This window comes from Cibotium barometz, chromosome 65 (assembly GCF_041138505.1).
Source record: "Cibotium barometz isolate CiBa-2024 chromosome 65, ASM4113850v1, whole genome shotgun sequence".
NCBI lineage: Eukaryota > Viridiplantae > Streptophyta > Polypodiopsida > Cyatheales > Cibotiaceae > Cibotium > Cibotium barometz.
The window spans coordinates 19931983-20076161 of record NC_141110.1 but is presented as its reverse complement, the minus strand read 5'-3'; the positions used below and the strand labels follow the sequence as shown (position 1 = coordinate 20076161).

The 144179-nt window shown below is 42.1% G+C and overlaps 3 protein-coding genes and 1 long non-coding RNA gene across 4 annotated transcripts; 3 read left to right on the top strand and 1 right to left on the bottom strand.

The window, feature by feature from the left end:
• Positions 1-50118: 50118 nt before the first annotated feature.
• Positions 50119-52049, bottom strand: LOC147603026 (uncharacterized). Its single transcript, XM_086797245.1, has 4 exons — positions 51719-52049; positions 50977-51245; positions 50813-50871; positions 50119-50625 (listed from the first exon to the last, which is right to left on the bottom strand). The coding sequence occupies exons 1-4, from the start codon at positions 51904-51906 to the stop codon at positions 50431-50433; spliced, it is 711 nt and encodes a 236-aa protein (XP_086653371.1). The 5' UTR covers positions 51907-52049; the 3' UTR covers positions 50119-50430.
• A 30178-nt stretch (positions 52050-82227) lies between these two features.
• Positions 82228-137451, top strand: LOC147603023 (eukaryotic translation initiation factor 6-2). The gene is made up of 7 exons (XM_086797108.1): positions 82228-82387; positions 82669-82765; positions 82914-82999; positions 83074-83118; positions 83201-83331; positions 136602-136712; positions 136994-137451. The coding sequence occupies exons 1-7, from the start codon at positions 82378-82380 to the stop codon at positions 137249-137251; spliced, it is 738 nt and encodes a 245-aa protein (XP_086653234.1). The 5' UTR covers positions 82228-82377; the 3' UTR covers positions 137252-137451.
• Positions 116324-117518, top strand: LOC147603025 (uncharacterized). Its single transcript, XM_086797393.1, has one exon. It carries the CDS (start codon positions 116324-116326, stop codon positions 117260-117262), a length of 939 nt encoding a protein of 312 aa, XP_086653519.1. The 3' UTR covers positions 117263-117518.
• LOC147603024 (uncharacterized) lies at positions 118415-119172 on the top strand. The gene is made up of 2 exons (XR_015265691.1): positions 118415-118547; positions 118655-119172. It is a non-coding gene; the product is annotated as an uncharacterized LOC147603024 (long non-coding RNA).
• Positions 137452-144179: the final 6728 nt, after the last annotated feature.

The following is a 144179-nucleotide window of genomic DNA, read 5'->3' as shown; positions in this document are numbered from 1 at the left end:
GAAAAAACTTTGATGAAAAGCACCCAACAAAAGTGTAGTGAATGCATATAACTTTGATGAAAAAACTTTGATGAAAAGCACCCAACAAAAACATCAGTACCCTTGATTTGGTGATCACACACCAAATGGGTCAACATGGCCCATTCCCCTACGAACCTTTTTTTTTTGGGAAGGAGGGAAGGATCTTGCAAATGCATGTATCAAGGATCATCGTATATCGAGTGTAGTGAATGCACATAACTTTGATGAAAAGCACCCACAACAAAAACATCAGTACCCTTGATTTGGTGATCACACACGAAATGGGTCAACATGGCCCATTTCCCCTACGAACCTTTTTTTTGGGAAGGACGGAAGGATCTCGCAAATGCATGTATCAAGGATCACAAGAAGTAAAAGTATAGAAGGATAGTAATTTTGAAACCTATGAAAATAACACATCAATATTTATGACAAGCAGTTCTCTCATTGATACTCTTCTTGCATTGGTGCCTTTACATCTATTCATCCACACCTTGCATCAAAAAAATGATGATATCATCAAGCTATCAAACCCTCCTCATAATTCAGTTTGATTAATCAGTGGTAATGATTGATAGCATTGTTTACTAATCATGCATGCTTGACTCTAACACATAATCATTGATATTTCTCATGTTGATGTCAGCAAGCTATCACATCCTCTTCATAATTGAATGATCAAGTATCATGGTTGATGGTTAATATGGTCAGCAATAATTGGTAATGATAGATAGAATTGTTTACCGATCATGCATACTTGGCTCCACACAATCGTTAATATTTCTCCTTGTTACATGCTCGTTACATGCCACACTCAAGAAACCTATGGTGGTGGAGAGATGATGCTTGACTCTACACTCAAGAAACCTATGGTGGTGGAGAGATGATGCACGTTTGCTTCCAAATTTATTACAAAGATTGGCCACCATCTCGGAGCACATTTGGTTACAATGTGCATGCCAGTCAATGTGTTGTGGCCTTAGAAAGTCCCCCCTCGAAATTGCGCCTTTGGCCCACACAGTTATTACAAAGATTGGCCACCATCTTGGAGCACATTTGGTTACAATGTGCATGCTAATTAATGTATCATGGCCTTAGAGACCCCCTTGAAATTGCACCTTTGGCCCACACATTATGACCAAATGTGCTTCAATGGTGAGAAATTGGGCCTTTGGCCCACACATTGCAACCAAATGTACTTCGATGGTGAGAAAACTTCATAAAATGAGGATGGGTTTGACATATATACACTTGCAAAGTTTGGTCACTATCAAAATACATTTGGTTGCAATGTGCATGCTAAACACCTGGCTTTCAATGTGTCATGGTCTTAGAGAGCCGCCTCAAAATTAGACCTTTGGCTCACACATTGCAACCAAGTGAGCTCTGATGGTGACCAAACTTTGCAGCAAGAGTGAGGGTAGGTCCACATATACACACTTGAAACGTTTGGTTACCCATCGGAGTACATTTGGTTGTAACGTGCGTTCTAGATACCTGATTTTCAATGTGTCGTGGTCTTAGGGAGCCCCTTCAAAATCGGGCCTTTGGCCCACGTTATGATTCAATGGTGACAAGAATTTGCAAGAGTGAGGGTGGGGTGCACATATATACACTTACAAAGTTTGGTCAAAATTAGAGCACATTTGTTTATGATGTGCATGCCGAACACTTGGTTTTCAATGTGCCATGGCCTTAGAGAGCCCCCTCATAGCCATTTTTAGTGAAAAATGGCTGTTTTTAGTGAAAAATGGTTGTTTTTTGGTATAAAAAAGCTTGAAAGGCGAACCAAAGTGAGGACCCTTATTGTACAACCACCCTACATAGGGTTCTCACATGTAATGACCCCACACAATCATGCTAATCTCACTTGCTTATGGCTATTAGCATTCCTTGTTTGTCTTTTCATTGTTTAGCCTTTTTTCCTAGTATTGCTAGAGTAGTAAGAGGATGCCCTCCAACATCCACAATCATGTAGTGAGATGCCATCTTGAGGCACCATCTTGATGCTATAACTTGCCATTTTATAAGCTATAAAAAAAGTAGCAAAATGGAGGGGTTGATTCTTGGAATTCCTTGAATTCATTGCTCATGGGTGATCACCCTAACAAGTTCCCATATTTAGCCTCATTCTCCTCATCTCATCGAGGGGAGTCAATAAGTTAAGACACCACCTTTTCCCACCTCCAAAGCTACCTTTAGGCTACATGCCATCAAACAAGGGCAAGACAGTGGTGGAAGAGAATGTTGGAACTCGTGGCCATAAAAAGCTTAATACATAAGAATAATTAATGATGGTAGTTGATTCTAATCTCATGCTGATCATCATGTGTTTTCATACATTTATCTATAGGTTTTTGTTTTCTTGTTATACGAGTGTTGATTTAAATGGGTACATTAAGTGTTTAAAAAGGACATTTTCTAGGAAAGTTCAATGGTTCTTGTCATCTCAAATAACGAGCTTTGAGATAGCATTATTAGTAGGTAATTCTTTTATACTTATGATCATATAAAATATCTTAATCTTCAAAGTTAGTAGTTTGATTGTGAAAGCGATGGAATTCGGACCAAAATGGGCCAAATATAACGGATTCATTGCTACCTCCCTAAAAAAAGTAGAATTATCGAACCAACTTTGCTTCCACCATGCCACATTATCAAACTTGAATGTTGATTTTATAAAATTTTCCCTTTTTGAGTATTTCAATCTTGACTGGTGAGCCACCTACTAATCCTAGCATTAACAAGCTAATCCCAATTGATGAAACTCCTACTACTCCCAATGTTAATGAGATAATCCTTTAGAGGAGCTATTTGAAAAGATGCAGGGGAGAAGAGAGCTTGAGCTCTTGCAAGCACACACACACTCACAAAACCCTAAAAGAGAACACGCAAGGTGAGAGGCTGAAAATCTTCTTCTTCTTCACACAACACTCAACACACCATGTACAATAATAAGAGTACACCCTATATGAAAAGGTACTCCACCAAATACATACTATGGTTCTCTGTAGTGTGAACCCAACTAAATGAGCTAGCGCTATAACTATGCCAGTCTCTAGAATGGCTGTCACATAGCCTGTCATCCCACTGGCCGCCGCTAGCCGCATATCACCCATGATCTCACCAACCATGCCAGTGGTGTAAGTGTGGGGCCTATCCCCCAGGCCGGTCATCAGTGTCCACCGCCTCACTAGATGAGCTCGATATCTCAACACTATTGAGATCAAAGAAGTCGCCAAGAAGAGAACACCTTGTATGCTCCTCTTTTGAATGATAAGTTTTGTGAGAATTGGATGCATACATTGGCCATGTTAGATGTCATGGGAAAGACTAGGAGGAAATTTGTGGAACTTGATGATAAAGATGAGATGCCAATCACAACAATATGGATGTTGGGACCCTCATTGATGAACCAGTTTGAGAAGAGCTCTTTAGACGAGCAAGGATTTGAACTTGATGAAGAGAAAGAAGCCTCAATTCTAGCCACCGCAAAGTTGAAATTTTGGAATTGTCTGAAGAGGAAATGTTATCAAGCAAATCGCTATGAGAGAGGACCCACAGATGCACAATGGTTGAGGTATGTCGAAGCTAGTGAAGCTCACAAGGAATTTTCCAAGAATTGATAAAATGAGTTACTAACCCCACAAGAGCCAGAGGTTCACCAAGATCCCCCCAAGCTCATAAGGTCAATAAGAAGGAAGCAAAACAAAGCTTTGGCTGATGCAAAACAAGAAGAAAAAAGATATTTGGAAAGAAGGGAAGAGGATGATAAGTAGCCTGATTTATGGAAGGTTCCTAGCTATTTCAAATCCTTTGATGTTTATAAGAGGAAGGTAGTTTACCTACATGTACAATGTTTGAGGGGACCTACAGAGGTGAATATTATAGAGATTAACTAAGGACTCCAAACCTACCTTTATTGCCAACACAAGGAACTCACTCTGTAAGAAGAAGAGGCATTGATAACTCTATTAAAAGAGTTTAAGGACTGATTTGATTGGAGTTATAAGGACATGAAGGAAGTGCCGCCAAAAGTGGTGCATCACACCATCCCTATCATGGAAGGTTTGAGGCCGATCAATCAGTGTCCATACAAAATGAATTTGAAATATCACCAATTGTAAAGGAGGAAATTGATAAACTCATTGGCTCTACGAATTTCATCTATGAAATAGAGCACACAGATTGGGTATCACCAATTATGATCGTACCCAAGAAAAATGAAAAGCTTTACGTGTGTATCGACTCAAAGAAGGTGAATATGCGGTGACCCATAGGGATCATTACCCATTGCCATACACATAGCATGTTCTGAAAAGGGTAGCAAGCACAAAAGCCTACAATTTTTTGGATGAATTCTTGGGATACAACCATGTATCCATTGCAATAGAGGACCAACATAAAATTGCTTTCACCGCCACCTGGGGAACTTTTGCATATAAGGTCATGCCATTTGGATTGACCCCAACACTCCCGCAACCTTCTAGAGATTAATGAGCACAACCTTCAAGGATTATCTACAAAAATGGCTAGAGGTATTTATCGATGATTTTTGTGTACATTCACAATGGTTGGACCATTTAGCTTTCTTGAAAAGACGTTTGAGAGGTGTCGATTGTATCGCATATCCTTGAACCCTTTAAAATGCCATTTTTTGGTAAAGCATGGAGTAATACTAGGACACATTGTGTTCAAAAACGGGATCTCCACATTGATGATAGTAAGATTTAACTCATCCTAGAGCTACCACCTCCTAACCAACTATAAGGGAGTACAATGGTTAATAGGACACATTGGCTATTATCGGAGGTTTATCGTGTTATATACTGATATCACCACAACGTGTATTTGATTAGCCATTACACCCAGCTTGAGACTACCAAATTGGGACCTTGTGTTTCATGTACATATCGATACATCAAACTTTGTAATCGGGTGTGTCTTAGCATAGCCAAGGGAGCATAAATTGGATTACCCAATCTGTACAAGTCCATAGCTCAATGACACCGAGATGAATTATACCACAACTGAAAGGGAGGGACTAGCCATGGTGTATGCAATGAAAAAGTATATGCACTAATTGTTGGCTAATAAGTTCTTCTTTGTGGATCATTAATCTTTGTTGTATCTGGTCAATATAAGCCTTGCATAGCGGGCCAAATGATTCGCTAGTTGTTACTATTGATGGAGTTCAACTTTATAGTCACAATGAGAAAAGTATCACAACATGTACTGGTAGACCACATGTTGCAATGGTGGTGGTGGCAAAGCTACCATTGTGTTGATGATGATGAATTACCGGATGCTACTCTATTCAAGTTAGATCTGGTACCAAAATGGAGTGAAGAGATATCCGAGTATCTTGCCTACAAATTTCCACAAGACAAGCCATTAAACAAGGATAGAGGATACGATGACTTATTAAGTTAGCTGCACCTTATCAGTTAATGCCCTAGGCAATTGTAAAAGTTAGGAAAAGATCGCGTGTTATAATGGTGTGTCAGGGAGGATGAATTTCTAACCATCCTGGAAGAATCTTGTAGCAAAATCATTGGAGGGTGAAGTAACGGGCAAGGAAAATCTTACAAGTCAGGTTATGATGGCCAACAATGTTTGGTGATGCCATGGAATTTGTCAAACACTATGATGAATGTTAACGCTTCCACATTCCCCATGGATGTTGCCATATATATATAGGCAGTGATGTGTGTGAACACACTTAGGACCGTCGGGGCACTTTTTCCCTCTTTAGGAGGTTTTTTCCCTCGGCTTATATATACACCCATCATTCTAGGGCTAACTTATCTTTTGTACATTGACACAATCTAATACATTGTGTGTTGTGTGCATTCTTGCTTCTTCTTCTCCAAGCTTTGTGTGCTTTCCTGCAACCCTAATTCCAACAATTGGTATCAGAGCAGACATCGGCTCCCAGGGTTACACCGCTAGCACCCTCCGACTCACGTTCTCCGATAGAGGTGAGCTTTTACGAGCGCTTGCAGGTCCCTATACTCTGCAGATAAGCCCATAGGGCTTAGCGTTCTTAGAAATTGCATCTTACGTCATTTCGGGCTCCGTTTTTGCATTACAAGTTCTGTACAGGTATTTTCGTCACTCTGCGCAGAAATTTTGACAGTGTAATTTTTTGTAAAACAGGCATACGTATTCTATTATGGACCGTGCTACATAGCACAAGTTGTTTTCTGTTCAGTCTTTGCTTCATTACAGGTAGCTTTTGCATCAGTTTCAGTCAGTGGCTATGGCTGATAACAGCAATGATGTATTTCGCATGTTGTCTACTGATGACAAATTGGATGGAGACAGCAACTACCCACTTTGGGCATACATGATGCAGCATGTTTTGGTTGCAAAAGGAGTGTGGAACATTGTGCAGGGTATGGATATACGTCTAGGTTCTGTGGATGTAAGATCTGTTGAGGATGTTGCAGGTTCTAGTAGCTATACTGTTGCTTGTGTTTTACCCACTGCTGAACAAGCTTGTTGAGATGGTAAAGATGCGCAGGCTCATGCCTTGATTGCACTTTCTGTCAAACGTAACATCACTCCACATATTTGTTCAGCTAAAAGCTCATGCCTTGATTACACTTTTTGTCAAACGTAACATCACTCCACATATTCGTTCAGCTAAAACAGCAAAACAGGCTTGGGATATTCTACCTGGTTTGTATGCAGGTCGTAACAAGGCAAAAATCTCTTACTTGCGTAAAGAGCTAGAATCGAAGATTATGCACGAAGATGATGACATGAATGTTTTTCTTGCTGAGATTAAAGATCTCAAGGAACATTTGATTTCTGCAGGTGAGATTATTCCTGATCATTCTCTTGTGCAGACTGTTCTTGATGCTTTACCTGAGTCATATCAGACTTTTACTTCCACGTGGAGACTTGTTTTACTGAGGACAGACCTGATGTTGTCAAGTATGATACTTTAGTCAATAAGCTCTTGCAAGAAGCGCAGTCCAGGCAAAACAAGGCTAGGCACCGTGCAATTGATCAGGTATTTGTTGCAGCAGAGAAGAAGTGGTAAGGCAGTCCCTTCCACAGTTTCTTCTCCTATTAGCAGGTCTGCAACTTCTTCTCCATTCACAGGTAGCAACAATAGGTCTGAGAAGGCTCTTGATAAAGGTAATAAAAAGATCAGGTGTAACTATTGTAAGGTAACTGATCATGTCATTAAGAATTGCCCTAAGCTAAAGGCTAAAGAGGCAAAGAAGAAAGAGTCAAATGCAGCCACAATAGTGGATGCTTCTACAAATGTTGTGCAGGATACAGAATGGGGATTTAGCGTGTATTGCTAGAATGACCCATCTGTACATGATGCATGTTTGATAGTTTTTGTTGACTTTAATGTATGGTATTTTGACAGTAGTGCTACAAAGCACATTACCTCGCATCGTGATATGTTCACTTGTCTTGAGGCTGTCCCTAATGGGAATACTGTCACATGTGCCAATAATACTTCTTACCCAGTGAAGGGCATTGGTAAAATTATGCTTACTGCTGCAAATGGTAGCACTTTCACACTTTCAGATGCTTTGTATGTGCCAGGGATAAAGAATAATATATTGTCTATCTCTGTGCTTGCTAGACTTGGACTTGTAGTCAAATTTGTGGATGACAGATGTACTATTCATGATTTAACTTCTGGTGATACGATTATTATATCTGGCACCTTGTTTCATGGGCTGTATAGGCTCAATTCTTATGACAAGTGTGTGGAAGATTCAGCAAATGCAGTTTCTGATGAAAAGGCAGTTTCAGATGCAAAATTATGGCATGCTCGTTTTGGTCATCTGCACTGCTAGTTTGCTACGTTTGTAGAAATTTGATATGGTTGCTTCATTGCCCCCTCTTGAGGTACCATTAAAACATGTTTGTGAAGGCTGTATTTTGGGCAAAATGCAGCGTTCTGCGTTTCCAAAGGATGGTTCTGTGCGGGCCACTCGCAAATTACAACTTGTACATAGTGATGTATGTGGGCCTATGCAAACTCCGTCATTTGGTAAACACTTGTACTTCATGACTTTCATTAATGATTACTCAAGGCATGCATGGGTATATCCACTGAAGGCAAAGTCCGAAGTATTTTTGTGCTTCAAACAGTTTTTGGTTATGGTTGAAAATGTATCCAATTGTACTGTGGGCACCCTCCGTTCTGATCGAGGGGGGGAGTACATGTCTAAAGAGTTTGATGCATTTCTGGCTAGTCATGGGATAAAACACCAATGTACAGTGCCGTATACCCCTCAGCAAAATGGTGTTGCTAAGAGGAAAAACATGCCACTTATGGAGATGGCACGATGTATGGTCAAGAGCCAAGCTTTGCCACATGCGTTTTGGCTTGATGCTGTCATGTGTGCTGCATATGTACTCAACAAGTGTCCCACTAAGACCTTACAGTCTGTTACTCTATACGAAGCTTGGCATGGCAGGAAGCCTTCTATTGGTCACTTGCATGTCTTTGGTTGCTTGGCCTATGCTTTAGTGCCTGTGCAACAATGTAGAAAATTGTATGATAAGGCTGTCAAATGCATTTTTGTTGGTTACAGTGCTGAGAGCAAGGGTTACAGATTGTATCATCCACAGTCAAGGCATATCTTGATTAGTCGAGATGTTGTTTTTGTGGAAGATGTTGTGCAGCCTTTGTTATCATGTACCAAAGAGACAGGTGTGAGCTCACAGGATGTATTTGATACATTGTTGCCTCTGTTTACAGGTGGGAATTCAAATGTAAGTCCTAATGAGGTAAATATTCAGCCTATGCAGATTTCAAACGACATCATAGATCAGCCTATTTCTGATGCAGATTTACAGGATGTAATTTATGAGGATAGGGCTGAAAATGAGCAGGCTAGAGGTATGCCTAAATGGCTGGTGCAAACCTTGCGTGATAGTAAAATTGATGCACCTATGTCTAGTCGTACTCGTTCAGGTTTTTAGCATGCCTCTTATGCATCAGATTGTTATGCTTTGGCTATGTCTAGTATGTTTGAAGAGGAAGAACCTCTTTCATTTGATGAGGCACAAAAATCAAAAAATTGGTTGGCTGCAATGCAAAGTGAATATGATGCTATAATGAAGAATGGTACATGGTCTTTGTGTGATTTACCTATTGGTAAAAAGGTCATTGGATGTAAGTGGGTTTTTAAGTTGAAACGAAAGCCAGATGGCAGTGTTGATCGCTATAAGGCTAGACTTGTTGCCAAGGGTTATGCTCAAGAAAAGGGCATTGATTTTGATGAGACCTTTGTTCCCACTTGTCGTATGACTACCATTCGTAGCAATTGTGCATTGGCAGCTCATAATGGTTGGAATGTACATCAGTTGGACATAAAGACTGCATTCTTGAATGGAGATTTGCATGAGGAGGTGTATGTATCGCAGCCTCGTGGTTTTATTCAAAGAGGGCATGAAAACAAAGTGTGCAGGTTGAAAAAGGCTTTATATGGTTTAAAGCAAGCTGCATGAGCTTGGTATGAAAAGATACATGCATATTTGACTGCACATGGTTTTCAGAATAGTCCAACAGAAAGCACTTTGTATGTTAAATATGTGGATGATGTACATCTGATCATTGCTCTCTATGTCGATGACATGCTGCTCACAGGACCAAATGAGAGTCATATTGCTAATTTTAAGGCTGATTTGAATGCCTCTTTTGAGATGTCAGATTTGGGGCATTTGCATCATTATTTGGGGATACAATTTAAGCAGTGTGATGGAGGTATTGCTTTGTCTCAGACAAAGTATATTGAGACATTGTTGCAGAGATTTGGCCTTGAAGACTGCAAGCCTATTGCTACTCCAATGGAGATAGGTTTGAAGTTGAGTCTTCATGATGCTGGAGATCACTTTGATGTCACACTCTATCAGACAGCTGTTGGTTGCCTCATTTATGTATGCATTATGAGGTCGGACATTCAGTTTGCAGTCGGGTTTATGCATAGCCCAGGGTCTCAGCATTGGAAGGCAGTTAAATGCATGTTTCGCTACTTGAGTGGCACCATACATCTTGGGCTATTTTATCCCAAGGGGGGATCGTTGCCCCGCTAGATTTACATGCTTTTTCAGACTCAGATTGGGCTGGTTTCTATGACACAAGAGTGTCCACAAGTGGTTTTTGTTTCATGTTCGGTAGCTCATGCATATCTTGGTTAAGCAAGAAGCAACCTACTGTGGCCACTTCTAGTTGTAAAGCTGAGTACATGGCAGCTTTCATAGCTACGGTTGAGTGTGTGTGGCTCAGACGGCTTATGGCTGACTTGGGTGTTGGATAGGAGTCTGCCACCTCTATCTACACACTGACAGTCAGAGCGCATTGGCAGTTGCGAGAAACCCAGTTTTTCATGCTCGCACAAAGCACATTGAGGTGCATTATCACTATGTCAGTGAGAGACTCTCAGCAGGAGAGATCAGCTTGGCCTATGTGCCAACACAAGATAACCTCGTCGATCTTTTCACAAAGGCGCTTCCTCGTGAGAAGTTCGAAGCTTTTCGCAAAGCTTTGGGCTTGCTCCCCTTTGTGGACTGATCTACTTAGGGCATGGCACTTCCCTATACATGAGTGCCAGCTCTCGTTCACACCATCACTCCCAGGGGAGATTTGTTGCCATATATATAGGCAGTGATGTGTGAACACACTTAGGACCGTTGGGGCACTTTTTTCCTCTTTAGGAGGTTTTTTCCCTCGGCTTATATATACGCCCATCATTCTAGGGCTAACTTATCTTTTGTACATTGACACAATTCCAACAATGGATAAGACAGAATGCCATTGGTTTTGGTCATTATGCAACAACCCTTTAAGAAATGGAGAATATATTTCGTTGAACCCATAAGCCTAGCCGTGTGACAAACGTAAGCCCGGTACATAATTGTGACTACATACTATTTCACCAAATGGGCAGAGACAAAAGCTACTTGAAAGGCAGATCTCATAGAACTGCTAAATTTTTATATGAGCACATCATATCTAGATTTGGGTGTCCCCTAGAGCTGGTCAGTGATAAGGGCTCCCATTTTATCAAGGAGGTAATTGAGTACCTCTCTTGACAGGACTTATGGTGATTCATCATAAGTCTTCACCCTACTATCCTCAAGCTAATGGGAAGTGTTAATGGTATAACATACTACCTCATAAGAACAAGGGAGAAGAAGAAGGGAGTGCATGCAAGGGTCAAATCCGATGATTAGCACTTGGCCAGCCCTATTAAGGTTAACTCCCCAATGTGAGGCCACTAGGGGCTCACTCCACACTCTCTAAAGAGAGATCCAAACAAGCTAGGTAGGAGTAAGAGGGAAGGAGCTATGGAGAGCTCAACCTCTACCTCATGCCAATCATATGTAAACAAGACAAGGTGGAGAGCAATGAGAAGGGAGTGAAGGAGAGAAGGGAGAGAGCAACACCATTGCTATTCACATATACCAACAATAACAAGAAAGCGAGCCACCATAAGCTCAAGAGAGAGAGAGAGAGAGAGACAAAGGGAGAGAAGGCAAGACTCAATTGAGACAAATGGGATTTTCCCTTTTCATATTTCATAAAATGTCTTATATACATGAGCTCATATTTACAATGTCCGACCGCCCAATTACAAATGGGGACCCAAAGCTCAAGAGAGAGGGAGAGACAGAGGGAGAGAAGGCAAGACTCAATTGAGACAAATGGGATTTTCCCTTTTCATATTTCATAAAATGTCTTATATACATGAGCTCATATTTACAATGTCCGGCCGCCCAAATGGGGACCCAAAACTAGTCTTCCTAGTGTAACTAGCTCTATGTACATCAATTCCTTATGATCTGCATTACACAAGCCATAAGCTCAATCATCCCATGTCTCTTTTACAATTATCGCTTAGCGTAGTTACAAAAAGATGAGTTACAAAGGAGGTATAGTAGCCGCACAAAAGGTCATGTTAACCACAGTGGTTAACAAGCAGGTAGAAAGTATGAATAAAGTCCTTTGTGGAATCTTGACTAAGACTATGGAAGCTGGTCTACGTGATTGGGAACATAAGATAACAGCTGCAATGTGGGCCTATAGGACCTCCTATAAGAGATCCATGGGATAAACTCCTTTTTTTCTTACCTACGGAATTGAGGCAGTGATGTCTATGGAATATTTGGTGCCTAGCTTGAGGATCGCTATTAAAGAACGCTAAGGGAGAATTCTCTAGTGGAAAGATTGGTTGAATTAGAAAAGCTTGATAAGACTAGAGTAATCTCTCTACATGACATGATCATAGAAAAGCTTAGACGCAAACGGAGGTTCGACCATAATCTAAAATCTAAAAAGCTAAAAGAAGGTGGCCTAGTACTTATGTACAAGGTTGGTCCTTCCAAGCAGATAAAACTGAAATACCGAGGGTTAGGGCCATTCAAAGTTACGGAACTCACCCCCAGGGTATAGCCTCCTACATCGAGACAATTGATGGCATTGAGATGCAAGAGTACATAAATGATAGCAAACTTAAGAAATACTTTGGCTCCTTAACCCAAGACATGTTAGAATAGGCATGAAAAAAGAAACATGAAAAACTGAGACACGAAAGGCTCAAAAAAGAAGCACAAGACGAGGTTAAGGCCAGGGCAGCCCAAGATAAGGCCAAACAAAGTGGACTGGAACTCCACATAAACATGGCTACACTTACCCTAATCGAGGAAGAGGGTCTTGAGATAGAGCTTGCACGACTTGTAGGACTCTCTGTGGGAGGGACCACTACTCATCTCCTCGCAAATGACCATTAGGAAAAATTTGGACTCAAAAAGGGCCCTCTAAGCAATGTCATGTCAGCTTTTTCTTTAAAAAATGGACTGATGGTTGAATTTTTGCAAATCAAATTAAAATTTATTGGAGATTGTAAATTGGGAATCTACTCTTCGAGATCTTTCCAATGATATATAGCACGATGGGAATTTTGCATATTCAAGAAGTTCCCAAATTGGTGATGATGTGGCATATAATCGTGACCGATTTGGGAACCTCTTGAATATGAAAAATTTCCCATCATGCTATATATCATTGGAAAGATCTCAAAGTCTAGTAGATTCCCAATCTACAATCTCCAACACGTTTTGATTTGATTTGCAAAAAATTAACCCCATCAGCTCATTTTTTTAAAGAAAAAACTCATTTTCATTACTTAGAGAGCCCTTTTTTAGTCCAAATTTTGCCTAATGTGACTCAGGGGGAAGTCACAACTTGCTCTCATATGAGACCTGGGAGAAGATCAATAAGCCAGGATTTGAGCCCACATCAACCAAAGTTAAGAGTGTGCATGCAGGAACCATAAGACCTTTGGTGGGATGTTTGAAAGTTAATGTTTCCACCCAGAAATAATCCTTGGCCATGTAAGGTTTTTGTCATGCTTGCAGGTGCTTTAGAAGAGGAAATATTGCTCGAACAAAGCTGGATCTCTACTGTGAATTGTGAAGTCAATTTGGAGGAAAGGACCGCTCACTTATCATCAGAGAATCGTACATACACACTGACATCATGGAGCACTGGCAACCCATGATCTCAAAATTGAGCAATCAAAGTCATCCACAATGCTTTTATGTCTCCTGGCACCTGAGACACTACGATTAGTCCAGAAGAAGGAGGCAACAACTCTGACAGATAGGGGCTTGAATCCCACTCCCTAGCAAGACCCTAAGAGCCAGCAACCTCATGTCCGCGCTATTGGGTTTCCAAAAGGCTGTTGAGAGCACAAGGGTACTATGAAGTGAGCACAAAAATATGGATAACTAAGACATGAAACCATGTGGTAAAGCATTCTATCCACAAATCTCAGCAACAATCACCAGACACCCCGACCACTCCAGGCATAAAAAGTGGTAACAAAAATGGAATGCCGAAATGGTTCCTACCTAAGAACACCACTCTACCACATCAGGTGACAAAACAGGTATGGGTGCCCAAGATTAGATCACAATTCAGCCTTAAGCTTACTAAATCAATCACTAAGACCAAGCCTTGATGAGAATGGAGATGGAAGTCCTTAAATACTAAACATGCGATTGGAAAAGCCACAAGAACTTGACAAAAAGCCATAAAAAACTTTCCAACTCAATGTCACAAAAATGCCAATCAAACTATAGTAAAACGGGTGAATTATCCAATTCCTTGCCTCAAGGGAAAAGCTGATCTAGTCAACAAACTTGAGCACATATCCATCGACACATTCCCACAAGAACCTACTACTATAGATTCAATGGATTGGCTAATTCAATGGATGAAGCAAGAGCTACTATGTTCTACCAAGGAGCTGCAAACAGTTACACCAACATGATTCCTCTACATTAAGAGCTTCATCCAAATATTATTGGGCTTGCCTTGTGGAGCATCTAATCAAGGACTATCCCATGATTTAACACAACAAGCTCCATAGGAATAGCAAGCTTAATACCCTCTCTACCTAACTCACACTTACAAGCGTGATTCTACAAAATCACGTCAAGTGAATTCTTCCTATCATCATCTTGGAGGACCAAAATAAGTTATCGACTACATAAGGACCTAACTCAAACCCCCTACTGACCAACACCCTATTGTCTTATCACCATGATCCTAGGAGAATTATGACCACGTCTTCATAACCCCGATTCTCATGTTTACATAACCACGCCTCAAAAAAAAATGTTTACATAACCACGCCTTAAAAAATGTCATGAAAATCATCTTTCCTGAACCACGGTAGTGTTATATGCCTAGATATAATCCCTCTTGGCATTCTGACTTGGCATGATTCTCTAGAAATCATAGTTGTGTATGATGTGATTACGTCGACTGTTGTCGTGATCATGACACAAATCCCAAGATTAGTTAAATTTTTCCACTTGTGATCACCATTAATCCCCAACCTCCCCTTGGCTTTAAATAGTCAAAATTTTCCATTTTTGGCACACTTTTTCAATCTTTTCGATTTCGATTGTCTTCCTTGGAGCTCTCCACATCACTTTTGTGCTGCTCGCCTGCTCGCCTCTTGTTTTCCCTCTTTCAGTCCACCAACACCCAAAATACTCAGGTAGGACTCATGGTCCTCTATTCTTTTGGTTTTTGTTTTCTTGCTTGATGATGTTTACAATAAATATTTGTTTCATAAAAAAGATATACACACACTGGTGGGTTTTTCTATTTTCATGTTTTCATGTTGCCTCCTGCTGTTTGTGTTGCTAGTCCTATCCCACCCTCACCTTAATGTTTATTCTCATTTTTTACTCCCCTCCACCAATCCCATCATGTCCTGGTCGATACCATGATTTTGCAAAATCACAAAATCCAGGAAATGTGACTATAAAATCACGGAATTCCAGCTATGTGAGAATTAACAATTAACCATTCCCCTCACACATTCAAGTTGCCAATGCCAACTTTTCTAATGGTCGATTCCCATCCCTAGAAACCATGATTTTACAGTATATAGAGTCATGGCATATGTTTGACACATCATTAATCATGGTGACATATCAACAATCACGCCCAATGAGTCACATTGTGAGTTCCATGTCATCAATCATGGTGGTGACACATCAGTAGCAGTCACGGCATCCAAAAAGTTGGTGTTTATGCCATGTCATTAATCATGCCCAATGTTGCCACGTCAAAGATCACGGTATTAATGGCACATCACCAATCACACCAGGGAACCTTGGCATGATCACCACATCATGTTTGCATAATCACGTCACTTCTCCCTACACAATCATGGAGGGTGGTGCTTCCAGCAAGCACTCCAATCCTCACAATCACACCACTCCCATGTTTTGCATCTCTCTCCCACAAAAAGAATGGAGATTCCCACGTCGTGATTCTACAATGTGCAAAATCATGGCCGTGATTGGATAACCAAAGAATTGTTTTTTTAACTCAAATTAGTCACCATACTAACATATCATTCTAATCACTAACATCTAATAAGGGATCATGATACTCCTACCAGTCAATCAACTGATTTCAATTCTTTTTTGTCAGCATCATGGCGGGCGAGGAGCCAACCATGATCCTGAGGCTCTATGACTTCCTCAAGGGGAGACGACAGGACCCTGAAGAGAAAGGCTAAGGGGAAGACTTTAAAAAATGGGTGGCCTACTACCTGCTGACAATGGACAGATGCCACGGTTCCATCATCACTAGCACAGAGACAGTGAACAACAAGAAATTTTGCTTTCAATATACAACTCCCCAAGCTGCATGCAGTTGGTACATGATTCTAAAGTGAAGGCCAAGTTGGAGAAAATAAGACTGGGAAACCTGGAAAAAGCAATCTAGTGCCGGATCAACACAACCCACTTATGTGCTGAATTCCTAGCATCATATCAACGGGACACAAAGCACGAAATAGTGACAGGCGCAAAGATGCCGATGTAGATCGAGAGATTAATCCATGAAGCACTCGACCTATGAGTCGGGCCAAAACATTCCTCGTTCTCCAAAAAATCGGATTCCTCCGACATTTGCCCACCCTCTCATATCAATGGCAATGGAGCAGAGTTCACAACACTCAAGGATCGTAGACATTTTCCCACCCTCTCATATCAACAACAATGGAGTAGAGTTAACAATGCTACTCAAGGATTACCAGGTGGAAAAACCATGCATGATGAGTGATAAAGCAGGTGAAACCAACCGATTACTACAATCTCATGGATATGCATAAGGTGTATCGTCTGCATCGTGGGTAATAGGATGATTGGGCAAGTATCCTACACAGAGATTTCACACGTTTCCTCACCAAACATGGCAATAAGTTAGTAAAATCCCTACCTCCTCACACAAATACTTTAGATTCCTTTGTTGCTCGATGCCCCGCCCCAGGAAGAACCCGAGGTGGTACTACCCACATCCCCGGCGTTGTTCTAACAAGAATTAGAAGAAGGCTCTACTGTCTTAGCAGCTCTATAAGGCATTTGGTGGTGTAAATAGGTGTCGCCTCTCCAGAGAAACCCCCAAGAAAAGGGTGAAGAGCACACCTCACCGACCCCACTCTACCTCCCTGACAACATCAACTCATGATGTGAAAGCCTAGGAGAGCACCCCCAGCCCACCACCATCTGTCCAAGTCCCCCAAGAACCTGCAATCCTTGAAGTACATGAGGATGCAAGGCCAAACATGCTACCCCAGAAGCCCGGAGTCGCAGATGAGGCCCAAAGCCAACCACCCAGCTTCTCTCTATCTCACCACCAAATCCCATTTATTCCACCTTGGGAGTCAATAGACCCGTTCAAACTAGAGGACCTCATTGCCCGCGTCTAAACCCGTGTCTCCCTCTAAACTACAAAGTTGAATGCACAACTGATGGCGGAGATGGATCATTTTGCCCCAAAGATGTAGAAGAGAAATAAAGGGGATTACTCGCTCCGCCTTAATACGTCCAGGAGTTACTACATCAACTGGAATGCCAAAGATAGAAGAAAAGGTTTGCACGACCCAATTGCAAATTCAAGTCGATGGCCTAGAGGAGAAACATTGCGCTAAAGTGTCTGAGCTATAGGCTAAACCGCATACTTAGGTGCTTGGTCTCCATGCTCAACTCTCTAATGCCATTGATGCCAAGCCTTGGAGCATCATTTGGAAGAGAAGGATAGAGAATTGAAGGCCACAAAAGTAGGATTGAAAGTCCACATGGAGGTATTGCAAGGCTAGCTGAGTGAGCAAAAGATATTTATGAAATCAGCTATGTAAACTATGATATCCAAGTCAAGGACCTCAAGGCCACACTGCAAGAACTCTAAGACAAAAAGGTAACCATGTTTAGCTAGCCCCCAATAGGTTATCTCATACACCTTAATGAGAAAATAATGGATGACCATGCCATGACCACCGCGTTACAAGTAGAGATGGGAGCTCCCATGCTACAAACCGAGAGATAAGGCCTCCTCTCCCAAAATCTCCAACTCCAAGAAGCTCGCCAAACCACAGGGATCTCCAGATTGCCGAAGCCTTGCAAGCTCAAGAGGCATGTCTTACAACCCTTTACCAATAGCACGGCCGAACGAGACCTACCGTATCTGAAGAAGATGATGCATATAGTAAACGCATGGATTGGGAACCCCACGGGCTAACCTTCCAATGGTTCCTCAAGCCCCTCACCAAGCTTGGGACATACACCAATACCTCGTCTTACATAATAGTCAACATTATCATCCCTATGGAATTCTTTGCCTTTTTGATATATTTTTTGCCCATCTATGAACTTCATTAACAACCTTCTTTGCCCAGATGCACATAGAATATCCGGCAGTCCATGAGGAAGAGGATCTACATGCTTCACATGATTTATTTATCACCAAGAAGCCATCGCCGCCTTCCACAATGATGCGGATGGTGGAGATAAGAGGGATGATGTAGAGGAAAACACCTACCCGATTTTTAGAGGGATGATGTATAGGACTAAACACCTACCTAGTGTTTAGTCCTATAACTTTTTATTTATCTACTAATCATTAAAATAGAAATACAGAAACCCCAATCCTCCACTAACCGAGAGATATTTTCCTGACACATCTTTTGATTTCCCCACTAGCCCTCTTACCCCCAAGGAACCACTAGATGGCTAGCCATGGATGGCTAGCCAAAAGGATAGCCAAAGGCTTAGGCCGATCCTTTGCCAAATGAGCACAATGCAATGGGTCCTACCATGGATCCAATCTTGAATATGATATTAAGATCATCATGGCTGGGAATCCTCTTTTGAAGCCTCACTTAATGCGACAAGCCCTTCTATAGATAACCCCATTCGACTCAACCACTCCTCTACAAGAGGAAGCCTACCCCATGGGAGGTCGATCCTTTTCCACACAAGCACAATGTGATGGGTCCTACTATGGATCCAATCTTGGATCTCCTAGGCCTCCGAATATGATGACCCCATCATGGCTGGGAATCCCCTTTTGAAGCCTCACTTGATGGAACAAGCCCTTTCACAGATAACCCCATTCAACTCAACCACTACTCTACAAGATGAAGCCTATGCCCTTCTATAGATAACTCCATTCAACTCAACCACTCCTCTACAAGATGAAGCCTATGCCATGGGGTTGCAATCTTCTAATATACCATATGATGTGGGTGATAGGCCAGAAGATAGAGAACTAGGGCACATGGGTTTGCAATCTTTTGATGTACCATATGCTTTAGTGGGTGATAGGCCAGAAGATAGAGAACTGGGGCACATGGAGTAACAAGAGAGCTTATGGTCTAATGTCGTACTGCCAATAAAGAGCTGCAACTATACCCTTGGTATATATGGGTAGTCACGGTCCTTGAAATTATAAGGTAAATTTTCCAAATTCTCTATTCAATTGATGCTTCTCATGGAGAAATTCTTAATTCACAAATCAAACTCTAGGCTTGTAAAGCTAGAGGTTAAGAAAATGGTTTTTTATACTTATATGCTTGTAAATTATGGTAATATTATGAGATAAATCCATAAATTGGATTTAGGGTTAAAAGATAGTTATACTATCATAATTACATTACTATGTCTTATTCTTTTCAAAAATATTAAAAATTTATCAGTAATAGCACCAGAGCTATGGTAAAAATTTTAAGAAATTAATACATAATTCATTCTCATGCATAACGTGAAAAGAGGACTTCCTACCATATTCAAGAATTGAATATCCTAGGCTAAAAGAATTATTTTCATCACATTCAATGGAAAACTAATTTTTAAGATTTATGTATAATTAAATAATTAAGAAAAGAGAAAATTATGATAATTTTATTTAAATGATAAAAGAGGAATTCCTATGACATTTGGAATTCAATCATTTAAATAAGAAAAATGAAATTCTTAGCATATTGGAATTAATGGATATTTTATTTAAATTCAAAGATGAATTTTAGATAAAGTTATTTTATGCATGAGAAATAATTAAATGATAAATGAGAAATTCCTATGACATTTGGAATTCAATCATTTAAATTGGAAAAGTGAAATTCCTAGAATTATTTAAATTCAAAGATGAATTTTAGATAAATTTATTTTATGTATGAGAAATATTTAAATGATAAAAGAGGAATTTCCATGACATTTGGAATTCAATCATTTAAATAGTAAAAGTGAAATTCTTGGCATATTGAATTAATGGATATTTTATTAAAGAAAAGAGGAATTTTAGATAAATTTATTTTATGATAAAAGAGGAATTCCCATGACATTGGAATGAAAATAATTAAATGCAAAAAGAGGAATTCCCATGATATTTGAGGTCCAAGAAATTAAATGGAAAAAAGAGAAGTTTCTAGTATAATTCAATTTATGATTATTTATCAAAAGTGAAAATATGGGTAGATTTGATTTTTGTAAATCCCATGAATTCTTTTATTCAAAATAGGAATATGGAATATAATTCATTTGAGAAATTGAGAAAGAATATGGAAATAGTCGTTGAGAAAAAGAACCTTTATCTAGGCCAAGAAATTGCCAGAAATTTAGAAAAAGTTCCATTATCTGTATCGAAGTAGAAAAAGCTACTAAATGGGAATAGGATGTGAATGGGATGCGATAGATGTAAATGGGATGCGATAGGAGGTGATAAGATGTAAATGGGATGCGATAAGATGTGTGGTGATGAAAATGAATGAGGATGAGATGTGAAGTAAATGGATGTGGATGTGATGTGTATGAATGAGATATGATGTGGATGTGATGTAATGTGGATAGAATGTATGTGATGGAATGGGGATACAATGAATGTGAATGGATGTGATATGATGTGAGTCGAATAAGTATGAATGGGTGAGATGTAATGTGAAATGGATGTAAATTGGGATAGACATGAATGGATGATATGTGATGTGAATGGATGAGATGTGATGTGAATGAATGATATGGGATGTGAATGGATGAGATGTGATGTGATGTGAATCGGGATGTGAATGAATCGCCCGTGATTTTTGGGCGAGGGAAGTTTTTTCGAGTTCAGTTTTGGAAGAACCGAGGGATTAGTCTCTTGTCCGGATATCCGTGGGCGAGACCCCGAGTGAGAGGCTATGCCCTGCGCCAAGAAGTGCTACTTTCGTTGCTAGTACCCCCGAATTTGTTGCACAGAGAGGGCAGGGATCTTTCAGCTGGTATCAAAGCGAATTGGCTAAAGTGGATCAACCGAGAAGCCAGAAATGTCAAAAATTTATGAAGTAACAGTAAAGGTTTGGACTTGTGTGATGAAATTCATACAAATTGATATTCAGAATGAAGATTCATAAATACGTAATTGGGTCTTCAAATGGAAGTACCGCAATTGTATGGAATCCTTGACTTGCTTGAGACCTAGACATGATGGCATTTACCTTATAATTCCAAGGACCGTGACTACCCATATATATCGAGGGTATAACTGCAGCTCTTTACTGGCAGTATATACGAGTAAATCTAAGACCTTGAAATTATAAGCAAAAATGCTATCCTGATGATGAATTCGAATGTGGTTGATATGATTTTAAAATTCTGGTTGAGATTTGATGAGTTGATTTGGATTCTGATTGAAAAATGATGATTCTTGAATTTTGGTTGAAAAGCGCGATAAGTTGAACAAAGCCACAATGAGGATGAATGGGACGAATCCCAGTGATGATGATAATAACTGGAATGATGATTTACGACTTTAGCAAATCCCTATGAGATTAGTGGATTGTGCTAACAGATTGCTAATGTTAACATTTGACCCAGTGGATCAAGTTAAGGGATGACAAATTGAGAACCTACATGACTGAAATTCCCATGGAGGAATGTTCACATAAAATTCCCGGTCTGATGGACCATTATTGTATTAAGGATATGAATGATATTGCCATGAGAATATATTGTAAGTTCTCTTTAAGAATATATTGTAAGTACTCTTTAAGAATATTATACCACTGAAAACGGAATCGTTTTCTAGAATAGCTTGTGGAACACTTGAGAAATTCAACACATAAATTCAACCATGAAAACACATGCTTTGCAGGTTTCAACAAAATCGAATAAATTGAACAAAAGCATAGCAAACATAATACTTAGCTCCAAGACAAACATGCTGGGTGCAATCTTCCCTCCCCTTGTGCGTGGCCTTCCCCACACAAGAGTATTTTTATTAGCTTTCAACCAAAAATAGGCCATAGCCCCCAAAAATATACAAAGTGTGCTTTTAGAGAGCACGACACTCTTCCACAACAAAAATAGAGTGTCCCAAAAATTGGGGCTAGGGTAAAGCCTTTAGGCTTTAATAAATTCAACATTATAAATGTATTTTTTCCAAAATAAATATGATGCGCATAAGAAACATTCTCCTCGACATTATTCATCAATCCTCGTAATCTTCATCACCTGAAAATATAAGCTCAATTAATAATTAAATTAATCCCATAAATATTAAACAGGCACAAACCATCACCAACTCATGACTACCAGGCATAAGTATCCCAGGAATCACCCTGCCATACAAACCTAACTGAAATAATCATAGACGGTCCCAAGCATACATCATATACCGCACGTATTAATATTTATAGTGGTGTCACCCACGATATTAACCTAGCTGGCATGACGCAAGAGTAACCTAGGCGTCCCCAAATTACTCAAGAGGGAAATAATATTCTTAAAGAGGACTTAAAATATATTCTCATGACAGATATGATCTGAATGAATTGTTATATGATAATGAGTTCTATATAAGGGATCTTTATCCCAGGATTCTCTTGGGTTGACCAGACTATAAGGAACCCCAAAATCAGTTGGATCTTAAGAGAAAGAGTTGTCCTCCAGCTGTGCGAGATGAGGACATCTTGCGTTTTTTAAGTGGGGTAGGATGTAAGATTTCTCCCTCCAGTTTTTGAGGTGTACAGGTGTAAGAACCTCCCCTTCTGATCTTATAATTATTCCCCTCTCGGAAATAGAAGAAAGATCATGTTTTACCCTGTTTTGGCCTAGAGAGAGAAAATATCTAGAGAGAGATAGTCTAAAATTCAGATATTTTTGGATATAAAAATCCTCCTAGTGTCTAAAATGGTTTTCCCTGAAACAGAATTTCAAAAAGAACTTTCCAATGTGCAATTGAAATTAATTGAAAATGTGTATAAAAGGACCTTAGCCTAAGGGTCTAGATTTTCAAAAAAATTTGGATTATGGTCCAATTAAGGTTCCTATGGGCCAATAGGATTGACTGAGTACAAGGTTTATTAGTTAAAAACTATGAGATATTACTAAACAAATGAGATATTTTGGTATAATGATACATTTTTGACACCTTGGTAAGGAAAAGGGGGGACTTCAAGGAGGCATCTATTTCACTCATGTGGTGGAGTTTTTACTCAAAAAAAATTGTGATATTTTTATCTCTCCTCTCTCGTGGATCAAACCAAATTAAAAGGGAGCCAAACTAGGTCAAAATCTTGTCCAAATTCAACCAAACTGAACCTAGAAAATTCTAGAACCTTGATAAAAGAGGAATTTCCATGACATTTGGAATTCAATCATTTAAATAGTAAAAGTGAAATTCTTGGCATATTGAATTAATGGATATTTTATTAAAGAAAAGAAGAATTTTAGATAGATTTATTTTATAATAAAAGAGGAATTCCTCCATGACATTGGAAGAATGCAAATAATTAAATGCAAAAAGAGGAATTCCCATGATATTTGAGGTCCAAGAAATTAAATGGAAAAAAGAGAAGTTTCTAGTATAATTCAATTTATGATTATTTATCAAAAGTGGAAATATGGGTAGAATTGATTTTTGTAAATCCCATGAATTCTTTTATTCAAAATAGGAATATGAAATATAATTCATTTGAGAAATTGAGAAAGAATATGGAAATAGTCATTGAGAAAAAGAACCTTTATGAAGGCCAAGAAATTGGTAGAAATTTAGAAAAAGTCCCATTATCGGAATCAAAGTAGAAAAAGCTACTAAATGGGAATAGGATATGATCGAGATATGATTGGGATATGATTGGGATGTGATAAGATGTAAATGGAATACGATAGGATGTAAATGGGATGCGTTAGGATGTGAATAGATATGATAAGATGTAAATGGGATGTGATAAGATGTAAATGGAATACGATAGGATGTAAATGGGATGCGTTAGGATGTGAATAGATATGATAAGATGTAAACGGGATGTGATAAGATGTGAATGGGATGTGAATGGGATGTGATAAGATGTGAATGGGATGTGATAGGATGTGGTGTGATGAAAATGAATGAGGATGAGATGTGAAGTAAATGGATGTGGATGTGAATGATGAGATGAGAGGATATGTGAAAGAATGAGATGGGAAGTAAATGGATGTGGATGTGTATGTGAAAGAATATGATGTAAATGGGTGTGGATGCATATGTGAAAGAATGTGATGTAAATGGGTGTGGATGTGTATGTGAAAGAATGTAATGTAAAGGGATGTGGATGTGGATGAGATGTGATGTGCTGAAAAGGGATGTGGATGATGTCACATCTCTTTTCAGCACATCACATCTCATCCACATCCACATCCCTTTACATTACATTCTTTCACATACACATCCACACCCATTTACATCACATTCTTTCACATATGCATCCACACCCATTTACATCATATTCTTTCACATACACATCCACATCCACATCCATTTACTTCCCATCTCATTCTTTCACATATCCTCTCATCTCATCATTCACATCCACATCCATTTACAGATGTGAATGAGATGTGATGCGATGTAAGGGGATGTGGATGTGTGAATGTGATGTGGATGTGGTGTAATGTAAAGAAATGTGGATCTGAATGTGATGTGATGTAAAGAGATGTGATGTGATGTGAATATATGTGGATGTGAAGTGATAGATGTGAATGTATGGATAGATGTGGATAGCATGTGAATGATTAGATAGATGTGGATGAATGAGATGGAATGTGTATGAATGAGATATGACGTGGATGTGATGTAATGTGGATAGAATGTATGTAATGGAATGGGGATACACTGAATGTGAATGGATGTGATGTGATGTGAGTCGAATAAGTATGAATGGGTGAGATGTGATGTGAAATGGATGTGATGTGATATGATGTAAATTGGGATAGACGTGAATGGATAATATGTGATGTGAATGGATGAGATGTGATGTGAATGAATGATATGGGATGTGAATGGATGAGATGTGATGTGATGTGAATCGGGATGTGAATGAATGAGATGTGATGTGAAATGGATGTGATGTAAATTGGGATAGATGTGAATGGATGATATGTGATGTGAATGGATGAGATGTGATGTGATGTGAATCGGGATGTGAATGAATGGATGTGATGTGAAATGGATGTGATGTAAATTGGGATAGATGTGAAATGGATGTGATGTAAATTGGGATAGATGTGAATGGATGTGATGTGAAGAATCGGGATAGATGTGAATGAATGAGATGTGATGTGATGGGATGTGAATCGGGATAGATGTGAATGAATGAGATGTGAAATGAAATGGATGTGATGTGATGTGGATTGGGGTAGATATGAATGGATGAGATATGAATGAATGAGATGTGATGTGATGGGATGTGAATCGGGATAGATGTGAATGAATGAGATGTGAATCGGGATAGATGTGAATGAATGAGATGTGAAATGAAATGGATGTGATGTGATGTGGATTGGGGTAGATATGAATGGATGAGATATGAATGAATGTGATGTGATGAGATGTGGATATGAGTAGATGCGAGTGGATGAGATGTGATGAGTATAAATGTGGCAAGATGTGATGAGATGGAAGAGGATGTGATTGGATGAAGGACGATGGGAATACATATGATTGGACTTGGATTAAGTAATGTGGATTGATGTGGAAAGACGGATTATAATCAGTGATACTATGGTTTCATTAAAGGATTGTTTTAAAGACAGCTGAATCTCTGGAAAAAGGCAATTTCATATTGGATGTGTAAGCGGTGTGACTATCTTGAAGTTTGCATGAAGCGCCAGCTAGGGGGCCTAGGAACTCTTTTCCATGGTACCCGGTATAAAACCTAACCAAATTCCTAAATGGATCCCATCACTACAGTGGTGGGCGGTTGGCTAACCCATGGGATTGGATGGGGTTAGGCTAGACGACTAATGGATCCTCAATTCTGTTATGTTACGATAGATGAAGTAAATCCCGGATAGTCTTTGTTCTATGGAAAAGAATCAACGGCTGTGCCTCTTGATGAGGAAAAAAAGCGTAGGTCTCTATGATCCAAGTGCAAGTCTTTTCCTAGATCTGACCACATGACTTACAAGTTTGGTGGGATCAGTTTGGTTAGTTAAGGCTCTTGAGACTATGTTAGAATAAAAATATTATAGAGGAATCGCCCGTGCTTTCTGGGCGAGAGAAGTTTTTTCGGGTTCGGTTTTGGAAGAACCGAGTGATTAGTCTCTTGTCCAGATATTCGTGGGCGCGTGACCCCGAGTGAGAGGCTCTGCCCCTGCGCATGAAGTGCTACCTATACTGCTAGTACCCCCCAAATGCACGGAGGGGGTAGGGATCTTTCTGCTGGTATCAGAGCAGCGAACTGGCTAAAGTGGATCAACCGAGAAGCCAGAAATGTCAAAAATTTATGAAGTAGTAGTAAAAGGTTGGACTTGTGTGATGAAATTCATACAAATTGATATTCAGAATGAAGATTTATAAATACGTAATTGGGTCTTCAGATGGAAGTACCGTAATTGTATGGAATCCCTGACTTGCTTGAGGCCTAGACATGATGGCATTTACCTTATAATTCCAAGGACCGTGACTACTCGTATATACCGAGGGAATAACTGCAGCTCTTTACTGGCAGTATATACGAGTAAATCTAAGACCTTGAAATTATAAGCAAAAATGCTATCCTGATGATGAATTCGAATGTGGTTGATATGATTTTAAAATTCTAGTTAAGAATTGATGAGTTAATTTGGATTCTGATTGAAAAATGATGATTCTTGAATTTTGGTTGAAAAGCAATAAGTTGAACAAAGCCACAATGAGGATGAATGGGACGAGTCCTAATGATGATGATAATAACTAGAATGATGATTATGACTTTAGCAAATCCCTATGAGATTAGTGGATTGTGCTAACAGATTACTACTATTAATACTTGACCCAGTGGATCAAGTTAAGGGATGAACAATTGAGAACCTACATGACAAATTCCCGTGGAGGAATGTTCAGATAAAATTCTCGGTCTGAGAGACCATTATTGTGTTAAGGATATGAATGATATCATCTGAATGAATTGTTATCTGATAATGAGTTCTATATAAGGGATCTTTATCCCAGGATTCTGTTGGGTTGACCAGACTATAAGGAACCCCAGAATCAGTTGGATCTTAAGAGAAAGAGTTGTCCTCCAGCTGCGAGATGAGGACATCTCGCGTTTTTTAAGTGGGGTAGGATGTAAGATTCCTCCCTCTAGCTTTTGAGGTGTACAGGTGTAAGAACCTCCCCTTCTGATCTTGTAATTATTCCCCTCTCGGAAATAGAAGAAAGATCCTGTTTTACCCTGTTTTGGCCCAGAGAGAGAAAATGTCTAGAGAGAGGTAGTCTAAAATTGAGATATTTTTGGATATAAAAATCCTCCTAGTGTCTAAAATGGTTTCCCCTGAAATAGAATTTCAAAAAGAACTTTCCAATGTGCAATTGGAATTAATTGAAAATGTGTATAAAGGACATTAGCGTAAGGGTCTAGATTTTCAGAAATGTTTGGATTATGGTCCAAATAAGGTTCCTATGGGCCAATAGGATTAATCCAAGTGTGGGGAGGAGATAAATCCAATGAATAAAAGAAAATACCCAAAAATGAGTGAATGCCCACATAAGATGAAGAGTTGACTGAGTACAAGTTTTATTAGTTAAAAAGGATGAGATATTACTAAAAAAATGAGATATTTTGTATAATGATACATTTTTGACACCTTGGTAAGGAAAAAGGGAGACTTCAAGGAGGTGCCTATTTCACTCATGTGGTGGAGTTTTTTACTCAAAAAAATAGTGATATTTTTATCTCTCCTTTCTCCTGGATCAAACCAAATCAAAAGGGAGCCAAACTAGGTCCAAATCTTGTCCAAATTCAGCCAAACTGAACCTGGAAAATTCTAGAACCTAGTTGGAATTGGTTAGAGGCCTCCCTCACCTATAAATAGATCCTTAGTGTTTTGTAAAAAAATATGTGAACTATACCATGCCAGTATTATACTAAAATAATGATATTTTTTATTATCCCTTAAAAATCCTCTACTTTTGGAGAGAGTGGAGCCTCTCTCTCTCTCTCTCTCTCTCTCTCTCTCTCTCTCTCTCTCTTTAACCATCCTTGGAGCTTTCCTTTCAACACACAAACCAATTGATTGGTTAGGGGGTTCTTCTATGATAGAGAAGCAAGCAAAAACAAGAGGTAAAGTGAAATTTTATGGTTTTTCTCTACTATTCTTAATGTTTTCACTTCTTAACCCCTCTCAAGCTTGAGAAGTTTCTTAATTAAGTGTTTATAATGCAAATCAAGCTTTTCTTAAGTGTTGTAATGAATAATTAAGAAAATTTTACATTTATGCTTAAATTAGAATGCTTTTATGTTTCTCTCTCTCTCTCTCTCTCTCTCTCTCTCTCTCTCTCTCTCTCTCTCTCTCCCCCCCCCCAAAGAATGGTCATTCCTATGACCAATTCTCTATCTCTCTCTCTCTCTCTCTCTCTCTCTTTCTCTCTCTCTCTCTCTCCCAAAGAATGCTTTTATGTTTATCTCTCTCTCTCTCTCTCTCTCTCTCTCTCTCTCTCTCTCTCTCTCTCTCTCTCTCTCCTCCCCCAAAGAATGGTCATTCCTATGACCAATTCTCTATTCAATTGATGCTTCTCATGGAGAAATTCTTAATTCACAAATCAAGCTCTAGGCTTGTGAAGCTAGAGGTTAAGAAAATAGTTTTTTATACTTATATGCTTGTAAAGTATGGTAATATTATGAGATAAATCCATAAATTAGATTTAAATTAATACATAATTCATTCTTATGCATAACGTGAAAAGAGGTCTTCTTTCCATATTTTAGGATTGAATATCCTAGGCAAGAAGAATGGATTTTATCACATTCAATGGAAAACTAATTTTTAAAGTTTATGTATAATTAAATAATTAAGAAAAGAGAAAAGTATGGTAATTTTATTTAAATGATAAAAGAGGAATTCCTATGACATTTGAAATTCAATCATTTAAATAAGAAAAGTGGAATTCTTAGCATATTGGAAATAATAGATATTTTATTTAAATTAAAAGATGAATTTTAGATAAATTTATTTTATGCACGAGAAATATTTAAATGATAAAAGAGAAATTCCTATGACATATGGAATTCAATCATTTAAATGGGAGAAGTGAAATTCCTAGCATATTGAAATTAAGATATGATATTGGATTCCTAGCATAGGAATCCTTTTAGCATATTGGAATTAAGATATGACATTTGGAATTCAATCATTTAAATAGGAAAAGTGAAATTCTTAGTATATTAGAATTAATGGATATTTTATTTAAATTCAAAGATGAATTTTAGATTAATTTATTTTTTGCATGAGAAATATTTAAATGATAAAAGGAGAATTTTTATGACATTTGGAATTCAATCATTTAAATGAGAAAAGTGAAATTCCTAGCATATTGGAATTAATGGATATTTTATTTAAATTCAAAGATAAATTTTAGATAAATTTATTTTATGTATGAGAAATATTTAAATGATAAAAGAGGAATTCCCATGACATTTTGAATTCAATCATTTAAATAGTAAAAGTGAAATTCTTGGCATATTGAATTAATGGATATTTTATTTAAGAAAAGAAGAATTTTAGATAGATTTATTTTATGATAAAAGAGGAATTCCCATGACATTGGAATGCAAATAATTAAATGCAAAAAGAGGAATTCCCATGATATTTGATGTCCAAGAATTTAAATGAAAAAAAGAGAAGTTTCAAGTATAATTCAATTTATGATTATTTATAAAAAGTGAAAATATGGGTAGAATTAATTTTTGTAAATCCCATGAATTCTTTTATTCAAAATAGGAATATTGAATATAATTCATTTGAGAAATTGAGAAAGAATATGGAAATAGTCGTCGAGAAAAAGAACCTTTATCTAGGCTAAGAAATTGGCAGAAATTTAGAAAAAGTCCCATTATCGGTATCGAAGTAGAAAAAGCTACTAAATGGGAATAGGATGTGATAAGATGTAAATGGGATGCGATAGGATGTGATAAGATGTAAATGGGATGCGATAAGATGTGAATGGGATGTGATAGGATGTAGTGTGATGAAAATGAATGAGGATCAGATGTGAAATACATGGATGTGGATATGAATGATGAGATGAGAGGATATGTGAAAGGATGAGATGGGAAGTAAATGGATGTGGATATGTATGTTAAAGAATATGATGTAAATGGATGTGGATGCATATGTGAAAGAATGTGATGTAAATGGATGTGGATGTGAAAGTAATGTGGATATGGATGAGATGTGATGTGCTGAAAAGAGATGTGGATGTGAATGTGAATGAGATGTGATGTGATGTAAGGAGATGTGGATGTGAATGTGATGTAGATGTGGATGAGATGTGGTGTAATGTAAAGAGATGTGGATCTGAATGTGATATGATGTAAAGAGATGTGATGTGATGTGAATATATGTGGATATGAAGTGATAGATTGCAATGTATGGATAGATGTGGATAGTGGTGCATGTGAATGATTGGATGGATGTGGATGAATGAGATGGGATGTGTATGAATGAGATATGATGTGGATGTGATGTAATGTGGATAGAATGTATGTGATGGAATGTGGATAGAATGTATGTGATGGAATAGGGATACAATGAATGTGAATGAATGTGATGGAATGGGGATACAATGAATGTGAATGAATGTGATGAATGTGAATGGATGTGATGTGATGTGAGTCGGATAAGTATGAATGGGTGAGATGTGATGTGAAATGGATGTGATGTGATATGATGTAAATTGGGATAGACGTGAATGGATGATATGTGATGTGAATGGATGAGATGTGATGTGATGTGAATCGGGATAGATGTGAATGAATGATATGGGATGTGAATGGATGAGATATGATGTGATGTGAATCGAGATGTGAATGAATGAGATGTGATGTGAAATGGATGTGATGTAAATTGGGATAGATGTGAATGGATGATATGTGTTGGAAATTAGAATTCAACTGGATATTTTGGAGGATTATGATCAGTGATACTATGGTTTCATTAAAGGATTGTTTTAAATACAGCTGAATCTGTGGAAAAAGGCAATTTCATATTGCGTGTGTAAGTGGTGTGACTATCTTGAAGTTTGCATGAAGCACCGGCTAGGGGGCTTGGGAACTCTTTTCCCTGCTACCCGGGATAAAACCTAACCAAATTCCTAAATGGATCCCAACACTACAGTGGTTGGGTGGTTGGCTAACCCATGGGATTGGATGGGGTTAGGCTGAACTGATGGATCCCTAAAATAAGACTCAATTCTATTATGTTATGATAGATGAAATAAATCCTGGATAGTCTTTGTTCTATGGAAAAGAATCAATGACTGTGCCTCTCGATGAGGAAAAAAGTGTTGGTCTCTATGATCCAAGTGCAAGTCTTTTCCCAGATCTGACCATGTGACTTACGGGTTTGGTTGGATCAATTTGGTTAGTTAAGGCTTTAACTACGTTAGAATAAAAATATTTCAGAGGAATCGCCCGTGCTTTCTGGGCGAGGGAAGTTTTTCCGGGTTCGGTTTTGGAAGAACCGAGGGATTAGTCTCTTGTCCGGATATCCGTGGGGGGGTGAGACCTCGAGTGAGAGGCTTTGCTCTGTGTAAGAAGTGCTCCTTCCACTGTTAGCACCCCTGAATTCGTTGCACGGAGGGGGCAGGGATCTTTCAGGCTTACTAGGGTAATTTGCAATCGTATGCTCAATCCCATAGCCTAGGCACCACCTCTATAGAGGAGCAACACCTCTAATAGGAACACCACTACTATATGGGGCATTCCTTTTTCAAGTGTGGCCCACCATGCACTAACAAGGGATAATGGTGCTAAAATTTGTAGTATTCATCTCTTCCCTTATAGCCCATAGGAATCCCATGCGTAAGCATTAGTTGTGCATGCCTAAAGACAAGTGTCACACAATAGTCAATGGCACTACCAAGTGGTATTCTAGAATTTGAACATAATGCACAGGCTCTGGGGGTAGGTGTAGGATAACCAAATGAATCTCATGGTAATGTAGCATAGGGTTCTAAAGGTTCTAAGGGTACTTTAATGATGATCGGTGTGGTTGCTAGATGCCTCATGGGTGTAATTGCCACAGGCACATGGAGGGAATGAGTGGTTCTTGTTAGGGTCCCACTTTATGCTCCAAGAGGGGCATGAAATGCTAATGGTAGTTGGGATGCACGTAAGTTCTTCAATGATTGGTATGGTTCCTAGATGCCTCATGGGTGTAACTATAGGCACACGAGGGGAATGAGTGGTTCTTATTGGGGTCCTAGTTTAGGGGTAGGTAATGCTAATGGTAGTTGGGATGCAACCCTATTCTAGGATTGTATTGACACACCTTTGTGGCTTTATTACAGGCTACACCGTCCCTCCCCTAATGCTAAGGACAATTCTCACCTTAACTTGTTGTGGGGTACTTGCTGGTATCCAAGCTCATATCTCGATAGACTCCAAGCTTTGCTAGTGCCGCTAGACACAAAAGAGCGGCTCTTTCTTGTCGAGTGAAAGAGAGTCTCTTTTGTGTCTAGTGGATCTTCTGTACACTCTTCTGTACACTGCATGTCTAGGGGACATGTAGTGTACGATGCAACATATAGTAAAATGATTGCCAAAAGTTGGTGTCGATCATGTCTTCAAATGTTGTATGCACTATTGGATGTCCCTTTGTTTAAATTGAAGGCATACCTTCCCTATTATATAGCCATGGATATAGTCACTATTGGATGGCCCTTTGTTTAAATTGAAGCACATTACTTGGTCCCCTAAGGCGTGGCGCAGCTATGGATATAGTCATCGTACATGTTGTGAGAAGGATGATGAGCTTAAAAAATATGACTGTGATGACAATTGTAGGATCAGGAACGGCTTGCCATACATGGACAGTGGCATACAGTGGCACTAATTAAGTGCACAAAAGTGTTGTGCTCGAAGTATGGGAAATTTTAAATGAAATGTGAGTCATGAGAACACCTTTCATGGAACTCCCTAGCTGTGAATCTTCTCCTGATGGGCATATACAAGGAGTCTACATGCAGATTTCTTGGAGATGCCATGTAGATATCCGCATATTCTTTTATGGAAAGGAAAGGTAGTATCCAAGCTGGCTAGATATAAAAGTTGGCAAGTGCAACTTGGCGGTATCCAAGTTGGCTAGATATCAACGTTGGCAAGTGCAACTCATCCATCAACATCCACTTTAATCTCCTCTTGTAGCCTCCCCATATATAAAAGTTGGCAAGTGCAACTTGGCGGTATCCAAGTTGACTAGATATCAAAGTTGGCAAGTGCAACTTGTCCATCAACATCCACTTTAATCTCCTCTTGTAGCCTCCCCATGTGTCAATGGAATGCTCGCCCCTCCATTGCTTGTATACGTGGGTGATCATGTATGTGACAAGCTGTATCTCAAACAAATCCGCTAGCCATGTGTTGGCTAGTCTTGAGCCTTGTGCAACATTAGACCATAAGGTCTCTTGCTACTTCATGTGCCCCAGTTCTCTTTCTTCTAGCTTGTCACCCACTAAAGGGTATGGTACATTAGAAGGTTACAAACCCATGGCATAGGCTTCAGCCCTGTAGAGAAGTGGTTGGGTCAAACGGGGCTATCTGTAGAATGACTAGACCTTGAAATTATAAGCAAAAATGCTATCCTGATGATGAATTCGAATGTGGTTGATATGATTTTAAAATTCTGGTTGAGAATTGATGAGTTGATTTGGATTCTGATTGAAAAATAATGATTCCTGTCACATAGGAATTCCTCTTTTATTATTCAAAAAAAATTACCATAATTTTCTCTTTTCTTAATTATTTAATTATACATAAACCTTAAAAATTAGTTTTCCATTGAATGTGATGAAAATCATTCTTTTAGCCTAGGATATTCAATTCTTAAATATGGTAGGAAGTCCTCTTTTCACGTTATGCATAAGAATGAATTATGTATTAATTTCTTAAATTTTTTACCATAGCTTCGCTGCTATTACTGACAAATTTTAATATTTTTGAAAAGAATAACACATAGTAATTTAATTATGATAGTATAACTATCTTTTAACCTTAAATCCAATTTATGGATTTATCTCATAATATTACCATAATTTACAAGCATATAAGTATACAAACCATTTTCTTAACCTCTAGCTTCAAAAGCCTAGAGTTTGATTTGTGAATTAAGAATTTCTCCATGAGAAGCATCAATTGAATAGAGAATTGGTCATAGGAATGACCATTCTTTGGGGGAGAGAGACAGATAAACATAAAAGCATTCTAATTTAAACAAATGTAAACTTTTCTTAATGATTCATTACAACACTTAAGAAAAGCTTGATTTGCATTATAAACACTTAATTAAGAAACTTCTCAAGCTTGAGAGGGCTTAAGAAATGAAAACATTAAGAATAGTAGAGAAAAACCATAAAATTACACTTTACCTCTTGTTTTTGCTTACTTCTCTATCATAGAAGAAGCCCCCAACCAATCAATTGGTTTGTGTGTTGAAAGGAAAGCTCCAAGGATGGTTGAAGAGAGAGAGAGAGAGAGAGAGGCTCCACTCTCTCCAAAAGTAGAGGATTTTTAAGGGATAATAAAAAATATCATTATTTTAGTATAGTATTGGCATGGTATAGTTCACAGAATTTTTTACAAAAGACTAAGGATCTATTTATAGGTGAGGGAGGCCTCTAACCAATTCCAACTAGGTTCTAGAATTTTTCAGGTTCAGTTTGGCTGAATTTGGACAAGATTTGGACCTAGTTTGGCTCCCTTTTAATTTGGTTTGATCTAAGAGAGAGGAGAGATAAAAATATCACAATTTATTTTGAGTAAAAAACTCCACCACATGAGTGAAATAGATGCCTCCTTGAAGTCCCCCCTTTTCCTTACCAAGGTGTCAAAAATGTATCATTATACCAAAATATCTCATTTTTTTAGTAATATCTCATAGTTTTTAACTAATAAACCTTGTACTCAGACAATCCTATTGGCCCATAGGAACCTTAATTGGACCATAATCCAAAAATTTCTAAAAATCTAGACCCTTAGGCTAAGGTCCTTTATACACATTTTCAATTGATTCCAATTGCACATTGGAAAGTTCGTTTTGAAATTCTGTTTCAAGGGAAACCATTTTAGACACTAGGAGGATTTTTATATCCAAAAATATCTCAATTTTGGACTACCTCTCTCTAGACATTTTCTCTCTCCAGGCTAAAACAGGGTAAAACAGGATCTTTCTTCTATTTCAGAGAAGGGAATAATTACAAGATCAGAAGGGGAGGTTCTTACACCTGTACACCTCAAAAGCTGGAGGGAGGTATCTTACAAAGCCTACGACATCAAGAGGGGATAACATCCATATTGTTGAGCGCTTTATGCACAATTGGCACACCTTTATCCTTGAAGATGGGAGAGGTCCTAGCTTTGACAAGAGCCCAATCATAAGCCGCAAACGACCATAGTCCTAAGGGATGTAGAATCACACCACACCCACACTAACCACTCACTCACACCTAACACACACACACAGAGATGGACAAAACACCACAAGAGCGTGACACTGTATACTAAAATGCGAAAAAGAATGATACAAGAGAGATTGTCCTCCAAGAGAGAATGTGCTACACTAGAGTCATGAACGGTGGTCGAAGAGCACCAACAGTGATGGCGGTCAGAGCATTCAGAGGGTACCAGTGGTGACAGCAGTCGGAGATGTTGGAGGGCACCGACGGTGACAGCGGTCAGAGTGGTCGGAGGTGATATAGTGGGAGAACTTGCTCTTGGTGGAGTGTGGAGGACCTAGCTTCCTATCCAGGTTTCCCACTACTACTTAATTTATCGTCCTGGTGAATGCTATAGAAAAAATAGGTGGTTCTTTGGCAAGCTAGACTCTGGGCAAAACATCCGACAAGCGGGCTCCCAAGCATACCTCATATAATTATCTTTCCATGCAAACCTTCTGGAGAGATACACAACTAATAAAAATGATTCAATTGGGCTCCTAGGCAACTTTATCTAGCAAGCTAGCTATGGAAACAATGATTAAACTAAGACCCCTGGGCACTTCATCCAGCAAGCCATCTCTATTATCTGTATTGCCTGCAGTTGCCTACATCCAGTAAGCCATCTCTACATGTATTACAACTTCGCCCGGGCAAAGCATTCGGCATGAAGGTTATGCTTACACCAATAGAAGCCCAAACTAATTAAACAATAATCACTGGCCACTTTGTCCAAGCAAAACTTCCGGCACGAAGTCCAGACATACAAAGATACAAAATGAAACGTGGCCATGGCCAATACATGCCAGTAGGCAAACAACAAAAATAAAAATATTGAAGACCAAATCAACCATCCTGAGTGGTGTGTGGGACGAGGCCTGGAAAACTGGTGTATGGTTTAGGCCTACTACTTCCACCATCTACATGCTTCTTGGCCCTGTTTGCAGCAGTTACCGTGCTAAAATCCTTGTCCTCATCCTTGCCACTCTCCACTTATTGCTTTTCCTCTTCGTTCCCTCTCTCCCCTTGTTGTTCTACCTCTTTGGGCTGGTCGCATGTTAGCTGTTCAATGTTGCGGGGCGAAAGAAAGGGCTGAGCACATGTTAGCTTTGCACGGTACACCCCATGCTAGAAGCTCTTTTTTACACATCAGTTGACCCACCTCGAGCCGCAAAATGCAAAGGCATGCTCTCAAATCTGAGGCTGCTTCAAGATTATCTAAAGGTAGTGATGGAGGTGCCCACTATTTGCAGTAGTGTAGTGTATGCAAGTCCTCCCACAGGATGCATCAAACATGAGGACATTAGCTCCCCATTCCACTAACAGCTCAATGCAAGCTACTCTTCCATGCTTGCAAAGAAAACATCAACGGTGTCTGTTTGTGTGATGATGCCATGCAGCCACCATAGCCCCATTCTCCAAAAGCAGCGCGACAGCACATCAGGTTGGCCATGGGAAACTCCATGGTGGAGAGGAGAGAGAGGGAAGGAGAGAGGGAAGGGGGGAGGTGGGGCAAGGTTAGGTTATCACAAGCTTCTACCCAAAATAATCCAAGGGATAGAATAAAAGAGCAAGGAAGCTTAGAAAGATAACAAAATCCTCTTTGAAGGAACTAGAGTACATGAAGGCAAAAGGGGGTGTGTTGCCCCGATTGGGATGCTATCAAGCCTTTGCCAAAGAAACTTAGCCAATATCCAAATCCATAGAAGAGATTAAGAAACTAAAAGCTACTAAGACGCTTGTGCAGGAGACCCACCACCAACAAGAGCTAGAAGGAACCATTGTACCTATGGACCTACCCAATAATCCACTTACTAATGTAGCCTTGTGTCATGTAGGCTGGAATACCGGGAAGGTCGGGAGCTTGACTAGTCGAGGTGTCCGGACCCAAAATGGACGGACAGGATATCTAGGGTACAGGGGTATGATGGATATATACATAGAGGAAAATGGCTGGTCATAGAGTATGGCCATAGAGCCACCATGGTGATTGTAGAGACACCATGGGCATTGGGACGAGTGTTGGGTCGTCGCCCTAGTGTAGACACCCGCATAGTGGTGTATATCTAGGTGTAACCCTAGAGTTGTATCATCATCATTATGGCTAGGTGGTTATGCAGATCTCCTCCCCCCTTTTGTTTTTGCTATGGCTAGCGTCTTTCTCGGTAATGTTACACCTTGCAATAAGAAGAGACTCTTAATGATGTAAAGAAAATTGATGTCTAGTCCCAAACTCGGCTTAATCTCCATCCTTGGGTCACCGATTCGACCACCACAAAGCTTCCACATGTTACATCCTAGATATTCATGATCTGAATTTCGTGAGAGCCAGATTTTTTTTTTTAAAGTTTTGAGGTTGTTGAGGTGACCACGTGTTTTGGACTAACATCATGGGTAAACACATTGCACTCAAAATTTGAAAAAACAATAACATGTAATACAAGCATTGACTCCAAGGATCCAGTGTATATAACACTTGATACAAGTTCTCGAAACAAAATTTTCTCTCAATCGCATGAGAAAGAACAATCAAAACACGCTAGTGATCCAAGAAATATTAGATGAAGAAACAAGATCTAGCACCTCATCTCTGTTGAGAAATGTGATGCCAAAGAGCACAAGGAAAAGGTGAGAATGAGTAGCCAAGAAAGTGCAAAGCAGCATGCAGCCACATGAGCAAAGGGATTTATCCCACATTGATGTACAAGCCCAAGGGGGTGGACCTCCTCATATAAAAGGGGGTTATTTCAAGCAACGATATCATATCACTTGCACACATCTCAAGCCTCTTTAGGAGTACAAGTCTTAATCTTATAACCTAATTATTCTTGAGTCTATTGCACTGTCTCATCATCATGAGTAAACTTAGATTACACCCACCTTATATTAATTCACTCTAATCATATTAGATTCATGTAGGATTAGAATCTAATTAGGTAGTTAATTGTTATTTACAAAGCTTGATCCATGAATCTTAACATGGTATCAGAGCCTAAGTCTAGCTCTCCAAATGCATTAGTTTAATTGCCCTTAACTGCTTTCCTAATTGATCACTATCCAAGCAATCATTGTCATTAACACTTAATCATGGTTTAATCACCTCATCCATAAGCTTCTTTATTCCTGCATTACCACCCACAAGTGGAGAGCTCATTTCTCTCTACTCAATGAACCATTGCTCAAGTCCTCTTAGGAGAACCTTAAGCACTTCAATACCTCCCTCCACGTCGAAGGATCTAGGCGGTTTTGTCCCCTGTGGCTCAGCGTTGCAACTATTCCAGATCTGCACCTCTCAGGAAGTTTTCAGCTAGCGTGTGACCTGCAGGCCAAAACTGTCTTACAAGAGGAAGCGTATATAGTTGCCATTAAAAGGGCATGGACTGGTATTGACTCGGCCAAGAGAACAAAGCTCAAGATTAGGCTTGGGCAGTTTGTAAGCTGCCATTTTGGGTCCATACAGCGAGGTTCACGTCGTGCTATTACTGTCCGAAGGCACAGCTGCTAGCTCCTGAGCGGTTGACGGCCAGCGTAGCAGCCGACAACCACAAAAAAATTATATATATATATATATATATATATATAACTTTTTAAAAAATTACATCTCTAAACCTTATCCTCTATTAGAGGTGGTTCACACCTATAAATGTGGGAACCAAAAATGCCATATATGCCATCTCGGGTCTTGTCCCCAACATGTGCGATTTGGGCATCATCACATGTGTCAAAATCTTCATATTGTAAAACTTATAGCATGCTTGCATCAAATACATCTTCATCAAAGTGTGTATTGATACATAAATCTTTAACCTGATCATTATCAAAGAAGTCATCATTATCGACATGTTCAACCTCGGCATCAACAAACTCATAACAAAAATTATCATGGTGTAAATGGCCAAATGAGCATGCCAATGCATGTGCATGAGAAAAAGAAGGATGCAGCTGTTGTAAAAACGCTGCAACCAAATGAGTATGCAAGCGTAGGTGTGCACAAGAAAAGACCAATGAACCGACAACAAGAAGACGACGTGGACTAGACATTGACATGAAGCATGAAGAAAACAACTATGTGGAAGCTCCAAAAAATATCATATAAAAACATTGTATATCCTACTCTCTGGCATCGATGATGTAGCCAAGGTAGAAGAAACAACCAAAATTTATAACCCTACTCTTAGAAGAGACCTCTAGACCTCAAAGATAGCTCAAATGTCTATCAAAGGGGAAGGGGGGGGGAGGGATGACCTCTAGGCATCAAAGATAGGTCGTCACTATCAGGAGGGGTGAACATATGATGTAAAACCTCACATCCGACCACCTTGAGTAACCCAAAAGTTTGGCGCCAAGGGGGGATGTTGAGAAATGTGGTGCCAAAGAGCACAAGGAAGAGGTAGGGAGTGAGAATGAGTAGCCAAGAAAGTGCAAAGCATAGCATGCAGCCACATGAGCAGGAATTTATCCCACATTGATGTACAAGCCCAAGGATGTACCTCCTCATATAAAAGGAAACCATTTCAAGCAATGATATCATGTCCCTTGCACACATCTCAAGCCTCTTTATGAGTACAAGTCTTAATCTTGTAACCCAATTGTGCTTGAGTCTATTACACTTTCTCATCATCATAAGTAAACTTATATTACACCCATCTTAGATTAATTCACTCTAATCACATTAGATTAGTATAGGATTAGAATCTAATTAGATAATTAATTGTCATTATTAGGAGAGCTTGATCTTATACTCATATAATCACATTAGATTAGTGTATGATTAGAATCTAATTAGGTAGTTGATTGTCATTAGAAAAGCTTGGTCTTACACTAATCTAATCACATTATATTAATGTGATTAGACTCTAATTAGGTGGTTGATTGTTATATCTAATCACATTATATTAATGTGATTAGACTCTAATTAGGTAGTTGATTGTTATATTAATCACATTATATTAATGTAGGATTAGACTCTAATTAGGTAGTTGATTGTTATTAGGAGAGCTTGATCCATGAATCTCAACATCTCTAGTAAAGCGCTAAGACCCGACCCACCATACTAAGATGAGAACAAGAGCCCTAGCAATCAACACACTCAAGAGACTATCCTCAAATTGGTTGAAGTGTTGACTAGTCACTTGTTGACATTGAACCACATCTTGTTAGACCCAAAAGGATTCTCTAAAACCCCAACAAGAAGAGTACCAGTTTCCTTTTCAAGAGGAAGAGACATTGTGTACCAAAACCAATCCATTGAGCCATGATGAGGATAAATCTGAAGAAGAATCTTTAAATGATATGGCAAGTCAGTATTCAACTGAGAATAAGATTGAGAGATCTAGAGAGTCTATGATGACATCTAATTTTAGATTTGCACTAGGAGATACAATGTCATCTTATGATAATGTAACCTCCATCATTGCACCCCTCCAATCTAATCGTGACTTGTATCTCGGTGTAAAATCTTACATCAAAGGGTATTCCAATGCCGCATGTGAACCTTCAAGGTCTTCACATGCTTCTAAACAAGTCTCAGCATCAGTTGAATGGAAAACCAAAACTAATGGGGTGAGTTTGAGACATCCATGATTACATTTGAGGACTCTATAAAAGTTTGGCTAGATTTTCCTATGGAAAAGAATTTTGAACGAAAAAGAGCAGTGATTACTCCTAAATCCAATCACAACATCGTATCCAACCCCATAATTAGCTTACGTCCACACATCACTACCATATAAATGGCTATAAATCTCTCTTTTAGTGATAATGTGAATATAGAAGGGATCATGTGGTTAATCAATCCCTAAATGTCAATAAGCCCAAGGCTTTCTTTTACTTGTTCTCTGTGATGAGGCTTTGGTAGGCTACTTTATTTAAGTAAGGGTTTAAAGTCTACACAATAGTAGTTCACCCTTCATAAGTATTAGTGGTATTAGAAGTTGAAATGACTTTCTGAGTGACCAAGTCAAGGGTCACAAGCTTTAGAATCGTTAATGGATGTTAAGGAAACGCTACCCTAACGTGTCGTGGGAAGTTGCCTATCCGCCCGAGCTCAAGCAAGGCTCAAGAGCTCCACCGTAGCCGCTCGTCACCACCGTCCTCTCGCACTCATTGTCACACCGAGAGACAATTGCTCCAATCCTACGAGTGATGCAAGCTCTCTCTCGAAGATCGTGCGGGATCTCTACGGAAGAGTATCACATTGGTTAGCCTAATCACTCAAGAAAGAGAGAGAGAGAGAGGAAGCAAGAGGGAAGCAAGAGCGAACAAGTAATTAGCACTAATCATTAACAAACCCTAACCCTAAACACACCACACATGCTAGATTAGAGTTACCAGAGAGAGGGAAAGAAAGAACACTCCACTTCTATTGCACAAATGGGAGAGTGAGTTACAAACAAGAGAAATTGGCTTTTATAGTTCCAAGCCTTTTCCCACTACGCTGCTCGAGAGTAAGTGACTCGAGGCGTCCAAAACATAGTTATAAGACTTTTCTCTATGGTTTGGCAACTGACCAAGATCCTCTTATCTATTCATCAAAGCTCAATACTTGGGAGCGTCTTTAGGGTGTTTTCCTCATCAAATGACGGGATTTACAATATAGCACACTGGTGCCCATTACATAAGTGTGCGGACATAGTTGTTGATGAATGTGTTCAGCAATATGTGGTTAACATACTCCCCTTCCTAAAGTCGATCATGTCCTCGTGATCGGTGAGAGGTTGTCGAGGCACGTGGAGAAGTGTCACATTTGGTTGGTTCTCCTGTCGCTCCAAAAATGAGAGGGGGTGGGAGAGTTAGTAAGATGGAAAGAAGTTAGTGGAGTACTGGCAATTAAGTATCCAGCTAGTGTGATGAGCTCTTATCAGTTTTCTTTTTTGGATGTGTCCTCTTGCGGCGGGACATCCTCATTAGAGGAGTCAGAGTACTTGAATGAGGAGACTAGCGTGGAATACTTGATGACCAATATCTAAGAGGTAGGTGGTATTATTAAGGAGGGGTTAGTAAAACAATGGTGTTAGTAAGAAAGTGGCGAGGGGGGAATTCCAGAGGGACAAGGAGGCAACACGCATGGAGACTACTTGCGCTCCGAGATGTTGTATGTTAATGGTGGCGATGCACATCTCTAGCATCTTTGTCAAGACACCGTGATGGGTATCTTGGCTCTCGTGGAGGTATCGGTTTGCGGTGTTCTCTCTTTTTTCCATTTGTGGGTTTTCTTCTGTCATTGGAACTTTGGGATCCTGTGCAGTGATAGGAGTGGTAGTCAATGGCGAGGATCCAGACATGTTGATCCAAAGAAGCAGTTAAGTGTAGGATTTATTAGACATGAAGCACAATTATTCGGGCGAAGCAGGGGTGATGAAGAAGATCCAGGGCGATGGGTAGTACGACTAACAAGGCTTGCATCCAACATGGTCCCCCCCATCCAGAAATGTACCTAGATGGCTATCGATGATGATGAGGCTTCATACGGTGTGTGCGCATAGGATAGAGCCCAATAAGATTTGCAGGTGTTGTGCATGGGCAAGGGAAAAAGGTGTTCCCGTGGTCCTAATCACCTAGAGACTCTTTTTTTACATTGTTTTGACATGTGTTTATTGGTCAGCACCCCTAAAGAGGGTTGTGTATTGAGTGGTCCATGTGGCGAGTGTTGTGAGCTTACCTTTGAGTTTATCTTTGAGTGGTTGGATAAGCTCATCCATTTGTAGCACTGCCCCTTAGTTTGGTGACAAAGTCGAGGGGTGGGGTGGAGCTTCGTGGATGAGGCTCCATGGGTTGAAAGGGTTGGGCAAATTGAGCTTTGGAGTGCCCATGGGTTGGGTGTGGGCAAGTCCATAGGATTTTGTCAAGGAGGAGCGGACTTGCATGCCCATTGGTCGCCAAATCATCTTTGTCGATTGGACAGATACGAGCTTGGGTGGTGTGGTTTGGGCAAACTGCTGAGGGTGTTGCCGTGGGAGCCAAATGATGGAGTTGCCATCATGGAAGCCTTGGACTTCTAAGAAACATTTGGGCACCCAACACTACTGAGTGATAAGGTCCGTGGGTCGTCTCGAGGATTTCGGTTTTTTTGTCAATGAGGCTTTGAGCTATGAGGTGGTTGTCGACGCAGAGGAGAGGCATTGGATTGTGGCTTTGGGAGCCACAGATATGTGTTGCCTTGAGATTGAAGCACGCTGGTAGGCACCCAACGTTGTTGGCTTCGCTGTGCTTGCGGTTGCCTAACTGGCGGCTATGGGGTTTTTTGTCACGGCTTCTTGGGGAGTTGCGGTAGGGAATGAGCACGGGCAGCATGGTTGGGTAGCCAGGGGCGAGTGTTGTCTTCGTAGTAGCCTTGTGCTCGTAAAAGGCAGCCGGGGACAAGCCAACGTTGAAACTTTGGCTTAGGGTTGGTTTTTGTTGGCTTAGTTGGCTCTTTGTGCTTGGGTTTCAAAGATGGCCATTTGGGGATCCATAGTTCTGTGTTGCCATCGTAGAAGCCTTGAGCGGCAAGAAGAGTCTTGGGTACCCACCATTGATTGTCATGAAGATATGAGGTTGGAGTGCTTGTTGTGTGGGTGGTCGAGGTTGTAGAGTTGAGGGGCAATGTTGTTGACGACGAGGTTTGATTGTCATTGGTGAATGGTGTCGACATTGGCCGATTGACCAGCTTTGGTGAGACATGGGATGTGGGCATAGGGGAGACTACCGGTGATGACGATGAGGCGTGAGGGGGAAGATCAATTGGGGGCGAGGGTGTGTGTGTGTGATTCCTCTTAGGGGCACAAGAGGACTGCGGCCTTATGGCCATTGATTGTTGCCATGGTGGCTGTCTTTTCACCCCAATTGATTTGGCAATGAAAAAAGAGTGGCATAAATCCACTCTTTTCCAATGATAATCTAGCCTTGGAGTGCTCTTGCATCATCAATAACATGAAATCTGCATTCCAACTGGTTATTTCCAATAGAAATTTTAGGAATGAAAGACCCAACACTCATTAAACACATTTCATGTGATATTTGAATGTAAGTGTCTTCTTTTGTTAAGTGTGGGTTTTCCAAGAGCTTTCCATGCCTCCAAGAATATGTGATTGGTCCGGACCATAGGATATATGTGGGCTTGCCACCATTGTAGACCATTCATAGTCGGGAGTCCAATCCATATATTCTTGGTGGGTTGAGGTCCGGTGGTAGTTCAAGGACAGTGGAAGGCTTACCAGTTATTGTGGGGTGTGGGAATACCCTTTGTGGAAGCCATTGGTGGGGGTAGAGAATCAGATTCGAGGCACTCCCCATCCCAGAGGATCATTGTTATACCTTGCCCTAGGGGATCTTTAGGGTAGCTGTGTTGTCAGTGGAGTTGATTGTACTTGTAGCATTCTACACCCAGCTTCCTTCAAGGATGACTGCTTCTTTTATATTACATGTGGGAACCACATAGAACTTACAAGCCAATGGGTTAGATTTAGTTTGGACAGTTTGTGTAAAAAGGACCCAAGGCTTTGTATGTATTGTCCACAAGGCAATTGAACTTTGGCATGGGCAGTTTTAAGAGATGGTTTGCCTAGAGAGACCCATGTTTCCCATGGCAAAATATTGTGGCTAGCTGTGGGTGACAACAAGGCATGTTTTCTTTGTATATTTCTACCAAAGGGAAAATCTATCCAGACCTGTAGGGTGGTTGTTTCAAGTTGGGGAGCCACACTTACACTGAGGGTGTTAAGCGAGGCAATGGCTTTGTAGGGTTCATGAATGGTCTAGCCGTTGGGGAGCACAAATTGTGTGCCGAGTTTGCGATGGGGGATTGTATCAATTATAGCAAGAAGTTTCAGCCAGTCATGGTTAACTTCGTCACTATTAACAGAAGCAACCGTACATGGCACCCTCGCGTCATCAAGGGCTTGATGACAAGCATCGCAAACCAAGAGATCATTGCTCCTGGTGGTGGTCTCACCACAGAGTCTTTGGAAAAGGGAGCTTTGGCCATGGGATGTGAGTGCCATGTATATAAATTGACCTTAAACGTTTGAAACCCTTTGCGGAGGTAGACATGATGCATGTTTCCCAGTCATGGATCAATCAGGTTTGTCACATGAAGGGTCGACCCAAGATGGCATCATAGGCAGCATTACGAAAGTCCATGACTACAAATGTGAGGTGAAATCTCATGTCATAGACTTTGACCTTGAGGTCATGTGCTATGCCTAGGGGTTTTACAAATTTCCCATCTGCAAGCTTGATCACCGATGTGGTATGATCAAGGCATGGTTTTCCAACATGTTTGTGTGAGGATGCTTACGCCAGCACCTCCATCCAGGATGCCTTTGACCACATGTATAGGAAATGGGCAAAGCTGCATTAGTGCCATCACCTTCAAAGTATTGTCCCAGGGCATTTACACAAATTGTGGGTGCACCTTTGGGTTGTGGGTTGTGGTGATGGAGTAAGTCTGGGTGATGGGGCTCAGATTCATCCGAGGAATTTGAGGGAGCTTCCTCCTCCATAGAAGCCTGGGTCTCCAACTCCATGGAATTTTAGGTAGAAATTTAAAAATTTTCGCCCACATAGGTTTTGTATGTGATGTTTGTGGGTGCAAGTGGTGTGACACTCCCCTTCCTAGAGCTTGTGCTAAGCTCGGAATGTCAAGTTATGGCGTAAGGGGGAGGTGGTGCAAGGGTGGGGTGGAAATAAATCTGTGGTGGATAGAGAAGGGGGTACGTGAGTATACGTGGGGCGGCTATCCACACCGGGGTACAAGTATGGAGGGGCCCCACTAGATGAGGGCTCTTCAAAAATCGTTTCGCCCGCACGGCCAAATATGTGTGGTGTGGCGACCAAATGTGAATGTGCAATTGAGGGGCCGAGGTGTCGCCGAATGGAATAGAGGCATTGGGGGCATGCAACCGTGACCAAAAGGTGTCCATGGTGTGTCAGGAAGAAAAGCTTCAACGGTGTGCACAACACGGGCTCAAAATAGGAGTTTTAGCTCACTTTTCCTTTGCGCATGAACGCACCCTTAAGGTAAAAAGTGGTCTTTTAAGGCATTTTATGCATGTAAAAATGACCTAGCGAGTTGGGGAGGTAGACCAAAAGCACCTTTAAAGATTTGGAAATTTTAAAAATTTTGAAGAAAAAAATCAAGAATGGTACATCCGTACACTTAGATTGGTATATGTTACAACCGAGGCTTAGGTACAAAACGACCGTGGCACTTTGGAATGAAACAACCACGGCACTTGGAATGGGGCCATGGCACTTTGGAATGCAATGGCCACACGGCACTTGGAATGGGGCGGCCACGGCACTTGGAAATGGAACGGCTGTGGGAACTTTAGAATGGAACGATCGTGGCAACTTTAGAATGGAACGACCACGGCACTTTGGAATGGTACGGCCATGGCACTTTGGAATGGAACGGTCGTGGCAACTTTTAAAATTTAAATTTGAGATTCGAATTTCGAATTGAAGGGAAGTGAGTGGGAGTGGGAGACAACTAAGATCCCCTCATTAATGCAAGTTGGTGAAAAGAGCTAAAGTTAGAGACTACCTCTAATTTAGTGGATTTATTCTAATTTAGAGGCACTCTAACTTAACTAAAGATTAATTTCTTTAATCCCATTGTTAATCACTCCTTAACCCTCAAGTGATTAGCATTAATCACTCCCAAATCCTAACCCTAAGCACACCACACATGCTAGATCAGAGTTGTAAGAGAGAGGGAGAGAGAGTACACTCCACTTCTATTACACAAATGGGAGAGTGAGTTACAAACAAGAGAAATTGGCTTTTATAGTTCCAAGCCTCTTTCCACTAGGCCGCCCGAGAGTAAGTGACACGGGGTGCCCAAAATATAGTTACAAGGCTTTTCTCTATGGTTTAGCCGACTAACCAAGATCTTCTTGTCTGTCCATCGAAGCTCAATACCTGGGAGCATCTTTAGGGCGTTTCCCTCATCAAATGATGGGATTTACAATATAGCATGGGCACCCATTACATAAGTGTGCGGACATGGTTGCCATAGGAATGTGTTAAACCAGTATGTGGTTTAACAATGAATGTTCACATTGGTACTTCATGCCTCTAGTAGTATTAGCAAAAGCATGGCTTTGAGGCCTTTGACACCACTCGTGACTTAGAATGGCGGATTCATTTGTAAATGACATTATTACGGTGTCTAAAAGGTTCTCTGTTATTCACGATGTGAAAACTAGAGGAGGGTTTTTACAGAGTGTGAAGGTTCTCTATTATTCACAGCGTGAAAAACCAAAGGTTTTTCATGATGATGCAAATGAGTTGGTTCAACCAATTTTAACATGTTTTATATTGAACAATGGAGGCTTGAGGTTGTTTTGATGAGCATTCTTTTGGACGGCATGAAAAACCAGGGTTGGGTTTTCATCGTGTGAAAAACTAAGACTTTCATGGTGACTAAGTATAAGCTTTTTTATATTTTTGAGCTCAATAATAAAGAGTGGAACACTATAAGACGCATTGGGATACTTATCTACACAATATTTATTGGCGTAAAAAACCAATGTTGGGTTTTTCACATCATGAAAAACTAAGTTTTTCACGATGAACATCTTTTTGCTTTTAGTTGTTTGAAGCATGGAAATGGGTTAGTTAGCATTAGAAAAGATGAGAGATCATTGTTAGAAACCTAAACTTTTGTATTTTTACCGGCATAAAAACGAGTGTCATTTTCACGACGTGAAAATAAATTTTTGCACGATGGAAATGTAGTGTTTTTTTGTTTTTGCATGATTTGTTGGTTATTATGAGATAAGAAAATACAGTTTTTGGGTACCATACCTCAAATGTAAGTTGGCGTGAAAACCCAGTGTTAGTTTTTCATAGTGATTGGGTAAATGTTAATTGACGTTTGCAATTAGCCGTTTATGCAATCAATTTGGAATTAACAACTTTCCTTGACATGGTGATGTTGCATGAAAAACCAGACTAGTTTTTAAGGTTTGAAAAATCACTCTAGTATCCACATTGACAATTTTTTGTGTTTTAGTGTTGTGGGTGAACTTCTTTATAGGAAAGGGAGACAAAGAGAAACCATGCATATGGAAGGAAGAAAACATGGTTTTCTCAATAGATTTTATGCAATGCATGTCAGCTTGTTGGTTTAGGTTAGGCAAAGAATAATAATAGGCAATGCAAAGAGTTATAAAAAATAATATTGACAATAGGGACCAAGTTCGTGGAAAAGGTAAATCAATTAATTAGTTGGTGGGGTGATCGAGTATTAAGGTCAAAAACCTTATAAAAAATGAGAATTAATAAAATGAAACCACTTCGCATGTTTCATCTCTTCAATGCCCGCGTCTACTCAAGACAAAAAGGAGCTCGCTCTGTCCCCGCCAACTTGGCCTTGCTGCTGCTGCTTTTTGACTTGTGCGAGCTCGCACCGTCTCAATCTTTCAGGCTCTTTGCCGAGCAGGATGCATTCTTGTCCATAGTGCATGTCGGGTTTGCTTCTACTCCTCTCTCCCTCTCTATCTCGAGGATGCACCATGCTGGCTAGTGCCCATTTCTCTCCCTCTCTATCTCGAGTATGTACCATGCTGGCTAGTGCCCATCTCTCTCTCCAAGCTCCCCCAGCGTCTGTGATGGATAGGGTGCACTGGTCATACCTTGTTACCATCCATGTGCGTACTAGACCTTATGCTGGAGAGAGACGGAAGGGGTGCATGCAAGGTGTTGAGAGAGGAGGTAGCGGGCTGTGGGTTGACTGTGGAGGGTGAAGGGCAGTAGAGGCCGGCCAAGGGGGCACGACCAGGGTGAGATGAGGATGCATGGCACGAGGATAAGCGTAACCATTAGAAGCAATAGATCGCAAACATTCAAAGCGACCAAAAACACAAGCATGCCTATCCAACTAGGAGGGTTGAGCCTCTGGATGGTAATGATGTAGATGAAATCGAGCTCATATGATATGGACGATGATGATGGCGATGGTGGTGGAAAAACTTGAGTGACTTGTGAAAATTGTTTCTTCTTGGATTCTTCCCTTCTCTATGATGATCAAAGGAATGCGCGCACACAAAATTGATGAGGTCAACAAATCATGAAAATGTAAGGCAGCTTTTCACAGCGTAAAAAAACTATGGATATGACCTTTTTTTGTATTTTTGGGAAGAAGACACACATGAATTGGCTTGTCAGGCTTGGATTAATTAGTGAAAGAGATGCTTTTTTTTTTCCCAAGGTGCTTGTAAGGTTTTTAGCATTAGTTAAGGCAACCTTAGTACAACTTTCTATCAAACGTCTCCATACAAATTTTCTACTTCATTTCTAAAAGTTCCTTGTGGAAACTAAATCATTAACTCCTCATATCAAAGAAGAAGTCGAAACTGTGTATTTCCACATCCATGAGTGCCTCAACAGCATCATTAGAAGAAACCTCATATTCATTGCAAGTAAAACTCGCAGAAATTCCCAGAAAATAGCTGTAAACAAATGAAACCTAGCTACACATGACCTGTCATATATCTAAGAGAACATCCCACCTTCACAGTTATCCCCCTTGTGCTTTGCTTCGATCTCCTTTAACCATTTTACAAAGAATGCTTGATTTATCAACTACCCGCAGCTCGAAGCAAAAGGTGATCTTATCCAGAAAAATGTCAAAAATTAATCAGAATAATTCAAGCTAGCTCTGCCTTTGAGAGAGGTGCATGAGCAAATGTATCCTCATCTTCATCGATGAAACCCCGCATTTGCACTTGTCGAAGTTTGTGGAATTCTGTGGCTGCGGTGGAGCGTTTTTTCAACTTTGCTCCAAGAACAACAATCCCTGCCACCACTACCACCACTATGGCCACCGAGAATGGAAGATACCACTGCAAAGACAAAAAAACATGGGGTTTTAATGCCACCCTGAGTTCACACAAATTGAGTTGTTAGGAGAAGCATTCAAGTAAATGGTATACTAATCAGGAAAAGGGCACATGCTTAGTATATGTTTATAACCCACATTAGCAAACCAAAACCTTCATTTATCTTGAGCTAGATATGGGTAATAATTACCTTTCCCTTGTCCTCACCCCCCGATTTAACAGGCTCGATGTTTGTGTTGTTTGTGGAACCTTAAATTATTAACAACACAAGGGACAAACTGTCACTATAGGAACATACATGGGGCAGTGTGTGTCTCAAATGCATTGCAATTTCCTGATTAGAAAGGACCTTACTCTTCATGGTCGGTGTAGAACAGTCGTCGCTGCCCTTCCAATCAGCCGGGCAATCACATGGAACATCAGCCTGTATGCATTCTGCATTGTGAAAGCAATACAAATCACCACATGGTACTCCCTCGAGCTCACAATGATCGCCTGCATAACCATCTTTGCACATGCATGTGTAGTTTTCCCCTTGTATGATCTCATTGCAAAGCCCATTTTCGCACCAAAAGCTGGTGCTTCCATCACACATGATCCGAGGAGTGTCACAAAACTCGCCTCTGGAGAAGGAAAACCCGCACTGCAGAATTGTCAGAGGGAGCAAAACTTGGAAAACAGGCACAGAGAGATTTGTGCATGTATGTATACTTAGAAAACATGCATGCATAGGGTTATGAATGCATGCTTTGCAATCATGTATGTATTTATGCATGTATGTGCACATAAATCTTCATATAAAAAATACAACCGAGCCTAAAAAATCATTAATCTCTCTAGTTAACACGGACACACACATCCCCCCGCACGCATGCACCCACCCACCTTCCTTATCAGCAGAATTTGAAATTAGCATGATGGCATTTCTTTCTTTGCAACTGTTAGAAGGCCATCTTTGTGAATCTATGATAGATAAACATGTATTCAACGTCCAAACCACCAAAGGAATCCTTTTCGTCGTACAATTTTCCAGATCCAAGCATTGTTAATGTGCTGATTAGCTCAATAATAATGTGGTAGCATAGATCTGATTTACCCGAGAAAAGGCCGGTCTCCTAGGAGCATGGTGGAGTTGCTGGGGAGGTCACAGATGCAGACGCCATCGCTGTCGCAGTTCTGTGTGGTGCACTTGGAGTCGCATTCCTGGGCAAGGGAAACAGCCACAGAGGCCACCAGAAGAAGAAGAAGAAGCAGCAAGGAAACCGGCAAGAAAGCACCCGCCATGGCCGAGCTTCACAGGGAGAAAAAGAAAGGGGAGGAGGTCAACTATCAAAGGCTTTCCGCCATAGCTCTAGGGTTGAAGGGGGGGAGATGAAGACGAAGGAGAAGCTGCATTGGCAATGCACAAGCTGGAGAGTAGAGATGCTTTGTTCTTTGCAGGGGAACACTCTCGACGGGGAGATGTGGTGGGACCCCCACCAAACCTGCTCTCGACGTGCTACCGGAAACCGTGGGATTTTTTCTCTCCTTTTTTTTCTTTTCTTTTTTCCTTTTGAGAGAGAGGGAGGGGTATTAACGTGCAACAAGAGAGAGATTTTTTCTCTCTCCTTTTTTTCCTTTTCTTTTTTCCTTTTGAGAGAGAAAGAGAGAGAGGTATTAACCTCGATAGAATGCAACACAAGAGAGAGAGATATATGGTATTATATATTATACTCACCCTTCAAAAACCAAAACCAAAATTACTCCAAAGAGTAAGCACTTAGGTCGTACATACAAACAGCAAGGAAGCTTGTTACGGTTTGTCTATCTGTTCTTCTATGGTTAATTGAAGACGCCTAATTACCACTATGTTCGTAGCATGGCACTTGGGTGATTCCAAATATTTCATGTGTAGGACATATGAAATTAAAGATGGCTGGAACTAAGTGTTGGATTTAATGCGTATGTGTTATTCTGTAATTTTAGCATGTGTTGCTAATGTGTAATGTGTTTGAATAGATAACCTGTAAGTTGGTGAGATTGACGGACTTTGTACGCGTAAGCCGGTATGCCTGGGACATGATGGCAGTGATTTGGGGTGAGCAATTATCAAGAAGGTTCTCATTTTTTGTATTTTGGTCGTAGTATTTACTACAAGATTTTGTGTTATTGTTGGCCGCCCACTTTTGTTATACTTGGGTGTGGACTTATTAATTTTGTTACACATAAATTAGTCCTTGGGATTCTTTATGTAGTTTAGGTAGGAAGAATTTATCTAAGCTTTTGGTAAAAGCAACTTCTATTTTTGTAAAGGACAAGTCCATGCATAAGCGTGCAACTATTTTTGGCATGTGAGCTATTTTTATGAATAAAGACATAAATACCCAAGAAATGAGAGGATGCCGACACTTCTTGGGAGAAGAGATTGCACAGTGTGTTCAAGATGATGTCTAATGTTTCAAAAAAAGCTTGAAAAAAGTCTTAAAAATAGAGAAAAATTGAAATTTGAGAAAAGAAAATTCTTAGAAAATATCAAGAAATTTTTTCTTGGTGCCTTTTGGCTTTTCATCTTCCGGAAAACTTTTGGCTTTCCGCTTTCCCGAAACCTTTTGGCTTTCCGAATTCCGGAAAAACTTTTGACCTTCCGTATTCCGGAAACTTTTGACCTTTCACATTCCAATGGCATACCACGTACACACCCAATATAAAATTGCCATTTATATAACAGATTCAAGTGGCTTTAAAACAATCCTTCAATAGAAATCATAATATTTCTGATCATTCATCACTTTCCAAAATTCTGAGTCCATTGTATTACAAAATGTGTCCTCTAGACTCTCCGTTGAAGACCAGCTGGCCAACCAACAAGATCGCATTCTGGTGTGTAAAACAGTCCTTTGAATAAAAAAACAGAGGTTCCAATGCAAGTAAAATTTTCAGTTTGAGATTGGTTCACAAAACCCTTTTCTCCATAATTCTCGGTTTCATAATGAGGAAACTTGATCTCTCATGAGGGTAATCTACCCATCATTTTGTCTGTCTATCCAACTAGATTCTTGGTGAATTCGGTCAAAGGAAAAACTAGTTTAGTTCCGGTAGTCTATTCTTTGTATTTAAGAATTGGAATTGGTCATGAAGTTTTTGCTTGATTCAGATCGAGAGATGGACAAGTAGGTTTACTGTCCGTCCCTCTCGTAGTCTAATCAATTTCATTCGATTTAGTTCTAACGGGGATTCCCTTCAGATAAACATCTAGTTTTGGGTAAATATCAATTTAGTGATTTTACCAATTAAAATATCCAAGATATTCCTGCTGCCACATAATTTCTCAACCTTAATTCATTATGTAGAATTATGGTGGAAATTCATCTTTTTGACCCTAAAAATTAATTCAAATCCATCTTTTCTTAAATATCATAAAAATTATTCTTTTAACTAAATACCAATTACCTATTTTTTTGAATAAATTAAAATCCCTCTTTTTCTCATTTAATGAGTGCAATCCAATTGTCATAGGAACTCCTCTTTTACCATAAATTAAATCTATCTAAAATTCTCATAAAAATTACATAAAATATCCATTAATTCCATTAAACTAGAAATTCCATATTTCTCATTCAAATGATTGAATTCCAAATAAGGTGGGAATTCCTCTTTCATCATTTAGAGAATAAAACATAATAACTCAGACAAAATTAAACCATAACAAAACAACATAATAACTTAGACAAAATTAAACCATAACAAAACAACATAATAGATAACAAGATGGACATACCTCCATTGCTCTCTTATTCTTTGATTCTTTTGCAAAGATTGATGAATAGAAAGATGATTGAAGGGGAAGATGAATATGTGGTTCCAACTAAATGGCACTAAATAATCAACCTACCCTTCAATTTCTTTGCTCTATAGAAGAGAAGAAACCCCATGATTAAGAATATCTAAACTCATTAATGTGGTTTAGGAGGGAAAGAAAGCTCTTGAGCATAGCTACTAAAGAAAACAAACACAGATTTGAATTTTTTCTGTACAAAGGAGGAAAAGTGAAAAACCTAAAGCAATATCTCATCAAAGTAAACTAAAATCACCCTAAACTGAAAACCTTACTTTTCTTATTCTAAAAAGTCTAGAGAAGTCTCTAAATGAAGAAAAAATTCATAAATCCATGTATACTTAATGAAAAATGATGAAAATTAACAATCACACTCTTAGAGCATAGAAGTAGGCGTGGGTAAAAAGAAATTCAAAAATGTGATGTCTACATCAAGTTATTCCATTTTTTAACTTTTTCCATTTTGTAAATGAATCTATTTAGAAGGATTTAGAAGCTGAAAAGTCAAGTGGGCATTTAAGAGTGTCACATCTTAGATGCTTCACGTTTTTAGATCAAATAGAATATTATTATTTCAGATTTGAGAATTTTGAGGACAGGTGGTCCTACAATAAAATAATAGGTGAATTTCTTTTAAAAACAATATAAAGAGATCTCCTTAATTCTACAAGAGCTAGTATTATAACATTATTTTAGAATCTTTTTCTAGAGAGAGAGAAGTGAGAGAAATCCCTTAAGGGGCAAAATGGAGAGTCCATATTTCTCCTAATGGTAAGCATGGTCTTTAGAAAAATATCTAGACATAATGCCTCTACTTTAATAATGGCTATTCTCCATGGGGATGTCAGCTTAGAAAGACCTAGTGATCTTTTTATTTCCCCATTTTGCATCCTAGGATTCTCAACTTCAGGGCCTTGGTTCGAGTACTCCTCAATTCTCAAGATTTTTCTGAAGAGGGGAAACTTATAGAATTAGGTCTACTTGAGGACTTAACTTTTGAAGCCCCAACTTCTAATGACTACTTAGAACAAAGCCTCTTATGGATGCAACTCTATGGAGCTTATGAGGCTAGAGATTGCTATCTATATTTAAGGGCTAGGCAAAGCAACCTCTATCCTTAGGGGGTTCACTATATGTAAACTCTCTATATCAGGTGCATTCAAGGCCTAATTTAAAAACCCTTTATTTGTAAATTTTTTATTGAATAAAACACACCCTTTTTCTATTCAATCTATAAATACCCCCTTTAAATGGTACCCTTCTGTATGTTTAAAAAAATGTGTTAAAAAAGGATTTTAAAAACCCCTTCTGTTAAACCCACGTGCTACGCTTACATATTTATGAGTGACCCCCCCCCCCCCTTCGAGCCTCTATTACCCCTTAGGCATTTGGAAATTGTTCAAACTTATCTTATTGCATTTGGAAGGCTTGATACAAAGAGGGCAGTCTTTAGAATTTAATCTATCCCATATCAATCACCCATCAATTTATGACACTGAAGCCAATCAATGGGAAATGGAATTTTCACAACATTTTGATGGAAAGTCATACAACCCAGATGAGAAAGAAGGGCATAACAGGGGTTTGGACAAGTTTACCTATCCATGTCGTGGCATTCTTTACTAGTACCAAGCCACAAGTGTCACCAACTCAAGGGCCAAAAGAAACTCATAAAGAGGGTGAAGTTAGCAGAGGAGAAGCTGATATTTCCCTGCAATTTGCACATGATGTGAAGGATTCGAGATCTATGCAAAAAATCCAAGGAATGGGCTAAGAAAGACCAGTCTCGGCAATCATGGAGCTCAAACTTACTCTAAAAAGATTAATGGATTTTGTGGAAGGCCAAACATTAGAGACTCTAGAACACGTGGCTAGATGTGTCAAAGAAATTATTTCATAGGCTCTGTCCCAATTGTCCAAGGTGGAAGGGGAGGTTAACAAAATTATTTCCAAGCACCTTTAATATTTACGAGCTATTCAAGACTCAATGGATGGTGAACATGAGCTATGGGAAAAGTAGAAAATGATTGCTACATAAGAAATAATGAGCTTGAGACAAACTTTGGAAGCCATGAGGAGTGAAAGACCATGCTCGGTTTGGGATATTGGCCTTTCTGATCATTATTTTTTCGCGAAAGCACTAGTGGCACCATGAAATCTATTTACTACAATCAAAATGGTGATCTATTGCCTAGGTAACTTTGCAGTATGCCTTCAAGTAGCTAAAGAGGGTTGATATAAATTTGATACTATCTTTTCTACCCCATTATGCAATTCCCCCTCTCACCTTTGCAATTTTCAGCCAAGAATATGGGATAAGGTATCCAAGGTATCTTTTATTATGGCCAATGCATCCATTTGTTCTTAAGTTTTGAGCATCGGTGAGATTCATTACTCTCACACAAATATGGGATGATGAGGAAGGGCCAATAGAGATGCAAGCCCCTATGGTGTTGTACAGTTTAAGAAGTTCCTCACAGTGGATAAAGGACAATGTCTAGTGGCTGGAAGCTTATGGCATGCAAGGAAGTCATGCAAGTCTATGACAATTTGAAGGATGCAGATAGTTTTCTCTATCACCCTTTGGGAATAGTGAAGTTATTTTATGAAATTATCAATTCCTAAAAGGAATGCTAACAAGAGAATCCCAAGGATTAGATTGGAAAGTGGACTTAATTAACTACCCCAAGGTAGAAGCTACGGAGGTTCCTCATCTGATAATATATTTGGAGTGCTACGGCTAGAATCTCATGCAGATAACCAAAGACTCATGGAACTTACTTACCCTTTCATTGAGGTAACAAATAGCATGGAGTTTATGCCTACAGTGAAAGAAGGACTGCAGATAATACCTTATGAGCGTCCACCACCTATAAGCAGGCACCAACAGATAATGTTTGGCAATAGGAAAACACGGCTTGGTGGAGGGAAGCATCTCAAATTCCTATGGAAGAATAGGCTAATCTAGAGATGGATTTTCCCGATCCGCAGATGACACAACAGTAGCAACAAACAGAGGAACACCTATGTATAATATTTTTCACTCCTGATACTATCGCAAAAAATTTTGCAAAAGAAGATATGTTCACTCAGATGCCAGAGGACACTTACTTTTTGGAATTAATCAAAGAAGGGAACCCTTGGTTGCAGCCCACAACTTTTCTTTGAGGCACTTATGCAAGTAAGCACATTTGATCCTCAATGCCCATATGACCATACTTTAGAAGTCAAAACACCCACTATAGAAATGAATGGAAAGGAGGCCCTATTTAGCCTATCCTCCAAGGGGTGATATGGTGGAACATATTAAGCAGTACAGATGGAAAGTAAATTTATGGGAGCCATTAGCACAGTATACGCAGTTCACGAATCCTCACTTAGTTGATCTACTTGATGTACATATTATTTCTTTCTTTACAGAATACTCCTTTGAAAGACAGAAAAAGGAACATCCGTTTCGAGGAAAGAGGAGGATAAACACTACCTCCAAGATACAGTGAAAGGCGACGAGGATGGGAGGGAGCACAACCACAATGGAGACAAAGCTACTTGCACGTGGATCACTATATGCCTTTGCCTACTACTATTCACCAAGGAGCCTACGTGTCAACCCATGCTATATGCCCTATCCTAGAAGGTGGACTAATACAGTCTTCAAGATAAAACATGGTAGGAATCCCCACTCTATCTATAATTATCCTAAGTTCCACTCGTCAACTTTCACAGATGTGCAGGAAATGATAAGTCACCTAAAGACAGTATACTATACATGGAGGTAGATTCTAGATCCTACTTTTGTGGCCACGGTTAAATTCATACAACTCATTATTACACTTCTAGATGTTTCTCATGCATGCACCAGATGGGGTAGAGAGTACTTACTGTATGATCTCAATGAAGGACCTAATAAGGATCTGGTGGCTTTCTACTTCCATCGTCTCAGGTTTCTACTCGGGTACATGCTTTGTGATTTTGAGACAATGGCAGATATAGAATTATGGCCTCCCTACAAAGCTTTCAAAAGAACCCAATACTCCCTGGAATTAAGGCATTTGCATTGGCAGCATGCTACCAAAAAGTTTTTGTAATATCGCCTACCTAAAAGTGGTAGGCATAAGAGTTCAAGTCTAGTCGCCTATAGGTTTTCTACCCACTGGCATAGTCTTGCAAGTGTGTCAAGTCGCTAGTTGGTTTTCTAATCACCAGCATAGTCCTTCCACATTGCATATGCATTTGCTTCCAAAATCCTCTCGCATGCTAGAGGTGTTGCCAATCTAGGCGTTGGCATAAGAGTCTAATGTCACCTAAGATTTTCTAGTTAAGGGCATAGTCTTGCAACACGACCTCATGCATAGCATTTCCTTGTACGTATTTGCATATTGCATACCCAAATATAATAAAATAACATAAAAATTATAAAAACTCAAAATCTTGAAACTCACTACACTCATGCACTCGGTACACTTTGGATGGGGGGATCTTGGCGGGATATTACTGGCTCAAGATACGACCCATCGCCTGGATTACCCCTCAATCGCTCTTCTTGAACAAAATGCTGTTCATTTTACTATGGAGCATATAGACACTTGCATTTTTCAAGTGCATGCATTAGGCACTTATTTGTTTATACCTGTGCACATACATATGCACTTACTCTTGGCTTCACCAATTTCAACATCGACAACCAATCTATACTGCTCCATCATGTAGTTTTCTCAAAAACCTTCCAAATCTCTTATACTTCACAAGCCCTATTCATTGCCACACTTAAGAAAGCTTAAGCATTAATTCAGTAACAACCCAACACTAAGGCCTCTACAACAGCAACCCAATGATCTCTTCAGTAGTACGGCTGATCTTCAAATTTCCCCAGACTTTGATTTTCCATGCATAGGTCCGAGGACAGACCTACTTTCGGTGGGGGAGATGTTAACTGCATTTCCAATGGTAGCGATTAACTAGGCGATTAGCTTAGGTGAGCCCACCAACATATTTTTCAAAGGCCATCTAAGTAAAGCAAGTGGTCATCATTCATCAAGTTATTTCAAAAGGGTCACTTCTTGTAATTTTTGAACCGGCCAAGGAGCATTGTAGAATGACCCTAGGGCTATTCTATTCTCCTTCTTCCATGGTAGAATGACCCTGCCAATCTAGACAACTTTGTGCCATTCTAGAATGACCCTAGGGACACTAAATACCACTTTTTGTGCCGTGGAAGATTGGCCATAGGGCATATCTAGATTGTCAAGAATTGTCCTAGGATAACTCTATACATTTTATGCATTGTAGATGCTCCTTGTGCCATGGTAGAATGGCACCTGGGCCATTCTATGATCCTCATACAATGGTAGAATGCCCCTAGGGCCATTCTAGCCACTTTGTGCCATGGTAGATTGGCCCTAGGGCCAATCCCTACATATTTTTGCCATGTAGAATGGCCCTAGGAACAATATAGACCACTTGGTGCCATTCTAGAATAGCCTTAGGGCCACTCTATACCGTTGTAGCACTAGGGCCATTCTATTCTCCTTGTGCCATGGAAGAATGACCCTAGCACTAATATAGACCATGGTCTAATTGCCCTAGGGTGAATTCAAAACACCTTGTGCCATGGTAGAATGGTCTTAGGGCCAATCTAGATCACTTTGTGCAATTCTAGAATGGCCCTACAGCCACTCTATACCACTTTGTGCCATGGTAAAGATTGGCCCTAGGGTCAGTCTCTATAACTTTGTGCCATGGTAGAATGGCTCTATGCACAATCTAGACAACTTTGTGCCATTCCAGGGCCACTTTATAGTTTTGTGCATTTTAGAATGGCCCTAGGGCTATTTGATCCTCCTTCTTCCATGGTAGAATGGACCTGCCTATCTAGACCACTTTGTGTCAATCTAGAATAACCCTAGGGCCACTAAATACCACTTTGTACCATGGTAGATTGGCCCTAGGGCATATCTCAAAAACCTTCAGCCATGGTAGAATAGCCATAGAGCCAATCTAGACCACTTTGTGCCATATACGAATGGCCCTATGATATTCTATGCTCCTTGTACCTTGGTAGAATGGCTCTGCGGCCAATCTAGAACATGGTAGATTGGCACTAGGGAAAATCTAGACCACCTTTTGCCATGGTAGAATGGCCATAGGGCCAATCTAGACCACCTTATGCCATTTGTGAATGGCCCTAGTGCCACTCTATACCACTTTGTGCCATGCTAATTTGGCCCTAGGTCCAATCTCTACAACTTTGTGCCATGGTAGAATGGCCCTAGGGATAATCTAGACCACTTTGTGCCATTCTAGAAAGGCCCCAAGGCCACTCGATACTTTCTATGCATTGTAGACAATTTATGCTCATTCTTCCATGGTTGAATGACACTAGGGCCATTCTATGCTACTAGTGCCATTTTAGAATGGCCTTAGGGCCAATCAAGACCACTCTGTGCCATGATAAGTTGGCCCTAAGGCCATTCTAGACCAATGTGTGCCATGGTAAAATGGTCCTAGGGAAACTCTATACATTTTATGCATTGTAGATGCTCCTTGATCCATGGTACAATGGCCCTTGGGCCATTCTATGATTGTTATGCAATGGTAGAATTGGTCTAGGGCCATTCTAGACCACTTTTTGCCATTCTCTCTTTGTTCCATGGTAGAATGGACTAGGGCAAATCTAGACCATTGTGTATCATTTTTTATTGGCCCTAGGGCCACTTTATACCTTTTGTGTATTTTAGATTGGCCTTAGGGCCAATCTAGGGCCATTATGTGCTCCTTGTGCCATAGTGGAACGGCCTTGGGGCCAATCTAGACCACTTTGTGCCATGGTAGATTGGTCTTAGGGCCAATCTATACCACTTTGTGCCATGCTATAGTGGTCCTAGGGCCACTATATACATTTTGTGCATTGTAGATGCTCCTTTTGCCATGGTAGAATGGCCTTGTGGGCCTTTTTATGATACTTGTACAATGATAGAATGACCTCAATACCACTTAGTTCCATGATAGATTGTTCCTAAGGCCAATCTCTAAAACATTATTCCATGGTAGAATGACCATAGGGACAATCTAGACCACTTTGTGACATTCCAAAATGGCCCTATGGCCACTCTATACCTTTGTGCATTGTAGAATGTCCCTAGGGCCATTCCATGCTACTTTTACGTATAGAAAAATGACTCTAGGGCCATTCTATGCTACTTGTGCCATGTTAGAATAGCCCTAGGGCCAATCTATACCTTTTGTGTATTGTAGAAGTGCCATTGTAGAAGTGCCCTAGGGCCATTCTATACTCCTTGTGCAATGGTTGAACGGCCCTGGGCCCAATCTAGACCACTTTGTGCCATGCTAGAATTATCCTAGGGCCCATATAGACCATGGTAGAATGGCCCAAGGGTCACTCTATATCTAGGGCCATTCTATGCTCCTTGTGTCATTATAGAATAGCCCTGAGGCAAATATAGACCATGGTAGATTGGCCTACGGCCAATCTAGACCATGTTAGAATGGCCCGAGGGTCACTCTATACCTAGGGCTATTCTATGATCCTTATGCCATTATGGAATAGCCTTGAGGCTAGTATAGACCATGCTAGATTCGCCCTAGGACCAATCTAGACCACCTTGTGCCATGGTGGAAAGGCCCTAGGTCCAATCTATACTACTTTGTGCCATTCTAGAATGTCCCTAGGGCCAATCTATACTACTTTGTGCCATTCTAGAATGTCCCTAGGGCCAATTTATACCACTTTGTGTCATGGTAGATTGGCCCTAGAGGCTATCTCTACAGCTTTGTTCCATGGTAAAATGGCCTGAGGGCCAATCTACACCATTTTGCACCAATCTAGAATGGCCCCACTCTACCTTTTATGCATTGTAGAATGGCCGTAGGGACATTTTATACTGCTTTTGTCCCTAGGGCAAGTTTATCATGGCCTAAAGTAGTCTTGATTGGCGCCCTAGGGCCATTCTGCATAGAATAGCCCTAGGGCCATTCAACCATGGAACAAAGAAATAGATTGGCGGCCCTACAACCATTTTAGCATGGCACAACATAATCTAGATTGTCCTAGCATGGCACAAAGTGCTATAAAGTGGTCTAGATTGGCCCTAGGGCCAATGTACCATGGCAAGACATGGTCTAGATTGGCCCCAGGTCCATTCCACCATGGCACAAAGTGGTTTACATTGTAATCGGGGCCATTCCCCCATGGCAGAAGGAGTCGGGCCATTCTAAAATAAACAAAAGGTATAGACTGGCCCTAGGGCCAATATAGCATGGCACAAAGTGGTCTAGATTGGCCCCAAGTGAATTCTACCAATGGAACAAGGAGCATAGAATGGCCTTAGGTCCAATATATCATGTATTAAAGGTATAGAGTGCCACTAGGGCCCTTCTAGAGTAGCAAAAAGTGGTCTATATTGGCCTTGGGGCCATTTCACCATGGCACAAAGTGGTGTAGATTGTACCCGGGGGCCATTCCCCCATGGCAGAAGGATCCAAAAATGGCCCTAGGGCCATTCTAAAATAAACAAAAGGTATAGACTGTCCCTAGGGGCAATATACCATGGCACAGAGTGGTCTAGATTGGCCACAGGTCAATTCTACTATTGAACAAGGAGCATAAAATGGCCCTAGGTCCATTCTACCATGTATAAAAGGTATAGAGTGGCACTAGGGCCATTCTAAAATAGCAAAACATAGTCTATATTGACCTTGGGGACATTTTACCATGGCACAAAGTTGTGGAGATTGTCCCCTAGGGCCAATCTACCATGCCCCAAAGTGGTCTAGATTGTCCCTAGGACGATTCTACCATGGCACAAGGTGGTCTAGATTGGTCCTAGGGCCAATCTACCATGGTCTAGATTAGCCCTAGGCCCCTTCAACCATGGCACAAGGAGAATATAATGGCCCTAGTGGTACAAAGGTGTCGAGTGGCCCTAGGGCTATTCTGGAATGGCACAAAGTGGTCTAGATTGGGCCTAGGGCTGGCACAAAGTGGTCTACATTGGCCATAGGGCCATTCTACCATGGCACAAAGTTATAGAGATTGTACCTAGGGCCAATCTACCATGGCCACAAAGTGGTCTAGAATGGCGCTAGGCCAATTCTACCATTGCATAACGATTATAGAATGGCCCAACTCAAAAATCTTCAGTCATGGTAGAGTGGCCCTAGGGCCAATCTAGACCACTTTGTTGCATGGTAGAATGGCCCTCGAGCAAATCTAGACCGCTTTGTGCAATGCGCGAATGGCCCTAGTGGAATTCTACACCAACTTTTACATTGTACAATGGCCCTATGAGCATTCTATGCTCCTTATATCATGGTAGAATGGCCCTCTGGCCAGTCTAGACCATGGTAGATTGGCGCTAGGGCAAATCTAGACCACCTTTTGCCATGGTAAAATGGTCGTAGGGCCAACCTAGACCACCTTATGCCATTCTAGAATGGCCCTAGTGTCACACTATACCACTTTGTGCCATGCTAATTTGGCCCTAGGGCCAATATGTACAACTTTATGCCATGGTAGAATGGCCCTAGGGACAATCTAGACCACTTTGTGCCATTCGAGAATGGCCCTAGGGCCACTTTATACTTTCTATGCATTGTAGACAATCTATGCTCCTTCTTCCATGATTGAATGGCCCTAGGGCCACTTGTAGATGCTCCTTGATCCATGGTAGAATGGCCCTTGGGCCATTCTATTATCCTTATGCTAAGGAAGAATTGGACTAGGGACATTCTAGACCACTTTGTGCCATGATAGATTGGCCCTAAGACCAATATCTATAACTTTGTGCCATGGTAGAATGGCCCTAGAGCCAATCGAGACCACTTTTTCCCATTCTAGAATAGCCCTAGAGTCACTCTATACCTTTGTACCACTAGGGCCATTCCATGCTCCTTGTGCCATGATTGAAGGGGCCTAGGGATAATCTATACCATGTTCTATTGGCCCTAGGGCCAATCTAGACCACCTTGTTGCATGGTAGAATGGTGATAGGCAATCTCTGCAACTTTGTGCCATGGTAAAATGTCCCCAAGGCCAATCTAGACCACTTTGTGCTATTCCTAGTGTAACTCTATACTTTTTGTGCATGGTAGAATGGACCGAGGGACATTCTATGCTCCTTGTTCCATGGTATAATTGACCTGGGGCCAACCTAGACCACTTTGTGCATTTGTATATTGGCCTTAGGGCCAATCTATACCTTTTGTTTATTTAAGAATGGCCCTAGCGCCATTTTGTGCTCCTTGTTCCACGGTATAGTTGACATGGGGCCAACTTAGACCACTTTGTGCCTTGGTATATTGACCTTAGGGCCACTCTATACCTTTTGTTTATTTTAGAATGGCCCTAGGGCAATTTTGTGCTCTTTGTGCCATGGTGGAATGGCCCAAGGGATAATCGAAACCACTTTGTGCCATGGGTGGAATGGCCCTGGGCCATTCTAGAGCAATTTTTTTCATTCAAGACTTGCCCTATGCCCAATCTCTATAACTTTGTGCCATGGTAGAATGGGGACAATCTAGATTATGGTGTGCCATGTTTGCGTGGAAAGATAATTATATGAGGTATGCTTGGGAGCCTGCTTGTCGGATGTTTTGCCCAGAGTCTAGCTTGCCAAAGAACCACCTATTTTTTCTATGGCATTCACCAGGACGATAAATTAAGTAGTAGTGGGAAATCTGGATAGGAAGTTAGGTCCTCCACACTCCACCAAGAGCAACTTCTCCCACTATCACCTCCGACCACTCTGACCGCTGTCACCGTCGGTGCCCTCCAACATCTCCGACCGCTGTCACCACTGCTGCCCTCTGAATGTTCTGACCACCATCACTGCCGGTGCTCTTCGACCACCGTCATGACTAGCGCTCTTAACATCTCCAACCTCTATTCATCACCGGTGCCCTTCGACATTTCTGACCCTCCGACCGCCCCATCACCGCCAATGCCCTTCGACATCTCCAACCGCCATCACCGCCGGTGCCCATCGACATCTCTGACCCTCCAACCACGTGTCACCACCGATGCCCTCTGACATCTCCGGGTCCTCCAACTACCAATGGCACTTACAATGTACATGGCCAACTCCGAGAGTACTCATGGAGGCAACACCCCTCTCCCTTTCCCAAGGCAGGGCGAGATCCTCTTCGAGCACCATCTCCCTTTTCCCAAAGGAAGATCTTCCATCTACACAACATGATCAAGGTTGGGGACTTCGAGGAGGAGGACACCCAAGGAGGACATAAGGGGAGCACTCTCTCCACAGAGGACATTCTCTGGTGTAGCACATTCTCTCTTGGAGGACAATCTCTCTTGTATCATTCTTTTTTGCATTTTGGTATACAGTTTACGCTCTTGTGGTGTTTTGTCTATCTTTGTGTGCTTGTGTTAGGTGAGTGAGTGGTTAGTGGTGGGTGTGGTGTGAGTGAGAGGCTTGTAGGGATATTGTAGTGCTAGGTGGTGGTCGGAGAGCATGGTAGACTGTGTAGAGCATAGGTCTTGCATGTCTAGCTAGTGAAGTTGACTCATCCTTGGCGAGCATACACGCTCCCTTTCCCCCAATGCTAGTGTTGGTGTCAGTAGTCCATGAGTTCCCTAGCAAGGACTGACAGAGTCATCCATAGTTCGTTGCACATACATTATGTGTTAGTCAAGTTTTCCCTAGTGGTTTTTCTATGCCTATCCTGACCTCATCCAATCTTACTTTTAAACATGGGCCAGTTGATATGATATAAATAAGGACAGTTGTTATCCTAGGCAGGAGGGACGTTACAGTTTGCTTGTCCTTCCTTTTGTGGTTAATTGGGGATGCCTAATTACCACTATGTTCCTAGCATGGCACTTGGGTGATTTCGAATATAGGACATATGAAATTAGGGATGGCTAGAACTAAGTGTTGGATTTAATGCTTATGTGTTATTGTATAACTTTAGCATTTGTTGCTAATATGTAATGTATTTGAATAGACAACCTGTAGGTTGGTGAGATTAATGGGCTTTGTGCTCGTAAGCCGTTTATGGCTAGGACATAATGGCGGTGATTTGGCGTGAGCAATCATCAAGAAGGTTCTCATTTTTGGTATTATGGCCGTAGCATTTAGTATAAGATTTTGTATTATTGTTGGCCGCCCACTTTTGTTATATTGGGCATGGACTTATGGATTTTTTTACACGTGAATTAGCCATTGGGGTTCTTTATGTATTTTTCCTTTAGTGGTTTAGATAGGAAGAATTTATCTAAGCTCTTGGTAAAAGCAACTCCTCACTTTGTTGGTGCTTTTCACCTACACACTGGCCCATGGTAATAAGCACACGACTTCTGATATGGAAGATCTTATACCTTCTCAGTAAGGTGGTAATAACTTCATTGACGAAGTGGGAGCCTCTATCACTAGTGACATCCAAGGGGCAGCCAAAGCGGACAAAGATGTACTCGTATAAGAACCGAGCCACCATGTTAGCCATGCAATCTTTGGTGGTGGCTTGGGCTTCTGCCACTTGGTCACGTAATCTGTGCAAGAAAGTATCTGCACTGGCTCAAGTGTGCCACAGGGTTCATGGGCCCCACGAAATCAATACCCCATTTCTCGAATGGGGACCAAGCAAGATATCTAGAGAGGTTGGTGAGATTGACGGGTGGGTTTGGGCCCACACCGTTGGTTGTCAAAATTATGGGGAGTATGCACAACGGAAGCAATAGTTAATGGCAAGATAGAGCAACATATATGAGAGAGAGAAAGAAGACAAGATGTATAGAAAGCTTCTATATTACCTTCTATTTCAGCCACTCCAAAGTTGGCTTAACCTTCACCTTCAAGTATTGTGTTACAAAAAGTGAGGCCTCCTGCCCTTTATATAGGGTCCACCAACAAGGGCTAGGGTTGGTGGGCCAACCCTAAATCCCTTTTCCACCCACATGCCCACTTTATTTGGGATGTGTTCACACCTCTTTCTCTCACCCTTTATCACTTGTACATCATATATTTCAACACCCCCTCTCAATGCCACCATGGGACAGTGCCAAACATGGAGCAAGGTGAGTATTGGACATACAAGGCTTTTACAAAAGTGATGAGTTATAGAGAAATGTGGTTCACTCCCAATTCTAGCAAACATGCTTCACTCTTCAACTAGAAGAGTTACTTATCTAGAACATTTGAGGAATTTACATAATTCCCCTTAATCTTAGTAACATCTTTGGTACCATCTCTTCCATAAGGGCTTCGTGCACCATCCATCTTACAAAAGATACATTTCAAGTTAAATTTGGATGGCTTGAGTTTTCAATGTAGATCCACCCTTTGCTTTGACCTTTAGCATATATCTTACTTGAACTTTCCAAGTATGGAAACCCTCACCATTAAACTTCTCAATCGAGGCTCTAATCTCCTTCGATGTGATTGATAGGGGTAGGAGAGGTTAGCAGGTCTCTATGCCAAATGAAATAAATGGCTAAAAATGAACAGAAACTAAAGAGACACACGTACCAAAATACTCACCTCACACCCATTCACACGGGATAAACTCACCTCACACCCATTCACACGGGATAAACTCACACGCTCCTATATCTCCTTACTTCTCCTTCTACTCTCTCTCTCTCTCTCTCTCTCTCTCTCTCTCTCTCTTTCCTCCTCTATCTCTTTACTTATCCTTCTCTCTTTGCTCCCACATGGTGGGTTTACATTTTCTAATGTCTTCTCACATTTATGGAGGAGAGTGGGGCACTATTTTCGAGTTTTAGGGTTGGTAGTGCCTCGTGACTAAGTGACACATCATGAATCAGGAGGGATCTATGGTTGGAAAGAGGCATAGTGATTGGGATTCGATCAACATCATTGGATTCCCAAGAGAACTATAGGTAAACTTGGGGGTAAACTAGGGATGAACTAGGGTTGAATTCGCAAGTAAGCTCGAGGTGAACTAGGTGAATCAGGGGTGAATTAGGGAGACATTTCCGGCAAGAAAGTGAGCTAGGGAAAAAAAAACCAAGATTTAAATTTAAAAACACTGTTTACAACTTGTTGGAAAGTATAGCATAGTGGTTAGATGATGAAAACATGAGCGGTTGGTTTTGAGTTTGAATCCTCTTTTGCATTGAGCTCAATCCCTCAAAATTTTTCTAAGTCCCAAAAATCCCTATGGTATAACCTGTCACCCTTGAGTTTACCCCCTCCTGAGTTCACCCCTAGTTCACCATGAGTTCACGCCTAGTTCATTTGCCCCACGGAAATCCAACGGACTAGATTAGGCAAGATTGGGCATCTCTTTTCAGCCTTAGATCCCTCTTGATTCATGATGTGTCATTTAGTCCTGTGGTTGGTAGTAGCGCATCTAAGTGGTGGATGTAGGAAGTGTTAAAGTTAAGTATATGAAAGGGGGATAATTAAGCGTGATGATAGCTAGCAGCATAGCAAAGGTGGCAATGCATAAAGTGTCAGTTGCATTGGTTGGCTCTAGCTATGATGCACAACCAAGCAGCAACAAGCAAAGAGCAGCATAATCGACAAGGTAGAAAAAGCAGAGAGCGGTGTGCAACATAGCAACAAAGCAGAGAGCAGCAAAACGGGGGTAGCAAGCAGAGAGCAGCATAATCGAGGCAGCAAAAGCAGAGAGTGGTGTGCAACATAGCAACAAAGCAGAGAGCAGCAAGACGGGGGTAGCAAGTGGAGAGCGGTGCAACACAGTAGCAAGGGAGAGCAACACTGGGTATAGCTTCCCTTGTCTAGATGGAGGTAGGAAGGAGATAGCCGATGGTTCTCTCTCACAAAAGGTAGATAGGGAAGACGATAATGGTAGAGAGAAACTTACAAATAAACCTATCTAGCATGTAACAATATGCAATTATTGGTCATAACTTAGTGTGCCTTTGAGCTGACTATTGGTGTGCCTTTGAGCCGACTATTGGTCATTTCTTCCACAACCTCTTTCCAATTATATTGGGTGCTTTTATAAGAAGTTGAGATACCCCTACGTAAGGAGAAGAACCAAATGATCAATGTGTTAAAAGAGAATCCTAAGAACAATGCTGAGCTTCTGCAGAAGTGATGGGGCTTGGCTAAGGAGATTCAATTGTTATAACAATTATGATAAAAGACAAAATTCACAATTCTTAGCATGTGTTTCACCAATAAATGTAGTCCTAGATTTAAGTGGCACTATACACAAGCTCTATTGGGGACTCATACATAATTTTATAAGAGAGCAAACAAACATTGATGTTGCAAAATGACATTGTTCATGTAAAGAAGATATAATTTATGTGATAGTACATGGGATTATTAATGTTTTCGTAGATGCCCAAGTATAATTTGTTAAGTATAGTGGCAAGAAAGGTGCACTCATTATGTTTTTTACTTTGTTTCTACTTTAGATAATACACTATGAAAAGAAAATACAAGACCATGATGCATCAACAATTACCATTGAGTTGGGTGGTAAGAAAGGGTCTTATTATAACGGTTATTTTCCTTGAGTTTGTAACTAAAGCTACTCTTCCAACACTCATGGATCAATAATGAGTTTGTAACTAAAGCCACTCGTCCAACACACATAGATCAACAATGAGGTTGTAGAGCTTTAACTCTATTACTTTGGTGAGCCATTAACACAAGGATGTAAGTGCATTGATGTGATGAATAATGAGAAGTGCACAACATATGGATTATCATTCCACTTCAAAGGCTTACAAAAAGTTTTAGGCTAGCCTTCAATGCCATCATCTCTAGCCAAGGATAACATCTCATGTATTGCCAAATTCATTGCAAGGATATTGAGAAGTTTGTAAAGGATTAGCACCATTAGGATAATGATGAGAATGAGTGAGCTTCAATGGGTTTCCAAGGGGATGCAAAGGCCTACTATATAAGTAAGTAGTGATTGGGCATCTAGACACCACTTTAAGATAGGGTTAACAAAATGACCATGAGGTAATTGGGACCATTGAGAGGGGAACATATGTTGATTATTTCAGTTAAGTGTTTCTCAAAAATTTGTTTGAATCCTACCACCATCCACCACTATTACAATCAAGAGGCAGCAAGAAGGAAAGCCATAATGGAGAAATTAACTTGTGTACATACACAAAAGCAAAGACACAAAGGCACCATCACATTCAAGATGAAGTGAGAAGGATTCCCACATTAGAGAAATCTATGTATTTACATACACGTAAGTAAAGACACAAAGACAACACAACATTGCTAATGGACTACGATCATGAACCCTATAAAAAGTCATGTCATCACATAAAATAAGGTCATGCAATAGAAAAAGATATCTTAAAGTCATGGATTCCTGTATGAAGAGAACATAAGGAAAAGCCATAACATAGTGGTTTGTCATATATTTTAATTGCGAGATATTTTAAAGGGCTTAGCAATAATCATTATCATGAACACATCATTCTCCATCATGCCAATAATCACTTGCATATCTAAGGGGTTGGATGCTAGCTAGGAAACAAGTGGGTGTAATATTTTAGCAAGATTTTTGAGCCAAGGTGAGCTTTTTATATAGTGAAGATTTGGAAACTTTAAGATCGTTACAAAGAAAATTATTTTGGTGAGATTTTTTGCATCCATATTTTTTGTTTATTAAATACACCGGGAGATTTTGGATACATAGTCTACCTTGTACCTTTTAGATACAACCATCATTTTTTGAACACCATTTTCATAGCTCTAAAAACTTATAAAATATATAAGATGAAAATTAAATTTTGATTTCTTGGTTTATATCTTAAAAAAGTAATATATAATTCACAACAATGCTGGCACTTGATTCATAATCTATTTGAGCAACTTATAGTTTATTTACAATTCTCATTTTACAAATTAATCATGTAAGAATTATTATAATTAAGCTCAATTGTTATATTTGTTGTCCTTATTAACCACACTATGTGAGGGAAGATGTAACTACATTGGATTTGCTAAGTACACTATGTTTATTATGAGTGAATAATGGAGAGACTTAAAAGACAATGCTTTTAATCCTTGGTGCTTTTTACTAAAGTAAACAATTGGATTGAGAGAATGGGAGAAACTTAGCAGACAATGATTGTATTACTTGGTGCTTTTTTTTTTACCAACTTAAATATTTTTAACATACATTTATTAATATAATGGAGAGGCTTAACATACAATGCTTTTATTACTTGGTGATTTTTTTAAAAACTAAATTAAGTGAGTGGATTGCTCATGATAATGGAGAAACTTAATAGACGATGCTTTTATTACTTGGTGCTTTTTTTTTCTAAATTAAGTGAGCAGATTGTATGATTATGTATCTCCCCATCTAGACATGATGATTGAGATTAAGCCTTCACTAAGCTCTAACTAAACTATTAGAAATAGGGTTGCAGGAATGCGCACACACACACACAGAGACAGAGTGGAGAAGCTCAAGGGAGCATACAATGAGATGATAGATAGATAATGAATGTGTGATGTGCAAAGAAGATAAGCATACCTCAAGATGGGTGTATACTAGCAAGCACAGGGGAAAAAACCTCCTAAAGAGGGAAAAAGTGCTTTGGTTGGCCCTAGTGTGTTCACACACATCACTACCAAATATGGCCCTAGGAGTGATGATGTGAACAAGGGGTGAGCTAGCACTAGAAGGACAGAGGTGTGCCAGGCTCTTTGGATTGTGATAGAGAGCGCAGAATAGTCCCCAAAGGGAAGTAAGTTTAAAGCTTTGCGAAAAGCTTCAAACCTCTCTCCTGGGAGAGCCTTCATGAACAAATTTACCAAGTTGTCATGTGTTGGCACATAAGCCAAGCTAATTTCCCTTGCAAAGCATCTCTACCTAACATAATGATAATGCATCTCAATGTGCTTTGTGCAAGCATGAAAAAATTGGATTCCTCGCAACTGCCATACCGCTCGAACTGTCAATGAGAAGATGGCAGTGGCTAAGGACTCGCCAATACCCAAATCAGCAAAATAAGGCGCCTGAGCCAAACACAATCAATTGTAACTCTAAACACTACCCTGTACTTAGCTTCACAGCTAAAAGTGGCCACATTGGGTTGGTTCTTGCTAAGCCATGATATACGTGAATCACCAAGGTGAAAGCCATGATATACGTGAATCACCAAGGTGAAAGCAAAAACCACTCATGGACACTCGTGTGTCATAACATTCATTCCAGTCTGACTCTGTAAATGCATGCAACTGTGACTTACCCCCCTTGGGATAAAATAATCCAAAGTGCTTAGTGCCCTTTAGGTAACGGAACACCCATTTAATAGACTGCCAATGCTTTGTGCCTGGGCTATGCATAAATCTGCTCAATATTGAGACCACATATTGAATGTCAATCCTAGTGTTGTTACATAAAAAGATAAGGCATCCAATAACTTCTTGATACAAACCAGCATCAAAAGAGTCACCTGCATCTTCTAGACTTAATCATAAACCTGGCTCCATAGGTGTAGCCACCATAGGTTTACAATCTTCAAGATTGAACCTCTTCAACAATGCATCTATGTATTTCATATGCAGCATAACAAGCCATCATTACACTGCCGGAACTCAATGCCCAAGTAATAGTGCAACGATCCAAGATCTGACATCTCAAAAGACTTCTCTAAATCAGCTAAAATATGATTATCATTAGGGCGTGTGAGCAGCATGTCATCAACGTATAACACGATCACCAATAAAACAATCCTTAGTCCCCTTAATATAGAGGGTATTGTCAGCAGTTGGGCTATTGCAAAAACCCTGTGCAACCAAGTATGCATGTATCTTTTCATACTATGCTTTGGAAGTTGCTTAAGGCCATATAAAGCTTTCTTCAATCTGCATACTTTTGATTCTTGACTTTTCTAAACAAAACCACAAGGCTGAGATACATAGACCTCCTAATGCAAATCTCCATTCAAGAAAGCACTTTTGATATCTGACTGCTGACGTACATTCTAACCTTTATCTGTTACAAATGTAATGATAATCTGCATGGTAGTCATGTGGTTCACCATAGTTAATGCCTTTCTCTTGTGCATAAATCTTTGTAACAATCTGCTTTACGTTTGAGATTATAAACCCATTTCATGCCAATGGCCTTCTTGCCAAGAGGCAAGTTTACCAAATCCCTTGTATCATTTTTTAGTATCAAATCATACTCAGATTGCATAGCACTCATCCAATTTTCAGATTCCTTTGTGTCATCAAAGGAGACAGGTTTCTCTTTATCACATGAACTAGCAATAAGAGCATAACCTACGTCACAACAAGAGATGCATGATGAGAGCCTGCACGTGTTTTTCTAGGCAAAGGAATAGCCAATTTGTTGTCACGTAGTACTTGCACCAGCCATTTTGGCATACTTTTAGACTCCATAATTTCCCTTCTTTCCTCATCAATTGCATCATCCACATTTGCCTCATCAATAGGCTGATCTATGAGCTCAAAAACATGCTGATTTGTAATCTGTGTGGGAGGCTGATTTTCAGCATTCCTTGGATTACCCAAATGCTCTATATCAATGCATCCTGCATGAAACAATGGAAGGAGAGTCTTGAATATGTCATGTGAACATATATTTTGCTATTTTTTACATGAAAGTAAGGATTGAATTGCATCTTCCACAAATACAACATCTCTACTCACAAGAATCTGCTTGGTAGCAGGATGATAGAGACAGTAACCCTTACTTTCTGAGCTGTATCCCACAAAAATACAATTAACAGTCTTATCATCAAGCTTGCTACCAAGTTGCTTAGACACAAGTGCATAAGCAATACAACCAAAAATGCGTAAATGAGCCATAGAGCGCTTTCAGCTTCAAAAGGCATAATTGAATGCAAAGCCTTTGTAGGACACCAATTCAAAACATATGTTGCACACATGGCTGCTTCTAGCTAGAAACTATGAGGTAACTTTTGACTTTTGACCATACAACGTGCCATCTCCATGAGAGACATGTTTTTACATTCCAACGTTTTGTTGAGGTGTGTAGGGCACAGTACATTCATGTTTTATCCCACTCTTAGACATATATGCATGAAACTCCTTATACATACACTCCCCTCCCCCCTCGATCAGTACACGCAATGTACTAATCTTACATGAAGAAGCATTTTGAACCATAGCAGCAAAGTGCCTAAAGCACATAAAAACCTCTGATTTCTGTTTCAATAAATATACCAAGGTATGCTTGGAATAATCATCAATAAATGTGACAAAATAGAGGTGGCCCCCAATAGATGGTGTCCTCATAGGACCACATACATCACTGTGTATAAGCTATAATTTTTGCACAGCTCTAAATAAACCATCTTTGGATATGATTCCCGCTACATTTTTCCAAGAATACAGCCCTCACAAACATGTTTGATAGGGGCTTCAAGATGTGATAGCTCATACATTATGTCATGTTATGCAAATGTAGCAAACTATCAAAGTTCAAGTGACCAAAGCGTGCATGCCACAACTTAGCATCGCCCATTTCTAATACTACCCAAGCAAGTAATCACGTAACTTGGAATGTGCCAAGTGCTCTTTAATGTAACGAAGGAGGTTGCTAAATAAGGTTGTTGACAATGGAGACCTGAAAGGTGTACGAAAGGAATGCAGAGTATAGTGAGTAGAAATTTTACTTGCAAGATGTAGAGATCGATGTCATTGAAGTGAAGCCCATAGATGCTTTCTCATATATCTGGACGCTCGTCTATAGTAGTTCTGATGAAACTACTCCTAAAAAACAATGTAAATTTGGTCCTCAAAGATGTCTGCAAAAAATCAAAAACCGCGTGAACGATCCCCAAAACACACCTAGAATAAAAATTTGATCAAAAAAATCAGTACCAGTACAAACTACTGCACACTTCACAGTCCTCTTTCTTCTCCCAAAAGGGCTCCTTGATCCGATTTAAGAAGACAGGTAACTTGGGGTAAGGGGTAGGCAATAGCACAGGGGCAAGGAGCGTGTATGCTCTGATACCAAATGTTGGAAATAGGGTTGCAAGAATGCACGCATGCGCGCCCGTGCACACACACACACTCGAGAAGCTCAAGCGAGCACACAAATGAGATGATAGATAGATAATGAATGTGTGCTATACAAAGAAGATAAGTATACCCCAAGATGGAAAAAACGTCATAAAGAGGGAAAAAGTGCCTCGACTGGTCCTAGTGTGTTCACACACATCAATACCAAATATGGCTACACAAACACTTGGATAATGGGCATGGTCATGCAAAATGCACACTCTATTTGGTATTGATGTGTTCACACACATCAATACCAAATATGGCTACACAAACACTTGGATAATGGGCAAGGTCATGCAAAATGCACACTCTATGTAGGTATGTGTCCAAGGGTGCTTTAAATGAATCTATGGCTAGCTAGCTATCAACCCATTAGTCTTTGCATGTAATATAGATGGTGTTTAAGGGGGCTCTTGACACTCTCGTTTTATTTTTGAATGGGTTACATCAATGGATACTGACTATAAATTTACCTCTAATACAAATGCTAAAGGGCAAAGTGTCAAAAGGCATGCATTAAATAGGGTGGTGAGTAACTCTTCCCTCTATTCTCTCAATCAAACAATCGTGGACAAATTTCATGCACTAGGAAGGACAAGTTAACAGTGATAGAAGGTTTTGCATGGAACAAATGATAATCCTACAAATGCATGTTGAACAAACACATGTGATAGAGATAATGTAAATAAGAAGTTCAATTCTTACAACTAATGAAATTCAATTGCTATGTAAAATACACATAGGTGGAGTGATAAATAAATGCATAAAAATTGTACTCTCTCCACCTGTGATCATCTACTTCACTGCCACCTCTTACTTCACCACCTACCTCACCAACAATTGCAACTCCATCTAGCAACACAAGGAGATTACCCATGATTGTGGAATCTCCACTAACACTTCATTGACACTTTTGATCTCTCCACCCTCATCTCATTGGGTAATTAGAGATCCTTTAGTTTATAATTAGTTCATAATGTAGTGCAGTATGTCCTCTCTATTATGGTATGCAAAGTCTAGTATCATTACTCTTTTCTCTTACCACTTTTGTGTGCTCCTCTCGTTAAAATTATTTGTATGCTTGACATTCCATCATGCTCATCTAGATTGACTATGTGTAGGACTTTACAAAGGTTGGGATTGTCTCATGCATATGTAGGTCGATAAATTTTTAATAATTTATTTGTTGATCACATTAAGACACTAGCATTATATGGTAGTGATGTGTGTGAACACACTTAGGACCGTCGGGGCACTTTTTCCCTCATTAAGAGGTTTTTTTCCCCGTGCATATGTACACCCTCTTACCTACCCATTTTGGGGTGTGTACTTATCTTTTATATCTGGCACACATTTGTTCATTCTAATCTAGTGAGTTTGTGTGCTCTCAAGCTTCTCTATCTTGTGTGTGTGCATTGTTACAACCCTAACCCTAATTTCAATAATTAGTATCAAAGCTAGCTTCCTTGACACTTGATCTAGTAGTCTGCCTCCCTCCTCATCCCACGACCCTATTTTTGAGTATCCGATTGAGATACCCTCTTAGGAGAAGAAGGTGTATACTATAGTGTTCTGTATACGAATTTTTCAAGGGTCCGCGGTGCGATTCAGACGTGTTTTGGGCATCGTAATGGTTTTGCAGACGTTCTAGAGAGGCGTCATTTTGGATTGGCTCTGCTCGATTTTGGGTGTTTGGGCTGTGTAGCGGCAAAGATTTGGTATGCAGAAGCATCTATAGTATCTTCAACAACATTGACCATCATACTTCCACCCCAGTAACAATCTATTCTCTACTCTATGTTAATTTTCATACACTTTACAGGTGATTGAGTCAGTTGGCGAGCCATCCAAGGTTGCATTCAGTGAATACTGAAACTGAGTACTTGTAGTGTGTTGAAAGATTTTGCATGAAAGATTTTGCATTTGGTAGAAAGTCATGGTTGGCGCACTAGTGATGTATTCAACATGTTGTCTACTGCTGCCTGCTAAGGACAAACTTGATGGGACTAACTACCCATTGTGGTCCTATATGATGAGGCATGTATTGGTTACTAAATGCCTTTGGAATGTGGTAAGTGTGGTAGTGAAACTCGTCCTGTTTCACATCTGCTAGTGCAACCAGGTGCTGCAAATACATTTGAAGTAGAATTAGATACAGATGTGGCTCCTCCACATGCACCACCAGTACCTCCCACTGCTGCTCGAATGAGATGGGATGGAAGAGATGCACATGCACATACATTGCTTGCACTCTCTGTGAAGCAAAGCATTATTGCTTATATTCAATCATGTAAGACTTCAAAACGGGCATGGGATGCACTTGCTGCATTATACCAGGTGCGCAATGAAGCACGTGTTGCATATTTGCGTAAATAGTTGGAGTCTGACCACATGAATGAGGGAGACTTAATGGACATCGTCTTGACCAAGATCAAAGATTTTAAGGAGTAGCTTGCTACTGTGGATGAGATATATCCTGATAGTACATTGGTGCCCACAGTTCTCAATGCATTGCCAAATTCTTATCAGAGTTTTGCCTCTACCCTTAGATTCATGATGAAGGGAAATCTAAATGCCCTTACATTTGATGAGCTGTTTTCAGTACTCTTGCAAAGAAGAGCAGTCTAGGCAAAACAGATCTAATATGCGAGTTGGTGACCAAGCTTTTGTTGCCAACCAGAAAGGCAAAGGGAAAGCTTCTTCGCATGGTGGATATAAGCCAAAATCAGAATCCTTAGGTAAGGATGCAGAGAAAGGAGGTGATAAGCCTAAAAAGAAGGGCAAGTGTCACTATTGCAGGGAAACCAGGGCACTACATACATGAGTGCAAGAAAAGACTAGAGAAGGAGAAAAAGAAGGAATCGGGCATGGCTTTGCCTCATGCATGGCTGTGCCTCATGCATCTGCACCAAGTGCAGAGAAGAAGGAATTTGCAAGTTTTGCTTCGGATGCTTGGTACTTTGACAGTGGTGTTAGTAAAGCACATTAGTTCACAAAAAGGTTTGTTCTCATGTTTGGAATCTGTCCCAAGTGCAGGAATTGTCACATGTGCAAATGGTTCCTCATATCCTGTCAAAGGAGTTAGTAGAGTTGTGCTCGTTGCTACAAATGGGGGCGTATTTACTCTTTCAAAAGTTTCATATGTGCTAGGCATTAAGAAGAACTTGCTATCAGTTTTAGCGTTAGCCTTGTCAGTCTCTTGATGGTGAAATTTGTGGGGGATAACAAATGTACAGTTCAGGATAGAAATGATGGTTATTCCTCATTGCCTTAGGTACCTCGTTTCATGGCCTATACAAGATGGATGTATTTGAGAAGTTGCAAAGCATGATGCTTGCTCAGTCTCTCTACGACTCGTGCTATGAGTGATGTAGAATTATGGAATGCACGATTTGGCCATCTGAATTATGGCAGTTTGTTACACCTTCAAAGGCATGATAAGGTGTTTGAGTTGCCAACACCCAAGTACGAAGCATTGGCATGCTGTTAAAGCGGGGTTTTCGCTAGGGCACTCAGTATTTGGATTGTTTTATCCAAAAGGGGGTGAGTCACAGTTGCATGCTTTTAGTGATTCATATTGGGTTGGATGTTATGACACACACGAGTGTCCACTAGTGGGTTTTACTTTCGCCTTGGTGATTCATGTATATCATGGCTCAGCAAAGAAGCAGCCTACAGTGCCCACTTCCAGCTGCGAAGCTGAGTACAGGGCAACTTTTACAATTACAGTTGAGTGTGTGTGGCTCAGACGTCTTATGGGCTGATTTGGGTGTTGGATAGTCGTCTAGCACTACCATTTTCACTGACAGTCAGAGCGTGTTAGCAGTTGCAAGGAACCCAGTGTTTCATGCTCGCAGCACATTGAGGTGCATTACCACTATGTCAAGGAAAGACTCTCTACAGCAGAGAGATCAGCTTGGTCTATGTGCCTACACATGACAACATGACAGATTTATTTACGAAGGCTCTTCCTCGTGAAAAGTTCAAAGCTTTTCGTAAAGCTTTGGGCTTACTGCCTTTTCAGGATTGATCGCCATACCCTATATATGTTCACATCATCACTCCAAGGGGGATTTGTAGCATTATATAATAGTGATGTGTGTGAACACACTCAGGACCGCCGAGGAACTTTTTCCCTCACTAGGAGGTTTTTTTCCCCATGCGTATGTACACCCTCTTATCTACTCATTTTGGGGTGTGTACTTATCTGTTGTATCTGGCACACATTTGTTCATTCTAATCTAGTGAGTTTGTGTGCTCTCAAGCTTCTCTATCTCGTGTGTGTGCATTGTTGCAACCCTAACCCTAATTCCAACAACGGTACACTAAGCATCTAAAGCCTATAGTAAGGAAGGGTACTCCTATAGTAAGGAAGGGTATACTACAAAGTATCTAAAGCCTATCAACTTGTAGCTAATGACATATTATAAAAATAGTAGATGAGCTTTATACTAGATCCTTAGTAGCAATACTTGCCAAAAAAGATTTGATTTTCTTTGAGCGACGTCAAGCGATGCTAATGGAATTTGTTAGAAATTGCATAACAACAACAATGGTCATTCAATGAATCCAAATAAAGTCACATGTATTACAACAAATTGCATCTCTTATGTCATCATTGAATTATTTTCTCTCATTGCATATTGGTATAAGCTATCACACCCAACCTCAATGCTAATTAGTATAAGCTATCTCACTACATATTGGTATAAATCCTATCACACCCAACCTTATCTATCACTCTCAAGTAAGGTGAACCTCATCCATCACACTCAAGTAAGGTGAACCTCATCCATCACACTCAAGTAAGATAAATGTTATTTCATTTACTCTCCTCGTCATCTCCTCCTCTTTTGTTATTCTCGTGATTGCTAACTACTCATGTATTTTTATATGCTTGGCATGTGAGTTGTTCTTTTACAAGTTTCATAACCGAAACCTTAAGAAGGACATGTCTTTTTCTTTGTAGTGGAGTTGGTGAGAGATTCAAAGTTTGACAAATTTAGAACCCCAATCTTTTCAAATTCCATTAATTATTATATGATTACCACGTGAATCTTTGGCAAATACTTACGCCTAGTTTATCATTGGCATGACTTTATGTAGTTGACCATGTAAATATACCTCCTCATCTCCATCCATATGCCATCCTTTAAGTAAGCCTCTCACATGTACCCAAAGGGCCTTTTGATTGCCTTAATTTATTTCCCTCAACTTTGACTGTGACTTTTGATTTGATGTGAAATCTTCCTTAACCATCATCTTTATGCTACTTCATCACTTCTTTCACTTTTCGAACAAATCCTTCTTTTTATAGGGTCCCATAGTTTGTTTTCTAAGGTTGCAAGATGATTTACAAGTTCATCAAGCCATAAGTGTAGACTTCTCTTTTTAGAGTTTGTCGATTTATTCAAGTAGTTATTATCTAGAGCACTCATTTTGTCAAGTGGTCAAATATCTTCTTGGGGGTGATGCCAAAGCACCCACAAAGGAATTCTTGAATTACATGTAAAACCCGCTCTTAAAGTTACAGGTGAACCCCCTCTTATAGAAGTGCGAATAAGGTACCTCTTGTGTGGTGAAGAACTACTAGGGTGTGTGTCTAGGTGTTTGTCATGTTGGAGATAGGGGTGTTATCCTGTAGTGACAATTATGGCTACTGCAAGTTGGTGTTGATGCAAGGAAAAATGATTGGTAAGAGGTGTGTAAAAGTCAAGTTATGATTTATATACAAATTGGACTTAGTGATGGAAGATAGGGAGTGTGCACTGAAGTCGTGCAGAGCATTGATACAAAAGAATATGCATACTATTCATGGCACAATTACATATTACAAGAAAGACGACTTAGATAAACCTCATTAGAAGGACATATCTCATATATTAGTGTTAAAGACATCGAAGTAGGAGTTGAATTACATGAAAGATGACTTACAAGAAAGACGACTTAGTGATGAAAGATAGGGAGTGTGCTCATGAGATGAATAATAGAGTATGTCTTACACTTAACCCGACATTTTATTTAGGGCATTCATGTTTTGAAAATTGAATCTAAAACATGCATTGGGTAAATAATTTTGCATTGAATGATAAAGGTAGCAACCTATCTGATCTAGGGTGTGAGTCATCATAATTTTGATGAAAGATGAAAAATCTCATAAATGTCTCTCATTGTTGTTTAGGATAAAATAAGCCATTAATTTTCATAAAGCGACTTTTGTGCTCATCTCCATTCCTTTCCCTTTATAAGAACCCAATTTGAAGAAATGAAAATGACGAAGATGATCCAAGGCATGCAAATGACATGTAAGTAAGAAACAAGGGAAATTATGAACAAAACAATAGAGAACATGATTGAATTAAGGCATGAAGATCCACCCCATATAGACCAGGAAAGAAGCTAGTAAAACTCATTAATTTGGAAAGTGATGATGATGACAATGGAAATGAGCAAAAATTTACGAGTATAACGATATTGCTTTGGAGAACAAAAAGTGGGATTGCAATTTTTTGATTTTACAAAAAAGATTGCTTCAATATTGTAACATCATGATTCTAAATCCATATGAATTTGTGTTAGGGAATTTAAAAAACATGTATGGAGTTATATTTTGCTTTGGTTGTTCTAGAACTTCAAGAGCCATTGACACATTATATTGTTACTCATTACTCACAAATTATATGCTTAGGTTTTGGCTCTTCCAAAGTTGCGGATTGCTAGTATTATGATTTATGTCTTTATTGTTCAATTGTGCCGGACGCCCAAGCGGGTGCTTGCATGTGAAAGGAGTATATGATCTCAAGTCCAGGTTTCGACCAGTTGCATTGATTCATCTCCAGCGTGCGACGTGCCGAGCAAGCAAAGCGTTTGTTTTTCTCATCGTCGACGACCGGCTCAGCTTAGACTTATCTGTGTTTTTTTCTCACCATGGCTACAAGTAAGTCTTACTGTTGCCTTCAATTTCTTGCTATGGCGCCAAGGTTTTTCTAAGTCTGCTGTTCTTTTTGAGTCTCGCGCAGCACTCGAACAGGAGATTCTGCGGAAGACTTTTGCCCATGAATTTTAGGGTTTTCGATATGTTTTTCTGTTTGGATTTTAACCTGATATGGCGCTCTTAGATGACCTGATGCCGATCGCATCCTACGGAAATTTTGTTGAAGGATTCAGCTGTGGCTTTTGAAGGATTTCTGAAGCTTTTGTTTGGCGCGTTTTGTTCAGGGACTCAGTTCGAGAATAGTAGCGAAATCGGAGTGTTTTCAAAACTCACCAACGCGTATTGCCTGACCGCCATTGCAGGATCAGAGAACTTTTTCAGGTATTTTCTTATGACATCCTTTGATTTTCCTCTTTTTTTGGTGTGATTTCAAATCTTTTTATTTCTTATCTTTTGTTCGTGAATCAATTTTTTCATAAAATCATGGCATCTAGCTTTCTAATTCGTTTATGCCACTTTGATGCTCCAGTACCTTTGAAGCTGAGCTAGCTGAAACCATCCCAGTTGTCAAGGTTTCCATTGCAGGAACGAGGGTGATTGGTCGAATGTGTGTCGGTGAGCCCGTTGGCTTCAATTATTCTGTCTCTTTAAGCGATGCAGTAAGTTGATACATCCTTTCAGTGGTTCAGGTAACAAGAACGGTTTACTCTTGCCCAACTCTACTACAGATCAAGGTACAGTTGCAGGCCTTTGTAATTCTTCACTCTCGTTGTGCCTCAAGGTATTGAGCTTATGATTACCTTGAACGTCTTGCAGAGTTGCAGCACATCCGGAACTCCTTGCCAGACACTGTTGTAGTACAGCGAATTGATGAGCGCTTGTCGGCACTTGGAAACTGCATTGCCTGCAATGACTACGTGGCATTGATTCATACGGATCTTGATAGAGTATGTGCTCGGTGCTTTCTGATGACAGTTTTGAATCTCAATAATAAATCGTGGCCACCTATTAGTTATTTCAAATGGGAGGAAAATACATGTTTTGTATATGGTGTCTATGCAAGGGTTGGTTAAGAAGGTGTGGGGGGGGGGGGACTAATCCTGGAAGTGTAGTTCAATTAGACTATGCTACAATAAAATTTATATCAAGTAAAGAAGATTGTACATTTGTACTCCTATTGGAGCTTGCATGAGCTTCTTGTGCTGCATGAAGAGTGATGCAATCTGCTTTGATCTGACTTGAAAGATGTTTTCCAAGGTGGCTCTTTTTGCCACTGGTGATCACAACTAGATTACACCAGAATATCTGACGATTGTGGGCACCAATGGGACCTGACCAATGTGCATCAAACTTATGGAAACCGGTGGAACGGATTAGTCCACACCCAAAAATATCTGGCATCTGTGAACCTAGTCCATTCAACAAGAAGACCACTTTATTGAAACAATCCATATGGATTGTAAGATCCTCCCAGGAAGTCACCTAAATCACAGGATAAACACAAGGTTAGTACAAACCATAGTTAACGGGAGGTATGAGGGTTTCGTTCAGACTGAAAAATAACTGTGGAAATTTATACATACACAGAATATGACTCATACATGATACATAGCAAACACATATTGATCATGATTCATCATTGTACAAAAAGCATGCTGCATGAATGAACATTCAATAGCCAACAATGATTATAGCACTAAGTAGAAGCATAGACGAATAATGACTCAAACGAGATTACATATGAATCATGTAAATGAAAGCCCTGCACGCCCTCTGGAGTCATCAATGATAAACCATGTCACAGACTCACATGATTCATGAAGAGACTAGAGTAAGTTGTGCCACTCCCACCATATCTTGCATTCACAGCATCGAAGGTCACGTTGTCCCACAGAGGAGAGCTATTCCTTCGCATGATGAGATTTGAGAGATAGAATAGGCTGCAAGCAAGAATAAGAAGAGAGTGTGTGAAGGCCCAAGGGTGACAGGCAGCAGACTCACCTTCGCTTGGTCCCTTTGAAGATGTAGGAGTCTCATCGAACACCACATTGCAGCTCACAATAACTTTACTGGCTTGTTGATCATAAAGATGATATGCCTTGGACACAGAACTATGTCCAAGAAAAGTCATACGTTGAGACTTGGAGTCCAACTTAGAGCGATGCTCCTTGGGCACATGTACATACGCCGAACAACCAAATACTCGCAAATGAACAATAGAGGGCTTCTTACCATGGAAAGCCTAAGTGTAGCTATAGGAGACCTGTTTTGAAAATAAACAGCAGTAGAAGCCGCTCAGCCTAGAAACATCGAGGTAAAGAGGAGTGCAAAAGCATAACATGGGCCATCTCCATGATAGTCCGATTCTTCCTCTCTACAACTCCATTCTGTGATGGAGAGTATGTTGTAGTAAGTTGTCTTTGAATGCCTTGATCCTTACAATACTATTGAAACTCCTGGGATGTAAACTCACTCCCTTTGTTAGTTCTCAGAACCTTGACCGAAGAACAGGTCTCTTTTTCCACCTCAATCCGTCAATCACGAAAGTGCTAAAGGGCCTCGTCCTTGGTCTTCAAAAAGAAAACCTAAGTAAATGTGGTGAAGTCATCCACAATCACAAGTACAATGTCTTACTCAAAGACAGTACTCATCGGTCCACACAAGTACCCAAGTCTGCATGAACAAGAGCAAGTGATGTCCAAGGTCTGTGTGTTGCCTCTTTCGGAAAGGCGAATCGGTGTTGCTTCCCTTGTAAGCAAGAGGAACATACGGAATCTGGAGCCTTGATGGTCAATAAACCGTTGACCAATCCATCCTTTGAAGCTCACTGAAGAAGTTGATAGCTCAAATACCCGAACTGAGCATGCTAAAGAGCAAAGAAGAACCGTGAGAGAGAAAAGTGATCAATTTGTATAAGCCACTATCTTGGACTCCCTGAGCCAAGATGTGACTAGTCTCCTTATCATGAATAGTAATCTCGTGGCGAGAGAAGATCACCTTTGCACCCTGAGCTATAAGAGCACTCACTGACATAAGGTTAAATGCTAAATCTGGAATGTAAAGATGCCAAATCTCCACGGATCCCCTCGTGATCGATCTTGGTTTGAAACTCGAATTTTCCAATAAACGAACAACAAACAACAAGGGGGTGTTGGCCTGACTCACCTCCCAACCATGACAACCGTGGGCAAGCCCATAGTCTTGGCTGTCCCCACTGAGCCACGAGCTGAGCTAATTGGCCGCCTAGCCTTATGCGCCTTCAGCCCGCCAGTAGCCACCGCCTGCAACCGTGCCAGCGTACAAAGCCTTCAACGTCTCCTTCTCACACGTGCTCTCTCACTCGTTCGTTCAACGAAAAGCAACATGCTTTTTTTTTTTTCTGTTTCTCTCCCTGCAATTTATGCGTATGCACAACAAACATGCCTCTTCTTTGCAAAGCAATCAACCCTACTTAGACTATGAAAACTGCAGTATGCACAGAAAAAACAGCAAGCTTTTAACACATACCTTTCTTCGACCTCTTCTTCTCTACCTACCGACTTGCTCGTTCACGAGGTATGCTTTGATACCACTGTCAAATCCCCACGGATCCCCTCGTGATCGATCTTGGTTCGAAACTCGAATCCTGCAAACAAACGAACAACAAACAACAAAGGGGGTGCAGGCCTGACTCACCTCCCAACCATGATAGCCGTGGGCAAGCCCACAGTCTTGGCTGTCCCCACTGAGCCACGAGCTAAGCTAACTAGGTTGACGTACCGACCAATCTTCTCCTCGCGACGTCCCATACCGCCACGAAGCTGTCCTCGCGGGCCTTGAGACTACTGCCGGCCTCGGCTGCATAAAGCAGGTGCACGTGTGCACTAGATCCAGGCTCCAAGACCATAGAGCTCTCACAAACTCGCGAGACTCTCTATAATACAATAACTAACCTTGGCCACCCTTTTATAGGCTCTTTTCCGGTCATCGGGCGTCCACACTTGGGTGCCCGCCCGTCCATACTTGGGTGCCCGCCCGTTAGTTTATGCCTAACTCAGCTCGTCAATCAGCCTGCCTAGTTCCAAGCTTCCCCAAGCCTCGAAACTAGTCTTGCATGCGTATAGCATACGGTAGATACACACTGTGCACATGACACAAGAACATTAGAGAAGTACCTCTTGTCGTCGGAGGAGCGGAAGATGGGAATGGTGCCATGTCCATAAATTGGCATAGTAGAGGTATCACCCAAGGTGATAGTGCCTATCTTGGCAGTCAGTCGATTCCCCCCTTCATCTCGAGCAGCCAAAGCTCCATTAGAACCACGAGAGGTGCAGGTCCGCTGGCCTTCCAAACTTCATGTGCCGCATCTTTTGTACGCACATAAGAGAGAACTGAATCCTGACAATTCAACACGAGAAAGGACAGAACACGATGATCATTTGCCTCCCAAGCATCAACGTGTGCGTGGGTCACACCAATTGTAGAGAGGGTGGAAAAGGTGGCATTGGCAGTTGTGGCGTCTTACCTATGGGATTGTCACTCCATAGGAAGACCAGGATATATATTCATATTTTTGTCACGCCAGTTTTGTTCTCGACAATAACTTTTTGTACAAGTTTCATGAAAGGGAGATTTCGTCCATTACATGTGCACATGCATTTATGATTGCATGCATAAACTTGTTTTCGCATGATTTGTTGCGTGTGCTTGCTTGTTTTGTCATGCCAGTACATTGGACGGGGATGTCCCCAGTGTACCGTGGGAGTGCTGTTTATTGACACATTGGTGTGGCATGTGAACAGGTGGTAAGTATTACCATTTTGGCCCTTTTTAAAATGTAAAATCCATAAGCTATGGTCACTTTAATATTTATAAGCTAATGTGTGTGGAGTGCGTGTGTGAAAGCATATTTGGATACAGAGTTCTACACCCGCTATTGGGCACTTATGACGTTAGTGGGGATGTTGTAGTATCTAGTCCATACTATGTATAATGGAGTTGATAGTTATATAGTCTTGTGGGCTGACTACCATGAGTATATAACATGCACGTTCCTAAAAGGTGAATTTGGGCATGTTCCTGGATTCATCTAGGTATATAATGTGTTCACACACATTTAAAAGAGGGGCTGGATATTTTCTAGTGTGGGTGCCCATAGTATTAAATAGGTATTAAGGTTATATAACCTTTGAAAAAGGTTTTGCATGAAACATTTTAGTATTTTTTCCACGTGCGTGGTTGGCTTCACTTTTCTCTCCATCGCCTGCTGAAATTCTACTGTTTTGTACCCGCCTTCTTGCTGTAACCACCTCCCACCTGCACATGTGAGCTGTATGGCTGTTGTAAATTGTACCCGCTTGTGCTGAATCTAATGTACCTGCTGTACCTACTATCCATGTACTGAATCTGTTGTACTTGTTGCAAGTATTGTACCTGTTGTACCTTGTACCTGGCTGATTGTACTTATTGCAAGTATTGTACCTTGTACGTGATTGATTGTACATATTGCAAGTACTGCACCTGTTGTACCTTGTACCTGGTTGATTATACTTGTTGCAAGTACTGTACTTGTTGAACCTTGTACTTGGATAATTGTACCTATTGTACCTGAATTCTACCTGCTGTACCAGAATTGTACTTGTTGTACCGGGTGCCTCATGTTTCTTATTTGTGTAAACTCAATATTTGCTAAATTAAGCTCAAAGATTTCTCTAAGTTTTGTGCAAAGCAAGAACAAAGCATGTTTACGCTAGCCATGCTCGGGATTTTTTCCTAGTGTGGTTAGTTTTTTCCTATGTGGTGGTGCTAACGGCGTCCTCAGAACTTATGAGAGCCAGTAAAGGTTAGACACACTAGGGAATCTGGGAGCAAAGCTTATCTGGGAGAACCAGGCAAAGTTTCCTCCGTGATGTATTTCTTTGCCTATGTTAGTACGGGCGTGCGTGTTGGTGCACGGTCCTAGAAGACCAGTGAAAGGTAGGTGTGCACCCAGTGAAGGGGGGAGCGTGCTTGTGATTTGGGACTTCTTCGACTGTCCAAACTTCATCGACAAGTACCCTATTGTTTGAGTTGTATTCACTCCATGTGAGGAGAAATTTGGCCTATTGGCCCGTGACACTTGTACATATAAATACTCCAAGAAATACAAATGTATTGAGAGGGGGGTCGGCCCTTTCCAGCCCCAGTGTTGGTGTCAAGTGTTATTGGTCATTTTCATTATTAATGTTGCTAATAATGTCCATTGATGGTATTAGTTAAGTGCTCTAAAAATTGTATATTTAGTCTTTCGATTTGTAGGCCTCCATTAGGTAAGTGGTTACATTGGTATCAAAGTCTGGTTGTCTCTCTTTCTCAAGAGGAGACACAGTGTTTTGAGATTGGAAGCATACACGGTCACTTGACTCAATGGATAGCCAGGGCAATCCTTTGGAGGTGCCAGATTCAAGAGGTCAATCAAGTGCTTCACGTGATTCTGATGCATTGCTTGGAAGGCACAAGCCTCGTGAGAGAGATTATGACAGTGCATTCATGGGATAGCCATTCCGTGGAAAAGAGTCTATGCATGAGGATGAGCCCAATGCCTTGAGGGCTAAATTGGAGCACATGAAGAAGCTTTTGCTTGCAAAGAGCAAGAGCTGAAATTTTTGCATGAAGACCCCTATGTACAAAGTGTCATTGAAGCAAGGAAAGCTGATGCTATGGTGGATATGACCTTTGAGTCCATGGCTCGTGAAGTGGGCAAGAAGCCAAGGGAGTTGGTACTCTCTTATCTCATCCGCAAGGGTGATCTTAAGGAAGGAGAGAATGGAGAGCTAGTATTCAAGAATCCACCTCGTTTGAAGCAGGGGGACCCAACATCTCAACGGTTGAGATCTTTTATACACAAGAAAGAGGTATCAGTCACTTCTCGCCATGCATCTACTCCTCATGGGACAGGAGGCAACAAGTATGTGCATGTTGGAGCTAGTGGGCGACATGATGGTCTTGTGGATTCAAAGAAGGTATATCATGGAGAGAGTGGTCGGCATGCAAGCCGAAAGACTTTGCCCATTGAGTTGTCTCGTGGTGAGACATTGCATCATTTGGGGAGGTCACATGCATTTGGGCCACTGATTCATAAAGCACATGCCACCGTGCCTCTTGAAACATCTTTGATTGCCCATGAAGCCCATGCAGAGAGGGCTGCCCCGTTGGATAAGGGGAAGAGAAAAAGAGAAGAACATGTACCACATCCCAAGAAGCTCAAGGAGTTCAAGGCAGGGGGACAAGTTCGTGAAATTTGATGGCTTTCATGGAGAGTATGATGCCTCTAAAAGGTGCTAGCTTTTGTGGCACAATTTGACATTGCTTTTAGTGATGAGGACTTCACTAAGAAGTCCAAAATTCATCATGCAAGCATGTTCTTGAAGGCGACAGCTGCCCATTGATGGATCACTAAAAAGACCACCAAAGATTCCATTTGCACTTAGTAAGAATTTAATGATATTATGCCCAATTTTTGCCTCCTAATGCGGAGCATGTTAGCTGTCATCTCATGTCTGTATATTTACACTAGGGCCTTTGTTGTGGGTGTGCTCGCCCGATTTAGGTGTTTTCTCATTTTTCCCCACTCTCGATATTTTTTCCTATTTTATTCTGGTGTGGGAGACAGTGTTTGAAGAGTTGCGAAAGCATAAACTCTTTATAAATGCTAAGAAAAGTGAGTTCTTCCTCTCAGAGATACACTATTTGGGGCACTTTGGGACAAAGAGGGTGTAAGAACGGATCCTGCTAAAATTAAAACCATTCGAAATTGGCGAGAGTTGCAAAATGTACATCAAGTGCGTAGCTTTTTGGGGTTATGTTCATACTATAGGCTATTCATCAAGCATTTTGCCAACATTGCCTCACCATTGCATGATCTTACAAAGACGAAAGCCACTTTCAAATGGACTTCGCATGAGCAAGATGCCTTCTTGCAACTTAAAAATACTATCATTTGTGGGTCTGTGTTCATTGTTCCCGATTTGCAAAGGCCATTCACAATGGAATGTGATGCATGTGGGAATTGTATAGGGGCTGTCGTAAATCAAGAGGGTCATGCAGTTGCTTATGAAAGCCGTCGATTGCATGATACCAAGATCCATTTGGACATTTATGAAAAGAGCTCTTGGTTGTAATTCATGCCTTAAAGATATGGAAGCATTATCTTCTTGGGGCTGAATTTGTAGTCAAGATAGATCATCAAAGCGTGAGGTATTTTTTTAATCTCAAACTAAGCTTTCGGAGAAGCAAATGAGGATGGTAAACTTTCTTTCCATGTTTCATTTTCAAATTGTACATACTCCGGGAAAGAAGAATTTGGTGGCAGATGCTTTGTCCAGGAAACCTTATATAGCTGTAGTTTCAGTAGCCTCTCATGGGGACTTGTCTGCCATGCGTGATCTTTATCATTTGGATGCTGATTTTTTCCATATATGAACTGATTTGATGGTTGGTCACTCACATGCCTCTTATGTGACAAAGAGGGTTATCTTATGAAGGATAACTGCTTATGTGTGGTGAAGGATATGCGTCCAAAGGTTATGGAGGAATGTCACGCTCCACCTTATGCTGGTCATAGAGGTATTTTACCTACGACACACGGATGATAGAAAGATATTTCTTTTGTTCAAACATGCGTAAAGACATTGAGGTATATGTACGTGCATGTATTACTTGCCAAAAGGTGAAATTGGATAGGCAAAAACCTCCAGGTTTTCTTCAGCCCATTGCCTATTTCCTCGCAGCCATGGGAAAGCATTACTATGGACTTCATTATGGATTTGCCTAGATCCCAACATGGGAATGATGCTATTTGGACCATTGTGGACAGGTTTAGCAAGCAAGCTCACTTCTTGCCCGTCAAGAAAACCATTAAAGTTGATCATATGGTGAAGCTTTTTCTTGCTCACATCTTCAAGCATCATGGTATGCCTAAGTCCATTGTTGGGGATAGAGATCCCAGGACGATGAGCCTCTTTTGGAGAGCTTTATTTGATAACATGGGCACTAAGCTTGAGTTCTCATCGGCTTATCACCCCCAAACGGATGGCCAAAGTGAAGTTGTGAATTCAGTCATGTTGGATTTGTTGAAGTGTTATGTGGCAGATCAAAAGAGTGCGTGGGAGAAGTATCTTCCACTTGTAGAGTTTGCCTACAACGCAGTTCATGCCTCCACGGAAAAGGCCCTGTTTGAGATTATTTATGGCAGAGTGGTCTTGCCACCCATCCTTCGTACAAAGGATGAGATTTTTGCAGCTGATGAGTATGTGCGTGACTTGGATGTAGCCTTTGCTCAGGTGTGGACAGCCATTATAAGGTCACAAGACAGCTGTTGACAAGCATAGAAGGGACATGCAAGTCAAGGAAGGTGATTGGGTATTGCTGAAATTTGAAAAAGCTAGGCTTCAGAAGAGGCCAAGACAAGAGGGATCATATCCAAAGCTTTCTACTTGATATTATGGACCCTTCTTTAAAGTGGTTGACAAGATCAATGAAGTGTCCTACAGGCTTGCTTTACCCGGTTATTGGAAGATTCACAATGCTTTTCACATGAGTCTTTTGCGGAAGTATGTGGGGCCAGATCCAAAAGAGCCTGTTACAAAAGATCTGCCCGAGATTGATGAGCTTGAGGAGATCTTCCAGCCAGAGCAGATTGTATTTCACAAGGAGAGAAAGTTACCACATGGGAAGCTTTCTAGGCGATACCTTGTGAAATTCAAAAATTATTTGCCAATTGATGCAAAGTGGGTAGACGAGGATTATTTTGCTGACTACCCTCAGCTTTTATAGGCATATCTTGAGGCTTTTGACTTGAGGACAACTGTTTAGAAGCCTGGGGGGATGTCACCATTTGGTCCATCTCCATATTTTGGAGCCACTTCTATGGGACTGTCACTCCATAGAGCGGCCAGATTTGTGCCATGTTCATATGAGGCCAGGCTGGTGTTCCATGTGAAAGGGCCAATATTTTGGTGTCACATGGATGGGAGCCAGATTCGTGCCACCCGTGTGTGACCAGTATTGCGTCACATGGATGGAAACCAGTTTTGTGCCACCCGTGTGTGACCTGCTTCGTGCTGTATGGACAGAGCCTGTTGTGGGTGCCACCCGTGTATGGCTAGGATGGCGTCTTATCTATGGGATTGTCACTCCATAGGAAGACCAGGACATATATTCATATTTCTATCGCACCATAGGAACTTTTTGTACAAGTTTCATGAAAGGGAGATTTCATCCATTATCGGTGGACATGCATTTATGACTGCATGCATAAAATTGTTTTCGCATGATTTGTTTGCGTGTGTTTGCCTGTTTTGCCGTGATAGTATACTGGACGGGTGAAAGAGTGCACAGAGCGGAAGCAAAAGAGCACTAGAGTGAGTTGAATACAGAGTGCAAGAGAGAGAGAGGTATGGACCAACTATGCTGAATATACTAAAGTGGTACAGTCCCAAGCAAGACACACAAGATACAAGACTGAGAGGCCAGCCCACCTATTTATAGGTGGGGGGTGCTTGCCGATTGGAGACATTGAAGCTGGCCGACTGGAGGATTGAAGTGGTCGACTGGGAAAAAACCATACAGGGTGGGAAAAATCTCCAAAAAAATATAAAAATACAGGTGGCCAGCCCACAATCAAGGGCCATGCAAAAGAGACCAAAAGGACACCAGAAATGGGTAGAAACTGGGGATGAATGTGCTAACACCCCCTCTCAGCACCAAATGCTGAACAAACTTCGAGAAGCCGAAGGAGTCGTCCTCTGTCAAAGACAAAAGAAAGCAGCAACAACAGGTACCAGGAAAGCTCCACAAGTAATCTCCAGAGCAACTGAGCTACAAAAGCAACAGAACAAGCTACCAGGTACACTATTCCTCTAAAAGAAAACAACCATGCAGGTTGCATTGTGCTGCTCCAAATATTGGTGCCAAACCCGAATGTAAACGCAGTGTCACAGAAATCCCTAGAAGCCTGTAGCTCCACGAAGATCATACCCTTAAAAGAAAGAGTCCATTTGCTCCAACTCTGTAGTACCAAGAGTAGCCGGCTGCTGTCCTGAAAAAAACAGGCTGCCTAGATCCAAACTCCAAGTAGAAGTGAAATGCTAATGAAAATATTACATTCTGGCTTTAAGCAAAGAAGCCAAACTGAAGGAAAAACAATCAGCAGAAGCTGTCCAGAAAACGCAGCAAGAAGAAGGCTGCAAATCGGAGAAAGACGCAGAGGTTAAGGGGCTGCAAATACGGCTGAATCTGGGGTAGCAGATGGAATCGCTGAACCAGGAGCGATGATACCATGTAAGAGTGCACAGAGCGTAAGCAAAAGAGCACTAGAGTGTGTTGAATAGAGAGTTCGAGAGAGAGTGAGAGAGAGAGAGAGAGAGAGAGAGAGAGAGAGAGAGAGAGAGAGAGAGAGATGGAGCAACTATGCTGAATATACTGAAGTGGTACAGTCCCAAGCAAGAGACACAAGCAGTCTCATAAGTGAGGGAGCAAAAGATAGACTAGGCAAGATACAAGATTGAGAGGCCAGCCCACCTATTTGTAGGTGGGAAGTGTTGGCCGACTGGAGACACTGAAGCTGGCCGACTGGGAAAAAACCATACAGGCTGGGAAAAATCCCAGAAAAAATAAAAAAATACGGGTGGCCAGCCCACAATCAAGGGCCATGCAAAAGGGACCAAAAGGACACCAGAAATGGGCAGAAACTGGGGAGAAGAGGGAAGCAAAAAATGCAGATTTGATATAGAGAGAAAAGGCAGCCACACAGGGCCTGGGATTATGCTGCAAGAGGGTGCAAGAGGGAAAGGCATCAACTAGGACTGTAGCTTGGGCTCTCCTCGAGAAAAAAAACGCACAATCTCAAAAGAAGAAGTGTCCTCCACAGGTACCAAGGGTGCCACCAAAGCCCGAACCACCACAATCCCCCTCTGCAAAAGGGAATGTCCACCGGAGAGGAAAATGCAGCCAAAGAGGGGCTGCTGTCCTGAAAAAAACAGGCTGCCTAGATCCAAACTCCAAGCAGATGTGAAACGCTGATGAAAATATTATCTTGGGGCTGTAAGCGATGAAGCCAAACTGAAGGAAAAACAATCAGCAGAAGCTGTCCAGAAAACGCAGCAAGAAGAAGGCTGCAAATCAGAGAAAAACGCTGAGGTTAAGGGGCTGTAAATAGGGCTGAATCTGGGACAGCAAATGGAATCGCTGAACCAGGAGCGATGATACCATGAAAGAGTGCACAGAGCGTAAGCAAAAGAGCACTAGAGTGTGCTGAATAGAGAGTGCAAGAGAGAGAGAGAGAGAGATGGAGCAACTATGCTGAGTATACTGAAGTGGTACAGTCCCAAGCAAGAGACACATGCAGTCTCATAAGTGAGGGAGCAAAAGATTGACTAGGCAAGATACAAGATTGAGAGGCCAGCCCACCTTTTTATAGGTGGGAAGTCTTGGCCGACTGGAGACATTGAAGCTGGCCGACTGGAGGACTGAACTGGCCGACTGGGAAAAAACCATACAGGCTGGGAAAAATCCCAGAAAAAATATAAAAATACGGGTGGCCAGCCCACAATCAAGGGCCATGCAAAAGGGACCAAAAGGACACCAGAAATGGGGAGAAACTGGGGATGAATGTGCTAACACCCCCTCTCAGCACCAGATGCTGAACAAACTCCGAGAAGCCGAAGAAGTCGTTCTCTGTCAAAGACAAAAGAATGCATTATCAACGTTCTAGGAAAGCTCCACAAGTAATCTCCACAGCAACTCAGCTACAAAAGCAATAGAACAAGCTACCAGGTACACTATTCCTCTAGAAGAAAACAATCATTCAGGCTGCATTGTGCTGCTCCAAATATCGGTGCTCTACCCGAATGTAAACGCAGTGTCACAGAAATCCCTAGAAGCATGTATCTCCAAGAAGATAATACCCTCAAAAGAAAGAGTCCATTTGCTCCAACTCTGTACGAAGAGTAACCAAATGCTGTACAATAGCATTCTCCTTGAAGGTCAGCATTGCCAGATGTAAGAACTCAACTGCCCTCTCTGAAAACTGATGTCGAGACTCCACAAGCCTAACCAAATCCAAATCCTAATCCCAATCCTTCAAGTCCTGCAAGTACCACTGTGCCTCAGGCACGGTCATTGTCACCAGCCTGGACATTTCCTAGTGTGAATGGGGTCTGGTGGACTCCAAGATGTGTAAATATTTGGAAAGTACAAGCTTTGGGAATGGGGGATTATCCTAGAATACAAAGGACCACACTCCTAAAATTTAGGAGAGTTGCTATTTTTGGCCCGACTCCGATGGAAATTCTGTTCGCGTCATTGCATTTGGAATTGAGGAGATACCAAGAGTTGGCAAAGTGCCTATGACAGAATGTCTACCAATTGGGATATTTTTTGAGGTAAAGATTATGGAAGGACCCATCTCTTAGATTGGGACATGTGGCAAGAAAGTGGACCAAAGTGAGACAAGTGGCCTGACACTTGTTAGAAAAAGGATCAAAGTGAGACAAGTGGCCTCACACTTGTCACTTCAGCTATTGTGTGGCTCTCCACTTGTCATCGTAACCTTCTCTTGCCATTTTAGCTCATGGGAGGCCCAAATCTATAAATTGGAGTCCTCTCTCTTCACTAATAGAGGCTCTCTTGCTGCACACTAGCCTCTACCACCGTTACAGGCTGCCCTAATGATGGCTACTCTCTTTCTCTCTCACTTGAAGGCTGCCCATGAAGAATACCGGCTGTTGGGGACTGTTTTGGAGGCTTCCATCGCGAAGAAATACTGAAGGCAAGGGTTTTCAATCATTTATTATGATTTCTAGCCATTGTACTTGTTGTACCAGCATTTGTACTTGCTGTACCAGCCATCGTACTTGCTGTACCAGCCACCGTACCGGCTGCACCAGCCATCATACCGGCTATACTAGCCATTGTACTTGCTGTACCAGCTGAATGGAGAGTGGTACTTGCTGTACCAACTCTATTGCATGAAGACCCGTGGTTTTTGGGGAAGAATCAGTACCCACATGGAGGTATATGGATTATGTTGTTGGCTCGGCATTTCTACAGCCTATGTTCCGGCTCAGTTGCCTTGTGTTGGGCTGTGTTATGGCATTTGGATAATCCGGCATCTCCCGTGGGGAGAGTAAGGCCCTCAAAGCTTGTACATGATATTATTCTCCTTGGGTAATAAAATACTCCAAGGGGGGGGTTGGCCCATTCCGGCCTCTATGTGGTGTCACATGTGCAAGATCCATTTTCAGCATTTGTGGATGTTTTGTCCAGCTCTATGTTTTATGCAAAGTGATGATGGATATGTGTTAAGGTTGTGGCCATGTTTAAATGTTTTAAGATGGTATCAACAAGTGTGTCAAAGGCCCTAGTCCCACGGACACCTGCTGCGAGTTTCTATGGAGTAGCCTGCTTCTACGCTGTGTGATGCTATTGAGAAGGCTACTACTACTTCAGTTACCACTGTTGTGAATGTTCCTATTTCCCTTGCTCTGTGTGAGGATTCTAGTCGTCCTCTGTCAAAGACAAAAGAATGCAGCAACAACAGGTACCAGAAAAGCTCCACAAGTAATCTCCACAGCAACTCAGCTACAAAAGCAACAGAACAAGCTATCAGGTACACTATTCCTGTAGAAGAAAGCAACCATGCAGGCTTCATTATGCTGCTCCAAATATCGGTGCCAAATCCAAATGTAAATGCAGTGTCACAGAAATCCCTAGAAGCGTGTAGCTCCAAGAAGATAATACCCTCAAAAGAGAGAGTCCATTTGCTCCAACTCTGCACCAAGAGTAGCCAAATGCTGAACAATAGCATCCTCCTCGAAGGTCAGCATCGCCAGATGTAAGAACTCAACTGCCCCCTCTGAAAACTGATGTCGAGACTCCACAAGCCCAACCGAATCCAAATGCCAATCCCAATGCTTCAAGTCCTGGAAGTACCACTGTGCCCCAGGCACGGTCACGGACACGGTTGACCACAATTGAGAATCCTCACACAGAGTAAGGGAAATAGGAACATTCACAGCAGTGGTAACTGAAGTAGTAGTAGCCTCCTCAATAGCATCACACAGCGTAGAAGCAGGCTTCTCCATAGAAGGCAAAGGGACCAGCAACACATCTTGGTCACTGGTTGTCGAAGAAAGAGTCCGAGGCGAAGTAATAGAAGAGAAATTCCCCTGAGAAGCTTTGAGCAAAGATAGCCCACTATCTTCCGCAGAAACATTACCCGATATATTATCCTGGCAAGGAGAAGTATGCACAGAGACTAAAGGCAAGGCAACAGCAGAAACAAACTCCTCGTATGCAATGAGCAAAACTAGCCCACTATCCTTCGCTGCAGGAACATCTCCAAAAGAAGTATCCACAAGATCACTGGTTGCATAGTACCGAGAAGAAGAAACCATCTGCCGATCACTGGCATCACCATAGAGGTCACAAAGCAACTGCCACATAGAGAAAGTAAAAGCATCATCAAGAGCATAGATGAAGTGTCGAAGAACCGAATCCTGACAATTCAGGAGGAGAATGCCATAGATATGTTTGCTAGTCTTCCTCCACTGACACACATCCTCCGCAGAGGCAAGGTCTGGTAAGCACCGATTCTTGTTCGGGAGAAACTCCGTGAAACCATACTTCCTGAGAATAGAAGTAACCAGCAACTTCCATGGCTGAAAGTTACCACCATCCAACTTGTTTGCGAAATAACAAGAAAGTGGTACGGGAGCCAAATCTGAAGCTGCTATCATGGATCCAACCGATAGGACCAAACCTCATAAGATTAAAAAAACCGTCCAAATGAGCAAACGCTGATGTAGGTCCCTTCCTCCCACCAAAACGCAGCCCTAAGAGGCTGGACAGAACCCGAAAATCCTCTTGTAGCAAAAAACGCAGAAGCTTCTTTTAAATGTACCTCCAACCTTGAGGCCACTAGAAAAGGCAGCCACACAGGGCCTGTGAATATGCTGCAAGAGGGTGCAAGAGGGTGCAAGAGGGAAAGGCATCAACTAGGACTGTAGCTTGGGCTCTCCTCAAGAAGAAAAACGCACTATCTCAAAAGAAGAAGTGTCCTCCACAGGTACCAAGGGTGCCACCAAAGCGTGAACCACCACAATCCCCCTCTGCAGAAGGGAATATCCACCGGAGAGGAAAACGCAGCCAAAGAGGGGCTGCTGTCCTGAAAAAAACAGGCTGCCTAGATCCAATCTCCAAGTAGAAGTGAAACGCTGATGAAAAGATTACCTTCCGGCTGTAAGCAATGAAGCCAAACTGAAGGAAAAACAATCAGCAGAAGCTGTCCAGAAAACGTAGCAAGAAGAAGGCTGCAAATCAGAGAAAATCGCAGAGGTTAAGGGGGTGTAAATAGGGCTGAATCTGGGGCAGCAGATGGAATCGCTGAACCAAGAGCGATGATACCATGTAAGAGTGCACAGTGCGTAAGCAAAAGAGCACTAGCGTGTGCTAAATAGAGAGAGAGAGAGAGAGAGAGAGAGAGAGAGAGAGAGAGAGATGGAGCAACTATGCTGAATATGCAGAAGTGGTACAGTCCCAAGCAAGAGACACAAGCAGTCTCATAAGTGAGGGAGCAAAAGATAGACTAGGCAAGATACAAGATTGAGAGGCCAGCCCACCTATTTGTAGGTGGGAAGTGTTGGCCGACTGGAGATACTGAAGCTGGCCGACTGGGAAAAAACCATACCGGCTGGGAAAAATCCCAGAAAAAATAAAAAAATACGGGTGGCCAGCCCACAATCAAGGGCCATGCAAAAGGGACCAAAAGGACACCAGAAATGGACAGAAACCGGGGATGAATGTGCTAACACCCCCTCTTAGCACCAGATGCTGAACAAACTACGAGAAGCGTAAGAAGTCGTCCTCTGTCAAAGACAAAAGAATGCAGCAACAACAGGTACCAGGAAAGCTCCACAAGTAATCTCCACAGCAACTCAGCTACAAAAGCAACAGAACAAGCTACCAGGTACACTATTCCTGTAGAAGAAAGCAACCATGCAGGCTTCATTGTGCTGCTCCAAATATCGGTGCCAAACCCAAATGTAAATGCAGTGTCACAGAAATCCCTAGAAGCGTGTAGCTCCAAGAAGATAATACCCTCAAAAGAAAGAGTCCATTTGCTCCAACTCTGTACCAAGAGTAGCCAAATGCTGAACAATAGCATCCTCCTCGAAGGTCAGCATCGCCAGATGTAAGAACTCCACTGCCCCCCTTGAAAACTGATGTCGAGACTCCACAAGCCCAACCGAATCCAAATGCCAATCCCAATCCTTCAAGTCCTGGAAGTACCACTGTGCCCCAGGTACGGTCACGGACACGCTTGACCACAATTGAGAATCCTCACACAGCAAGGGAAATAGGAACATTCACAGGAGTGGTAACTGAAGTAGTAGTAGCCTCCTCAATAGCATCACACAGCGTAGAAGCAGGCTATTCCATAGAAGGCAAAGGGACCAGCAACACATCCTGGTCACTGGTTGTCCAAGAAAGAGTCGGAGGCGAAGTAATAGGAGACAAATTGCCCTGAGAAGCTCTGTGCAAAGATAGCCCACTATCTTCCTCAGAAACATTATCGGATATATCATCCTGGCAAGGAGAAGTATGCACAAAGACTAAAGGCAAGGCAACAGCAGAAACAAACTCCTCAGATGCAATGCGCAAAACTAGCCCACTATCCTTCGCTGCAGGAACATCTCCAAAAGAAGTATCCACAAGATCACTGGTTGCATAGCACCCAGAAGAAGAAACCATCTGCCGATCACTGGCATCACCATACAGGTCACAAAGCAACTGCCACATAGAGAAAGTAGAAGCATCATCAAGAGCATAGATGAAGTGTCGAAGAACCGAATCCTGACAATTCAGGAGGAGAAAGCCATAGATCTGTTCGTCAGTCTTCCTCCAGCGACACACATCCTCCGCATAGGCAAGGTCTAGTAAGGACCGATTCTTGTTCGAGAGAAACTCCGTCAAACCATACTCCTTGAGAATAGAAGTAACCTGCAACTTCCATGACTGAAAGTTACCACCATCCAACTTGTTTGCGAAATAACAAGAAAGTGGTACAGAAGCCAAATCAGAAGCTGTCATCATTGATCCAACCGATAGGACCAAACCTCATAAGATAAAAAAAACCGTCGAAATGAGAAAATGCTGATGTAGGTCCCTTCCTCCCACCAAAACGCAGCTCTAAGAGGCTGGACAGCACCCGAAAATCCTCTTGTATCAAAAAACGTAGAAGCTTCTGTCAACTGTACCTCCAACGTTGAGGCCATCAGAAGAGGGAAGCAAAAAATGCAGATTTGATATAGAGAGAAAAGGTAGCCACACAGGGCCTGGGAATATGCTGCAAGAGGGTGCAAGAGGGAAAGGCATTGACTAGGACTGTAGCTTGGGCTCTCTTCGAGAAAAAAAAATGCACAATCTCAAAAGAAGAAGTGTCCTCCACAGGTACCAAGGGTGCCACCAAAGCCCGAACCACCACAATCCCCCTCTGCAAAAGGGAATGTCCACCGGAGAGGAAAACGCAGCCAAAGAGGGGCTGCTGTCCTGAAAAAAACAGGCTGCCTAGATCCAAACTCCAAGTAGAAGTGAAATGCTGATGAAAATATTACCTTGTGGCTGTAAGCGATGAAGCCAAACTGAAGGGAAAACAATCAGCAGAAGCTGTCCAGAAAACACAGCAAGAAGAAGGCTGCAAATCATAGAAAAACGCAGAGGTTAAGGGGCTGTAAATAGGGCTGAATCTGGGGCAGCAGATGGAATCGCTGAACCAGGAGCGTTGATACCATGAAAGAGTGCACAGAGCGTAAGCAAAAGAGCACTAGAGTGTGCTGAATAGAGAGTGCAAGAGAGAGAGAGAGAGAGAGATATGGAGCCAACTATGCTGAATATACTGAAGTGGTACAGTCCCAAGCAAGCGACACAAGGAGTCTCATAAGTGAGGGAGCAAATTATAGACTAGGCAAGATACAAGATTGAGTGGCCAGCCCACCTATTTATAGGCGGGAAGTGTTGGCCGACTTGGAAAAAACCATACAGGCTGGGAGAAATCCCAGGAAAAATATAAAAATACGGGTGGCCAGCCCACAATCAAGGGCCATGCAAAAGGGACCAAAAGGACACCAGAAATGGGCAGAAACCGGGGATGAATGTGCTAACACCTCCTCTTAGCACCAGATGCTGAACAAACTCCGAGAAGCCGAAGAAGTCGTCCTCTGTCAAAGACAAAAGAATGCAGCCACAATAGGTACCAGGAAAGCTCCACAAGTAATCTCCACAGCAACTCAGCTACAAAAGCAACTGAACAAACTACCAGGTACACTATTCCTGTAGAAGAAAACAACCATGCAGGCTGTCACCAATTGGCCGACCATTTGGTCCATCTCCAGATTTTGTGTCTCGTTCACTTGAGGCCAGGCCGGTGTCTCATGTGAAGAGGCCAGTATCTTGCTGACATGGACGGGAGCCAGACTGGTGCCACCCGTGTGTTAGCAGGATGGTGTCGTATGGACGGGAGCCAGACCAGTGCCATGACCTGGACTGTGTTCGACCCATGGGATTGTCACGCCATGGAAGAGCCAGTATTCGTGCCGTGTTTTGCCTATGGGACTTTCACTCCATAGGGAGACTCGTGCTTGGAACTGTGTCTTACCTATGGGACTGTCACTCCATAGGAAGACCAGGTTTTTATGTTTTTATGTCGTGCCAGTTTTGTGCCAACAGATATTTTGTACTTGTTCCATGAACGGGAGATATGTCCATGTTACTATTTGCGCATGCATACATATTTTGCATGTTTGAAACTGTCTTCGCATGACATGTATTTGTGTGTTTGCCTGCTTGACGTGTTACTTACTGAGCGGGGACGCCTGCCAGTGAGTCGTGAAGTCTGCTCTGTATTCTGACGAGTTTTGGTGCATGTGAACAGGTGGTAAGTATGTTGCATATGTTGTTTTTATTATTTTATTTCTAACCTTTAGTTTTATAAGGAAAGTGTTCACATTCACTTAAATGTGGGCACCCTCTTTGGGCACCCACTTAGGGGCCAAGGTGGGCAGCCCCACTTAAGTGAGTGTGGGGGTGGGCATGGTCACCTACCCACACTAATCACCCACATGCAAACGTGGAAATCACCAAAGTGTAACACCACTTCAATTTTATAAAAGAAAACCTTCCCTTTCAAGCGTGGGCATGAACCGCTTTCAGCCTCTTTCGTAAAAACAAAGACGGCGACCATCTCTTGCGTGAGCTCTCCTGCAGGCGGCTGTCACCTCCACAAGGCTGCACTGCTGCGCTGCCTCCTCTCCTGCAGGCGACTGCTTCACCTCCCATACAGGCGTGTGTGTGTGCTCTTTCTCTTCATAGCAGGCTGCGCTTGCTTTTCCCAGGCGGCCGGCTGCTCTACGACTGCACATGCTACAGGCTGCCCACCATCTATTGGCAACCTCACCTGTATGCTGTCCAGGCTGCGCTTCTGGACCATCTGTGGCGGCTGTACCCTCTACCGGTTCCCCTTCCCAGCAGGCTGCGTGAGCTCTCCTGCAGGCTGCTGCTTCACCTCCTATACAAGCGACTGCACCTATTCGCCTACAGCTTCTACTCCCCACAGGCAGCTGCAGCAAGTATCCCTCTTCTCCATATAAGGTGGCTGCACTTGCTCTCCAGCAGGCTGCCCTTTTTCTCTTGCAGGCAACTGTGGGTGTACACTCTCTTCATAAAACAGGCTGCTCCTCCACACAGCAGCCAGGTCTCTCTTCCGTTGCAAAGGTGGCACATCTGCTCCACTGGCGTTCTACAAGGGGACTTCGCATCTCCTGGGTGGCTTCATCATACCAGTGGGCAAGAAACCAAGGGAGTTGGCACTAGCCTACCTCCTCTGCAAAGGTGATATCAAAGAGGGGGATGACGGAGAGCTGAAATTCAGAAATCCACCTCGTTTGAAGCATGGAGATCCCGCGCTGAAATCTTTTATGCAAAAGGAAGAGGTGACAGTCACCTCTCGACATGCATCTTCTCCACAAGGCACTAAGCCTGATAGATATATGTATGCCAGTGCTCATGGGGGGCATGAAAGTCACATGCATGCAAGACATGCATCTCATGGTGACAGGTCTACTTCTAGAAAAATTTTGCCTTCTAAGTTTTCTCATGGAGAGACAATGCCATATGCAGGTAAGTCACATGCATCTGAGTTTCGAGTTCGTGGAGCACATGCCACCGTGCCCCATAAAACTTCTATGACGGCCCATGGAGCCCATGCAGATAGGGCTGCCCCGTTGGATAAGGGGAAAAGAAAAAGAGAAGACCATGAGCCTCATGCCAGGAAGCTCAAGGAATTCAAAGCAGGTGACAAATCTGTTAAATTTGATGCTTTTCATGGTGAACATGATGCCTCTAAGGTGTTAGCATTTGTGGCACAGTTCGACATTGCTTTTAGCGATGAGGATTTCACAGAAAAGTCAAAGGTGCGCCATGCTAGCATGTTTTTGAAAGGGACTGTTGCTCATTGGTGGATCACTGAAAAGATCACCAAGGATCCCATTTCTACTTGGAAGGAATTCAAGGATAGATTTTATGCTCAGTTCTTGCCACCCAATGCAGAGCAAACTCTCACTCAAAAGTGGGACAGGTTGGAGCAAAGAGACAATGAAAGCGTGCAACAGTATGTTAACAAATTCTGGAAAGTGTTGCTGGAAGTGACTCCCTTCATGCAAATCACTGAGGATGAAAGAAAGAGGAAGTTTCGTTCTGGACTTCAACCAGCATATCGATCGGGAATTGAATTGCACCCAAAACATACGTTGCAACAGCTCACAGCTTCTGCTCTTGCCACGGAGCAATTGGTGCTCAAGATTAAGCAGGATCAAGGAGCTTCCAAGGGGAAGGACAAGGCTGTCCCAAATCAGCAAAAGGGTGGACAGCCACCTAAAAAGAACTTCCGGGAGCCTTACAAGGGTGGTAAAGCTGAAAATAACACATCTAAAGAACAAGGCCCAAGGAAGAACAAATTCGGCTTAACCTAGGAGCAAAGAGAGCAATATGCCAAGGATGGAAAATGCTTTTCTTGTGATAGCAAAGACCACATGTTCCGACAATGCCCAGATCGCAAACCAAAGCACGAGGACAAGCACACCAAAGCTAATGTACATGCAGTTCCTGATGTGCAAGGAAATACAGGTCATGATGCAAAAGAGCGAATGGTTTGCAAGGCTTGGGGGCAAATCAAGGATCAGCCCGCACTCTTCATGTTTGATGACTGTGCAACTGACAATTTCATCTCTATGCAAATGGCAGCTGCATTGGGTATTGAAGTCGAGCATATGGGACCTCAGATTGAAACCGAAGCTGCATTTACTGGTAAAGAGGTACAGGTTACCCCTTTGATAGGGAAGTTGCGCATCCATATCCAGGGCTACCTTGATATTGAGCATTTCCTAGTTGCTCCACTGAATGGATGTGATGTATTGTTGGGCAAGCCGTGGCACCATAGGCTTGAGCTCCGCAAAGACTACAAGTCTAATATGATTTCTTTTATGCATAAAGGCCGCATGCATTTTATTGATGCTGGCAAAGAAGGAGATTCCATCCCACTTGTATCACACATCCAAATTAATAAAGCAATGAAAAAGAGTCTTTCAGTGTACTTGGTTTTTGTGCGTGATAGTCTTGTGCCAAATCGTCAAAATGTGGATGCTATGTCTAATGATAGGCTGAATTTTCTTAATGCATTCAATGATTGTTTTGCTGACTCGTTGCTAGGTGAACTACCTTCCCAAAGGCCCGAAGATCACCGCATAGATCTTGTGCCAGGTAGTTCTCCACCTAACAAACCCGCATACCGAGTGAGTGCTGCACAACAAGAAGAAATCATGAAGCAGGTAAACGAGCTTTTAGAGAAAGGTTCGGTTCAGCCCAGTTCCTCACCTTACTGCTCTCCTGTGCTTCTTGTTCAAAAGAAGGACGGATCATTCCGTATGTGTGTGGACTATAGAGCTTTGAACAAGCTTACCATCAAGAACAGATTCCCAATTCCACGTATTGATGATATCTTGGATAAGCTTGATGGCTCAGCTTGCTTTAGCAGACTTGATTTGAAGAGTGGTTATCACCAGATACGCGTGGTGCCACAAGATGTCCATAAGACTGCATTCAGGACAACCTTCGGATTATATGAATTCTTGGTAATGCCTTTTGGTCTGACCAATGCTCCTGCTACATTTAATCGAATGATGGATAGGATATTCCGACCCCATCGCAAGTTTACAGGAGTCTTCTTTGATGATATCTTGGTTTTCTCCAAGAATGAGCAGGAACACAGAACTCATTTGGTCACAGTGTTCGAAGAGTTGCGGAAGCATAAACTTTTCGTCAATGCCAAGAAAAGTGAGTTTTTCCTTTCAGAGATTCATTATCTGGGACATATTGTATCCAAGGATGGAGTTACAATGGATCCTGCAAAGATGGAGACTATTCGGAATTGGCCCGAATTGCAAAACGTACATCAAGTACGTAGTTTTCTGGGATTATGTTCGTACTATAGGCATTTCATGTTGGGTGTTGGACTCACACACTCACACACACAAACCTGCACATTAGGGTTAGGTGCAGGGTAGAGAAGCTCACACAAAGAAAATGAGAGAGAGAGAGAGAGAGAGCCAAAAGTGTGGTATCCACAAAATGCAAGTCAACCCTTGCATGTGTGCCACATCCATATAATATAGAAGTACAAAATATTATATGTTAGAGTGTTGATGTCCAAGGGGAAGAACCACATGGGAAAAAGTGCCCTTGGTTAAGCCCTGTTCACACATAGCACTACCTTAAGTGAGCATATGCCTACAAATCCCCCCTGTAGTGGAAGTGTGAACCTGTACAAGGTAGCAGATCACTCTCTGTATGAGAGTAAGCCCAAAGCTTTGCGGAAAGCTTCAAACTTTTCTCGAGGTAAAGCCTTTGTGAATAGATCTGCAACATTATCCTGTGTAGGGCAATAAGATAAACTGATCTCCCCTGCATGTAGCCTCTCTCTGACATAGTGATAATGAATCTCTATGTGCTCGGTACGTGCATGAAATACTGGATTTCGTGCCACGGCCATAGCACTCTGGCTATCAGTGAGAATGGTGGTGGGTGTCTGCTGACACTCACGAAGATCAGCCAATAGGTTCCTCAACCATACACAATCTACTGTAGCTGTAAAGACTGCCCTGTACTCAGCCTCACAAGTAGATGTAGCAACAGTGGGTTGCTTTTTACTCAACCAAGATATGCATGAGCTGCCAAGAAAAAAACAATTCCCACTGGTGGATTGCCTGGTATCGTAATCACCAGCCCAATCTGAATCACTGTATGCATAAAGCTACAAGCTGCCCCCCCTGGGATAGAACAAACCAAGATCCAGGGTACCCTTAAGATAACGAAAAATGCGTTTGACTGCTTGCCAATGCTTTGTGCTTGGGCTGTGCATGACTTTGCTCAACAAAGACACCCCAAAAGATATGTCTGGCCTCGTGTTACACAAGTAAATGAGGCATCCCACTGCCTGGCTATAAAGGCCGGCCTCAAAAGGCTCTCCAATATCATGCATAGTAAGCCTTACACCTGGTTCTACCGGAGTAGAAATGGGCTTACATTCATCCATGTGAAACCTTTTTAGCAAACTTTTTATGTACTTAGTTTGCTGCATAACAATGCCATCATCTGTATGCATAAACTGTATGCCGAGATAGTAGTGTAAAGACCCCAAATCTAACATATCAAATTCAGCTTTCAAATCAGCTTTGAAATCTGAAATTTGTGCTTTGCTTGTACCTGTAATGAGCATGTCATCTACATACAAGATGACTATGAGAATATCGGCATTGGTTTTCTTTACATATAATGTGCTTTCAGCTGGACTATTCTCATAACCTTGGCTGGTTAGATGAGCATGTATCTTATCATACCAAGCTCTTGGAGCTTGCTTTAACCCATACAATGCTTTGTGCAACCTGCATACTTTATGTTCCTCACCAAGAACTACAAAACCAATGGGCTGATTTACATATACTGCCTCCTGTAAATCCCCATTTAAGAATGCAGTTTTGATATCCAATTGATGCACTTTCCATCCTTTATGGGCAGCCAATGCAATCACAGATCTTATTGTGGTCATTCTCGAAGTAGGAGCAAAAGTCTCTTCATAATCTATTCCCTTTTTCTGGGAGTAGCCTTTAGCCACAAGTCTTGCTTTGTACCTGTCAATAGTACCATCAGACTTTCTTTTGACTTTGTACACCCACTTTGTGCCAATTACATGCTTGCCTTTAGGCAATTCCACAAGATCCCATGTATTATTCTTCATGATAGAAGAAATTTCAGCTTGCATAGCTTGCAACCAATGCTCATTCTCATGTGCTTCTTCATAAGAAGAAGGCTCTTCTGAATCAAAGAGACCACCCATTGCAAATGCAGACTCCCCACGATGTACATTCAAGGCATGGCTGGAACTAGCCCTTGTTCTACCTGTGAGTGGAGCTGCAAGTTTGCTTTCTTGCAAAGTTTTCAGCAACCATCTTGGCACTGACTTGGCTGTGTCTATGGCTGTTTGCTCTTCCCTGACAAGATCTTCCACTTCTTCCACAGAAGGGGGCTGAATGGCTGGCTGTTCCACATGTGGATTTTCTTGTGTAGGGGCTGGCTGATCTGAATCCCCCCTAATTGCAATGGGTAAAAGTCCATCAAACATGTCCTGTATGCCTGTATCATTGCTTTTATACAAGCTGACCATGGGCTGTTCTGAATTTTCAGCAAATACCACATCTCTACTCACAAAAATCCTACGTGTAGTTGGATTATAAAGACGGTATCCTTTGCTTTCATTGCTGTAGCCCACCAAAATGCATTTAATTGCTTTGTCATCAAGCTTTGTTCGGAGTTGTTCTGGCACATGTGCATATGCCAAACACCCAAATGTACGCATATAATCCACTGTTGGCTTTCGGCTATACCAAGCCTCAAATGTTGTTATGGTTTTCAAAGCTTTTGTTGGACATCTGTTCAACACATGAGTTGCACACATTATAGCTTCCATCTAGAATTTGTGAGGCAACTTTTGTGCTTTCACCATGCATCTTGCCATCTCCATGAGAGATCTATTTTTCCTCTCAGCTACACCATTCTGCTGCGGTGTATAAGGCACAGTACATTGGTGTTTGATGCCCTTTTGAAGCATATAATCCTTGAATGCATTTGACATGTATTCTCCACCTCTATCTGAGCGAAGTGTTTGGACTTTACATCCACACATATTTTCAGCCATTGCTACAAAGTGTCGAAAGCATGTAAACACATCTTCTTTCGCTTTCAAAGGGTAAGCCCAAGCAAACCTGGAGTAGTCATCAATGAATGTGACAAAGTAAAGATGCCCCCCTATGGATGGTGTCCGCATTGGACCACATACATCACTATGTATGAGCTGTAATTTACTTTCAGCTCTAACAGCTCCATCTTTGGGGAATGGTTTTCGTTGCATCTTTCCCAAAATACACCCCTCACATACATGTCTTGGTGGAGACTCAAGAGGCGGCATATTATCAACCATATGATGCTTCTGCAAAAGCATCAAACTCTGAAAATTTACATGCCCAAAACGAGCATGCCATAGCTCTGCATCATGCATAGCAGGAGTGTGGGCAGCCACTGTATTTGCATCATAAGTGCGCTTGTCATAGCTGTCCAGCTTATACAAGCCTTTGTATCGTGTTCCAGAAGTGACTATTTCATAACCCTTTGATGGGTCTTTTACCAAACACTTCCCATCTTCAAATTCAACCTTTAAACCTTGGTCGTTTATGGCTGAGACGGAGAGCAGATTTTTCTTTATTCTTGGAACATACAATACATTTTTCATACATATATTGGCACCATTGGCTGCAATAAGTATGACATTACCAATTCCCTTTACTGGATATGTGGTATGATCTGCACATGATACAGTGCGGCCATTTGAAGCATAAACCAAGTGCTGAAATACATCTTTGCATGAAGTGATGTGGCTCGAAGCACCACTATCAAAATACCATGATGCATTCTGTCAGTCAGATGCAATGCAAGACATATCAGTGTCCGAAGCACTTGGTGTGTCACTAGTGCATGTGACCAAAAAAGTGTACTCTTCCTGGATTACATTAGCTGATTGTTGTGCTTTGTCATCCGAAGAGTCTGCTACTGCATTGCCTGCTTCTTTCTTTTTCTCTTTTGCAATCCTTTTCCTACATTCACTGATGTAGTGTCCAGGCTTATGGCAGTAGTGACATTTGCCTTTCTTTTTGGGCTTGTTTGCATCCCCATTGTCAGACTTTTCACCACTAGAAGAGGGCTGTCCATGACCAGCCTTGCTAGACTGTTGTCCCCCATGCTTAAAGCTCTTTGCTTTACCCTTATCCTTGGCTGTAAATGCCTTTTCTCCACCACGGTTGCTCGATATGTTTGCTCTTGTTTGCTCTTCTTGCAAGAGTAAACCCACGAGCTCTTCAAAAGTGACGGGATCACCACCTCCTCTCATCGAGAGGTTGAGAGAGGTGTGAGAGCCCAAGTAGGAAGGCGGTAAAGAATGAAGAGTGTTGGTGACCATCTGTCTGTCTGGGATAACCTCATCAATGTTGAGCAATTGTTCCTGTAAATCTTTCACTTTGGTGAGATGATCTGCCATGGAGTCACTCATCCATAGAAAGAAGATCCAATTGCCTCTTCAAGTAGGCAACTCTTGCCTCGTTGCGTACCTGATACATTGCTTCCAATGTGTCCCATGCAAGCTTCGATGTCTTGCATGAACGAATGTGCGGAATAATAGTCCTTTTCACTGAAAGGGCTATCAATGACATGGCCTGTGCATCTCTAGAGTCCCATCTTTTCTGCTCGTGTGTGGGAGCAGGATCTACATCAGGAGCTCTTTGAGCACCTCCCCTTTGAGGCGTGGCTGGCTGAATGGTATGTGGGCGTGTGTCATCACCACACACGATGCCCCAAAGCCCTTTGGCTACCAGCAAATTACGGATCATAAAACTTCAGAGGGAGTAGTTAGATCCATCCAGCTTGTCCTCCTGGGTGAGCACACCAAATACATCCGTAGCATTCTGTGCCATGTCAACAAAGTATAACTGCAAGCAAACCAAGCACCAATGTGCACTGCCAGGCAACCAAATGTCCTGTGCAAATGTATGCCTGCAAACCAAAGCAAGTGTAAACCTGCACCAAATTGTCCAATTACACTCAATGTGTATACATACGCGACAAATCGCAGCTGTAATGCCCAATTACATGCTCCAATCAGAAAATCCCCAATTTTTATGCACTCCAATTGCTTCAATGTGCATCTAATAGGCCAATTTTCAGAAAAGCCCCAAATTTCTGCAAATGTAAGAGTTCCAATTTGCCAATTTTGACCTCAATTTTAAAAACCCCCAAATTTCTGCAAATAAGAGAGGTTCAATTTGCTGATTTTGACCTCAATTTCTAAAAACCCCCAAATTTCATCTACAATTTTCCTTTCAATCTGACTTGCACAGCATTCATTGTCTGCAAAATCGGCATATGACCTGCACTGCAATGGCTGCAGATTTTGTATTTGGGTTTGATAAAAAATTTTGACAGAGAAATACCTTCAGGCAAGGGCAGCAGGCTTGGAGCAGACAAATTGAAAAAGAACTTGGGCAATGGACCAAGTCGTTGCAAGTGGCTAGTCGTTGCAGGTGGAGAAGGCGGATGGCTGTGGGCAGCGGACAGGAAGCTGGGACTGGAGCTAACGGAGCCAATAGGAAAGACGGAGCGGCAGCCGTAGGCTAGTTGCACGTGTAGCTGCACCTGGGCCCGGCTGTAGCGAAAAACAGAAACAAAGGTAGCCGTCGTGTCATAGTCGTGCTGGGCAGGCGTCGGGCGAGTCGTCAGACGGAGGCGGGCAAGCAGTGGAGCCGGAGTCGCTTGCGATGAGCTAGGCGAAGGCGGCGAACAAAAGACCACGAGGCAGTCGTGGGTAGCGCTGGGAGCGAACAGAGGGCGCCTGGAGTCGGGCAGGGTGTGCCGGCGGGCTTGGACCAGCGTGGGTGCGTGGAGTCGACGGTGGAGCGGGCCTTGGACCAGCGCTGGTGCCTGCAGTCGACTGGTGCCGGTCGAGACGGAGCAGGACCGGCGAGCGAGCGAGCCGGCGGGTCGAGTCGGCCTGGACGGAGACGTCGGACGGGAGCAGACGGCGACTGGAACGGAGTCGGCCTAGACGGAGACGTCGGACGGAAGCAGATGGCGATTGGAACGGAGTCGGCCTAGACGGAGACGTCGGACGGAACAGAACGTCAGGTTGGGACGGAGCGGAGGGGGGCTGGGCGGCGACAGAAGCGGGCGCCGGCTGGAGTTGGCAGAACCACCCGGGAGCTGGGCGGAGGTGGTGGGCTCCCCACTAGTGCCGCCCGTCTTTGGCGGCCGGACGGCTGAGCTCCGACGAACGGAAACATGCAGGCGGCGGAATTTGGCAGCCTGTGGTGGACGGAATTTCGCAGAAATTTTTCTAGCATCAAATTTCTAAGGCCAGCTCCCAGCTCCCAGTTCTGATACCAAATGTTGGGTGTTGGACTCACACACTCACACACACAAACCTGCACATTAGGGTTAGGTGCAGGGTAGAGAAGCTCACACAAAGAAAATGAGAGAGAGAGAGAGAGAGAGCCAAAAGTGTGGTATCCACAAAATGCAAGTCAACCCTTGCATGTGTGCCACATCCATATAATATAGAAGTACGAAATATTATATGTTAGAGTGTCCTTTCACACTTGATGTCCAAGGGGAAAAACCACATGGGAAAAAGTGCCCTTGGTTAAGCCCTGTTCACACATAGCACTACCATAAGTGAGCATATGCCTACATTTCATAAGGCATTTTGCTATGATTGCCACTCCTCTACATGATCTCACGAAGAAAAAAACTGCTTTCAAATGGACTTCAAAGGAACAGGATGCTTTCTTGCAGCTCAAGCATGCGATCATATGTGGTCCAGTATTGATTGTTCCTTACTTGCACAAGTCATTCGTGGTTGAATGTGATGCTTGTGGTGATTGCATAGGTGCTTTCCTAAATCAAGAAGGGCATGCAGTTGCATATGAGAGCCGTCTTTTGCATGATGCTGAACTTCATATGGATATCTATGAGAAAGAGCTCTTGGCTGTAATTCACGCCTTAAAGATTTGGAAACATTACCTTCTTGGGGCTGAATTTGTAGTCAAGACAGATCATCAAAGCTTGAGATACTTTCTATCTCAAACCAAGCTTTCAGAGAAGCAGACGAGAATGGCAAATTTTCTTTCCATGTTTCATTTTCAGATTGTGCATACTCCAGGAAAGAAAAATGTGGTGGCCGATGCACTATCTAGGAGGCCTTATGTTGCTGCAGTCTCAGTGGCCTCTCATGGAGACTTATCTGCTATGAGAGATTTGTATCATTTGGATGCTGATTTTTGCCATATATGGACTGATTTGATGGCTGGTCATTCACATGCCTCTTATGTTATCAACGAGGGTTATCTTATGAAGGATAATTGCCTATGTGTGGTGAAGGATTTGCGTCCAAAGGTTATGGACGAATGTCACGCTCCACCATATGCTGGTCATAGAGGTATTATGCCTACTACTCGTATGATTCAGAGGTATTTCTTTTGGCCGAGCATGCGTAAAGACATTGAGGCTTATGTGCGTGCATGTATTACTTGCCAAAAGGTGAAATTTGACAGGCAAAAGCCTCCAGGTTTACTTCAGCCATTACCTATTCTCTCGCAACCTTGGGAAAGTATCACGATGGATTTTATTTTGAATTTGCCTAGATCCCAGCATGGGAATGATGCTATTTGGACTATTGTGGACATGTTTAGCAAGCAAGCTCACTTCTTGCCCGTCAAGAAAACCATCAAAGCTCATCATATGGTAAAGCTTTTTCTTGCAAATATTTTCAAGCATCATGGTATGCCTAAATCCATTGTTGGGGATAGAGATCCCAGGACTACCTATTTTGGAGGGCTTTGTTTGATAATATGGATACTAAACTTGAGTTTTCATCAACTTATCATCCCCAAACAGATGGCCAAAGTGAAGCTGCAAATTCAGCGTGTTGGATTTATTGAAATGTTATGTGGTAGATCAAAAGACTGCATGGGAGAAGTATCTTCCACTTGTTGGGTTTGCCTACAACAATACGATCCATGCTTCCACGGGGAAGGCTCCGTTTGAGATTATTTATGGCAGAGTGGTCTTGCCACCCATCCTTCGTACAAAGGATGAGATTTTTGCAGCTGATGAATATGTTCGTGACTTGGATGTTGCCTTGGTCAGGTGCGGACAGCCATTGCAAGATCTCAGGATAAGCGTAAAATGGCTGCTGACAAGCATAGAAGGGACATGGAAGTCAAAGAAGGTGATTGGGTATTGCTGAAATTTGAGAAGGCTAGGCTTCGGAAGAGGCCAAGACGAGAAGGATCATATCCTAAGCTTTCTCCTCGCTATTATGGATCCTTCAAGGTGATTCAGAAGATCAATGAAGTATCCTACAGGCTTGCTCTACCTAGTCATTGGAAGATTCACAATGCTTTTCATGTGAGTCTATTTCGGAAATATGTGGGGCCAGATCCTGATGAGCCTGTCACACAGAAGATCCGCCAGAGATTGAAGAGCTTGAGGAGATCCTCCAGCCAGAACAGATTGTTTTTCACAAGGAGAGAGAGCTACCTGCAGGAAAGCTTTCCAGGAGATACCTTGTGAAGTTTAAGAATTATTTGCCTATTGATGCCAAGTGGGTAAATGACGATTATTTTGCAGATTATCCGCAATTGTTGCAGGTATATCTTGAGGCTTTTCAATTGAGGTCAACTCTTTAGAAGCCCGGGGGGATGTCACCAATTGGCCGACCATTTGGTTCATCTCCAGATTTTGTGTCTCGTTCACTTGAGGCCAGGCCGGTGTCTCATGTGAAGAGGCTAGTATCTTGCTGACATGGACGGGAGCCAGACTGGTGCCACCCGTGTGTTAGCAGGATGGTGTCGTATGGACGGGAGCCAGACCAGTGCCGATGTCACCAATTGGCCGACCATTTGGTCCATCTCTAGATTTTGTGTCTTGTTCACTTGAGGCCAGGCCGGTGTCTCATGTGAAGAGGCGAGTATCTTGCTGACATGGACGGGAGCCAGACTGGTGCCATCCGTGTGTTAGCAGGATGGTGTCGTATGGACGGGAGCCAGACCAGTGCCACCCGTGTATGACCTGGACTGTGTTCGACCCATGGGATTGTCACGCCATGGAAGAGCCAGTATGCGTGCCGTGTTTTGCCTATGGGACTGTCACACCATAGGGAGACTCGTGCCTGGAACTGTGTCTTACCTATGGGACGGTGCCGGGTTGTCCAAGCTCTATTGGAGAACCTCGGTCCAAAGGTGCTGAGATCAGGAGAGCCAGGCGCTAGTACGAGAGCGCCTGTTTGTGCGTGGTCTCGGAACACCAGTGTGGCGCTCTCCGCGGAGTCCAGTGAAAGCACAGGACCGTAGAGATTGGACCACACTAGTGGTCGTTCTGCTTCGAGCTTCTACATCGAAATTCGACTTCGAGCCTATTTGTTTGGTACTGTTTTCATATGTACATGGACATTATCTGGTTCTTGGAACCCATGGAGCATTGTATTCATTAAATACTCCCAATAAATATATCATATAGTGAGGGGGGGTCGGCCCGTTTCGGCCCCAGTGCTGGTGTCCATCTTTCCATTTCATTTCATTTCAATTTCAAGTTGTATTAAGTTGTCCATTTCAAATTTGTGGATTTAAAGTTGTGCTATTAAGCGTGTGGGTGTCCAATGGAGTCTTTCCCACTTGACGGGATCGGTTTCACAGGCTAGGCTGCATTGTGCTGCTCCAAATATCGGTGCCAAACCTAAATGTAAACGCAGTGTCACAGAAATCCCTAGAAGTGTGTAGCTCCAAGAAGATAATACCCTCAAAAGAAAGAGTCCATTTGCTCCAACTCTGTACCAAGAGTAGCCAAATGCTGAACAATAGCATCCTCCTTGAATGTCAGCATCGCCAGATGTAAGAACTCAACTGTCCCCTCTGAAAACTGATGTCGAGACTCCACAAGCCCAACCAAATCCAAATCCCAATCCTTCAAGTCCTGGAAGTACCACTGTGCCCCAGGCACGATCACGGACACGCTTGACCACAATTGAGAATCCTCACACAGAGTAAGGGAAATAGGAACATTCACAGCAGTGGTAACTGAAGTAGTAGTAGCCTCCTCAATATCATCACACAGCGTAGAAGCAGGCTACTCCATAGAGGACAAAGGGACCAGCAACACATCCTGGTCACTGGTTGTCGAAGAAAGAGTCGGAGGCGAAGTAATAGGAGACAAATTCCCCTTAGAAGCTGTGTGCAAAGAAAGCCCACTGTCTTCCTCAGAAACATTACGGGATATATCATCCTGGCAAGGAGAAGTATGCACAGAGACTAAAGGCAAGGCAACAGCAGAAACAAACTCCTCAGATGCAATGATCAAAACTAGCCCACTATCCTTCGCTGCAGGAACATCTCCAAAAGAAGTATCCACAAGATCACTGGTTGCATAGCACCCAGAAGAAGAAACCATCTGCCGATCACTGGCATCACCATACGAAGGTTGATGCCGTACGTACGTACGGATCAGCACCGTACGGTACAGCCGTACGGTACGGTACGATACCGTACTGTACGGATCCGTATGGAAACATTTAAATAAAAAATAAAAAATTGTGGGGCGTGTGGCGACCATGCGATTATAGATAAGCGACCAAAATTTGGGCATTTGTGTGTACTTGCAAAATCGTGTCCCCTGTGTGTACCTGCAAAACTCTGCAGAGCAAACTTCTTCGACTTCACAATGCCGCGCAAGACTAACCCGAACTGGGCAATCCACACCAATGTCCTGAGGGTTGTTAACACCCCTTCTCAGCAAGGTTCAGGTACTCGGCTATGGGCATGCAAGTATTGCGGGGAGCAGTACACTAGCACCATAACTCGTGTCATCAAGCACATGACAGGTATCGGGTGCACCAATCAATGTGGTCCATGTGATAAAATACCACAAGCTGTGAGGGACCAATTGATTGCGGAGAATTGTCCTGCAATGGGTGGTGCAAGCAGTGTTAGAGGTGGTGAAAGTACGCAAGATGCTCTCCATGATGCTTTTATTGGAGATGTTACAGGTTCAGGTACAGTAGATGAGGGTGAAAGTCTTTCGGCTTCAGCCCAATCCACCACAGGCAGGAAGAGGGCACGTATTGCCGATGATGAGGACCTCCTGCCACAAGATGCGAGAGGTACAGGGGAGGCATCAAAGCAATCCACTCTGCGTTCTTGTATCTCATCACAAGCTTGGGTAAAGGAGCGACAAAGGGTGGCAGAAATGGAGATTTGTCGTACTCTTATTGAGTGTAATATATCCTTCAATGTGTTAAGGACAGACCAATGGAAAAGAATGGTGAAAGCAATTGCGCAGGTAGGGCCTACTGAGACGTGGACAGGTGTTGAGTATACGAAGATGCATACATCCATGTTGGATGAGCAGAAGGCCTTGATAGACAAGGCGCTCACTCCTGTGAAAGCAGGTTGGCAGGAGTTTGGATGCACTATTATTTCAGATGGGTGGGCAGACATTCGCAAGAGGCACATAATCAATATCCTTGTGTCATCTTGCTTGGGCACCTATTTCTTGCGTGCGGTGGATGCAGGGAGAGTAGGCGACAGGATCACAGGGGAGTTCATTTATGGCCACATTCGACAGGCTATCCTTGAGGTTGGGGAGGACAATGTTGTGTAGGTGGTGACCGACAACGCCTCTAACTGCAAGGCAATGGTTCAAATGATCGAGGCAGAGTTTCCACATATAGTGTGGACTCCATGTGCTGCCCATTGTCTTGATTTACTTATGGAAGACATTGGGAAGCTTGTTTGGGTGCAGCCCATTGTTGCAGATGCTGTAAAGATCACCACCTTCTTCCGCAAGAAGCATCAGGCTCTTGCCATCTTTCGGAGCCATAGCCCTTTGGATATGGTGAGACCCTCCAAGACCAGGTTTGCCTTCATATTCTTGGTCTTGGGTAGGCTCTACAAGATAAGAGATTCACTATCATCAACAATTGTGGATCCAAGGTTGCGACAGATGCATCATTCAGAGGATAAGCATACAAAATACTTGCAGAGGCGGATCCTGGATGATGATTTTTGGCAGCAACTTCATAGCCTTTCAGTTGCACTTAAGCTCGTGTATGTCCTTCTCCGACTTACAGACATGGAGGGCTCAACTTTGGGACTGGTCTTTCATTTGTTTATGCAAATGAATGACCATGTTGCTTAGTGCTCCATGATGACTGCTCAACGGTAAGCAATAGTTCTACTTTCTTCCTCTTTCTTTGATTTTTATGACTTCTCGATTCTCATGACATGTCTGACTGACATGTGTACACTTAGCACTATAACCTAAGACATGTATTTTCAATCTCATTTTCAGTCGAGGTGAGATCTTGGACATTGTAGACAAACGGTGGACATTCATGAGCCGTCCCATCCATGCGATGGCTGCCATGCTCCATCCTCTCTACAGGTCGCCAGAGCTATGGAATAATACTGCTTTGAGCATGAAGCAGTGAGAGTATGTTGGAAGGATGTTCTCAGAGGTGGAGCAACTTCAGATCGATAGAGAGTTCACCACTTACATGAGTGGTATTGGTGCTTCATTTGCGAGACCTGTGTCATTGAGGAAGGAAGCCATGAAATTTCCTTTGACATGGTGGCACTCTTATGGAAGGGTTGGTCTTCCAAACCTTTCACGAGTTGTGTTCTATCTCAGGTAACTTGTAATTAATCTCTAAAGTATAGTCTTCGGAAGTGAAGCTTGATGTTTTAGCATTAAAAGATTTACAAATTTGCTCGCATTGCACTCATTTTTGCACAGGATTTCTCAGCTGGAGCACTGGAACCCATACTCTCTTATACACACTAAGATTCGGAATCGCCTTAGTACTTCTCAATTAGAGAAGTTGGTGTATTGCAGAGCTAACATGAGGCTCGTGCGAAGCTACCATGCTTTGGGGTCACCGAAGCAGGTATAAATTGAAATTTGGACTCAAGAAGAACTTAGAAGTAGAATATCCAATATGCAATTTCTAGTTCAATGAATATCCAATATGCAATTTGTGGCATGTTTAAACAGGTTGATCCAACACTACTCAAAATGGTAGATGAACCCAGCCCGGAGCTTGTGGATCGGCAGATTAGAGATGAGCAAGAGGAGTTTTTGAGAGCTTTACATAGAGAGCTTGAGAGCGTGGATTGTTGTGTGACCCGCTCACGTGCACGATCTCTCAGCATTCCTCTACGCCAGGCAGCTCTTGATCCAGGCTCTGCGAGACGAGAGAGCATTCGCAGGGGAAAGCTTCCAGTTCGTCGCACCTAGCAGAGGCGTGCAAATGAGGCTGTCGAACTCATTCACACTCAAATTCCCGAGGCACATGACGAGGATGCACTGGAGCTTGTTGCTGCTGAGCCATAGTTCGATGAAGAGGGCAATGGTATCAATGATAAAGGCATGCTCTCTTCAGAAGACTCATCATCTTCATCTGATGATGAGATTTGAGACTCTTGCGTCTAGACTCTAGAGTCTAGACAACTGTAGTGTTTCATTGTTTTGCTTTTTGCACTTGTGGACCAGGACATGTGCTGTAGACATGATATTTGTACTCTCTTTTATCATCTATGACTTTCATGGTTCTTGCTTATATCACTATGACGGCTAACCTGAGGTATTGTGTAATGGGCTTGGTAACTGATAATTGATTTAAACTTTAAGTAATGAGGTTCAGTCTTTATTTTAAGTATTTTGGTTGCTATGTCTACAAAATATTCAGGTTTCTAGGACTGTTTACAAATGGTACGTACTGTTTACGTACCTTAAAATTTGCTCCGTACAAAAGTACGTTCCGTACGTACTGATAGCGTGCCGTACACTACGTACCTTTCCACCTTGCACCATAAGCAACTGCCACATATAGAAAGTAGACGCATCATCAAGAGCATAGATGAAGTGTCGAAGAACCGAATCCTTATAATTCAGGAGGAGAAAGCCATAGATCTGTTCGTCAATCTTCCTCCAGCGACACACATCCTCCGCAGAGGCAAGGTCTGGTAAGCACCCATTCTTGTACGAGAGAAACTCCATCAAACCATACTCCCTGAGAATAGAAGTAACCTGCAACTTCCATGACTGAAAGTTACCACCATCCAACTTGTTTGCTAAATAACAGGAAAGTGGTACGGGAGCCAAATCTGATCATTGATCCAACTGATAGGACCAAACCGCATAAGATAAAAAAAATCGTCCAAATAAGAAAATGCTGATGTAGGTCCCTTCCTCCCACCAAAACGCAGCCCTAAGAGGTTGGACAGCACCCGAAAATCCTCTTGTAGCAAAAAACGCAGAAGCTTCTGTCAACTGTACCTCCAACCTTGAGGCCACCAGAAGAGGGAAGCAAAAAATGCAGATTTGATATAGAGAGAAAAGGCAGCCCCACAGGGCTTGGGAATATGCTGCAAGAGGGTGCAAGAGGGAAAGGCATCAACTAGGACTGTAGCTTGGGCTCTCCTCAAGAAAAAAAACGCACAATCTCAAAAGAAGAAGTGTCCTCCACAGGTACCAAGGGTGCCACCAAAGCCCGAACCACCACAATCCCCCTCTGCAAAAGGGAATGTCCACCTGAGAGGAAAACGCAGCCAAAGAGGGGCTGCAGTCCTGAAAAAAACAGGCTGCCTAGATCCAAACTCCAAGTAGAAGTGAAACGCTGATGAAAATATTACCTTCCGGCTGTAAGTGATGAAGCCAAACTGAAGGGAAAACAATCAGCAGAAGCTGTCCAGAAAACGCAGCAAGAAGAAGGCTGCAAATCATAGAAAAACGCTGAGGTTAAGGGGCTGTAAATAGGGCTGAATCTGGGGCAGCAGATGGAATCGCTGAACCAGGAGCGATGATACCATGAAAGAGTGCACAGAGCGTAAGCAAAAGAGCACTAGAGTGTGCTGAATAGAGAGTGCGAGAGAGAGAGAGAGAGAGAGAGAGAGAGAGAGAGAGAGAGAGAGAGAGAGATACGGAGCCAGCTATGCTGAATATACTGAAGTGGTACAGTCCCAAGCAAGAGACACAAGCAGTCTCATAAGTGAGGGAGCAAAAGATAGACTAGGCAAGATACAAGATTAAGAGGCCATCCCACCTATTTATAGGCGGGAAGTGTTGGCCGACTGGAGACCTTGAAGCTGGCCGACTGGGAAAAACCATACAGGCTGGAAAAAATCCCAAAAAAAATATAAAAATACGAGTGGCCCGCCCACAATCAAGGGCCATGCAAAAGGGACCAAAAGGACACCAGAAATGGGCAGAAACCGGGGATGAATGTGCTAACACCCCCTCTCAGCACCAGATGCTGAACAAACTCCGAGAAGCCGAAGAAGTCGTCCTCTGTCAAAGACAAAAGAATGCAGCAACAACAAGTACGAAGAAAGCTCCACAAGTAATCTCCACTGCAATTCAGCTACAAAAGCAACAGAACAAGCTACCACGTACACTATTCCTCTAGAAGAAAACAACCATGCAGGCTGCATTGTGCTGCTCCAAATATCGGTGCCAAACCTAAATGTAAACGCAGTGTCACAGAAATCCCTAGAAGCGTGTAGCTCCAAGAAGATAATACCCTCAAAAGAAAGAGTCCATTTGCTCCAACTCTGTACCAAGACTAGCCAAATGCTATACAATAGCATCCTCCTCGAAGGTCAGCATCGCCAGATGTAAGAACTCAACTGCCCCCTCTGAAAACTGATGTCGAGCCTCCACAAGCCCAACCAAATCCAAATTCTAATCCCAATCCTTCAAGTCCTGGAAGTACCACTGTGCCCCAGGCACGGTCACGGACACGCTTGACCACAATTTAGAATCCTCACATAGAGCAAGGGAAAAAGGAACATTCACAGCAGTGGTAACTGAAGTAGTAGTAGCCTTCTCAATAACATCACACAGCGTAGAAGCAGGTTACTCCATAGAAGACAAAGGGACCAACAACACATCCTGGTCACTGGTTGTCCAAGAAAGAGTCGGAGGCGAAGTAATAGGAGACAAATTCCACTCAGAAGCTGTGTGCAAAGATAGCCTACTATCTTTCTCAGAAACATTACCGGATATATCATCCTGGCGAGGAGAAGTATGCACAGAGACTAAAGGCAAGGCAACAGCAGAATAAAACTCCTCAGATGCAATGAGCAAAACTAGCCCACTATCCTTCGCTGCAGGAACATCTCCAAAAGAAGTATCCACAAGATCACTGGTTGCATAGCACCCAGAAGAAGAAACCATCTGTCGATCACTGGCATCACCATACAGGTCACAAAGCAACTGCCACATATAGAAAGTAGAAGCATCATCAAGAGCGTAGATGAAGTGTCGAAGAACCGAATCCTGACAATTCAGGAGGAGAAAGCCATAGATCTGTTCGTGAGTCTTCCTCCAACGATGCACATCCTCCGCAGAGGCAAGGTCTGGTAAGCACCGATTCTTGTACGAGAGAAACTCCGTCAAACCATACTCCTTGAGAATACAAGTAACCTGCAACTTCCATGACTGAAAGTTGCCACCATCCAACTTGTTTGTGAAATAACAGGAAAGTGGTACGGGAGCCAAATCTGAAGCTGTCATCATTGATCCAACCGATAGGACCAAACCTCATAAGATAAAAAAAAACCGTCCAAATGAGAAAATGCTGATGTAGGTCCCTTCCTCCCACCAAAACGCAGCCCTAAGAGGCTGGATAGCACCCGAAAATCCTCTTGTAGCAAAAAACGCAGAAGCTTCTGTCAACTGTACCTCCAACCTTGAAGCCACCAGAAGAGGGAAGCAAAAAATGCAGATTTGATATAGAGAGAAAAGGCAGCCACACAGGGCCTGGGATTATGCTGCAAGAGGGTGCAAGAGGGAAACGTATCAACTAGGACTGTAGCTAGGGCTCTCCTCAAGAAAAAAAACTCACAATCTCAAAAGAAGAAGTGTCCTCCACAGGTACCATAGTTGCCAGGCGTTTCAGAAACGGCAGGTATGAAACGGGTTTCATACGTTTTGAAACGTTTCATAAAAGGTAAGAAATGGGTACAAAAAGGTTTCATACAAAATAGAAAAAACATGTATATTTTTAACTTGAAATATAGAAAAGAAAAAACTGTTGACATAACTTATAATTGAATTCATTTCAATAAAAACAAAATACATGTAAGATATAATGATATCACAAATCACGTGGGTGATCACTGATGACTAAGCAGAAATCAAAAGGATCACCACGTGGGTGATGAGTCATGACTCAAAATCCAAGATCAAAATAAATAGCATGTCCAAAGTTCAAACTAAATAACATGTCCAAATAAAATGATACTGGCAGCAGCTGCTAGCTACTATCTGCATCCTCATCTGCATCCTCATGCTCATCCTCATCTGCATCTTTTGCCTTTGCAGCCTCACTCTCAAGGTCACTGCCGGTAGCCGAGTCCTCAAATGCCTCATCCTCTAGAGGTGCAGGTGCACCACTAGTACTAGCCTCTCGAGAAGATCGTGTAGTGCGAGCCGGAGCCATGATCTCCTCGTAGAGCATAGAATAGATGTCTCTCTCCTCCTGAGGAATGTCGGGAATCTCCTTGCACTTCATGATATCAATCTTATCTGGATTCACTTGGCGAGGCTCAATGGGATGACCCTTTTGTTCTAGCAATCAGAGATTGCAATGACAAAAGACAAGCCTCTCCAATTGTGCTGAGGAGAGTCTATTTCTCTTTTTCGTGTGAAAAAGAGCCCATGTACTCCAGTTTCTCTCACAAGGCCCTGAACTGCAATCCTGGGAGAGAACTCTCAATGCAATCCGTCTCTACATTGTACACAAAAAATAAAAAATAAATAAATAAATAAATAAAAAATGGATGATGAAAAAAACGCGTTTCATACAGCACGAAACGTTTCGAAACGTTTCGTACGTTTCGAACCTGTATGAAACGCGTTTCTATGCAACTGGGACAGGTACCAAGGGTGCCACCAAAGCCCGAATGACCACAATCCCCCTCTGGAAAAGGGAATGTCCACTGGTTGTCGAAGAAGGAGTCGGAGGCGAAGTAATAGGAGACAAATTCCCCCCAGAAGCTGTGTGCAAAGATAGCCCACTATCTTCCTCAGAAACATTACCGGATATTTCATCCGGGCAAGGAGAAGTATGCACAGAGACTAAAGGCAAGGCAACAGCAGAAACAAACTCCTCAGATGCAATGAGCAAAACTAGCCCACTATCCTTCGCTGCAGGAACATCTCCAAAAGAAGTATCCACAAGAGCAAAGGTTGCATAGTACCTAGAAGAAGAAACCATCTGCCGATCACTGGCATCACCATACAGGTCACAAAGCAACTGCCACATATGGAAAGTAGAAGCATCATTAAGAGCATAGATAAAGTGTCGAAGAACCGAATCCTGACAATTCAGGAGGAGAAAGCCATAGATCCGTTCGTCAGTCTTCCTCCAGCGACACACATCCTCCGCAGAGGCAAGTTCTGGTAAGTACCGATTCTTGTACGAGAGAAACTCCGTCAAACCATACTTCCTGGGAATAGAAGTAACCTGCAACTTCCATGACTGAAAGTTACCACCATCCAACTTGTTTGCGAAATAACAGGAAAGTGTTACGGGAGCCAAATCTGAAGCTGTCATCGTTGATCCAACCGATAGGACCAAACCGCATAAGATAAAAAAAACCGTCCAAATGAGAAAACGCTGATTTAGGTCCCTTCCTCCCACCAAAAAGCAGCCCTAAGAGGCTGGACAGCACCCGAAAATCCTCTTGTAGCAAAAAACGCAGAAGCTTCTGTCAACTCTACCTCCAACCTTGAGGCCACCAGAAGAGGGAAGCAAAAAATGCAGATTTGATATAGAGAGAAAAGGCAGCCACCTAGGGCCTGGGAATATGCTGCAAGACGGTGCAAAAGGGAAAGGCATCAAGTAGGACTGTGGCTTGGGCTATCCTCAAGAAAAAAAACGCACAATCTCAAAAGAAGAAGTGTCCTCCACAGGTACCAAGGGTGCCACCAAAGCCCGAACCACCACGATCCCCCTTTGCAAAAGGGAATGTCCACCGGAGAGGAAAACGCAGCCAAAGAGGGGCTGCTGTCGTGAAAAAAACAGGTTGCCTAGATCCAAACTCCAAGTAGAAGTGAAATGCTGATGAAAATATTACCTTCCGGCTGGGAGCGACGAAGCCAAACTGAAGCGAAAACAATCAGCAGAAGCTGTCCAGAAAACGCAGCAAGAAGAAGGCTGCCAATCAGAGAAACGCAGAGGTTAAGGGGCTGAATAGAGAGTGCAAGAGAGAGAGAGAGAGAGAGAGAGAGAGAGAGAGAGAGAGAGAGAGAGAGAGATATGGAGCAACTATGCTGAATATACTGAAGTGGTACAGTCCCAAGCAAGAGACACAAGCAGTCTCATAAGTGAGGGAGCAAAAGATAGACTAGGCAAGATACAAGATTGAGAGGCCAGCCCACCTATTTATAGGTGGGAAGTGTTGGCCGACTGGAGACATTGAAGCTGGCCGACTGGGAAAAAACCATACAGGCTGGGAAAAATCCTAGAAAAAATATAAAAATACGGGTGGCCAGCCCACAATCAAGGGCCATGCAAAAGGGACCAAAAGGACACCAAAAATGGGCAGAAACCGGGGATGAATGTGCTAACACCCCCTCTCGGCACCAGATGCTGAACAAACTCCGAGAAGCTGAAGAAGTCGTCCTCTGTCAAAGACAAAAGAATGCAGCAACAACAGGTACGAGGAAAGCTCCACAAGAAATATTCACAGCAACTCAGCTACAAAAGCAACAGAACAAGCTGGCAGGTAGACTATTCCTCTAGAAGAAAACAACCATGTAGGTTGCATTGTGTTGCTCCAAATATCGGTGCCAAACCCAAATGTAAACGCAGTGTCACAGAAATCCCTAGAAGTGTGTAGCTCCAAGAAGATAATACCCTCAAAAGAAAGAGTCCATTTGCTCTCACTCTGTACCAAGAGTAGCCAAATGCTGTACAATAGGATCCTCCTCGAAGGTCAGCATCGCCAGATGTAAGAACTCAACTGCCCCCTCTGAAAACTGATGTCAAGACTCCACAAGCCCAACCAAATCCAAATCCCAATCCCAATCCTTCAAGTCCTGGAAGTACCACTGTGTCCCAGGCACGGTCACGGACACGCTTGACCACAATTGAGAATCCTCACACAGAGTAAGGGAAATAGGAATTCACAGCAATGGTAACTGAAGTAGTAGTAGCCTCCTCAATAGCATCACAGAGCGTAGAAGCAGGCTCCTCCATAGAAGGCAAAGGGACTAGCAACACATCCTGGTCACTGGTTGTCGAAGAAAGAGTCGGAGGCGAAGTAATAGGAGACAAATTCCCCCTTGAAGCTGTGTTCAAAGATAGCCCACTATCTTCCTCAGAAACATTACCGGATATTTCATCCGGGCAAGGAGAAGTATGCACAGAGACTAAAGGCAAGGCAACAGCAGAAACAAACTCCTCAGATGCAATGAGCAAAACTAGCCCACTATCCTTCGCTGCAGGAACATCTCCAAAAGAAGTATCCACAAGAGCAAAGGTTGCATAGTACCCAGAAGAAGAAACCATCTGCCGATCTCACTGGCATCACCATACAGGTCAGAAAGCATCTGCCACATATAGAAAGTAGAAGCATGATCTAGAGCGTAGATAAAGTGTCGAAAAACCGAATCCTGACAATTCAGGAGGAGAAAGCCATGTATCTGTTCGTCAATCTTCCTCCAGCGACACACATCCTCCGGAGAGGCAAGGTGTGGTAAGTACCGATTCTTGTATGAGAGAAACTCCGTCAAACCATACTCCCTGAGAATAGAAGTAACCTGCAACTTCCATGATTGAAAGTTACCACCATCCAACTTGTTTGCGAAATAACAGGAAAGCGGTATGGGAGCCAAATCTGAAGCTGTCATCGTTGATCCAACCGATAGGACCAAACCTCACAAGATAAAAAACACCGCCCAAATGAGAAAACGCTGATGTAGGTCCCTTCCTCCCACCAAAACGCAGCCCTAAGAGGCTGGCAGCACCCGAAAATCCTCTTGTAGCAAAAAACGCAGAAGCTTCTGTCAACTGTACCTCCAACCTTGAGGCCACCAGAAGAGGGAAGCAAAAAATGCAGATTTGATATAGAGAGAAAAGGCAGCCACACAGGGCTTGGGAATATGCTGCAAGAGGGAAAGGCATCAACTAGGACTGTAGCTTGGGCTCTCCTCAAGAAAAAAACGCACAATCTCAAAAGAAGAAGTGTTCTCCACAGGTACCAAGGGTGCCACATAAGCCTGAACCACCACAATCCCCCTATGCAAAAGGGAATGTCCACCGGAGAGGAAAACGCAGCCAAAGTGGGGCTGCTGTGCTGAAAAAAACAGGCTGCCTAGATCAAGTGAAACGCTGATGAAAATATTACCTTCCGGTTGTAAGCGACGAAGCCAAACTGAAGGGAAAACAATCAGCAGAAGCTGTCCAGAAAACGCAGCAAGAAGAAGGCTGCCAATCGGGGAAAAACGCAGAGGTTAAGGGGCTGAATAGAGAGTGCAAGAGAGAGTGAGAGAGAGATATGGAGCAACTATGCTGAATATACTGAAGTGGTACAGTCCCAAGCAAGAGACACAAGCAGTCTCATAAGTGAGGGAGCAAAAGATAGACTAGGCAAGATACAAGATTGAGAGGCCAGGCCACCTATTTATAGGTGGGAAGTGTTGGCCGATTGGAGACACTGAAGCTGGCCGACTGGGAAAAAACCATACAGGCCGGGAAAAATCCCAGAAAAAATATAAAACTACGGGTGGCCAGCCCACAATCAAGGGCCATGCAAAAGGGACCAAAAGGACACCAGAAATGGGCAGAAACCGGGGATGAATGTGTTAACACCCCCTCTCAGCACCAAGCACCAGATGCTGAACAAACTCCGAGAAGCCGAAGAAGTCGTCCTCTGTCAAAGACAAAAGAATGGAGCAACAACAGGTACGAGGAAAGCTCCACAAGTAATCTCCACAGCAACTCAGCTACAAAAGCAACAAAACAAGCTACCAGGTACACTATTCCTCTAGAAGAAAACAACCATGCAGGCTGCATTGTGCTACTCCAAATATCGGTGCCAAACCCAAATGTAAACGCAGTGTCACAGAAATCCCTAGAAGCGTGTAGCTTCAAGAAGATAATACCCTCAAAAGAAAGACTCCATTTGCTCCAACTCTCTACCAAGAGTAGCCAAATGCTGTACAATAGCATCCTCCTCGAAGGTCAGTATCGCCAGATGTAAGAATTCAACTGCCCCCTCTGAAAACTGATGTCGAGACTCCACAAGCCCAACCAAATCCCAATCCCAATCCCAATCCTTCCTCAGATGCAATGAGCAAAACTAGCCCACTATCCTTCGCTGCAGGAACATCTCCAAAAGAAGTATCCACAAGATCGGTGGTTGCATAGCACCCAGAAGAAGAAACCATCTGCCGATCACTGGCATCACCATATAGGTCACAAAGCAACTGCCACATATGGAAAGTAGAAGCATCATCAAGAGCATAGATGAAGTGTTGAAGAACCGAATCCTGACAATTCAAGAGGAGAAAGCCATAGATCCGTTCATCAGTCTTCCTCCAGCGACACACATCCTCCGTAGAGGCAAGTTCTGGTAAGTACCGATTCTTGTACGAGAGAAACTCCGTCAAACCATACTCCCTAAGAATAGAAGTAACCTGCAACTTCCATGACTGAAACTTACCACCATCCAACTTGTTTGCGAAATAACAGGAAAGTGTTACGGGAGCCAAATCTGAAGCTGTCATCGTTGATCCAACCGATAGGACCAAACCTCACAAGATTAAAAAAACCGTCCAAATGAGAAATAGCTGATTTAGGTCCCTTCCTCCCACCAAAACGCAGCCCTAAGAGGCTGGACAGCACCCGAAAATCCTCTTGTAGCAAAAAACGCGGAAGCTTCTGTCAACTGTACCTCCAACCTTGAGGCCACCAGAAGAGGGAAGCAAAATATGCAGATTTGATATAGAGAGAAAAGGCAGCCACCTAGGGCCTGGGAATATGCTGCAAGACGGTGCAAGAGGGAAAGGCATCAAGTAGGATTGTAGCTTGGGGTATCCTCAAGAAAAAAAACGCACAATCTCAAAAGAAGAAGTGTCCTCCACAGGTACCAAGGGTGCCACCAAAGCTCGAACCACCACAATCCCCCTCTGCAAAAGGGAATGTCCACCGGAGAGGAAAACGCAGCCAAAGAGGGGCTGCTGTCCTGAAAAAAACAGGCTGCCTAGATCCAAGCTCCAAGTAGAAGTGAAACGCTGATGAAAATATTACCTTCCGGCTGTAAGCGACGAAGCCAAACTGAAGGGAAAACAATCAGCAGAAGCTGTCCAGAAAACCCAGCAAGAAGAAGGCTGCCAATCAGAGAAAAACGTAGAGGTTAAGGGGCTGAATAGAGAGTGCAAGAGAGAGAGAGAGAGAGAGAGATATGGAGCAACTATGCTGAATATACTGAAGTGGTACAGTCCCAAGCAAGAGACACAAGCAGTCTCATAAGTGAGGGAGCAAAAGATAGACTAGGCAAGATACAAGATTGAGAGGCCAGGCCACCTATTTATAGGTGGGAAGTGTTGGCCGACTGGAGACACTGAAGCTTGCCGACTGGGAAAAAACCATACAGGCTGGGAGAAATCCCAGAAAAAATATAAAAATACGGGTGGCCAGCCCACAATCAAGGGCCATGCAAAAGGGACCAGGAGGACACCAGAAATGGGCAGAAACTAGGGATGAATGTGCTAACACCCCCTCGCAGCACCAGATGCTGAACAAACTCCGAGAAGCGGAAGAAGTCGTCCTCTGTCAAAGACAAAAGAATGCACCAACAACAGGTACCAGGAAAGCTCCACAAGTAATCTCCACAGCAATTTAGCTACAAAAGCAATAGAACAAGCTACCAGGTACACTATTCCTGTAGAAGAAAACAACCATGCAGGCTGCATTGTGCTGCTCCAAATATCGGTGCCAAACCCAAATGTAAACGCAGTGTCACAGAAATCCCTAGAGCCTGTAGCTCCAAGAAGATAATACCCTCAAAAGAAAGAGTCCATTTGCTCCAACTCTGTACCAAGAGTAGCCAAATGCTGTACAATAGCATCCTCCTCGAAGGTCAGCATCACTAGATGTAAGAACTTAACTGCCCCCTCCGAAAACTGATGTCGAGACTCCACAAGCCCAACCAAATCCCAATCCCAATCCCAATCCTTCAAGTCCTGGAAGTACCACTGTGCCCCAGGCACGGTCACGAACACGCTTGACCACAATTGAGAATCCTCACACAGAGTAAGGGAAATAGGAACATTCACAGGAGTGGTAACTGAAGTAGTAGTAGCCTCCTCAATAGCATCACACAGCGTAGAAGCAGGCTCCTCCATAGAAGGCAAAGGGACCAGCCACACATCCTGGTCACTGGTTGTCGAAGAAAGAGTCGGAGGCGAAGTAATAGGAGACAAATTTCCCTCACTATCCTCCTTAGAAACATTACCAGATATATCATCCTGGCAAGGAGAAGTATGCACAGAGACTAAAGGCAAGGCAATAGCAGAAACAAACTCCTCAGATGCAATGCGCAAAACTAGCCCACTATCCTTCACTGCAGGAACATTTGCAAACGAAGTATCCACAAGATCACTGGTCGCACAGCACCCAGAAGAAGAAACCATCTGCCGATCACTGGCATCACCACACAAGTCACAAAGCAACTGCCACATAGAGAAAGTAGAAGCATTATCAAGAGCATAGATGAAGTGTCGAAGAACCGAATCCTGACAATTCAGGAGGAGAAAGCCATAGATCTGCTTGTCAGTCTTCCTCCACTGACACACATCCTCCGTAGAGGCAAGGTTTGGTAAGCACCGATTCTTGTACGAGAGAAACTTCGTCAAACCATACTCCCTGAGAATAGAAGTAACTTGCAACTTCCATGACTGAAAGTTACCACCATCCAACTTGTTTGCAAAATAACAGGAAAGTGGTACGGGAGCCAAATCTGAAGCTGTCATCGTTGATCCAACCGATAGGACCAAACCTCATAAGATAAAAAAAACCGTGCAAATAAGAAAACGCTGATGTAGGTCCCTTCCTCCCAGCAAAACGCAGCCCTAAGAGGCTGGACAGCACCCAAAAATCCTCTTGTAGCAAAAAATGCAGAAGCTTCTGTCAACTGTACCTCCAACCTTGAGGCCACCAGAAGAGGGAAGCAAAAAATGCAGATTTGATATAGAGAAAAGGTAGCCACACAGGGCGTGGGAATATGCTGCAAGAGGGTGCAAGAGGGAAAGGCATCAACTAGGACTGTAGCTTGGGCTCTCCTCAAGAAAAAAAACGCACAATCTCAAAAGAAGTGGTGTCCTCCACAGGTACCAAGGGTACCACCAAAGCCCGAACCACCACAATCCCCCTATGCAAAAGGAATGTCCACCGGAGAGGAAAACGCAGCCAAAGAGGGACTGTTGTCCTGAAAAAAACAGGCTGCCTAGATCCAAACTCCAAGTAGAAGTGAAACGCTGATGAAAATATTACCTTCTGGCTGTAAGCGATGAAGCCAAACTGAAGGGAAAACAATCAGCAGAAGCTGTCCAGAAAACGCAGGAAGAAGAAGGCTGCAAATCTGAGAAAAACACAGAGGTTAAGGGGCTGTAAATAGGGCTGAATCTGGGGCAGCAGATGGAATCGTTGAACCAGGAGCGATGATACCATGAAAGAGTGCCTAGAGCGTAAGCAAAAGAGCACTAGAGTGTGCTGAATAGAGAGTGCGAGAGCGAGAGAGAGAGAGAGAGATAGAGAGAGAGAGAGATATGGAGTAACTATGCTGATTATACTGAAGTGGTACAGTCCCAAGCAAGAGACACAAGGAGTCTCATAAGTGAGGGAGCAAGAGATAGACTAGGCAAGATGCAAGATTGAGAGGCCAGCCCACCTATTTATAGGTGGGAAGTGTTGGCCGACTCGAGACACTGAAGTTGGCCGACTGGGAAAAAACCATACAGGCTATGAAAAACCCCAGAAAAAATATAAAAATACGGGTGGCCAGCCCACAATCAAGGGCCATGCAAAAGGGACCAAAAGGACACCAGAAATGGGCAAAAACTGGGGATAATGTGCTAACAACGGGGACGGCCCAGTGTACTGTGGGAGTGCTGCTTGCTTACACATTGGTGTGGCATGTGAACAGGTGGTAAGTATTACCATTTTGGTCCTTTTTTAAAATGTAAAATCCATAAGCTATGGTCACTTTAATATTTATAAGCTAATATGTTCGCACACGTTTAAAAGAGGGGCTGGACATTTTCTAGTGTGGGTGCCCATAGTATTAAATAGGTATTACGGTTATATAACCTTTGGAAAAGGTTTTGCATGAAACATTTTAGTATTTTTCCCACGTGGGTGGTTGGCTTCACTTTTCTCTCCATCGCCTACTAAAATTATGCTGTTCTGTACCCACCTCCCTAATGTACCTGCCTCCCACCTGCACAGCTGTCCATCTGTACCTTATACAAGGGTGGTTGTATCTATTGCAAGTACTGTACCTGCTATACCTTGTGACTGATTGATTGTACTTGTTGCAAGTATTGTACCTACCGTACTTTATATCTGGTTGATTGTACCTGTTGCAAGTATTGTACCTATTGCACCTTGCACCAAGTACTGTACCTATTGCACCCTGTACCTATTGCAAGTATTGTACCTACTGTACCTTATACTTGGCTGATTGTACCTGTTGCAAGTATTGCACTTGCTGTATCTTGTACTTGGTTGACTGTACCTGTTTGTTATATGCACATTATGTTTGTGCTACACACATGTGTTTCACTTGTTTACTTTGGAGTTTTCCTTGAACGACACCACGTTCATATACTTCGGGGATTGATGAGTTGGTCACCAATTTTAATGCTTCTTTTGGCATGATGTATATCCATTAGATGGTATGCATTGATTTTTATGATCAACTATGGTTTTCATGGATTTAAGGAGCTTCTATGCTTTTATCCATGGTTTTATAAGGATCTTTTGATCTTTTGAATAATTACATGTGCTTTGAAGGTAGCATTTGCCTTCGTTTTTTGCACGTAATTTTGGAGTATATTTTTTGTACTCTTGTATATATTCCATCTCGGATACCTAGTTGCTTATATATCCAGGTGAGTTATTTTTCTACCCTAACTTTATTGTGTTTTGGGTAGTTATCATTAGAAAGGCGCCAATAATTCAATTTCTTTTCTAATGATGTACTCAGAAGGAGTTATTCCTTGATGTAGTCTCAAGTATATAGAGACAGGTTTAGTATGTGAAAGTCTGGATAAGGCTATCTTATTCCTTTTATACAGGATTTTATTCATATTTTCCTAGACGGCATACTAGGGAGTTTCAAATTGTTAAGGTATGTATAGGTGGTATCATGGTGGTATGGGACGCTAGTGATCCTTCACATATATTATCTTATGGGATAATTTGGGCTCAAGATTGTTGCTTTGCTTACATCACTTAGCATGTTGACCTCAACATTCAAAGACAATCTCATTTTCTAAATTCAGTAGAAGTTATATTGTGGACATTCTCTAAATAAACTTCTTTTATCTATAGCCTGCATGTTTTGATGAGGGTAATCTTGTCGACATTTTCACTTGTTGAAATCTCTTTCTTATCTTGTGGAGTTCGGATAAGAAAATTTGGATTCTTCGTTTGTTGGTGTTTCTTTCTCTAGTTCCGTACTTTAGGTGATTTATATACTCAACCTGATTGTTTACGGATGGACATATGTGACTCATCGAGACGTTGATGACTCTCTATGTTGATATGGGTAACTCCGGACGTCGATTATTCCATATGCAGATGTGGGTATGTCGGGGTGCCGATGAATCCCTGGTTTCTACTGTTATAATGCCATGCTTTCTTACTTTATTCCGAAAGGTTTACAACGAGGAAGTTACTTTGAATGTGAATTGCTCTGATCATCCGCAGTAGTCTGATGGGCAAACAGAGTGTATGAATTAGATTGTAGAGTATATGCTTCGTGTATATGTCTCTAGGAAATCATCATATTGGAAAAAATATCTTCCAATGATGAAATTTACCTATAGCAGTTTTAAATATACAAACAAGAGTCACTTGAGGGCCCTCCTATATAATAGGGACATGGGGCACACTCAAGGGAGGCTTGGGCTTATGAGGCCAAGACTATGTTATGCTCTCTTGTGTAGAGGTTCATATCTACTCATCTACCATTTCACACTATAGCTACATGCTATTGGATTGGAGTTATACCTCTTGATGGTATGAAGTATCAAGGTAGAGGTATGATGTATTTCATTATTATTCATGTGTGCATCCCTTGGACTCGGGGGTGGTTGGGTAGTTGAGTTTATGCCTGATTTATGCATGTTTATACATAACAATTATCTAGAGAGATCTTAGGATTTTAACACTGTTGTACTTGAATTGTACTTGCTGTACCAAGTGCCTCATGTTTCTTATTTGTGTAAACTCAATATTTACTAAATTAAGTTCAAAGATTTATCTAAGTTTTGTGCAAAGCAGGAACAAAGCATGTTTATGCTAGCCATGCTCAAGAAGTTTTCCTAGTGTGGTTAGTTTTTCCCTGTGTGGTGGTGCTAACGGCGTCCTGAAAACTTCTAAGAGTCAGTGAAGGTTAGACACACTAGGGAATCTGGAAGATGGTGGATCGCATGCAGCCTTGCCGAGGGCCCTTGTGGGCAAGCGGCATTGGTGGTATGGGACGCCAAGACGCACTAGCATGGACTGATGGGAGTGGAACCTTAGGTCCTAGGTTGGGTGGTGAGCTTGCCTACACCCCTTTTATTTGGTTTCTCTAATCTTGTTTATGGATGTGTATTAGGTGATCCTTGGGAGGAGACTGGATCAGTGGATTGTTATTTATAACAACAATAAGCACTAACATCAGAAACTAACATACAAGAAGAAGGCATAGACGGAGTACTATATTTGACAAGCAACGTATAGCCATCATGAGCCAAGTTGGCCTCTTCCTCATTGTCACCTGTGGTAGCCACCAAACCTTCGTGCTTTTCTTTTGCTCACTCGCAATACGCTTTCTACATTCTTCAATGACATGTCTAGGTTTTTTCTGCAATAGTTACACCGTTTCTTTTTGTCCCCACCCTCTTTTGAGGCAAGAGGATCTGAATGGGCAGGTGCCTTGTCCTTAGGCTTAGCACTAGAAGATGCTCTAGATTTTCCTTTGCCACGAAAAGAGGTTGCAAAGGCTTGATCTGCAGCAATCATACTATTCTAGTTGGACCGAGATTGCTCTTCCTGAACAAGAGAGCTACCAAATCATCAAATGTGGACAAATCTGAATTTCTCTTCATCAAGAGCGAAAGAGTGGTAGCAAATTCTTGATAGGATTTAGGCGAACCGTTGAGAACTGTAGAAACAAATGAATTGTGAGATATCACCTCATCAATATTGATTAACTGCCGTGGCAAATCCGTAACACAGAAATTACCCTCCGTCATATGCTCTATGTCAAGCTTTTTTCAGAGATAGGCTACATGAGCTTCATTGCGGATCTGATACAAAGAGACAAGTATATCCCATGCACAGAAGTACATGAACGGATACGAGGAATGGCTTGTTGTCTACATGAGAGAGCAACAAGTCATAACTTAGCACCAATTACATATACCCATAAATTCTTTGCAACCAGTACATGCTTCATCACATATGCCCACATGGGATAGTTAGCTTGTCCTCGGCAAAGAGCATACTGAATACATCATTTTTAGCCATGACTAAAAGCAAACTAACAATCTACCCCAAGAAAATGTCACTGCAAACCCTAAAACTTAAAAGGCAATCTTCTGAGATGCCCAATCATTCATTGATCACAAGGACCTGCAAGTATATTCAATATTGAAACGTGAATAGAGGCTTGATGACCAAAAAAGACCCTAGTGAATAGAGGCTTCATCTCTCTCTCTCTCTCTCTCTCTCCAAAAAAAAAAAGTTGCATAATGGGAGAGCAAAAGATCATGAAGATCTACGCGTGGAACATTTTGCCCACGAGCACCATGTATTGGCTCCCATTCTTTCCAGTCTTTTTAACAAAGCACTCTGTGAAGGCTTCCCACCCTCCTGGACTACCAACACCATTGTCCCCATCCACAAAGCAGGAGACCCCACAGACCCAGGTAACTACAAGACTATGAGTAAGCCTCTTGGTCCAGGTCCAAACCACAATGAATCAATAATGACTCATTTATATAGTTATTTATTGCTGCTATAAATAACAGTCCAGTCATAAATAGCCAATAACCTTGGATTTATTAAATCTGAACCCTAGCCACTTGAATCCGCTTGCTTTCTCTTCCTGTCCAGGTTCTGTCTAGTTTGCTCAAACTGCTGAGTATCATCTAAATTTCTAAGTGCAGTGCTCTGCTGAGGATATTTCAGCCTCCTCCTTTATGGATTGAACTGAGAAATTGCCAAATGAGTTACAGCAAACAGCTATTCTGATTCACTCTTTTACCTTGGTTCAGCAGATAGCGATTGCACTCCCCTTAGCGGCTTTTGCAGAGGACGTTTCACTTAGGAGAGGTCAAGTTTAGATTGAGTTTCCCTTACATGTGCACTCACAGCGGTAAGCCCTCCTGCCATAACATAAAGTTTCTTTACTCTTTAATATGTTCGGCTGCCTATTGGGACGTGGATGATCTTTCTGCCCATGCTTTGGTGCTGACCATTACAGACGACTTGTGATTCACCACCTGTTCCCAGTGGGGTAGTTCTTGCAGCTTGCTCATCATATTTTTCTTTTTTCTTTTTTTCTACAAAAGCTGAATATTCTAATGCAGACTTTGCTACCTTTTTAATAGGATTCCTTAGTATCTAAACTAGACTTAGTTACAAAGGAATATTTTTTAGGAAGTAATTTTAAAAGTGGAGCATCTTAGATCCTTGTATGTATGGTTTTCGCAGGAAACAGAGGAGCTAATAGCTGATGTGCTAAATGTGGAGGTTTTTAGACAGACAATTGCTGGCAACATTCTGGTTGGGAGCTACTGCACTTTTTCCAATAGAGGGGGTTTGGTATGTACATGTTCTTGCTTTGTTCTCTGGTTTATCATTGGTCACGGAGTTCCATACAGGCATTAAGATTCTTGCTCATGGCGGGGAGAGGGGGACCATCATAACCACCTGTTAGGCTTGGATGAGCAATCTTACCGTCCAAGCAATGTGGATTTGCGTATCTAGCCTCTTTATGGGCTTTACTTTGTTTGCCTTTTTAAGGTGGTGTTGTTCAAGTTGCATTTTCTGGCTTTTTAAAGGAAGGAATAGCAGCTTGTTTAATTGTCATGTTTCTGAACCAGGTTCATCCTCACACATCTGTAGAAGATTTGGATGAGTTGTCTTCCTTGCTGCAAGTGCCTTTGGTAGCTGGGACTGTGAACAGAGGAAGTGAGGTGATTGGAGCAGGCTTGGTCGTGAATGACTGGACGGCTTTCTGTGGATTCGATACTACTGCAACCGAGCTTTCAGTAATAGAAAGTGTATTCAAGCTAAGGGAGGCTCAACCTAGTGCCATTGTGCAGGAGATGCGGGCATCACTGATTGATACCCTGGCATAATACATTGAGTGGAATAAATGTTGCTAAAGCTTGTTTCCATTGGTTGATATGGTTTCACTTGCTTGATATGGTTCCATTGGTTGATATGGTTTCACTTGCTTGAGTTACTTTAAATCGCTTTGCCATCTTACCCACACACACGAACATGTGCTTAACTTTTATAAGATGACGTTGGAATATATACAATAGCCTTACCGTGAGCTTAATGTCAAATATGGACTTAGTGTTTATAGTTACTTAAGACTAGTAATAGACATTGGATTATTTTTAAGTTTGGCCAACCTAGTGTGAAAATTAGTCACTTGTATATAAGTAATTTTTGATAGTAAGCAATGGACAAGTATTCCCTTGCACTAGTTTACTTGTGAGATCTCCTCCTTCCCTTTTCTTGCTTGCTTGCTTTTATGCTTTTGAATCTTGCTTGCTTGATGGATGGATGCTAGTTAGGTTTGATTGTAGGTTCTCTTCTTGCAATAGATTCTTCTTCTTCCCCCACCTTTGTGCGAGAGAACTATCACAAAGGACCACCTCTTCTCGCTTCCATCTAGCCATTAAGAGCTCTCCCTTCATCCTTGTAGCAAGGAGCATTCCAGCATGATAATAGAGTGAGGACATGACGGATGAGTTAGTGTACCCACATGGGAAGATGCATTTGTGGCTCTAAGGAAAAACCTAACAACACATGCTTCAACAAGGCTAAGATAAGCTCTTGGCTTGAACATATTTGGCGCCACTATCGCAAACTAGCCTACGGCTTAGCTTTGTTTTTGTGTCCATTCGAAGCTATATGGGTCACCCAATCTTGCTGGTGTTGATTAGGAGGTCAGACTCTAAAAAACATAATGTTTTAGAGTTATTGGATGTGTTTGTTTCTATGTTTGCTTTTGATTTGAAGTTTACTTTAAATTAGGGCATTCTATTTCATCTATTGGTAGGGTAAACCTTGTTTTTTTGGTGATTTGCATGAAATTGGAGTCTAAGAGGCTTAGATTCTCTTTGCTTTGATCCAAGAATTATCTTAGCAATTGTGATTAGGAGTGGAGTCCACTTTGAAAACATGAGCATTGAGCTCCATTAGGTTGAATTAGAGTGAGATTATCATTTTTTGTGCATGCATTTCATAAATTTTTCATAATTCATACATTATTGCATGGAAAAACTAGAAGCATGCAAAATCATCTAAAACAATAAAAAACACTTAATTCGTTGCATTATAATCATTTACTAAGACTAGGATCCTTAATCCCTCTCTATCAAGTTTAAAAAATGATAGGAACTACCAAAAACTAGGTTAAACTAGCTCTCAGGTAGGGGATGTGAGTGCACAATCTTGTAGGAAAAGACATCAATCTAGACATGTGAGCCTGCGGACGTGAGCTTGGACATGTGAGCCTATAGATGTCAATCTGGACACGTGAGCTTGGATACGTGAATCTATAGAGGTGAGCTTGGTGGATACATGAGCTTAGACACATGAACTTACAAACATGAGCTTGGAGGTAGGTATACCTAATATAGTACAAATAAATCAATATAGCTATAAAGACCTGTATGGACGCACCTACCCATGTCCTTGGAAGATTTTCCTTAGTGATTATTAAAAAAATTGAAACATAATTAATATGTAAAAATGTATACCAAACATGTCTTAGGTCCAAATCCTAGTTTTTCGTGTCCCAAGTAGGGCTATTTCATACTAAGAAAGTACGTAAGCCAAGTTCATATACAAAAAAAGATATGGGTACAATGTATACATGAACACACATACATGAGCCACGAGACGTTTGACAAGAGAGTCGAGCCCATACACATGAGCCTAGAGATGTGAGCTTAGACACGTGAGACTAGAGACATAAATATCCTAGACACGTGAATATATAGACATGAGCTCACAAATGTGAGCTTGGAGACGTGAGTCTAGAGGTGTGAACCTGGACACAAGAGCCAAGCAGAGTAGCAGACGTGAGCTTGTAGACATGAGAGTCTAGAGTTATGAAAACTTGGACACGTGACGCGAGCCCAAACATGTGAACCTAGCAGGAACAATAAAACCATTCTTAGACCTAATCTAGAAGCACCCAGGACTTTTGATGCGACCTTGATCTGGAGTAATTGTTAGAAGCGACAATATAGACAATTACAATGCATCAAACCATACCTCCTCAAACCCACCAAGCCTTTGGTCCCAGTAAATGACTAGTACTCAATAGAATGCTCTTTTATTAAGAAGACTAGACTCCTTTGAATCCACCTCAAGCGAGGAGCTGTGGGAAAAAATAAGCCACCAATGAAACACATACGTGAATGGAGAAACAATGGAACACCTAGAATCATATGCCACCACGGTACTCCGAACTCTAGATTCACCAACATGCTCTGTAAACATCACCGTAAATTTTATGAAGAAGGCGTTCACTTGCCCTATTTTTAAACACAGCTCCAGTGAAGGTGCGAGAGAAGGACCAGGAACCTTAAGGTTTGCTCCCACACAGGAAGCAAATAAATATCATGCCACAATTTTTCAAACATTTGGTGTCCTATTTTTGAACGTAGCTCTAGTGAAGTGTGGGAGAAGGACCAAGAAGCTCAAGGTTTGCTCCCATAGGAAGTAATCAAACCATGTCATACCACAATGTTTCAAGAATTTAGTGTCGATTCCTGAGGTGGGTTTATCCCATGCAAACCATGACCAACAAACATCCCAACAATCACAGCTGTGGCAAATGGGGTAGGTCTCTTTTGTTATATGACTAGGGATAAATATTCTCCACAATACACATCACAGTAAGTGCACAGAATGCAAGCATGAGTCTCGCTCTCCCAGAAGAGGCCATTATAGAAGTACCTTTATCACGAAACCAAGTTCTACTTCTTCTCCATTTGGACGAGGAATAGGGAACTCAAGGAAGGGTAAAGAGTGAATGTTTGGGACTTCCTCATCAAAAGTGATCCACTAGTCACATAATGTGCCTTTAGTGGCAACGAGCCTACACGCTCAAGGCCAGGCTGGTGGAGGACAAGTGCCATTAGAGATTGTGTAGCCCAAAATTCTAGGGCAAGAGATCTCGTACCTTGAAACATAGGGTATTGTACAATCAGATCCCTTATGTAGTACCATCACCACGTGAATATGCAGAAGACATGTTGGACAAATGGCCTATCCAACACCCATGAGTTTGATACAATGTGCATGCTTTGTCAAAACCTCTGCAAAGTTATCATCTGTGTGCACTTTGACAAGCTTAAGTAGCTTACCATCAAGCACCTCACGGATAAAATGATACTTCACATCAATGTGCTTAGTCTTGGCATGAAACACAGGGTTCCTAGCCAACATGATAGCACTTTGACTGTCACAGTGCAACACTGGAATCCCTCCTCAAATACCCAAAGCTCCCACTAGACGAGAAAGCCATAAAGCCTCCTTGCATACCTTAGCGGCTGCAACATACTCTTACCTCAGTGGTAGACAAGGCAATGCATTTCTGCATACGAGAAATCCAAGAGATTGCACCACCAGTGAATGTAAAAACATAACCCATGGTAGACCGTCTGCTGTCTGCACAACCTGCATAGTTTGCATCCACAAATCCTTGGATAGATGCATCTGACTTACCATAGCATATGCACACGTCTTGAGTACCCTTCAAGTACCTCATTACACCCTTCACTGCATCCCAATGTTTTTTGCCAGGGTTGGCCATAAACCTGCTAGCAACTCCCACTGCAAATGCAATATCTCGTCGTGTAGCAACCATAGCATAGATAAGACTACCAACTGCAGAAGCATAAGGGATCTTGGCCATGGCAGCCCGCTCGTCATCTGACTTAGGGCTGTCATCCTATGAAAGTTTCACATATGGAGGTAAAGGAGTAGAGAGACTCTTCGCCTCATCCATGCTGAAACGTTTCAACACCTTCCCAATGTATTCTTTCTGAGACAAGTAGAGAGTTCTCTTACCCATGTCCCTAAGAATACGCATGCCAAGTATATGATTGGCATTTTCAAGATATGTCATCTCAAAAGTCTTATGCAGCTCCTTCTTTAGTGCAACCAATTCCTGATTGCAACTCCCTGCAATAAGCATGTCATCCACATACAAAATGAGGATGAGAAGACTCCCATATGAAGCCTTCTTGGTGTAGAGGCAGTGATCCTTCTCACTTCTTTTGTACCCCTGAGAATTCATGAAAGCATCAAACTTATGATACCATTCCCTGGGTGTCTGCTTCAAGCCATAGAGACTCTTTTGGAGCTTACAGACAAGACTCTCTTTCCCTTTGACTGCAAAACCCTCTAGCTGCTGCATATAAATCTCCTCATGGAGATCCCCGTGAAGAAAAACTATCTTCACGTCCATCTGGAATAAGTCCATATCATCATGTGCAACCAAAGCAAGAACAGCCCTCAATGTAGTCATTTTGACCACAGGTGAGAAGATCTCATCAAAATCAATCCCCTTCTCTTGCTTGAAACCCTTTGCAACCAACCGTGCCTTATACTTAGGTGAGGAGTCTGCTCTGCAGGTGCTACCTTAAGCTTGTAAACCCATTTGCATGGCAATACCTTCATCCCTGCAGGAAAAGACACCAAGTCCCACGTTGCATTTTTTTTCAGAGAGGCCATTTCAAATTGCATGGCTCTCTCCCACTTCAAATGATCATTGCCTCCTTAAAGCATGAGGGCTCTCCACAATCTGTAAGCAATACAAAGTCAACCCCAGGAACAAACCTGTCTGGAGGACGAGTTGGTCGTGTAGATTTTCTAACCCATGGAGCACCTGAAGCTGGCTGTCCAACCTGCTCTTGTGGAAAAATAGGATCCCTTCCTGCTGTATTTCCATGTTCTGTTGCTCAATATTTTGTGGCTAAAATTTGAGGCAACACTTCTGCCACCTCTTGAGGTTCAACATGAGCCTTTTCTGCAGCATTTCGGGGCTATTCCTGGGGGGGCTGTATTTGCTACTGTACAACCCTTGGATTTTGCTGTCTATGGTGCACATCATCTTCATCAATAACCCTTCTGACTTCCTGAGTCTTTGGGGATATTTTATACATGCATGTTTCATGAAAAATGACATCATTACTGCATATAAGCTTTTTAGCTTCGGGATCCCACAATCTATAACCCGATTCACCACTGTCACCATAGCCCAAAAAGATGCATCTGCGAGACGTGGGATCAAGTTTGGTCCTATCTTCCCTGCGTATGTGCACAAACGCAACACAACCAAACACTCTCAAGTGCTTATATGAGGGAGGCTTTCCCGTCCATAATTCTTCAGGCACTTTGAGTCCCACTGTCCTATTCGGTGACCTATTAATCAAGTGAACAGCTGTTTGCACAGCTTCAGCCCAAAACCCATGGGGTAACACAGCATGTGACAACATACCCCACCATTATCGGAGCGTAAACACTTGAGTTTCTTGCTGGTCTGATTTTCAACCATGGCAAGAAACCTTTGAGAAATACCAAATACCTCACTCTTCAAGCGAAGAGGATATGCCCACACCTTACGGGTGGCATCATCAATAAAAGTCACCATATAACGAGCTCCCCCCAGGGATGCCCTGAGAATGGAACCACTGCCATTCTTCTTGAATGTAAGAGAGAAAGGCAGTGGTGCCATTCCCCCCTTCATGGTGATGGGATGCCTTGAGGTTGGCACTAGTGTTATTCTTCCTTGAATGCAAGGGAGAATGGTAGTGGTGCCATTCTCCCCTTCAAGATGATGTGATGGGAGGCCTTGAGAATGGCAGTGGTGCCATTCTCTCCTTTTAGGTGATGGGGGTCCTTGAGAATGGCACGGGTGTCATTTTACCCTTCAATCAAGCTGATGATAGGCCTTAAGAATGGCATCACTCCCATTCTTCCTTAAATGTAAGGGAGAATGGTAGTGGTGCCATTTCCCCCTTCAAGGTAATAGTAGGCCTTGAGAATGGCACCATTACCATTCTTCCTTAAATGTAAAGGACATTGGGAGTGGTTCCATTCTCTTCTTCAAGGTGATGGGATGAGAGGCCTTGAGAATCGAAACAGTACCATTCTTCCCATTAAGGTGATGCCTAAGAATGGTAGCGGTGCCATTCTCCCCTTTAATCAAGGTGATGGGAAGCCTTGAGAATGGAACCACTGCCATTCTTCCTTGAATGTAAGAGAGAAAGACAATGGTGCCATTTCCCCCCCCCCCCCCCCTTTCAAGGTGATGGGATGCCTTGAGAATGACACCAGTGCCAATCTTCCCTTAATGACAGTGGTGACATTCACCCCTTCGACGTGATGGAAGGCCTTGAGAATGGCACCACAGTCATTCTTCCTTGAATGTAAGGGAGAATGACACCACTGCCATTGTCCCTTACGTTGAAGGAAGAATGGAAGTGGTGCCATTCTAAAGGCCTCCCATCACCATGAAGGGGTGAATGGAACCACTACCATTCTCCCTTACATTCATGCAGATTTGAATGGTAGTGGTGCCATTGTGAAGGCACCCATCATTTTGATAGAAGGGGAGAATGGCACCATTGCCATTCTTAGGGCCTCCCATCACCTTAAAGGGGAGAATGGCGCCACTACCATTCAAAAGGCCTCCCATCCCATCACCTTGAAGGGGTGAATGGGACCACTTCCATTCTCCCTCTATTGTTATTTGAAGAATGATGGTGGTGTCGTTCTCAAGGCCTCCCATCACCTTGAAGGGGAGAATGGTACCACTGCCATTCTCCCTTACATTCAAGGAAGAATGGCAGTGGTGCCATTCTAAAGGCCTTCCATTACCTTGAAGGAGGGAATGGTGCCACTGCTATTTTACCTTACATTCAAGGAAGAATGGCACTGATGCTATTCTCAAGGCCTCCCATAAGCTTGATTGAAGGTGAGAATGGCACCACTGCCGTTCTCAGGGCCTCCCATCACCTGAAAGGGAGAACC

Bases quoted from the DNA above. Each gene is read 5' to 3' on its own strand.
- LOC147603026 (XM_086797245.1), bottom strand. From the start codon at position 51,906: ATGGCGGGTGCTTTCTTGCCGGTTTCCTTGCTGCTTCTTCTTCTTCTT. The intron at 51,246-51,718 runs GTAAATCAGATC...TTCCTTCTCCAG, and splicing joins GGAGACCGGCCTTTTCTCGG to AGGCGAGTTTTGTGACACTC. The intron at 50,626-50,812 runs GTAATTATTACC...TTGTCTTTGCAG, and splicing joins GGGGTGAGGACAAGGGAAAG to TGGTATCTTCCATTCTCGGT.
- LOC147603023 (XM_086797108.1), top strand. The intron at 82,766-82,913 runs GTATTTTCTTAT...TTGATGCTCCAG, and splicing joins GGATCAGAGAACTTTTTCAG to TACCTTTGAAGCTGAGCTAG. The intron at 83,000-83,073 runs GTGAGCCCGTTG...TCAGTGGTTCAG, and splicing joins GATTGGTCGAATGTGTGTCG to GTAACAAGAACGGTTTACTC.
- LOC147603025 (XM_086797393.1), top strand. From the start codon at position 116,324: ATGCCGCGCAAGACTAACCCGAACTGGGCAATCCACACCAATGTCCTG.